General features: G+C 42.7%; 5 protein-coding genes and 1 long non-coding RNA gene across 8 annotated transcripts; 1 reads left to right on the top strand and 5 right to left on the bottom strand.

Moving 5' to 3' along the window:
• Window positions 1-15,638: 15,638 nt before the first annotated feature.
• Window positions 15,639-21,682, bottom strand: LOC133396534 (uncharacterized). The gene is made up of 3 exons (XR_009767377.1): window positions 21,556-21,682; window positions 19,100-19,238; window positions 15,639-16,677 (listed from the first exon to the last, which is right to left on the bottom strand). It is a non-coding gene; the product is annotated as an uncharacterized LOC133396534 (long non-coding RNA).
• Window positions 21,683-22,971: 1,289 nt separating this feature from the next.
• On the bottom strand, window positions 22,972-27,799 carry myca (MYC proto-oncogene, bHLH transcription factor a). Of its 2 annotated transcripts, none has more exons than XM_061666280.1 (4): window positions 27,670-27,799; window positions 26,057-26,827; window positions 24,224-24,496; window positions 22,972-23,647 (listed from the first exon to the last, which is right to left on the bottom strand). In XM_061666280.1, exons 2-4 carry the CDS (start codon window positions 26,787-26,789, stop codon window positions 23,289-23,291), a joined length of 1,365 nt encoding a protein of 454 aa, XP_061522264.1. In that variant the 5' UTR covers window positions 26,790-26,827; window positions 27,670-27,799; the 3' UTR covers window positions 22,972-23,288. The 2 variants fall into 2 exon arrangements, with proteins under 2 accessions (XP_061522264.1, XP_061522263.1); XM_061666279.1 differs by lacking the exon at window positions 27,670-27,799 and adding an exon at window positions 26,932-27,542.
• A 5,934-nt stretch (window positions 27,800-33,733) lies between these two features.
• Window positions 33,734-44,368, top strand: ankha (ANKH inorganic pyrophosphate transport regulator a). 2 transcript variants are annotated; one of them, XM_061666601.1, is made up of 13 exons: window positions 33,734-34,172; window positions 35,179-35,395; window positions 35,519-35,637; window positions 36,551-36,634; window positions 37,517-37,687; window positions 37,756-37,890; window positions 39,277-39,369; window positions 39,439-39,531; window positions 41,677-41,806; window positions 42,535-42,658; window positions 42,733-42,832; window positions 43,705-43,838; window positions 43,909-44,368. In XM_061666601.1, the coding sequence occupies exons 1-13, from the start codon at window positions 34,077-34,079 to the stop codon at window positions 44,234-44,236; spliced, it is 1,824 nt and encodes a 607-aa protein (XP_061522585.1). In that variant the 5' UTR covers window positions 33,734-34,076; the 3' UTR covers window positions 44,237-44,368. The 2 variants fall into 2 exon arrangements, with proteins under 2 accessions (XP_061522585.1, XP_061522584.1); XM_061666600.1 differs by having other exon boundaries at window positions 43,705-44,368.
• A 996-nt stretch (window positions 44,369-45,364) lies between these two features.
• LOC133396723 (uncharacterized) lies at window positions 45,365-53,550 on the bottom strand. The gene is made up of 11 exons (XM_061666852.1): window positions 53,414-53,550; window positions 51,748-52,008; window positions 51,022-51,540; window positions 50,276-50,452; window positions 49,857-50,102; window positions 49,224-49,303; window positions 48,602-48,699; window positions 47,617-47,766; window positions 47,278-47,391; window positions 46,244-46,513; window positions 45,365-46,015 (listed from the first exon to the last, which is right to left on the bottom strand). The coding sequence occupies exons 1-11, from the start codon at window positions 53,530-53,532 to the stop codon at window positions 45,785-45,787; spliced, it is 2,265 nt and encodes a 754-aa protein (XP_061522836.1). The 5' UTR covers window positions 53,533-53,550; the 3' UTR covers window positions 45,365-45,784.
• Window positions 53,551-54,166: 616 nt separating this feature from the next.
• otulina (OTU deubiquitinase with linear linkage specificity a) lies at window positions 54,167-57,334 on the bottom strand. Its single transcript, XM_061666536.1, has 3 exons — window positions 57,172-57,334; window positions 56,074-56,195; window positions 54,167-55,583 (listed from the first exon to the last, which is right to left on the bottom strand). The coding sequence occupies exons 1-3, from the start codon at window positions 57,283-57,285 to the stop codon at window positions 55,145-55,147; spliced, it is 675 nt and encodes a 224-aa protein (XP_061522520.1). The 5' UTR covers window positions 57,286-57,334; the 3' UTR covers window positions 54,167-55,144.
• An 8,961-nt stretch (window positions 57,335-66,295) lies between these two features.
• pou6f2 (POU class 6 homeobox 2) lies at window positions 66,296-141,620 on the bottom strand. Its single transcript, XM_061666552.1, has 11 exons — window positions 141,582-141,620; window positions 139,901-140,101; window positions 121,410-121,510; window positions 115,902-116,121; window positions 99,402-99,702; window positions 90,364-90,370; window positions 83,688-83,831; window positions 77,663-77,872; window positions 75,058-75,211; window positions 70,924-71,092; window positions 66,296-67,955 (listed from the first exon to the last, which is right to left on the bottom strand). The coding sequence occupies exons 2-11, from the start codon at window positions 140,082-140,084 to the stop codon at window positions 67,427-67,429; spliced, it is 2,019 nt and encodes a 672-aa protein (XP_061522536.1). The 5' UTR covers window positions 140,085-140,101; window positions 141,582-141,620; the 3' UTR covers window positions 66,296-67,426.
• Between the last annotated feature and the right edge of the window lie 1,570 nt (window positions 141,621-143,190).

The following is a 143,190-nucleotide window of genomic DNA, read 5'->3' as shown; positions in this document are numbered from 1 at the left end:
TAGCTCAAATTCTTTCCCCCTCACCAAATGAACAAAAAATGACTTTTTTTTCCCAAGGGAAAAAATGATTTATTTTATCTCAAAAAAATAAAATAAAATAAAAATAACCCTAACTCTTTTTTAATATAAAACAAAACCTTTTTTTCTCAAAAATATCCAACTACCAAGCAGAAGCGGGCCAAGCGGTGCTCTTCAGTCTTCCCAAAAGGCTGCTGAGGAATTCGCGGAATGCTGCTTCTCTGCACGGATCAAACGGCTTGAACATTAACCGCGCTGAACTCGGCAGCCCCGCATAGCAGCAGCGCTGCTCCCGCGGACCCGCCACCGGGGCTCCGCCCTCGCAAGTTCAAGGGTCGCGCACGAGCTTTGCCCCGCCGTCCCCAAACACTCGCGACGCTGCCTGTCGATTACGTCGTGGACGTCACATGAAGCGCCTACACGCCAGCCGTTTTTTTTTTTTTGTTCATATACAAAAGCAAGAGAAAAAAAAAAACATCACAAAATATGTAATCACATCATTACATTTGTTTTTCAAATAAAATGTAAAAAAAAAAAAATCAGGAAAACTGCTCCACAATTCAGTGCGCCATAGTTCTTTCTGTCTGCACGTTTTCTAACATGTCAAATGTAGTTACAAACAAATCTGTAAATTCTCTTTCCATATTTTCGTTGTGTGTGAAAAGGCTGAGAAATGTCAACAAATGAGTAAACTTTTAAGATCAATGAAATGCAATAAAACGTGGCAGCAAGAAAACCACTGCAGTAAAAAATGGCGGGAAAATACATCGGACTGTCGTCACGTGCTGCCAAGCAACAGATGAGGCGGGATTGCGGCCAAACGCTTCGCGACGACAAGTATTGTCTCCGCAACATCATCTGGCTGCAGGTCTTGGCCGAGTTCCCGGCAGGCAGCAGAAACCACGGAGACGCTCGACACCACTTTGGGACGCCGCCATGTTCCAAATGTAGGAACGGCGCGGTCGGGGTGAGGTCAGAGGTGACCGGCTGCGGGTCGCAGGGCGACCGCCACGTCTTGGACCCCGATTCCTGAGCGACCGATTTATAACGAAGAAAAAGTGAACGTAGGCGCTGCGAAGTGCACGGCACCAGCATACCAGCATACAACATCGCTTCGCACCACCACGAGAGGTCGAACGATTCAAGATCTTTTGTCGTCCGCTATAACGCAATGAAGTCGCGTGAATATTTGACAGGCCATCAAAGCGCGAATGCAAATGAGGCATAATCAATCTTTTTTTTGCCGGCGAGGCCGCTTCCAGGGGGGTCCGACTGTGTAGTTACAAAATCATGAAATATTTCACTCTGACTTTGTCGGAGTGTCTCTCTATAATATGAGTTTCACGTTTTGAATTGAACTACCGAACAAAATGAACCTTTCGACAGTATTCTAATTCACTTGAGATGTACCTGTAAACAAAGATGAAGGATGAAGAAAAGGGGGACGCAGAACACTATGACAAAAAGGACGAAGAAAAAAAACAACAACAAAAAACCCAAAATGACGCCAAAGAAGAAACAACCATTAAGAGAACAAAAAAGAAGACGACAGGGAAAAAAAAAAAAAAGAAAAAAACACGACTCTCCATATTTCGCAGCCCTTTCCCGAACTTTTCCTCACTGAATTTGCTTCCATTTGCGTTGCCAATTTCCACTGCCATCACACGCAGAAAACATTTTGACGGTTTCGGCAAGGGACAAAAGGGCGCATATTGCGTAGCAGCTCAGCCACAGGAGAGAGAGAAAGTGTGAGTTTTTTTTTTTTTGGGGGGGCAGACACTCTCTGTGAACTTTGTCCGGCTCCTCTCGCGTGGGCCGACCTGTCATTAGCGGGATGCGCCCGGTCCCGCAAGTATACTGGGCCACGACGACACCCTCCATCTTTACTGGATGCAAGATGCCTCACAGTCAGCGTGCTGAAAATTACAAAGCTTTGATCCCGCCGTGGTTAGTGGAACTCTGCGCGCGTGGGTCGTCTCCACTGAGTCTGCACAAAGGTCGCTCGTTGCATTTCAGTGAATAAACCAGACGGATGCACGCATCATAATCAAATAAAGACGCTCGGCGACGTCATCGTTCAAAGGGAAACGCTTGTGTAGTGGAAGAGGAACAAGAAGCAGGATGTCAATGAAAAAGCCACAAGCGGAACCCACTTCCTGTCACATGACACACGGGAGGCGGCAAATAAACGTTTTGTCTGGAATGCGTAGACGCGCGTTGACCGTAGTGGCAAATTAGCAGCTATTAGCAACAAATACGGTGTCTTAGATGGGAAACAAAAGCAGCCAATCCGCTTCGTTAGCACGAGCAATGTTTCCCGAAATGCTGACACCTTTAAGATTTTGCCATTAAAGAAAAATAAAAAGCTTCTGTCCTAAAGGCAATCTTGCATCTCCACAAGTGTGCAGAGAGGAAACTGCCGTTGTAATTTTGCCGCACAAGATGCACGCGACGAAGACGTGACAAGCATTATTCCGAGAAAAGTGGCTTTAAGGTCTCCCACATTAAAATGATAACAACCCCACATGCACGTGTGTGCGCTTCTTATACAATAACCAAGTAGTAATGACAGTCGTCAGGCAGATTAAGGAGGTTTTGTTTTTGACTATGTTCCTTTCCTTGTGTTCAGCTCCTGTGATGTTTTTAGTTTGCCGAAGCGACTACAGTTGAGCATGTTAAAATGCTGACATTTGTACGCGCTTCTTAAATATTATCCATGTGGAAAAAGATGCTTATCAGGCAGTTTAGGTCAAAATGTGAGTGTTTTTGCCCGATGGGATGCATTTTTTTTTTTTTTTTTTTTTTTTTTAGTTTGCTCATGGGGCTTACTACAGTTGAGCACATTAAAACGCTAACATTTCAGACAAATGTAAGCTTCTTTCATGTTAAATCAGCGTTAATGGTTGTCAGGCAGTATTGGGAAATTATTTTGCTTCTTAATTGTAAACAAGTAGAAAAGATGGTCTTTTTTTGCATATTCTTTCCCCCAATTTTCATCTCCAGTTTGCTTAAGTGACTATCGTATACTAAAATGCTAACATTTCCCCATACACGTACACTTCTTTAAGTGGTAAAGATCGCCAACAGACCATTTTCATCTTAATCTCTCTCTCACCATTTTCATCTTGCGATGTTTTTAGTTTGCACTTGCTAATGCTAACATTTCCCATACAAGCATGCTTCTTAAATGCCAATTCAGTGGTAAAGATGGTCATCAGGGATTTTATTTTATTTTTTTTAGCATATTCTTCGCTAACTTTTCATTTCCTGTACTTTTTTTCTGTTTGCTTAAATGACTAGCTAAAGTTTAGCCTGTTCAAATGCTAACATTTCCCTTACATTTATGCTTCTTACATGTTCAGCGCTAACAATGTTGGTCAGGCAGTTTAGGGAAGTTTGCGATTGTATTATTCTCACAGTTTTGTTGGCCTCCTAGTTTTGCAAATTAAAATGCTAACATTTCCTCAGCTAGCAAGTGTTAAAGACGGTTGCCAGGCAGATTATGGAATCTATTGAGCCAGTTTGCCGCACTCCATCAGCTGCGATTGCGAAGCCAGTGTCCAAAGTCCGGCTTCACCTGTGATGTTTTTAGTTTGCTGAAGCGACACTTGCACACTTTTACTGAGCGACTGAACCTCTCCCGCAGTGGGGAAGCAATAACAGACGACCAGCAGGTAAGCTCCAGCGATGGGAAACAATGCAAATACGGCAATAAATGTAAATTCGTCGTGTAGTGGAAAGCCCTTCAAATTTTTGGCGCCTTTACCTCTTATGATCGCATTATTCCGCTCGACACAAACACACACACACACACAAACTGCGCAGTTCTCATTGAGGTCAGCGTGAAAGAGAAGTGAGTGAAACAGCACTTTGCTGAGCAGAAGTGAGAACAGTAAGAAGGCGGCAGGGGGGCTGATAACAAAAAGGACACCTTAGAAAGGTGGTAGCTCGTTTGCATGAGTTCCCATAAGCATGCATCACGAAACAACACATGAAGGTTTTCAGTAGCGAAATGGCTGCACTTTCTCCCCCCCCCCCCACCCACCCAGACATCTGCTCTGATCTGAAAAGATACTTTTTGTGTGAACTTCCCCGAAGCGCTTAATGCTCCCAAGCGAGGCAGAACTGGCCAAATTTGCCACAAAATTGCAACTTCAAACCAAAATGGCCGACTACCTACGCATTTCAAAGCACTGGTTCTAATTTGATTTCCATGTGTCCTGTTATGACGAACACGCGCGCCGGATTCCGTGTAAATCGAACGCACTGGTGCTGGATACAAATATTTGATACCTTCTTTATTGATTTTCAAAATGTACACTTGATGATAGTTAAGAATGTTAAAATATGACTGAAAATATTGCAGTTTTTGACTATTAGTCAGTTCTGCTTCACTCCACTCCTCTAGGGGGAGCCCTGCAGCCTATATATATATATATATATATATATATATATATATATAGTTATTTTTAGGCACGGCTGAGTGTTTCATTGCTTTTGGTGTAATAAAAGAAGTCTTTGTAAGATTAAGTAGGCCGGAAGACAGAACGGCACATTCCGACGTCGGGAATGTCATTCAGATGTGTGACATGCTGGAGGAGGACGGTGGAAAACCGATGCTAAGCTATAGCGGCTACGGAACGACCATTCCGTTGTACACAATTGTACGTACATCGTTCGACTAAACTCCCTGGTCTTATGAAAAACATTAGTCATCTTTGATTTTCATTTTTTTCCCCCCCGCACATATTGTCGAACACGTCCATGTAAGGTCATACTTCCTGTTTCCTCCAGGCTAACGCGTAATTAACTGCTTTGGCTTCAAAGAGTCTTTTGTTCAATGCGCAGTCCGGGTGACGACTCGCCGCATTCTTAAATCACCGCCATTATACTTTTGGTGCCGACGTTTGTCCTCGTCGATGACAATTTTCGCACCAATTGGACACACAAGTCTGCTTGCGGGCCGTGTCGGGGGGGGGGGGGGGGGGGGGGGGGGGGGGGCACCGATGGATTTACACGCTTCACATGTGGCCTGTGGAAAGTCCTTGTGAACCGGCTCGCATAGCTGAGGGATGATGAGCGAGCCTCTTGTCATACTTCCTGCATGAAACGCTGTTCAAGTGCAGCCAAGTCTGCCTTTCACCATAGATGGACTTCACAATAAAAATTCTCTCTCGCTTTTACACTGTTTAAAGGTCATAAGCACTGTGGGGGAGGAACTAATTATATGTAACGAGATTACATCATTAATTACAAAATTTAGGGGTCGAGCTATTTTTGAAGTCGACTGAGCAGAGTTGTTTTGTTTTTTTATCCCCTCAGCCCTATATAGTTTGTACTTTTTCACATAGTTTGCCCGCCACATCAACATACTGGACATAGTATTTTTTATCCATGTAATTTGCTACAACACTGACAACTATCCTTACTGCATGTATAGTATTTATTGTACTATCCAGTACCGTGTGCGGCCCCTTACGTTATTCGAAGCAAAGGTTAAGCGTGCGATGCGTTGGGCTGTGAGGAAAGTCAATTCCTGGAAAGCTTTTCCCACGTGTGTGTGTGTGTGTGTGTGTGTGTGTGTGTGTGCGTGCGTGCGTGCGTGCGTGTGTGTGTGTGTGTGGCTCCGGAGAACAGGGAGTGTTAGCAAAGACCTCCCCGAATCGTTTTTTTAAAAAACATTTTTAAATTATTACAAAAAAAAAAAAACCTTGGGAAGACAAGACCAGCTGCTCACCTGCGTGTGTGGACAGTTTTTTTTTTTTTTTTTTATAAACGCTGTTATGTGAAGAGTGTGTAGTCAGAGCAGCTGTTTTGTGTTACTGGACGAAAGAAGCAGCAGCGCGTGCGGGCGTGTGCATGCACACTGTATGTACTGTATATAAATGTACAGTAAATGCCAGGCCCCCCCATGATAAAAGAGATTAAATGACTGGCAATGTGAGCAGTTAGTTTAATTGAAGATTTGCTGATGAGGGCACATTCCTACTTATGATGTGCTGGCTGCTATTTTTATAAACCTCCCCCCTCCCGAGCCCCACTTCCACCCCCGGACGCCCTCGATAACCTCCTCGGCCGCTGTCACTGCACTGCGTGCCGCTGTAAGAGGCCGGCGCGGCCGATAAATTCATCGGGAAGCGCCGCGCCACGCTGGGACTCAATTGCACGTTGACGACGTAATGCGGCAAAGGAGGAACAAACTGGTAGTGAGTTTGTAAATGAAGATGGCACCTTGGGGGAGGTCAGGGGGTAGGTAGAGTGAGCAGGAAGCGGAGGAAGGGGTTACAAAGATGGTTTCCTCGATGCACTCCTTGCCGTCAAGCCTTGTACTAGGGCGGATATTGGTTATTACACTTTTTTTTTTTTTTTTTACAACGAAATGCAAAAAGCGCTTGAAGGGTAGTACATGAGGAAAGTCATTTTTACTCTCTTTTTAAAAACACCTCACTCAAGGAAAAACAGCCGATCAGAGACAGAAGGCGTGACTGACGAGGTGTCAATCATTTGCCGTGCACTCACAGCTAGCTAGATAGCGAGATAGAAAGATTACCGTAGATAGAAAAGAAACATTTACAGATATCCATCACTGAGTTTTTAATTGAAACCGATATTTTTTAGGACATTTTGAAAATTAGATTTGGGGTGTGAGGAAAACCTGAATTTCACAATGTCCCTAAAGGCAACACCAGACTACGATCACAGATAGATTAGTTGGGGGTTAGTCTTATTATTTTTTTAATTGTATAAAAAAAATTATATATGAATTTAAACAATATTTAAGATACAAAAAAACATTAAATATCATGCACCTACATAAAATGAGTCAAAATCAATTTAGTGGTAAAGATCCCAAAGTGTGCCACCAACAAACCCCCCCAAAAATCCCCACACACCCTTTAAGAAGTGCAGAGTGACAGTTGTAACACTTATACGTCCAAACCGCAAACTCGGTGCACCGCGGGGCCAATTCGGGGTGCGAGTGAGTCAAAGGGGGAAGTAGAGACTATTAAAAGAAAGTAAGAAAAGATGAAAAAAAAAATAAAAAAATGCAGGCAGCCTACGCAAGCGAGTGAACGCCCGTACCATGAGAACAGTGAAAACCCCTCCCACATACGCCGCCGCCGCCGCCGCCGCTTCGCATCCGGTCGCCCCGAACCTGAAAACAAAGACAAAAAACATGAATACAAGTTTCATTTCACGTCAGTTTCACAAAGTCACATGCGATACAAAATGGCCGCCACGTCAAATGGTGAGTCGAGGGGTTCGCGCGGTGTTAGCATGTTAGCTGTGGACTCTCCCCTTTTGCACTCGTCAAACGTCATGTGAGCCAAGTGATGATGTCCCCTCTCACCTTTTGAGTGGCGTTTGTCACACGTGTGCTGCTGCTGGCTTATTTTCGCAAATGGCGTCTCATGAAACGCACACCCACACAAACACACACGCAGAGAGATGACGATGAGCCCCATGCTGTTTTACGAGCGGTAACATGACGCGAGGGACGTCCTTTTAAAACGGGCTCCTTCGCGACAATGTTTTCGCACTCCTAGGACACTTGATTAGGTACACTAGACTTTTTTTTTTTATCATTTTACAAAACAACCCCAGATTTCACGAGAAAATTTAGTTTCATTTTGTCAACTACATGTGTGCATAACTGAACACAGTGATTGTATTTTAAGGCACAAATTTGTAACTCAAAAATATAGTACTGCACTTATTAAATGAAATCAACTTATGAAGACCGAGGAATTGTTACCGTTCCATTTTCTGAAAATTATCCTTAGTCCCCACCCCCACAATGTCTTACGCATTTTTTCACTTTAATATTCCCCGTGCGGGCCGGATTGTGCTCCCCTACCGGGCCGGTTCGTGGCCCGCGGGCCTTACGTTTGACACCCCTGATTTAGATTGTAAATTCATCGAGTCTTGAAGCAAAAATTGAGTGCACGACGTTTTCAGCACTGACATTTTTACATCGAAAGGGCCAGTACAGACTCTTATTTATTCAATGTGGAACAGTAAGTGTGCACTCGCCCTTTATAAATAAAACAAGTCATGTACAGGAAGGTTTAAATGGCACTTTAAATTAAACATATCATGTGACTTACATGACTTGTTTTATTTAAAGGGCGAGTGCAGTCTTAGGAGGGGAAAAAAAAAAAAAAAAAAAGTCATCCCCATGTGAGAGGAGCGGTGGGGTGTTAAATGACATGACTGTGGGCGAGGTGGTAACACAACGCCACCCAGCCGGCAGAGTGCCCACAATGCATCACTCACGTGACCTTGCCCCCCCTCCCCTATTTGCGGCAGAGGAGGAGCTCAACCGCCCGACGCTCGGCGATAGTATGACTCGGACACTTTTTGACACTCTTTTGATACTCATACCATCGCCCGGCCCTCGGAATAGCGGGAGTACGGACGGAGGTGGGCGGCGGTCAAGCATGAGACATTTCCTACTATGACTTTGAGTCACTGTGGGGAATCCCGCTGAATGTCACGTCCATGAGTCACTTCACAGCGCTGAAGGGGGGACTGAAAAAGCAGCACAGTGCAGCTTCGCATCATCTTACAACAAACATCAGATTAGCTCTGCCAAAGAAGTTCAATTTGATCTAAATTCGTCTTTTTTTTCCTGTTATCCAGATTTACGCAAAATGTTCACAAAGTTTTGGATGAACCCAAGATATTGCAGCAGATTCGGATGAAACCAGGGAGGTTTCTTTTGAAAATTGTTAGCTAGCAGGATTCTGATTCTCACCAAATTTTGGGTCAAGGAATAATCCATAAATTAGTGTTACAGATTTGGACAAAATCACATTTTTGTTTTATGTTTTTCAGAATTATCTTAATTTGTTAGCTAGCGGAATGATGTAAAAGTGAACTGATTTTTGCAAAATTTTTGCGCAAATAAATGTTTTCATTTTACATTAAAAAAAAATAATAAATCACAATTTTGATTTGCTTGATAGCTAGCAGGATTATGAAAAAAAACAAAAACAAAAAAACAATGATTGTCACAAAGTTTTGAACAGGAGTATGCTGCGGGTCAAGGAGGAATCCAGGCACTTTTGGTGCCGAGTTCGAGAAAAGTCAAGATCCTGAAATGTTCGTTTTACGCAAAAGAAAACCATCACAACTCCTTGAATTTGTTTGTTGGTCAGCTAGCACAGTTACGCAAAAACGTTCCACGAAACTTCATAAAGATGTTGGCCATATACTACCATTTTAGTGCGGACTTAGATAAAAGATTCAGAAACCTCTGTTTTATATAAAATTTAAAAAAGATGGATCAAACAGTTTTGACCTCGACCCAAAAATGTAGGATTCCATCGTTTTCTGTGTTAGTTGTACTTTTTTTTAAAAACCAATTTACACAACGTCTTTGTAGCAGGCTAATCATTTGGATAAAGATGCAGCTCAACAATTGGTTTGTCAGATTACATCAGAACAAATGCGTCGCGTTTTCCACAACTTCCGACAAGGCACAAGCAGGACCCGATTGCCCGGTGGGCTGAATCGGGACCCGAGATCCGCCACGAGCCGCCTGTAAATAGCGGACTGAAAAGCGACGTCGGCTCCCGCGGCTCACGGTACCTAATCTGGTCACGACTCCAGCTGCTCGCCATGACCGCCGTAACACGAACCGCCGGGAATGCGCCGTCGCTGTCGACGGGCCCGCCGCCCATCATTCATCGGCAACTCGCTCGTTACCGCCAAACAGCCAAATCGCAGGAACCGCGGGGGAAGTTGCCGAGACTCGACAACACTTCACGGCGACGACAGACAACACTGCGACCCCGCTGTCAAAATGTCATTTTACGTGCTTGAATTCCCGACACAAATTCTAATCGGAACAATCCCCCCGATTCATCTGAAGTCGAATCAAGTTGAATGCACAATTTTTTTTTTTTTTTTTTTTTTTACAGTAGTTTTCTTTTAACCTTGCAGATTTTGAAGTGATCTATGGTAGTCTTTTTTTATATATATAAATACAGTATGTGCAACTTTTGGGGGATTTACAGTAGCCTTGTTTTAACCTGTAAGAGGTAGTAGTTAATAGGCAGTTTTGTTTTAGCTTGCACATTTTTTAAGAGATTCATGGTAGTTTTATTCTATCCTGCACAACTGTTGGTGGTTTTACAGTCATTTTATTTTAACCCAAGCACCTTTTAGGAGATGTAGTCGTGTGTTTTTTATGGTTTATTTATTTACCTGTACAACTTTTTCTTTTATTTTCCTTTTTTTTGGGGGGGGGGTCAGTAGTTTTATTTGCAGTCATTTTTTTGTTTTGTTTGTTTTTTTTTAACCTGAAGAACGTTTGGGGGTTACATGGTCTTATTTTTAGTATATGCAATTTTTGGTGCTTTGTACTTAGTAGTAGTAGTTTTATTTAAACCTGCACAACTTTTGGGAAGTTTGTGGTCTTTCGCGGGATTTAGCGTAGTTTTATTTTAACCTCAGTAATTACTAGTTTTTTTTACGGTATGCTTATTCTAACCTGTGCAACTTTTTACTGTAGCTTTACTTTTTTCCCCGCGCAACTCTTAGGCAGCTTTTCCTGTTCATTACGTAAAAGTTGAAGACCCCAAGTATATTCTTGGCTCGTCAAGAGTAGAAAATGTATATTCAGTCACGTATTGTCTTGCACTCGGTATTTTTGGGGATTGGGATCGTAGGTTCAAAGTCGACAGGTTTCCATCCGCAAGGCTGGAGAACAAAAATCAGCTGTCGTGTCGGACACGTTCGACCTTCGGCCCCTCCGTGCCCCGACACGAGCGTCGCTAAACGTTATCGCGGGAACGAACAAGTCGTATCGCGCGGCCTCTCATCAGCGAGGACGCAACAGGGGAAGCTCGTCACTTAGCGCCGTGCGGCGTCCAGGTCGCGACCTCCTCCAGAGCTCATTAGCGACCTGGATTTCCGACAGCTGTTGCCAGACTAAAACTAAAGCGGGCGGGGGAAGGACCCGAGAATCGCCCATTGGCAACACCGACTGGCATCCGATGAATGCTCGTTGTTAGTCTTCTCGTCGCACAGCTGGTGGGAAGTAACAAAGTACAAATACTTGGTTTCTGTACTTGAGTAGATTTTTCCCTACTTTGTCAAATATTGGCTTGTTACTCTTCAACCTTCACGGCTGAGGATATCATTTCAAAAAAAAAAAAAAACATAAGCTGTATTTTTCAGTCATTATCATCAGATACTTTTGCTTTTTCTGAAGCTTTGGGAACGCATTGTTTTGCTAGCATAAAAGTCGAGCCAATGCGAGCTAGGTCTTAAACGACGACGTGACGTAACGCGAGTTTAGTTAATAAAAGTCAATTAGTTTACAATTAAAGCAGTTTTTTTCCCCCATTGTACCAAGTTATCAAAATGCGTGACAGTAACATTTTTTAGTTTTGTACAATATAGAGGCTACCAGTATTTTTTTTTTTAACAGTATGCATTCTGTACTTCTACTTAAGTAAAGCGCGAGTAGTTTTTGCCACCTCTGCTGGCATCGACCGAAAGCTCGTTGCTAATGTTTTCTCCCCGCACAGCTGCTAGCCTGATGAAAATGCCATTTTGTTTGGTTGGGGGCGGGAGCACGGGCGACATTCCAGCGGCGTGAATGAGAAGCCGAACGAGCGAGGCCAGAGCGCGACCGCGAGGCGACGTGAACGTACTTTTATTTCCTTTGAAAAAGGCGGCCTCAATGAGATGGAAACTGACAGCTGAAGGCGGCGGCGTGTCAAATGGGGCTGCTATCAGGTTCAAGGCGAGGAGAGAAAGCCACGGCGGCGAGGCGAGGCTTTTTCACACAAGGAGCCAGTGAAGTCGTCCCAGCTGCCATTAAACCCCCCCACCGACGGAGGCCGAGTGAAAGGTCGTCCCTCCAGCTGAGGGTTGTAAATCCAAGACGTAAAACTGCAGCAAAGGCGTACGCGGCGTCGGACAGGTGCAGATCCGGAATTGACCCTTTTCATGCCGACGCTCCCATGCGCTTTCAACGAAACAACGGTGGTCCTTTCACGACCGCCGCTGAAGGAGAAAAAGCTCAAGTGTGATATCAATCGGAGCAAACGTGTCCCCGCAAACCAGGAATCAAATATGTCGATTATTTGCTTGGAAGGGATTTTCACAGATCAATCTACTTACAGGGGTCAGATTTAGTTCACGTGCCGCTCCATAGACGGGAAAATCAGAAGCTTCCCTCGGTCGGCAGGACAACACCTTGAGCTAATAACTCCGTATCGAGCGCCGATGAACCCAAACGCTTGGGGGGTGGGGGAGCTAAAAGCGGCGTAAACATGTTGATGCTACACTCCACCCACAAAGCAGCAAGTAAGCAAAAATGCTTTGCAATATATCGTTGCACATCTGTCAAGGAAACCTGATTCCGTTTGGGCCTCATTTGGACAAATTTGCGTACGTCAAAGTAAGAGCACCAGAATCTGCAAGAAAATTGGCTGCTTCAAGCCAAAATGGCCGACTTCCTGTTCAATTCCGGTCATGGGTCCTTGAGACGTCTTCATGCAATGGTAGATGGTAATATGATAGACATAATGCGGATTTGATGGCAATAAAATAAAAATGTTGGTTTTGCTCTGAAGAAGTTTAAACGACAAGACTAAATGTTCCTTGCTGTTCACTTTTACGATGTCAAAGGTTTAAAAATAAAGAAACAAACAAATGTGGCACGGGTCTCCCTCGACTGTTGTGGACGACAACTTTTGGCCGCAAAGACGACAAGAAACCGTTTAACGGCCTTCATTAAACGCATCGTGTGTCCACTGGAGTTAGCGTGGCTTCCTTTCCTTTGAGGAGTGTCAAATTGCTCCGGGATAATCCGGAATTAGGCGTACTTAGCCCAAAATGTCATTTAAGTCTTTCATTTCCCAGCCGCTGCTTTGTTCCCCACCGAGATTAAGACACATGACCTCCAACTGCCAATCAAACGGATCCTTTTCATTTGGGAGAAACTCTTCAAGTGAGACTAATAAATACTTCAACGCCGGCCGCAGCGTATTTTTTATTATTTTTTTTTAACTTCGGTTGCGGTCGACCCGACCGGGATGAAAATATATATATATGCAGTTGATCTAAATGTCACTGAGCGTGTCCGTGAATAAAGAAAATTAAAAAAAAAAAACATCAGTGTGTGATTATTACACAGCATGAAAAGACAAATTGAAGGTGTACTTATGACAAAAACTCAACACACAATACAATAAATGCAATTCACTATTCACGTCGGGGATTGGTTAAAAAGTTTATTTCTTTACATTTTCTCGTCATGTTTTACTGTGTTTCTAGTGTATTTTTTTTTAATGTAAAAACAAAAATTTTCTTCATTTGAATGGGGAATATTGTTTTGATATACGAATAAATGGAGTAGTTTCTGGGTCCCCCTTTAACCAAATCATTAGCATAACTGCAAAAGCAATTTTTAAACTTACTGTCACAATATCAATACAAAAAAAATAACGTGCTTGCAAAAAAATGTAGTTTTCTCTTCAAGTCTGTGTAGACTGAGTGATCCACATCATTGGTGGAAAGGTCAAAGGTCATCAAAGGCGGAATCGTGAGGCTTCTTGTTTGCGAAATTTTTTTGCGTTTTTCTTGTTTTCTGAAAACAATTCTGCCATTAAGCTAACAAAATATTTGCAGGCTTTGTTGAACGTTCCGTGCACCCGAAGAGCCGGCGAACGCTCCCAAGTTGAACCTCGTTCACGGTCACGCCGGCGAGCCACAGGGGGGAGGGGCCCGCCAACGCAAGCGGCCGGCCGGCAGGCAGGCAGGACCGCAACAGTGCTGACGCTGCTGTCTGCGCGAAAAGCGGCGATGCGAGCTTTTAGAGTTGGCCGGGGGCCAAAGAGATTAAACGGAGGAGGGCCCGACCGAGCGCGCGACACACAAAAAAAGATAACGACGCGGGGTCTTGACAGCTGTGAGAAGGACACACGGCGTCACCGTCGCACAATGAGACAACACCGATGAGCGCAACGATTCTTCCGTTGGCATTGCCTCCTCCGAACACAACCTGGACGGACCGGCTTAAGTTTAGCGGCCACAACGAGCTAATTTAAAGAATTCGGGTTGTCGGGATTGTGCGTAGCAATACGAACGTTTTTTTTCTTTTTCTTTTAAATCTGAAACACGAAGAAATTTTTTTGGGAGTTATGTTGAATAAGAAAGAAAAAAATTCAACTGCGATGATTTAATTTCCCCGTGTGTTTGTATTGTGTTGGGAGGGAACTACTGTCATGTTTATAAAAAAATTAAAAAAATACATTAAAAAATTGCAGAAATTTGTTGGGGTCGATTTTTAAACGACTGCTTATCTCGGTGTCTTGCGTCGAAGTTAGTTTTCTGATAAGCAGTGAAAGAAAGAAAACGGAGGCTCGAGAAAGCATCAGGTGGCGGCGTACAGCAAAGGCGATAATTGAACAATTCCCCCTCCTGAAGAAACGTTACTCCTCACTTTTTGTGTGCCAAGAAGCTTCTTGTCGGGGAATAAAAAAAAAAAAGCAAGGCGCCGTGATTCTAATCGCCGCTCCAGCCAAAAACGAGACGAGAAAAGATTGCGCTAACTTCACCTCGGACGCTTTGGCGACTCCTGGTTAATTGCCACGTGTGGACTTGGAACGTTCCGGCGGATTTGACGGATTCTCGTGTTTCTTGGGCTGGTTTTTGTTCTCTTTTTGCCCGTCGCTGCTGATTCACCACAGATTAGATGGCCGTGCTCGAGTGCTGCTTCATCTCTACGGTGACACGACACATCCTAACATTATGGGATGTTGGCGGCGAAAGAACATCACGGCAATGGGATTTTTTTTTTGTGTTGCTTTTCAACGTGCGATTAGCACAAAGGCAAGCATTGTTGTCGTTACGTCTCGACGCAACCATTTTCACCCATTCAATGCCTTTTGGCAGCAAATTCAGGTGATTGGATAACCCCTCCTTAGTTACTGTTGCTATGCTCGACAACCTATTGTCTTTTTACCATTATATTTTTTGCGCGCCTTTTAAGGCAGAAATGTTGGAGCTTTTTCCAAATCAGGCAAACCTTATGGGTGTTTGTATTTGTCAAATCTACAATTGTTTTGGGAAAACCATTTTTTTTCTGCCGACAGTGTGCAACCTTAGGGATGTTTGGATCTGCAACATCTACAATTGCCTTTGGAGAAAAAAAAAAATTCTGCCTTTTGTGCAATCTTCGGGCAGTTTGATTCCAACAAATCTCCAATTGTTTCTGAAGAAGCACTTTTTCTGTGACCTTTGGGATGTTTGGCTGTGACAAATCTACAATTGTTGTTGGAGAAACATTTTTCCCATTTGTTGTTGGACCTTATGGGTGTTTGTTTTCTTACAAATATACAATTGTTATAAGGAAACCATATTTTATGCTTATTGTGCAACCTTTATAGTGTTTGCTTCCAACAAATATACAATTGTTTTGGAAGAATTCTTTTTTTTTTACGCTTATTGTGCAATCATCAGAGTGTTTGGTTCCATCAAATCTACAATTGTTTTGAATATATACACACAGAGCGATTGAAAAGTAACTCCCTATTTTTAAGAACTTGTAATTTATTTCTGAAGTCTAATTCTTACAAGAAATGAACATGAGAAGAAAGTGTATTGCATGGAGTTTTATTTCAAATTGGATATGGGCGCCAGCGTTAGCCACCAGTTTCTCAAGCCGGCTGGGAACGGCATTAACTGATTTCACAAGGAACTCTGGTGGGATGGAAGACATAACTTCTCGTATTCGCCCTTCAAGTTCTTCCAAAGTCGTTGGTTTGGTAGAACCTTTTAACCAACCCCACAGAAAAAAAGTTGCAGGGCGTTAAGTCAGGACTTCTGGCCGGCCACTCATACGGACCACGGCGACCAATCCATCTCCTAGGGAAGTGGGCATTCAGCCATTCACGAACAACGATGGCAAAATGTGGGGGAGCGCCATCTTGCACGAAAATTAAATCTTCAATATTCTCCCAAGGACTGATAACTGGCCAGATTTCATCTCTCAGCGTGGTGAGGTACCTTACGGCGTTCACGGTATCCCGAAGGATGAAGGGACCCACAATCCTGTCCCAAGTCATTCCACACCATACCGTTACCTTGGGACGATGGCGCATTTTTTTTCAGAGGTAATACGTTGCGACGGCTCACAAACCCACCGCTTCATCGCTCCAGAGGATATTTTCAAAAGAGATCCGACCAATCTTCATACTAAGCCATCATCGCCTCCCCAAACTCCATACGAATGTCGCGATCTTCAGCAGAGAGCGCTTGACAGCAGTGCGGCTTCCGAGCACGCCATTTAGGCTCCTTTTTGAGCGCGGTTCCTACACGGTGAAAGGAGGGTCCACTTTCCCTTGCTGCTTGTCCAATTGACTTTTTCGGGCTATGAGTAAACATCCCTTGAACAACTTCCACGACCTCTGGGTCACTGCAATTGGAAGGGCGACCTGTTCTTCGAGTATCAGCCACAGATCCTGTAGCGATGAGTTTTGCATGACAATTCTTGATCGTCTGAGCGTCAACTTGAGCATGTCTCCCTTTAACGGTCCTCCGCCATCTCCAAACTTCGTAAGGTGCCGCTAGCGGGGCACGTTCCCCTAGGCTAGGACGTCCAGCCATTTTTGTAGGGCTTTCAACAAAATAATCGATCTGAAAAGAAGACAAGAACATAGATTTCATTCCCATACATCATGGAACATACACACACAAAAAATGAGAAAAACATTACAACATAAGAATAAATAAGTATTTTAGAATAGGGAGTTACTTTTCAATCACCCTGTGTGTGTGTGTATATATATATATATATATATATATATATATATATATATATATATATATATATTTTTTGTGTGTGTGCCTATTATTTGACCTTAGGGGTGTTTGGGCTGTTTTGGGCATATAAAGACTCCGTTTATTAATCAGAACCGGGATGAGTGTTCTTCCTCATGCTGCATCTCCAATGGAGGTGTAAGCTAGTCATTCTTTTTTTTTTTTACAAATGTCTTCCTAGAACAACAACAAGAAAATGGTGACACCCCCTGAAGTTCATTCATCATCCTGACAACAAACGTTTGTTGTAGAAGGAGACGACAAATGACTCACATTTGCCGTTCTATGCCAAGACAATTTAATGCTTTAAAATACAAATAATAGCAAGATTTAATAAGGTAGAATTGCATTCTGTGCAAACTTATGGTTGTTTCATTAAGACAAATCAAAAATTGCATTCGGGGAAACATTTTTTTCTGACTATTGGGCGACCTTCGGATTGCTCGGTTGTGACATATCTACACTTGTTTTCGGAGGGGGAAAAAAAATAATCTCCTAATTGAGAAATCTAGAATTGTGTTCGGCAGAAAAAAAATTCTGCCCAATGATAAATCTATCAATTTGATTTGGAGAAAAAAAATGGAAGAGAATAAATGTGAATAAACCCAGAATTTACAAAGTCGAAGGTTGTCTCTTAATAGGAAATTTACGGTAATTATAGTTGGGAAACGTCACAGTCAAACGTCCCGTGACACATAAACGCATCATCTGACGTCGGCAGAAGGTTCCCACTTCAACTGCGTCCAGGTCGAGAAAGTGCATTCACCTTTTTTCCCCTGTATAACTTTTTTTTTTTTTTTTTAATCAATGAGATTAATTCATCCAGGCAGAGCGAAGCCTGACCTTCAACCCCTGACGGCAAGACATCATTAATATTTCATTCGCGCTGCTTTAATGTTTATTAGAGCTTGCTACTCGGTCAACTCATCCAGCAACGTCATCCATGAAGATGAATTAGCACAAAAAGACCCACCAAATAACTGTAATTTTGCCGGAACGTTCCATTTGATTCAATACAAATGGGTATCATTGTGTGTTGGTTTTTTTCATGTATTACAGGGCCGAAGACCACCAAAGACCAGCGCAAGAGGAAGAAAATCCCTTCAAACTGAAAGTGACTCGAACGTAGCGATATTTAAGGTACAATTTATTGATAAAATGCTTTTATGTCAAAGGCCCTTCATGGAAACTAATTCAAAAACTACAAAAAAAAGCATAGTTAAGAAAATTTAAAATAAAATTGAAGTAAGAAAAAAGCACTAAAAAAGGAGAAAGAAATAAAAACATCAAAATGACTACATTTTAATCTTTTGTTTGACAAGTATAGAAAATAATTAAAAAGGGGAAAAAACTAAATGATTTCATAATATTTCTTTGCTCAAATGAGATAAAAATTTACATAGTAGATTAAAAATAAACATTGCAAAATGTATAAAAATATACAAATAAAAATACAAATACAAAATGTAAAAAATATACAAATAAAAATGACAAAATGATTAAATGCATTTCATATTTCTAACCCGTAAATTAACACAAATATAAATAAAAAATATAACACAATGACTACCTTTTCTCAGCATCTATGATCAAATGATGAAACTTAACACAATAATAAAAAAATACACACATATTTATATATATGTGACTACATTTGCTCAACTACGAGGAAAATGAAACTAAATTAAATGGAATTTTCATTTTATCACTATTTTGCTATAAGGTTAGATTTCCCCCCCCCCCCACACATTTAAATAAGAATATTTTTACACTCATTCTAATGATTCAACATTAAAGGCTATGTAACAAAAAAAACATTGATCTCTTTGATCAACTGATCAAAAGAACATAATTGTGCAATATTCTATTATTACTGCTATAATTTAAGATTTACTCCTCACATTTATTGCATTTTTTTTCAAAACATTCTTTTAAGCAATTTAACTTTAAACGCTATGAAGCAACTAGCATAACCACATGGTCTTAAACCAAACTAGTTGAGCAACAGCGCCTCTGCTGGTCATAGCGATGTAGTGCACTCTAGTTGGCCTCCAGGCGGCATTATTTACCAATCATTTCCACACAGTCACGATCAATTATTCTGATCATCGATCGTCATGCCTTGCCCTAACTCGTATTACATCACGGGATTGACAAGCTCATTTGATTTATGACTGAAACTAACGATTCCGCCGAGTCACGTCAATGTTGGAATTTAGGAAAAAGCGCGTTTCCTTACAAGTGCACTTTGTGTAGGTCAGCGGCTCCACGCTTGAGTTGCGCTGACGAAAGAATCGCGCGCCATTGTTTGTCCAGTGCGACTCGTGTCGTCCACACATCCTGGAAACTCGGAATCCGTGACACTGGAACTTCTCATCCTGCACACGCACACACACGCAACAAATCTGACTCAAATCTGGAAAGATTTTGATGGGGGGAGCACCTCAATGTGAGAAAATATTAAGACGGGATTGTCATGGTTGAATCGAAAATGCTGCAAATGTGCAAGCCGGACCAAATCTGGTGTGACAATGGAAATTGGGACCCTGCATACACAAGTTTCGTTGAGATCTGATAAGATTTAGAAGAGGAAGAAAAACATCGCACTGTTGGAAAATAGTAGGTGGGATTAAATCTAAAATGATGCCAAATGGGCCATCAGGATCAGATCCAGATTCAACTCGGTTTGACAACTTCTGATTCTTCATAGATGCAACACATTGTTGCTCAAATTTCAGAGAAAACATCTCATCTTGAATAGATATTAGCTAAGGTTCAATCTAAAACACTTCCACATCTGGTTCGGATCCAGATTCAACTTGGTTTGACAACTTGTGACCTCGCAGTATGTGTAATTATGTTACATGTTTTTAGAATGTTTTCAAAAATAAAAAGCAAAGTCTGAAGTGTAAACTGCCACTTAAGATTTTTTTTTTTAGTCTCGCAATGACGAATGAGATTCAGATTAAATTTGGTGTGACGGATAATATAAACGTGTCCTGGTTTTACTTGAGGCTAAAAAAAGGACACAGTCAGTTGATGACATCATTCAGCGGCGGGCCTGATGCCATTATATAACAAGCGCGGCGTGAGGCTTTACTTATGATTAACGGTGACCCAATGCCTGACACAAAGTGATTCACACACGTGTCACAGTCAATGGCCGGAATTTCTTAGCAGAACCACAACCACGGCCATAGATAATAATAAAAAAAATGACAATAATAATGAATAATCATAAAATAACACACACCAGTGTAGACAATGATGTCATTCTAAAATGAGAAAAAGATGACAAGAGGGAGCTGCGTCATCCATTCCGGCACGTTGCATAAGAGCAGCACGGCCAAGAAAAAAAAAATCACACACATCTGGAAGGAATACAGTCCACTTTGAAATATTCCCAGGAAAGGGAGATTAAAAAGGCAAAAAAAAAAGGGAGCAAAAAATTGGCCTGTTCTGACTTTTTTTGGGCTGGGAAAAGATGTCGTAACACGGTATATCAGAACATATTGATACGAATTGGCATTTCTGAACGATGTTAACCCCAAATCAGTTCAGATCACCGTTTAAACCAAAGACACAGGAAGTCCGCCATTGTGGTTTAAAGTGGCCATTTATGGGCCGTTTCGGCCATTTCCGCTGGCCCGTCGAGGAAAATTCAACCAGCGAAGCCAGTTTCACTCATCAACATGAAATTTGGTAGACAAATGCAAAAAAAAAAAAAAAAAAAAGAAGTCTCAAGAAGCCATGTCCGAAAAAAGACATGGGAAGTCTGCCATTTTGGTTTGGAGCGGGGTCAATCGCAAAGTGATCCTCGCGGTTTCGTTCGATTGCTACCAATTTTAAACCACTTCTAGACAACTGGACGAGGTTATTTTAGCATTGAATGTGTGTGATGGGTGGAGGCGGAGTTTGCAATTTTTGGTTCCATTTTCGGCATTTTTAGGGGCACTACAAAGAAAATCCAATCACAAAATTTAAAAAAAAAAAAAATCCAATTCACCGAGCAACGTGAAATTTGGTAGACAGGTCTACCTCAGTCTCTCATTTGGGTTTAAAAGTGGTCATTTTAGAGTTCCCCAGAACGGCAGGTCCCCTCAGATGTTTTGAAAAATCCAGCGTAGACATGTCAGTCATGAGTGGATCCACCCAAAAACAACAACAACAACAAAAAACTCAAGAACCAATCAATACCTGTAAAGACACGAAAGCTGTCATTTTGCTTTGAAGTGGCCATTTTAGGCTCATATGGGCTTTAATGTGATTCCCACCCTTCGTACAAAGTGGGCTTTTTGTGCTTAAATGACATATTGCGGTCAATTAAGACCCAACCCATTAAGTATTTAGTCACTCACAACAACACATTACAAACACAACATAAACCATCTTTTGTCCTTATGAGCCATTTGTGCTTAAATAAGACAACAAAAGCGCTTTCAAGTGGCACATTTACGTGTATTAAGTGACACCAAACCGCCCCATTAAAAGACAAATACAAGGCTCCGTGGACTCACACGGTCGCAAACGAACACAACAGAAGGACATTTTAGACGAATTGAAGTCCAAATATCAACCACAGAACCAGGAAATCAACTTTATATGCGACACGTGACAAAAACACAAAACAATGCGTCCTTTAAACGTCAAATTACTGCGCCCAAGATGAAATGAAAGCTTTAAAGCAACTCTTACCGTCGCCTTGTGTGAACAAAGACACCCCCCCAAAAATGAAAACTAGTCCTTTTTTGTTTGTTTAGTCGTCAAAAACTCTCGACGTGACTTCCACGTGCTCTCGTGCGTCCACGCAGCAGCTCACACTCCGAGGGGGCGGGGCACGACGCGTGACGTCACTGTCACGTACGCGCACGCGCACGAGCATCCCCGCTACTTTGCAAGCCACTGGACAATTTCAGGACAGAGACTGTCATAAAATCATTCTGCTTTTGCACAGATAATAATGTGGTAAGTATAAAATGTGTGCATTATTGTGTGGTTGGTGCCCATATGTGTTTTATATACAGATCAGTGGTTTAAACGGCCAATTAATGTAAAACTTGAAATTAAAATAAAAACTTGGTGACATAATCATGTTTGTTTATCATGTGTAATCATGTGTCCAAATTCCGGTTCCTGCTACTTTCCCATTCGAACAAGTCAAGTGGGCGTGTCTAACATTATCATAACACGTGTCTTAGCACGTAGAATAGCGTAAAAAAGTTAAAAATAAAACGTGCATTGCCATTTGTATCCCCAAATAAAACACGACAATGAATCACAGGGATACATTTCAGATAAGCTTTTTTTCTATTGGACAAAAGGGCAGTTACGGTGGAGCCCCGTGTGAACGCTACCTAGCGACAAGTGACTAAAGAAGGATGTGACAAGGTAATATAAGATGAGCTATTTTGTTTATCGACGTTAGTAGTTTAAATAAAAATGAAAACAACTTTGAGATATGTTGGGTTAACGTTCATTGAATGATGGGGCAGTTATTATTGAGCCCTGTGTGAACTCTGCCTGGCAACAAGTGAAAAAGCAAGACAAGCAATTTTGCTTTTCTACAAAAACAATTTGAGATACTTTTTTGGGATCTGCCATTACTTGGCCATACTGTGTCAAAACACATCAAAGTCAGATGCACTTTGACAATAAATGACCTTTAACAGGGGAAAGAAAGTGAATGCATTTGATGTTTCAACACTTTGACTTTACCCTCAGTAACTCCCATACTTGATCTTTTACTGAATCTTGTAATTGGCAGTGTCCACACCCCTCGTAGCCTCAAATGGACTCAGGAATCACTGACTAAAAACACAAATACAGAAATCACCACAGAGACGTGGTTGTTGCATTCTACTCGGCGAAATTAAACGTGCGTGTTTATTTTGAAAGTGTTGTATGGGCTACTTGAAGCCAAAACATGAGGCTATTTTATCCATGTTGCATACTGGATGACTTATGAATATATGTTCTCTCTATTCCCATGATTGTAAAGTAGATGCGTTATAAGAAAACAGGCAGAAATCAGAGAAGAAACATTGTTTTTATATTTCAAAAGGGGAATCTAGGAACATAATGAAAAAAAAAAAAAAAAAAAGAAAACACTGGGTCTGACCATCCAGACAATTGAGATCCAAAAATACATTTTCTTAGGAAATATTAATTATATACAAAAACATAAAAATTTATATTTTAACTTGGGCCCCTGCTGTGAAACTGTAGGGCCCGATTTTTTAATATTTTCTTAATAAAAATAAACTAAATATTTTAACCCACCCATAACTTCAATTGAGGCAGTTTTAACATTGAAATCAAACGAGATTCCAAACAGCATTTCCCCCCTCCGCATTTGCATGCAAATAACTGTACAACCTTTGTAAAAAAACAACACAAAAAATCAGCACAAACGGACAAAGATGCGAGCTTTAAAGGCGCTCGTCGTGCAGCATGGAGAGTTTGTGCTTGAGGAGCTGCCCTCGCCGCCTCAGCTGCTCCTTGAGCGACAGCAGGCGGCGCTCGTCGGCCTGCATGCCGCGGATGCACTCGGCCGCCTTCTTCAGGATCACCACCTTGGCCGCCTTCTCGTTGTTGGCCACCTCGGGGATCTCGTCGCGCAGCGCGAAGAAGCTCAGCTTGAGCTCGTTGCGACGCTGCCGCTCCAGCACGTTGTGAGTCCGACGCTTGTCGTGGTCCTCCGTGTCCGAGGGGTTGGAGCGCGGGCTGGAGCACTTGCGGTTGCTGCTGATCTGCTTCAGGACGCGGCTCTGGCTCGCACCTCCGCCGACTGCGGGGCCAAAACAGGAGGATAATATCCAGTCAGTTTCCGTGGAAGAAAACATGGAAAGAAAGGTAAGGTGAATGATGGGAAATGGATGGATGGGAAATGAGAAAAGATGAATGCATGGACGGATAAAGGAGACGTGATGAAAGGGAAATGGAAGGGTACAAGAAGGGGTGAGTGATCAAATGTGGAATTTGGGAAATATTCCAAATTGCTCATGGGAAACGAGTGTCATTTAATGGCATGGTGTCAACCTCACGGCGAAATATAAAAGGTACATTTTGCTTTGCCAGAAGCAGATTAACCATGCAAAGTGTATAGCTCTCCTTTCCCACATGCGAGGGCGTTACAGTACCTAAATGACTTCTTTTTTTTTTTTTCTTCTCACTTCACTCGAGCGGCGGTGTATGTGAAGCTCGCTCGTAACTAAGATTTTGCATCAAAACGGTTGTTTTAGTCGGATTATGTAAAAACATCAAGTATCATTAAGTTCCCCATTTAGTGCCAATGTTTAATTTCCCCACTTTAGCCCCGTTGACGCCGGTGAAAAGTTTCCAAATTCCACGCCATCCGCCCTACCTCCAGCGCCCTCCATCTTGAGCCTCTTGACCACCGGCTGCCGGTCGTGCCTGGCGGGCGGGTGCGCGGCGTAGTTGTGTTGGTGGGTGGAGACGTGGCAGCGTTTGAGCACCAGAGGGCCGGGATGCCGCCGGTCGGCCGAGCCGGGGGAGTTGCAGCGCTTCGCCCCCTGCCGCTTCTCCACCGTCACCACGTCGATCTCCTCCTCGTCCTCTGCCTCTTCTTCGTCGTCGTCATCATCATCATCATCCCTAACCTCCTCATCATCATCTTCTGCAGCAACATCAAAAAAATAAAACGAAACATCACGCTTAGCAGTCAAAGCGCCCTTGAGCAAGGCACTAAACATCCCTGACATCTCTCCTGAATAATATATATATTTTTGGGGAAAAAATTAAAATAAGTGAATGATATATATATATATATATATATATATATATATATATATATATGTGTGTGTTTTAAAAAAGTGTATAGATTGAATTAATAAAAAATATATTAAACTTTTGAAAACAAAATATGAACAAAAATACATAAAAATTAAACATAAAATCAGAATCATGATCAAAAATATATGTTTCTAAGTTGACGAATACATATACACCAAAATATATTAAAAGTATTTTAAAAATCATGAAACATAAAATTTTATATATGTATATGGATATATATTTTATATATGGATATATTTTTAAAAACTAAATATAAATTGATGAATATATATATATATATAACAAAACATAAAATAATTTTTAAATCAAATATATTGAGGGACATATATATATATTTATATATATATATATAGAGAGAGAGAGAGAGAGAGAGAGAACAAAACCTAAAATAATTTTAAAATCAAATACATACATGAATGTATGAATATATATACCAAAATGTTAAAAAAATACATTTAAAAAATATATAAATTAATTTCAGCTAAATATATTAAATATATACATTTAAATAATAAGCAAAAATGTAAAATATTTGTAATCAGGGTTTCCCAAACCTTTTTTGTGCATTTCCACCTCAGAACGAGAAACTTCTAGAGGACCACTTTTACTCCTTTCACACTGTCCTGGTGTCACAGTGTATGTTCAGAGCTAGGGCCAAAGTCCTTGTTTTTTTTTTAAAGTTCATCTTTGTCACACACACACACGCACACACACACACACATATAGACCCACCCACTCACATCACTTGGATCCCTTCCCCCACTAAGATGGTACTAGTAGTGGTTCAGATCTTCAGTCAGAGTTAGGGCCAGTTCTTCAAGTGTCTGCTTTTTCTGTTTGAAAAGTACAAAGAAGTGGTGGCTCTAACTCATGGTGAGAGGGGGCATGTGTGAAATATTGTCAATCTAGTTCCGGAGATACTTTAAAGAAGACCACTGCTGTGGGTGGCAGTACTATGGAGAGATCCAGGAATATTTGGGGCGGGGTCCGGATATCCGATGACATATCCCTTTTAGTTCCTGGTACAATCAGTACATACTAAGAACTACATGAAGTCCCTGGAACTTGAGGTGGAAATGTGCCACCCCCCCCAACTCAAGACCCAAATTTGCCTCTTACCCATGATCCAAATTTGGGTAACAGTATAAAGCACGCATGTTGGTAACAAACACTGTACATCATAAAGCAATGCTTTACACACAAAACCGAGAATTGGTGACAAAATTGCATCACAATTGATCATCAGTAAGACTAAATAAAGTCGGTGCAGAATGCTCAGACAACCCAAAGGAAATGGGCCCACGCCCCTCAGTTTGGGAACCTCTGTGTAAACATGTCATAATCATGATAATATTGATGAGGATGATTATTTCCTTCCTACCTGAGTCGCTGCTACTGCTGCTCCCACTGTTGGGTGGCGTGTCCAGCCCCAAGTCCTGACGGGGGGGCTCGCCTTGCTTGGGGGTCTCGGTCATCGGGTAGGGGAAGACCACCGATGGGTCGATGCACTCGGACGCCGACGTGTTGAGGTCCTGCAGGTAGCTGCTGTTCAGCCTCCAAGCGGCAGCGCCGGTGGGCTCCGCCGGGCCGGCGTCAGTGGGGGCAGAGGTCGGGGAAGCATCCGCCGAGGGGGCGGCGGTTGCGGGGCTGGTGGCAGCGGCGCTGGAGGAGGAGGAGGAGGAGCAGGAGGAGTCCCTCCGGGCGGCGTGCAGCGAGGCGAGCTGCTCGGACACCACCTTCTTGAGCTTGGCTGCGGCCGAGAAGCCGCTCCACATGCAGTCCTGGATGATGATGGACTTGAGGAAGGTCTGCGAGTAGTCGGCGTCGCAGATGATGCTCTGGTTGACGGCGTCGTCGCCCAGGAACTCGCTCACCATCTCCAGCTGGTCAGCGGTGGAGGGGTATGGCAAGCCTGAGAGCGACGGCCGCCGATTGGGCGACAGCGGCGGCGTGGGAAGAAGCTCGAACTTCTTCCAGATGTCCTCGCTGGGCGCCGGGGGCTGGGGCTGCTGCGGGTAGAAGTCCTCCTCCGAGTGGTCGTAGTAGAAGTACGGCTGTAGGGAGTCGTAGTCGTAGTCGTAATTCCGGCTCGCGAGAGCGGAGCTGAGCGGCATGGTGGCGGGGCGCCGAGCTCTCCTTCGTGGGGGGAAAGCTACGCGGCGGACAAGATGCAGTTTAGTTCAAATAGCTTAAAAATAAAGGATAAAAACACGTGAACACGAGCAGCAGGTGTCGAGTTCAAACTTCCAGTCTTACCTGTGTTGCTTTAATGTAGTCAGGAAAAATATAAGGTAAAAATTAATCCTCCGGCGTCCTCCGTGGACATTAAATCCTTGTGCCCGGATGACGACGCATGCGTGGCGGCGGCGTAGCAGCGAACGAGCCGGCCGTACCGAGCGCCGATAGGTCCGGATAGCATGCGAGACTTTGGGAATCACAGCTGAGCCCCCGGCACCAAGGCATATATACGGCCGCGTCACCGCCTCCTCCGCCTGGCCACCCACCCCACCTACTCCCCCCAACAAAGAACTTCCTCTGAAATTGACAAATCGATGTTAAAGTCACTCTAAAATCCACCTAAAGGTAACGTTCAACACAAATTACGTCGTAAAAAGCAAGTTTTGCAAGATTTTTAGGGGTACTATCATACGTGTTAGTGCGTCAAGTCCCAGCAGAAGAAATGGGCGTGGCCATAGTAAAGTGGCGGCTCCATTCACTGTAGGCATGTAATCTAAGTCATCCTCATGTAGTGTGAAAAGTGATCTAATTCGATTAATATTACAGGCACACTCGCTAATATTAACCACGGGTGTTTTATTAAATCACCGTACGTCGTTTCTGCACTAAAATAAGACACACTGCGGCTTTTAACCCGAGCATTCACTGCCGAGCAGGTGCATGCACGCGTACGTACATATACACAAACGACAAAATGTCGGTGCACAAAAAAAAAAAAAAAAAAAAAAAAAAAAAAGAAAAGAAAAGAAGCATTACCTGGTAAAACACGTCAATGTGGCTGCACTAAGGGCAGATTGTCGCTAATTAACCACAGAGGGTGAAGCATTTTCAAGCAAACCAGTCGTGCAAAGTGTCGCAGTTGTGGAAGGCGACGAGTTGTTTCTTCCAAACCGCAACGGGAAGGAGATTTGGCGGGCTTGGAACGCCCCCTAGAGGCGTCCGGGTAGTACTGCACGGACACGTGACAGTCACGACTGCGTATTAGTTAGTTAGTATACACAGTGGGACAAATCTCGATGTCATTTGATTATATTTATACTCATTTATTTTTATTATATTATATTACGTTTAATAAAGAAGGTTTAGCGTCATGAATTCGAACCAGGGGTTTAAAATACGGGTTCAAGACTGTGTGGAGACCCCAAAAATAGCAACCTACTATCAATCTACCCTTAATTTTATTCTCAGTTTCCTCCTTACAATCCTTGTTTCCTTCCTTCCTTCCTTCCATATCGTCCTTGTTACCTTTCCTCTTTCCTTCCATACATCATGGTTTCTTTAATTCCTACTTCCCTTCAGTTTTTTTTAAAAACATGTAGGTCGGTAAACAATAAACTTTTATGTGCAATAATCCAATCATTTAAGTACAGCCCCCCCCCCACACCCCAATATTTAAGCAGTGCTAATGTTCAAACTGTGCAGAATGTTGCAGTGGCTTACAATAATATTATTATTCTTATTATTTTTAGAACTAAAACGTTACCTTCCAAGACTCAAACCTTTGCTTATCACGAGCAAACGTGAACAAAAACAACAATTCGACGCACGCTGAGCTCCACGCACAATAATAACGAATCCGCAAATAACGAATAGGCCGCCACCGTGCCTGGACGTGACTCAGCGCGACCTGTCGGACAAAGCAGAAAGATAATCGATAGGTGTTCCGCCGAGTTGCAAAGAGCCACCAACCATCGATGAGCGCTCCCGGAGCTAATCGTGTTATTAATTATTGACGCCAGCTAATTGTGCTGCGTGGCGTTTACAGTTGAAGGATACAGTTACTTTTATCGACCGCATTCTTCACTGCACGGGTGTGGTTATCTCCCTACTTTGGAATGCTGGTAAACCTGACTGTGCTTTTGTTTTATCCCCCCACCCCAGAAAAAAAACACGTCAACTTCCAAAGTCCAGTTTTATTATTAGGGGTAAGGTGTTTATTTTTTTTCCAGGTTGAAGGAAGCCAAATTTGAGACTTTTCCAGACCTTTCTGACTAAATTTTAGCCCTGTCACCCATGAATATAAACCTGATTTAAGGTTAGATTACAATATTTCAAGTCACTAAGCAATCTACGATACAAATTACGTATTTTAAAGGTAGACTTAAGGTTTAAGCGTCTTTATTCAGCATATTTCAGGCTTTCATTTTGGAAAATCAAACTCCGCACCTATATGAATCTACTTTCTTGTAATGTTTTTTTAATTTTTAAAATTAAAACATACAATTTTCGACCGCTCATCCAATAATATGAGCTGAGTCTACTCTGATATCACAACATTTTAAGTCATGATGCGATAATACATACAAGTACGGCTTTAAGGCTTTCAGTTTGGAAAATCCAATTTAGCATTAACACAAATGTCTTTTTTTCTAATTTGTCAACAACGTTAAGTAAATCATGATGATTGGAATCTGCAAAACAAAACAAAAAACAAATGCACATTGTACTACGGCCACCAACATTCGCTTACGTGTAATTGAATGCAAATGTATTGAATTTCAAAGGTAAATGCAACTTAAGTGTACTTAAATGCTCTTGATATAACTTGCAGCTTGCCTTGCTCAGCTGCATTACAACAGGTGGCTTGAATCCAACTGTAGCGTACCAGGCATTTATTGGGGGTGAGGTGTTTATATTTCAGGTTTAAGGAAGCCAAATGGAAGATTGTTTTATTTGATTTAAAACTTTAAAAAAATAATTACATTTTAATTTAAGACTTCTTCTTATCCACTAAATAAGACGTCTATGAGTGGGATTCGTCCTGCATACGAATAAAAAAAAAAAAAATCAGAAGTCATATTTTTGAAATTCTACATAAAATATGTTTTCTTTTTTAGTTTAACAGTCGATTTAAGGATAGTAAAAGATAATTAAGGCATTCATTTTGGGAAATGTGCAAATGACTCACGGATACTCAGTTATTTCTTGCATAAATCCATTTTATTTTCACTTTAAATACTTATTTTTGGGCCGCATTTGTTGTCAAGTAACTCATGATAATTAAAATTATATATTGTCAAAACTAATTTTGTCAGTTCTCGGTATTAGATGCAGATTGTCCAGTTTAACGGGGTTACAATTGATCAGCTTTACAGATGCCATCTCCGGCGATGTGTGTTGTGGTTAAGACAGTCGCACTCCGTGTCATCATAGCAACTATGTTTTTTTTTCTTCTTCCTGGAGGGGAAAACAGGATATTGGAGGTAAGTCGGTTAATGTAAGCACCTGAGAGAGATAAAACGAGGGATTGTGCGTTGTTTTGCTGAGGAGTCATCATCATTTGGGATTTTTTTTTTTTTTTTTTTTTGGGTCAGAAGGTCAACACCAGAAACCTGCAAGTGACAACATGAAGGGTGAAGTAAGTGTGCCTCAAGTCGCCACGAGGTGTCAGCTTTTGTCACCTTAAACCACTCAACTATCACAAGTTGTTTAGCATTCAAAAAGATATAATTTTGGTAAAATGCGTTGTACACTCAACAGGCAACATTGTCGATCAAATACATTTTTTTGCTAGGGAAAAAGACTTACATTTTTTTTTTGTTCAAGAACAAGTCCAACTTTGAGGATTGTACTTTTCAAGAAAGTCGTAATATTACAAAAAAGTTCTTTTCTTTTCCCCCGAAGGGAAAAAGTAGTACTTTCCCCAAAACAAATGTTATTTTTCCTCAAGGAAAACAATCAAACTTTTAAAGAAAAAAATCATACTTTAAGTATTTGTTAAAAGGAAAACTTGACAAATATTGTTTTTTTTTTTTTTCAAGTGAAACTTTTTTTTTTTAGAGATAAATTTTCAAGGCAAAAAAAAGGGATAAAAAGTCCCAATATTACAACATTGAAGTGAAAATCTGAGGAGAAACATTTAAAATATATCATAAAACTGAGAAAAAAAAGATGCAAATATCATAGTGAAATCAGTGTTTGTAATATGTTGCCATGAAGCTGAATAAAGCCAGCAAAATATGACAAACAGCTTCCTATATGACACAGTCTATGTGACAATCGAAAGTGAGCATTATCATAATTCTAAACTCTTCATTAAGCGCGTGCAAATGTCCCTAATATTGCGCGCGGTATTTGCTCACTGTTTTGGCACAACCGTGATTTTGGAGAGTCGTGGAATCACCTTGAAACACAAAAAGAAGTTCTTTCCACAACTCGTGCGCGCGCGTGAGCTCTGAGCGCACATCTGACTCCACTCCACTTTTCTTAAGGGCTGCTAGAAAGGAACGCGAAGGCACGTCTGCTCGTAAAAGTCAAAATGACTGCGGCGGTGCCCTCAGGCTGCAGTCACAGGCAAAAACAACTTTTTTTTTTTTTTTCTCCCCCCCCCCCCCCCCCCCCCCAAAGGGTTTGAAGAACATTTTGTTTACACATACCTAGCTCACACGTGCACTTTTAACAAGCCACGTTGTCACATGTCATGTGTGTGTGTGTGTGTGTGTGAGACACATGGGAAGGGTTACTTAGCATATTTTCATCATCATATGCCATGTTAAATTCTAAGCATATAATATTGGTCGGGTGTTTTTTTTTCTGGGCGTCGTCCGCTCGCCGGGCAGAAGTCAAGGTTGTTGCTTACATAATGGGGACTATTTGGCAAAAAAAACAAAACAAACTTTTTGGGGGTTAAGTAAGCACTTATTTTGGTCAGACCTTTGTCCACTTTGCAATTTAGTGCACAGCCGGGATCAAAAGACGTATTGTTCTCGAAACGACCTGAACATAACTTTTTTTTTTTTTTTTTAAACATTGCTTTTTTTGTGTGTGTGCTTTTGCTTGCATTGTCGTGTAAAACAGGGACATATGGCAGAGTGGGTTACAATAATATCCCAATGCAGCAGATTATGAGATAATATACACTACCTGGGGTACACATTTTCAAAGCACGTTTGGAAGATTTCAATTTTTGCAAAGTTTGGACACCAAAACTCCAAAACACATTTTCACAAAAAAAAAAAAAAAAAAAAAAAAAAAAAGGAGGAATAATGTCAGACTTTAAGGGGAAAAAAAATACATTTCCCCCCAAAGAAACATAATCGTTTTTTGTTCCCCCCCCCCCAGAAAACATTGAAAGAAAACCTTAAACCAACTAAAACTTGTTATTTTAGAGAAATCGTGTTTTTCAAGGCATTTTTGAAAATTCAAAAATTTAAATTAAAAAAAAAAAAAATACTGTTTAATTTTCCAACGAACAGTTTTTCTTTTACCAAGGGACAAAAGTTGTATTTTCCAATAAAATAACTGCATCATTTTTCATGGAAAGAAGTCATTTATGCAGAATTTTTTTTTTACTTTCTCCAAGTGATAAAAATGTCAGGGAGAAGGTGCAAAGTCGATATTCAAACTCAGATCTTATCAAGTGAGGCAGACATGCAAACCACTAGTGCTTTGATGCTGATGAAATTTTGACCGGTGTTTAGTTTAAACTGGCAAATATTTAAGATATGAGCTTCGTCACGAAAACAACCAAACTCATAAGTCAAGGTCGCACTTATACTTACGTCAGAAAGCAAAATCCAGTATCAATATCCGAGACAGTATCGTGAATGATATCGATGTGCCATCGCGATACGGTACCGATATTTCTCCCCAGCCCTGTATTGGCTCAACGTGACGCTTCTAAATCTGTCCGCCAGGGGTCAGCATTTGCTGCTCTTTTGCAATGTTAAATTTGAATCCGGTGTAATTTATAGCAACACGAATGCTGCTAAAGTGGGTTTCCCGCGCAAAATAATACAACACTGCTTGCAAGTGCACATGCAAAGTCAACGTACTTGTGACGTCACCACCAGTCCAGCCTGCATATGTTTGAAATAAATGTACACTAGTGACGTGTAGTTGTCCTACGAGTGTGCCAAAGTTGTACTCCTAGTAAAGGACAAAGAGCGTAGACGTCGATCTTAAGGCCCATGTACTAGTAAGGCAATTCTGCGCACTAATAGAACGACTGTGTCCTACTAGTAATGTTTCATTTTTTTTCACGCTACTGTATGAATCGTCTGCAGAGTAGTAGGACAACTTTAGCATACTAGTTGGACAAATACATTTAACTAGTGAGGCAACACTGTTCGTGGGCATATTGGTGTGACTAGTAGGGTCTAGGAGGCTACTAGTGCATGACATGCATACTAGTTGGGCCTAGTAGTGCAGCACAGCAGTTTACTAGTAAGGTTTAATCTACTAGTGCACCCTAGTCATTGTGTTAGTGTGCTGAACTGCCTTGCTAGTGAGAACAAAGAGCGTACTAGTAGGCTTTAAAGCTGTTTGAGCTTTTTTTTTTTTCAATATCCGTGATATTGCCAAAGTTGTCCTACTAGTGTGCAGCAATGTCATAGTAAAACTAATCAGCACACTAGTAGAGCGACTGTCTTACTCGTAAGATTTTTGCACTACTAGTGCCACTTTTGACCTACTAATACGCAATTAAACCTTGCTAGTAAACTACTGCGCTGCACTAAAAACACTATTAGGCCCAACTAGTAGGCATATGTCAAGCACTGGTAGCCTCCTGGACCCCACTAATAGTAGCATAAAGGCCACTCACTAGTAGCTTTGCCTTACTAGTAACATGTAGTTGTGTTACCGGTCTGCAGAGATGCCAAGCGGTAGTGTAAAAAAGGTAACTAGTGAGCCAGTAACGCAATAGGAGTGCGCCCAATCGTCTTCCTAAATCCTAGTACATGGAATACATGCCGCAACGGCTCTCCCTAGGCGTGCGTGTTTGCGCAAGTCGGTTGGAGGTCCAGGTCCCTCCTCGCTCGAATTGGGTGCAGTTGGATGTCACCTCCTCCTCCTCCTCCTCCTCCCTCTTCCTCCTCCTCCTCCTCCTCCTCCCCCTCCCTCCCTCCCCGGGTGAGGATTCGCGAGGAGGAGGAAGATGCGCGCACTCAGAGCCTTCCGCCGACCTTCACCTCTTTCTCTCGGTCTCACCGACGCGTTGTTGTGACGCCGCCGCCGCCGCCGCCGCCGGAGCGCCTCGTCGGCTGCCCGCCGCGGGTCTCCCAGGTGCTTCGCCCGCCTTCCAGCGGCTTCCACTCCCGCCCCCCCGCCGCCGGCGCTCGCTGCTTTCAGCCACCGCTAGCCGCACCACCGGCAGAGCTCCTGCACCCCCGAGCGAGAGCGAGGCAGATGCCCGTCGCACTGCTGTCACCCCGGCTTCTACTATGGTGGAGTTCCCATCCCTGAGCCCTTACTGGCCGCTTCTTCGCTTCCTGGTGCCTCTGGCGATCACCAATGTTGCCATCGACCTCGGCGAGCAGGTAACGACCTCCCCCCCTCCCCGCGTACCGCCGACTTCCTTCCTCCTCCTCCCCGCGGTGAGCTCCGGGAGGCAGGAAGCGGCTCGTTAGCATCGGCGGCTAATGCTAACCATGGCTAGTTCACGCCAGAAAATGGCAGACGACGTGCATAGGGCTATCCTAGCCGCTCGGGACATACGTATGGGCGCAGGCACCGTGTGGACTGTGGAGATGCTTCTTCAAGCAGGTGGGGCATTTTCTCATCTGCCCCTCCTTCCCGAGAAAGACACAAGAGATCAGGGAGTGAAGAAGAAGTACAGTGATGTAGAGATTAAGCTTATGTAATGCCTCTGCTTTTTCCTGGTATAAATAGCACAGCCGGTCGGGGCTTGTGCAAAAAAAAAAAAAAAAAAAAAAAAGGGAAAGGGCAGCTGGGAGTGAAGGTAGTCCAGAGCAGTCCAGTCCTTATCTTTCTTGCAGGGTTCTCAAAGCTTTTGAGTCCTGGGGAGAAATTCGAAAAACAAATAAGCTATCTCCTCAAAAACAAACAAACAAACAAATCTCCTCTTGTTCTAACCCCTTATTCTATTTGCTGAAAAACTCCACCAAAGCCCTGGATGATAGGAACATTTGAATTGGTGTCAAGGAAGTATGTTGAAGTAATACATTTTAAGATCTTTGTATGGCAGGGAGGAGCTAAACATAGCCTGGGTTGTTATCAGAAAGTTGGGGGGGGGGGGGGGTCTGGCACATTGTTGTTGTTTTTTTGTTTGGTCTGCTGAGTAGCAATTAAAAAATGAAATCAAATATCTTAAAGCCAATTATTTTTAAGGGTAATATTGCGAGACAAATTGGAAAGTACTGTATACATAGATGAACATAAATGTATTGTTCTGTAGTAAAACTATTCTTTTTATTACCAGCAGGTGAAATTACATAATTGACCACACAAATGATTGTAATTTTTTTTAACAGTGATGAATTGCAACGCTAGCTAACTTAACATCTGTTAATGCTCAACCTTCAGGCGCTCAACAGGGGCATCGCCACCGTCAAGGAGGACGCGGTGGAGATGCTGGCCAGCTACGGCTTGGCCTACTCGCTCATGAAATTCTTCACGGGCCCCATGAGCGACTTCAAGAACGTGGGCCTGGTGTTTGTCAACAGCAAGCGCGACCGCCGGAAGGCCGTGATGTGCATGGCGGCGGCGGGCGTCGTCGCCTTCACGCTGCACATCTTGATAGGTGACATACTCAAAAACATTAACCCCCCCGTCCCACCCCCCCCTTTTTCCTCCTGGCCCACTTCCTGTCACTGTGGCTGAGGCCTGACTCACACGCTCTTTTGTTTTTGTAAACACTGTGCAGCCTACACGGACCTGGGCTACTACATCATTAACAAGCTCCACCATGTGGACCAGTCTGTGGGCCACAAAACCCGCAAGGCCTTCCTCTACTTGGCCGCCTTCCCTCTATTGGACGCTATGGTGAGTCCCTGGTAGTGCTCAAAAGCAGTGCTTCTCAAACTGTTTACAACAAGTACCACCTAAAAAATAAAACCCAAACAAACAAACTAGGTTTTATTCCTAAAAAGTCCAATTGTTGAAAGCCACTGTAACATTATGCACAGTTTGAACATGAAGAAAAATGATTAAAAAAAAAAAAAAAAAGGCACTTCAATGATTCAATTAAAATGTACTGCACATAAAAAGTTAAATACATTTTAAAATAAATGTCTGAAAACACCTCGTTCTAAAAGAGTAAACGCAAATCTATTGCGTTGAACTGTACTTGACAAATGTAGTGTATGGGGTAAGAAAAATTTCACTGTAACAAGGGCCGCAACTAACGGTTATTTTAATAATCCATTCATCTGGTGCTTATTTTTCTCGCTTAATCGGATAATTTTCTTAAAAATGTACATCCCGTTATTGAAAACGGGACATTATTTCAAATTGACATTGCAGAAAACGCACAAACATAAATTATGATTCAGTTACTGGCTTGGTCAGTAACGTCAGAAAAGAGGTAAAAATGTGGATCATTGTTTTCTAAAGTAAAAAGCCGATGTTAGCACATGTCTTATTTTGACCAACCAATCAGCGTTCACAGAGGACAACAGAAATCTTAGAATATTTACTGTTGAGAGGCTGCAATTCAGATAAATTGGACAATTTTATGGTAAATAAGAGCTCTAAATAATTAATCGAGAATCAAAATAGTTTTTCAACTAATCGATGAATTTGATAATCAATTACTTGTTGATTAATCGATTATTTGTCGCACCTCTAACTGTAACATTATGCACAATTTGAACATTTATTCAGTGATTCTTTCGTGTACCACTAGAGGGAGCCAGAGTAGCACGTGTTCTAATATCTCCCATTCTTGTGTCTCTAGGCGTGGATTCACGCCGGGATCCTCCTCAAGCACAAGTGCAGCGTCATCGTGGGCTCAGCCTCCATCTCGGATGTCGTGGCCCAGGTACGAAACCTCCCTTCAGACCACCTAAAATGCTTTCCGTATGAAACAACGAGTTTTTATACAAAAAAAATAAATAAATTCAATGACCGTGTCGCATCTTGGTACCAAGGAACTATGTGAAGTGAAGGAGCTTCATTTAGTCAGACCATTGCCCTGTCTAATATAACAGTATTACTTTAGTGCCAGCCATCTTGTGGCATCTTGGTGCCAAGGACCTATGTTGAAGTGAGCGGTAGGAACTTCATCGTCGTGCCTTCGTGCTGTCCAATAGAAAATAAGTGCTTTGCTGCCATCTTGTGGCATCTATGGGCAATTCTCTGGAATGACTTTAGAGATTACTGATTGCGGGTCAGCCGGCACAGTGCGGGACTGGTTAGCACATCTGCCTCACAGTTCTGGGGACCGTGGTTCAATCCCCGGCCCCGCCTGTGCGGCACTCCGGTTTCCTTCCACACCCCAAAAACATGCGTGGTAGGTTGATTGAAGACTCTAAATTGCCCGTTGGTGTGAATGTGAGAGCGAATGGTTGTTTGTTTCTATGTGCCCTGCGATAGGCCGGGGACCGGTTCAGGGTGTACCCCGCCTCCCGCCCGAAGATAGCTGGGATGGGCTCCGGCAGCCCGTGACCCTAGTGAGGATAAGCGGTAAAGAAAATGGATGGATGGATGGATGGATGGATGGACGATTGTGGGTCCGTTACGACTATGAGGCGGCAATTTTGGAAGGATCTCTGTGAAAAGGGCTCCCCCTACAATTGTCACATGGTATTGACTGTGCCTCCTTTCCACCAAGCAGAACACTTTGGTCCAGTTTTGCTTTTTAGGTTAGATACGACACGCGCGTATTTTACCTGTCCCCAAGCTGACGTGTGATCTGGTTCAGATCGTGTTCGTGGCCATCCTGCTGCACAGCAACCTGGAGTGCGTGGAGCCCCTCCTCATCCCCATCCTCTCCCTGTACATGGGCGCCCTGGTCCGCTTCAGCATCGTGGGCCTGGGCTACTACTGCAACATCCACGACACCATCCCGGACTCCAGCGGACTGGATGTCGGGGTAAGGCTCTAGGAGTTCCAGAAGAAGAAGAAGGAGGAGTGGGTCAGTGAGAGGTTTTTGTGTGGCAGGGTGACGCCACCATCAAGAAGATGCTGAGCTTCTGGTGGCCGCTGGCGCTCATCTTGGCCACCCAGCGCATCAGCCGGCCCATTGTAAACCTCTTTGTGTCGAGGGACCTTAAGGGGACCACTAAGGCTACGGAGGTGCGTTCGCTAATTTTCTTCTTTGGGTCAAAATCTTTTCTTTGAGCAGTGTCTTCTAACCTAGTAAGGCTTAGGCGTCCAACAAAACAAACAAACAAACAAACGAAAAATAAATAGTAATTTTTTTTATTTTAAAGTAAATACATTTTTTAAAGTATACTTTGCTTAAGTTATCTGGAAAAAGTAAAATAAAACAGAAAACAAAGGAAATAAAATAATTTTAAAAAAGTATTCATTGTGTTTCAGGTTCTGTAATTGTTCATCATTGACAGTGACTGCGCTATTTTGGTCCCTTTTGGAAGTTGAAAAAGCCTCTCTGGATTTCGATTCAGCTTTTTTTTGGTGGTATTTCGGGTACATCTGAGTTCAAAGGCGTGTGCGGCGGTGGGTGACTCAAGTTTCCGCGTGTGAACGCCAACACACCCCCTCCGGCGCTTTCTGGCGCGCGTGGGGCCAAAAGTGGGGCACAAAGCTGTTTTCCGGGAATGACCTGGAAATGGGCGACAACGCATTCCTACGTGGCCCAACCTTGTCTCTCTGTAGGCGTGTTTCACAATAACAGTGACAATAACTCACATCCTCTACACACCTGGTGTTACTGTTGTATCTGTCACACATCAGTTGTGGTTCAATGAACCACGCATGCGCGCTAATGACAGTACTGTGAACCTGCGTTTACCCTGGAGGACACGTTCCACCTACCTCCAACACGTGCAAATTCACGATACAAACACCATATGCAGCGGTGCCTTGAGTTACGAGCGACCCGAGTTTTTGGAGATACGAGCCGTTATCCTGTCAATTTCTTGGCTTAGACCTGCTTTATCCCCTAGGAAAAAAATGAAATGTATGACGGCATCTTATGGAGTCACTTGCAGTAGTATTAGTAGTAGTCTTCTTTGTGTGTGTCGGCATGACTGTATTATGCTAGCCAAGGTGGGCACAACAGAAGGAGCAGCACAATGAATTGAATTGCAGCATTAAATGTAATTGTTATTACTCTGTTTTTATAAAGTACAATATTACAGAGTGCTATTTTTCCTTATGAGAAAAAACATTCAAATAGTTTTTGGGCTGGAATGGATTAATGGCACGTCCATCCATTTCACGGGGAAAGATGATTTGAGAAACAAGTGAGTTGAGTTACAAGCTGGGCCACTGAACAAATTAAACTCATATCTCAGGGCACCACTGTAATTGTTTGGAAAGTTTTACCCCTCCCACACGCTTTAGACACATTCCTACTTATTGAAACACTTTTGCCATGACTTGCGAGCAATGACTCGAGTTATGAAGTCAAACTTCAAACAACTGCTACTTTAAGACACACGGAGCAGCAACACATACAAGCGCCGCATACGACATTACATGTCGCTGTCGTTCCAGGCGGTGGCCGTGCTCACGGCTACGTACCCGGTGGGTCATATGCCCTACGGCTGGCTAACCGAGCTGAGGGCCGTGTATCCCGCCTTTGACAAGGTACACCACACGGTACACACGATGCCTGGAGAAATGTTGTGCTAATGTCTGCTCGTCACCCCTTGACAGAATAACCCCAGCAACAAACTGAACGCCGGCACTCCCGTCACCAAGTCTCATATTAAAAGGTTTACATTCTGCTGTCTGGCCCTCTCGCTCACGGTAAGATTCATTCATCTAACTGATCCTCATGTTTGGATATTTTCGGGGTTTTAGCTTCAATTTCACAGTCACTTTATGTCAGTAGCTAATTAATCCAGTGAGGGAAATGAAAGATGTTCATTTTGTGTCTGTAGTATGTTTTGTACTGCGGTCGTACCCCTCGTGTTAAATAGGGAAGAAAAAGAGAAGTAGGTCATTAAGACTTCCTCAAAATTCAGATTTTACACCCACTACACCACAAACCGACATCCTTAAATACTAAAACATGGAAGTCATAGACGCAGACCTCCTCTGAAGCCCAACGATCCTAATTTGGATACAGCAACCAATTGAGCAACTCTTTCCGCAGAGAGACAATTGCCTTCAACACGACAGGGCGTGTGTGTCTGGTGTTGAACTTTACAGCCTGGTCCCGTCTTATCTCTATTCCCTGACACACGAGCGGCACTCCATCTCTGGTAGAACAGGTGGTGTTAAAAAAACAAACCAAAAAACCTTCAATTGCGTATTGCTACATTTCACACTAGCGGTCTGTGGGTCAGGCGGGTTGGAGACCCCTGGTTTAGAGGGAAACCCAATATTTCCCAAAACAATGGATTCGAAATGCTTTTTTTTCCAAGGGTAGTCTGAAAAGTTGCTAAATCTCCCAACAAAAGTGCTGAATGGGCATCAACATTAACAGCTCAGATGCCGCAAGATCACGTTTGTTAACCGTAAACAAAACGGGACAACCCAACTCGATGTCTTCGGCTCGAACTGGACTGCATTCCTTCTACGGTGACGAGTCACATGATCAGCTGGTGTCAGTGTTGTACTTTACCAGCACGTGAGCCCAAAAAAGTGCTGTGGCCAAAAGACGCTCTGGCCAAACACGAGGCATCAAGGTCAACGTGTCATCTGTCACGTCAAGCTTGTCCAGTAAAGCGGGCGCCGAATCGGTCACACGGCCTGCCCGGATGTACTTGTCCTCCGGCTGGAGGTGTCGGGTTGCACCCGGTATAAAAAACAAAACAAAACAAAACAAAACAAAAGCAAGCCAGGTGCAAAATAGTGGAATTTATCAAGGAGGTTATGCCCGTCTCAGCGCATAAAATATATCACTAAACACATTCCAAAAGCTGCTGGCAGGTGAAGAAAACAAGCGCACCCTTCAGAGCCATGACAACATCTCTTGTTGTTGTTGTTGTTTTTTTTAAAAGCTCATCATGCTTAAGCCAGCTTTACAAGCTAACCGCACCAGGGAGAAAAACAGCCCCCTCCCCCAATATGCGGTATGAATGTGTGCTTCCTCATACCGTAACGTTCAGCAAAAATTCGAGGCATCCTTTTATAAGCGCGGATGCCGCCGAGCACCCTCGGGTGTCTCCGCTCTGTCGCATGGCCAAAAAATCGGGACTGGGAGGGCAAGTTTGCGCACTGACATCACACTTTGCCCAGCTCACACCTCATGTTTTTCTCTCTTCATTTCTGCTGTTTGTTTGTTTCACGGGAATATATTATGGTAGCAAAAGTATTGGGACATTTGCCACCGACTTGGGGTGCAAAAGAATATACAGTGTTGCAGCTAGAACAGGTTGCACTCTTCAAAGTCTACATTTATGGTCATTTATTTTTGGGTTAATGAAATAAAGAAAAACAAAAGCTCAACTACACTAACACTACTGGCTGCGAAGAGTAACTATGTGGGGAGATTTATTATTTAACAACCCTCCATTTTGGTAATGAATTTGTTTTCTGTAATTATTTTAGGCTTTTAAAATAAATACATCTGAATGAAGATCCAGGGGTAACAACTACCAATGCATATTTATTATAAATTATTTGATCCATTTTGTTTTTATTTTTTCTTCATTGCATTTCATTCAGATTTAGGGGCAACCAATCGTTGTTGGGTAAAACAAATGTAACAGTTCTAGTTTAAGCTCCCTATTATTAATGTTTATTTGTATATAAGCAGTACAGAAAATGGATTATTCATTCCGAAGGTTGTGTCCCAATACTTTGTTCCTCAGTGTTTACCACCTCAAAGGCCGGCTGTTGAGTTCAAAGCCTGCTGAGACAATGAAGTCATTCATCTGAATGCATCACAAGCGCTCCCACCCTTTTGTTGTTTTTGTTTTTGTTTTTGTGTTTGTGTGTGTCCAGCTTTGCTTCGTGGTGTTCTGGAGCCCTCATGTCTCCGAGAAGATCTTGGTGGACGTCATCGGCGTGGACTACCCCTTTGCCATGCTCTGTGTGGTGCCCCTCCGCATTTTCTCCTTCTTCCCGCTTCCAGGTAAACCATTTACAGTGAACAGAAAAAGTCAACACGCCCGTTCAAATGCCTGGTTTAGTCATATTAACAAATGAGGCCAAGATAAATCAATTGAAACATTTTCCACCATGAATGTGACCTATCACCTGCACAACTCAATTGAGAAAAAAAGAGAAATATTTTAGAGAGGGGAAGATGAGGCCTCCATCTTGCCACCTTAACCCTTAGCCCAAATGTATCAAGAAGATTGGGGATTGTTGTCACATCTGATTAACAGCCATTATTTCCCAGAAATCCCTGCAGCAGCCTCCCGAACTAGTTTTCTTCTCTTTTCATTCATTTTGGAGCAACATCCTGTTCTTGGTAATGTTACTGTTGGGCCATATGACTTCCTTCCACATGTCCCATGGTATACATTTCATGCCGTGGAAATTCTTTGGTACCCTTCTCCTGACCGATACCTTTGAACAATGGGAAGCCTCTGTGGGACCATAGCTTGTGCTGAAAGATGTGACAGCCAAAATATGAGAAAAAGCCTACTAGAACAGCTGCACTTTAAATGGTGGCAGGAGTGTGCAGACTCCCAATTTTGTTCTTTGAGTTGTACAAGCTAAAGGTCAAATTAAAAGGGGATTTTTCTCATTGACCTTTGCACAAAAAGCTGGCATTTGAACAGGGGTGTGTATAGACTTTTTATATCCACTGTATATAATCCACCATATAAAAATCCTGTGTGTGTTTGTGTGTAGTGACAGTCCGTGCGCATCTGACCGGCTGGCTGATGACACTGAAGAAGACGTTCGTTTTGGCCCCCAGCTCGGTGCTGCGCATCATCGTCCTCATCACCAGCCTGGTGGTGCTGCCTTACATGGGGTAGGCACACGCAACAACGGGCGCCGCCGCCGGGTGCGTACTCTCTCTCCATGCTCATTGTCGGCGTGTCGCAGGGTTCACGGGGCCACGTTGGGGGTGGGCTCCCTCCTGGCTGGCTTCATTGGGGAGTCCACAATGGTCGCCATAGCGGCCTGCTATGTTTACCGACAACAGGTGAGCGCAGCTGCTCCGTCACATTAGCATCAGCGCCACTCAAAACACTGCCAGCGTTCATTTACACGCAACACAAATGACACCATTGTTAGGTTTATTTTCATCTGTAATATCATTTGAATGGCAGTGGTATTATGCCCAGTGGATATAAAAAGTCTACACACCCCTGCCATTTCTTGTCATATATATAAAAAAATTAAAAGGTAATTTCAAAACCGTTTCCATCATTAATGTGACCTCTAGCCTGTACAATTAAAATGAAGAAAACTACATCTTTTCGAGAGGGGAAGTAAAAATAAAGAACTGAGATAATGTGGTTGCACAAGTGTGCACACCCTTTTATAACTGATGTGGTTGTGCTCAGATTCTAACGATCAGATTCACACTCATTAAATGAGAGGGAACAGGGATGTGTAAACTTTTTACATCCACTGTAATTCATCCCTTTCATTTTGATCTAAAATTAAATATACATATTGTTTCAGGTCAAAACAAAACATTTTATACTCTTATCAAAAATAAAATTTTAAAAATCAGCAATATATATATATTTATTTCTTGCTGATTGGATGGGCGAAAACCCTACCGCCTCATTATAATCTGCATTTGAACACTTAATACAGCCAAAATATAGAATAAATTTTTTTTTAAATACATTTCACTACGGTGAACATTTTTGAATCTTAAAATGCATCTGTTGAAATTTGTACACTTTTCAAAGTATTTCTTCAGATTTTAGTCTCAAAAGTCAAAATATTTTTAAATAGTATACTTTCGTCTTGAAATCAAAATTCCACTTTCGATAAGTGACGCTAAATTGGGTAAAGGAGGCTTCCCCCCCCCCCTAACATTCTTCCTCATGGTGTGTGCAGCGTCACACTGAGCTGTCCAACGAGCTGGTGGTGGAGGGCGAAGACTCGGCGCCCATGAGCGAGGTGTGCTCGCGCTCGCAGATGGACGCCATCGAGGAGCTCCGTGAAGACGACGACGACGAGGAAGGGCGGGAGTGAGCGAACAGGGACCCCCCCCCCCACCCCCCCCCCCTTCTTCCCGCAAGCCGTTACACCGCGGGAAAGACGAAGGATGAACGCGGAATTCTCCCGACGGTGCCCTCCCCATCACCATGACGACGCACAGTGTAAACAAAGCCATCCGAGGGTTGAGCCGATGAGTGTACATAGCGTCATCGCTTCCTTCGTGTTTACTGGTAAACAAGGGAAAAGAAAAAGGAGAACACGAGGGAGAAGGGAACATGCTTTAACATTGAGTGGAAATCTAGACATGTCGTGGGACTTTTTGCTGGGTTGTGCAATTGTGTTTTACATAAAAAAGTGGTGTACAGACGATTGTTTTCTAAAGTGTATATTTGATGGAGATGAGGGGTCAGGAATCCCTCATTATTAATATCATCATCATTACCATTACATGACGTTTTCACTTCCACGCAGTCTGACCTGCTTGTGTTTGGCCAATCTTCATGTGCTGTATATACTGTATAGACATTGTTATTTGGCAAATAAATTGCTTTATTATTAAGCTGCCGTCACCACAGTCTTTTTTTTGTTGCTTTTAACTTGAGGTTCATGGTTTCGAATCCGTTTTTAGCATTTTCCGATAAACCGTGAACACATTTCACACAGTTAGTACTACCATTTCAGATGTTAATTACCTTAATAGTCTATTTGGCACCTAAGAGTTGGCTTTTGCCATCCGGCGCACACGGCAAACAAACTGAGGAAGAGGACGGCACTAACTGTAGAAGAAAGATGAAGAAGTCAGCGAAGGAGAAGATGACATATGGCAGAAGGCAGCCAAGGTGACAGCGATATTGTTTTATTGTAGTTAGTCTAATATTTATGTAGTTCTGATATTTTTTCATGTTTTGTCTATTTTACTGTTTTAATTTTTTCTAATGTTTTTCATTAAAAATTTTCCTGAACGTATCCTCTATTTGTATGTAATATTTTGTTTTTCTAATATTTTGGAATTGTTCTACTGATGCATATATTTTTTAATGTTTCTTATGTTGTAATGTTTTTTCAGACCATTTATGTAATATTTTTGCATTTTTCATTCACCATTTTTTGTCTATTTTCAAATATTGCCTTTTTTATCAGTTGCATCTGATAATTATTTTTCAATATTTATCAAAATCCTTTACATTTTTCATATTTTCTTTATTTTGTTCTTGTGTTTGTGTATATTTCCAATGTTTCCTCTATTACAGGAAATAGTTTTCTTTTATGTTCTTTTATTTAGTTTTTCTAATATTTCTGCATTTTCCATCTACTTTTTTACAATGCTTAATACTTAAGTTGGTTTTTTTCAATTTTTATATAATTTGATTTATTCATCTAATAAGTTGGATAAGTGTGTGTTAATTTTTGCACACTCCCTTACGCATTTACTGTGACAATGACTATGACGGAAATATAACCTTTTCATACCGTTACACCTGGCCTGCCGACCAATCCTCGGTCCGCAGCAGAGTTCGTCCCCGGGGTAAGCGCTTGAAAATGAATTAATGGATGGAAGCGGAGGACAACTGACTCTTGTGCTTTCGTTTTATTCATGAGCGAGAGGCCACGGTTGACGGGGGGGACACGCCACATTCATTCACTCTTGTGCATTTTGTTTTTCTGTCGTAAGGCAACACGGAGGGCCAAGCGGGCCTTTGGCGGCTGGTGGCACACGCTCCTCCTCTCTGGCTTGGCAAAAGGCAACGCGTTATGCACAATGCTTGCAAAAAAAAAAAAAAAAAAAAAAAAGACCCCCACAGTCATGTGATGCAAGCACCTGATTTCTTCTTTCGGCAGCAGTCCAGATTAAAAGAATAAATTAATGAAGTCGATCTAAAAAGAGCGACGATTCCAGTGTCGGTAAAAAAAAAAAAAAAACACAAGACGGACCTGAGGTTTTTGGGGTTTGCATGGGAGGTGGGAGGAGCACTTCTCAGCTGGCCGCCGCCACTTCCTCCTCTTCCATTTCCTCATTCTCCTTTTCGGCCACCTTGGCGACGGGCACGTTGTAGTGGCGGTCGTCCTCAGTGACGAGGCTGACGCGGGGCCAGTCGTCCTTGTGCTCGTCGGGATAGTAGGCCACGAACTCCTCGGTGTCGGCCATGTAGAGGCGGTACACCTGCAGGGTGCAGCGTAAGGCGTCGCCCAGCAGGCACATCTCCACCTGTCACAAAAACAAAACAAACCACAACAATTTAGAGCCACTTAAGTGCAACTAAAAATAGATTGTCGCAAGCTGGATTCTATTACACATTGCGACATTCAATTACCATACTACAGTGATCATCAAAGTGTGGTATGTGAAAGCAGTAAATCAGATGCGATAAGACGCTACCCTGGTCTAGAAAACGGATGAATGGACGACAATCATATTCGGTGGAGCGGTGCTCACCTGTTCCAGTCCGGCGCTGACGCCCACACGGCTGAGGTGGTTGGCGAGGAAGGTGCTCGGACAGTCAGAGGAGTCGCGCGCAAACAGCAGCCAGCAGAAGAGCGGCACGTCGCGGCCGGCGCGCATGCCGGCGTTCAGCTGGGCGGCGCGGCGCAGCATAAGCAGCTTGAGCGCCTCCAGCATGGCCAGCTCCTCCTCGCCGCCCTGGAAGGCGTCGTCGCACAGTTGTTGGCGGTCTGCGGGCGAAGGGCAGCACACGGCCGCACGCCACTGTGAAGGACCGCGGATAGGCCACAGACAGGACTTTATTAGAAACCCAAGCTACAGTATGAGGAGTAGTACACATTGACTGAGTTATTAGATTTAAAAAGATAAAAGAAATAGAAAAACAATCGCAAAAAGTGGACGACCAACCATTGATGTCCACTCACGCATCGGCAGTCGCTGAAAAGCCAGCTAGAACCGTGCAGGGACTTAATCAGAAACTAAAGCCACTGCAAGAGGAATAATACATGTCGACTGAGTTGTTGTATTTTTTTAAAATACCATTTTCCCTAACAATGCGTTGATAATACCTGAAACATACAGACATAAATGGAAACCCAGGTCACAGCGAGAGGAGCAACGCATGCTGACTGAGTTCGTTGATTGGTCACAAAAAGAGGACAACCAATCAGTGGTGCTGCCATCATGACTGAGGTCCATTTCGTCCAATAATGTGTCGACAGTACCAGAAAGGCCTGCCAATGACGTCATAAGAAATCCAAGTCATCGCTAGAGGACTAATACATGCCGACTGAGAAACCTCATAAGTGCTTTTCATCATTCAACATTTCCTAAATGTTCTTGTTTACCCAGATCTGGACTGAATTCCCATTTAATCGTCAGCCTTCGCCCAGGCCCCACCCCTCCATAGAGTGATCATTAGAATTGGTGATGTTGTTTTTGCATCCCGCTACTAACTGACAAACAAAACGCCATGATTATATAATGTCCCTGGTGGAGGTAACAGTGAATATCGGGTGCTTATGAACCTTGTTCCGGAGGATCTCCAGGTAGCTTTGAAGCCGCCGGGTGACGTGTGGTTGCGCTTGATCCTCGCCCGGAAACGTCCACTGAGCCATGAGCTCTGACAGCTCCTGCGAAAGCTTAAAGAGAACACAACTATTTACTGTGCTTTTGACCTTCTACTGTGGTGTAACCAGGCTAGACGTCTAGAAGAAGAAGGAAACAAAAAAGGTGAGTCAATGTGTCAAAGAATGACAAAGGATTAACGGATCAAGTGTGAAAGTTTGACGTTAGGTCGTTAATGCGGAGCGAGGCCGCAGTAATGTTTCGCCACGTCTAACCGGACGAGGGAGATTGAGGTTTACTTCGTCCACGTCGTCGTGGTCTTCCTGAAGCCACGCGGGCACCTGAGAAGCCTGAGAGAGCACCTGGAACAAGGTGGCCCTCAGGGCGCAGTAGTTGTCCCCCCGCACTTGACGCACGCCGGCGAAGCACTGCGACAGCTCCTTGTAACCCTGCAGGCGGTACGTAGGACAGACTCTCTCACCTTCATGTATTTTCACAATTTATGAATTCACTACAATATTATAGATATATATATATTGTTCAAAATGTGAGAAAAGATGTTCATAAATCTGTTTTAAATGTATTGAAGATAAATGTATCAGCATTTCATTTTATTGTATTATTAAAGCCACTTTATTATTTGATGTATATATTACAAAATATATAATCTTATTCATTTTTAATAGTTTATGATATCAAAATTAAAGCTATAGATTATACTGTATATATTATAAGTAAATTATATATAGTATAATTACAAGTAAATATAAGTCAAAAAATTACATTCTATTTAGTTTGCTTACTTAAATATACGTGATTACATATTCAACTCTTTATTTGACCTGTTTTTCTAAACATTTTGACAAATGTATTAGTTTACACAAAGCAAGTCAACAACAAAACTACAGAAGCTGCAGATAGCCACCATATCTTTAGTTTCTTAATAAATAAATCAATTTTAAAAATCACTTGCATTACTTACAACCAAGTATAAAATATTAATGTATATCAGGTAAAATACTTAAACTTAACATCACATATAATACATTAGACATAATTAGTGCTATTAAATCTATTTAATTCAAACGCCCTTTTTATTACTCTTGCACCATGAGTAAATGTATCTTATTTTTACTTTTTATTACCATTTTGAATATTTGTAAATATACTTACAAATGTTTACTATTTTCAAATCATTTATTTATTTCCCCTTCAACCTCTATTAGCTTGCACACAAGAAGTCAATACGAAGAAAAAGAGTCTGCAGACATAGAGCACACGCACCTTTCTAATGAGAGCACTTTTGGCCGTGTTGCCTCTCCATTCTCTCTCGCTGTAGAACAAAATGTCCACGGCCGGGCCCAAACTGCATCGGGCCTCCACTGTGGAGCATGTGAGGAACATCATGTGTGACATTATGGCATATAATCATATATAAACATGTCTTGACACATGACGGTGTACGTGGTTCAATGATATATTTTCCTGTAGCACTTCTTGGTGTACAACCGTCTGCAATCAGCCCGCAATTTTCTTCAAACTATTGAGGGACCACCTCTCTAGGGTAGAAAAAGAACTATACTGATTTTGAAGAGAATCAAATCCAAGTTGTTTGAGAGCTCACGATTTAGTTTGTTCTTGTTGGCAGACTCACTACCTGTTGCAAGTCGACTCAAACTCCTCGGGATTATTTCTCACTTGAACCCAAATGATTTTTGCGCTGGATCCGTTTCACGTTCCTTCAGGACTCTTGCGTACAAAAACAAATCACAATAAAACTGTGGGGGTTATTTATCCGTATCAGAGCAAAACCTCTACTGATTTTGAATGTTGGCACCCTATCACTTATCACTCTGTCGGAGGAAGAACACTATTGCTTTGGAACGACATCCATGGATGAACTCACGTGTTGTGGTTTCTAACGGCGCTGCTCGTGTGTCGTTGTGAGACGATGGCAGCTCCTCTGCTCGGTAGAGATCTTCTTCACTGTGAATGACAAAGAAAAAAAAAAAACCTCACACCACCCATAAGATGTCTTTAGGATACTATAAAATAAGTGTTAAAGAGGACTTATAATGGGAAAATCGACTTATTAAATTGCGCATATACAAATAGTTGCTTTACCTAAGGTAAGCAAAGCTGCATCAAGTGCCTTCAAAACACAGCGCAGCGTATACACTGCAGATTTCCCCATTGTGGGACTAAAGAGGCCATCTTAATTCTATGGACTGTTGCCTCCACAACTGAAAATACTTGTATAGATGGCGCTATAATTCTTGACTCTCGGGGCAACGGCCAGGGTCTTGCTTATGCTTCGTACCCGCTCATGTGCATTTTTGATTGGCTGTTATATCTGCTCTGTCGCTATGCTGTTCACCGGCGAGTCAAATTTGGAATTCTAGCAAAAGCAGTGGCCGCTCATGAAAAGTAGCTGCCGAATCCCCGCACATCGCGCGACAGTTCAGTCGGGTTTGGCCGTGTCACTCGGTGCGCGGCGGGAATAATACGTCTCTCTTAAAATAATATTCGATAACCACACCTGCTCCTCAAGCTGCTTTCAGCAGGTCTGACTTCTTCTACGAGCCCTTGTGGAGTTCCTCCAGTTTTCTCCTCAACCTCCATGGGCTCGTTCTCCACCTCCTCCATTATCTTCTCCTCGCCCTCCATCTTCTCCACCTCCTCCATCCTCTCCTCGCCCTCCATGGCCGCCGGGTGACCTCCGTCTTGATCCTCTACAGCATACTGGTAGATGTTTTCCTGCTGGTTTTCCTTCGCTGCATGCGGGCTGCAGAGAGTAAACATTTTATTGCCTTGCTACAGTCTATAATCAAGTGTCCATAACAAATCAATCACAGTAGAAGCCTGTGGTGCACATCTTCCTCCTTGTGGACAGAAGGAGAAGTAATACAACACAAGGAGCAAAGTTTGTTGTTTTAAAAAAAGCTCAAACCCGCTGACCTGCTGGCGTCTTCTGGCGTAGTGGTCAGCGTCTCCACGTCGTTAAAGTGTGCAGGGCGTCTCTCTTCCCCGCCGAGTTTCGCTTCAGTGGGCTCGACAGAAGCGTCGTGGCCTTTTTCGTCCTGGCCAGACCTCAACGCTGAAGAGTTGCTGTCTTCAGAGTCCTCGTTCAATAAACTACACGCGGAAAGAAAACAAATCACAGCTTCACGTGCATTTGTTTTTAACGTCACTCAAATATCACACTTTTTAGAGTAACAACTTGTCATTTCTGACTTTTTAACACCCAACAGCATGTTTTCTAACAGTCTTGCCAAACATTTCACTGCAATGTAGCCGGGAACACAAGACACTTCAGTTATGTAGTGTCACAGTTTGAACACAAGGGGGCACAACATTAACAGACAGACGAAGTAAAGTCTGGCGGATTCATCCATTTTGCAGAGCATATTTTGCAGTCGCCTGACAAAGTGTCATAATCCGTGTTTAAAGTATTGGTGTTGTAGTATCGGAGCCTTTTTCTGAGTCCGAGTAAGGACATAAAGTTTTGCGCATCCCTCGTCATAAACGCTACCAGTCAAAGGTTTGGACACTGTTTCTCATTCACTATTATGAGAAAGTGTGTCCACACGTTAGACTGGTCGTATACAATACCTACAACGTGCCAAACGTATGCCAATCTCCTTGGCTGAGGTAATAATCAGAGCCAGGGTTAGCATAACAGGTTGTGTGGTCACATGACTCACCAGTTTGGCTCAAATGTGTTCTCCTGACACGTTGCGGCCATGGGTGCCCCCTGAGTGTTGCGTGAAGATGACGCTTCTTTATTCTTCCTACGAAGCTCCATCAGCAGCGTGAAGGTGTTTGCCCCTTTGGAGCCGCCATCATCACGGCGGCAAACATCTGGCATGTTTGCGTCTTTGCGAGGAGACATTTGGGCTTCTTGCATGCCGCCATCTTGCATTTTATCCTGTGTGGATGATGCCCGATGCCGGTCGCCATCTTCCCGCTGATAGTTCACTTCCTGCAGGAGCTCAGACGATCTGTTTTTGTCCATAAATGTCCCCATATTTTCTTCTCCGATGGCGTGCTCTTCGAGTGTGGCGGCTTTGTTGGGAGAAAGTGCGGAAGAGGGCACGGCTTCCCTCTGCAAGGATCCGTTTTCCCGTGCAATAATCGGCTCGGACGCGCCGGATTCAGGAAGAACAGTCACCTGCACGCCATCAACGGCTTCTGCCTTTATTGTGACATCGTCGGTTGTCTTCCTGGGTGACAAAAAACAAGATGCAAAAGAACTAAATAGGAAAATAATTACTTGCTGTATTTACTTTATTACTTCTACAGTGTTAGAGCATTACTTATTTAAAAAAATATATATTATTCACAATCTTTTGGGGTTTTTTGGGGTTCGAATGGATTCATGGTCCTTCCATGCATTTCGTCTGTCGCGAACGCTCAAGTCCCGGGCTCACCTTATGTTGTCGTCTCCTTGCGGCCCCCACGTGCCGCCCGTCGCCGCCGCCGCCGCCATGTGGCCCGCGGCCCCGACGGCCTTGGCGTCATCTTTGAGCAAACCGCTTCGCTCCTCTGCGCTGCCACAGGGACTCTCTGGGCGACAGCAGCTGGTCCCCATCGGAGCGCTCCCACCCCGGAGCGTCCGGCTGGAGGTCAGGCGGGGGCCCAACGATGTCGCCTCAGGTCCTATGAAGGCAGCTTGACCAGGACGCTCATACCTGTAACGACAATGTAACAAGTTAACGTAAAAGAAATGTAACAAAATGGTTCTCTTTATCTCTTGATAAGATGAAATGGCAAAATGGCAGATCTGTCGCCTTCTGCGCTGCACGCCTTGGCCACCAGAGGGCAGTACAACACAGACACACAGACTAGGGCCTGATCATATAGATTTTTTTAGGCTGATGCCAATGAATATTTGGCAGAAAAAAATTCCAATGACTGATTAATTAAAAAATAAATACATATATATATATATAATTAATATCTATTTGGGGCCTTTAACGTTTACAACAACAAAGATATGAATTGAAATGCAGAGGATAAAGGATATATTATGCCTGTGACTGCTGCTATATTGTCTGTCTACCCATGTTCCAGCACAGTTTGTGTTCAAATATTTGTTGCTTAAAGGGTTAAAACATGACTGCTTGCAGCCATGCTGTTAGTGCAAGCAGTGCACGTCAGCGGGGCTCCGAGCTATCGATTCAACAGAAAAAGGCATTCAGATAAATCAATTCTAAAGTAATCAATAAACTCGATTACTTGTCCAGCCACAGTGTCAATCAATAATTTTGTTGGTAAAGGCAAAATTTTAGGGTCATTAGATCAGTGGGGAGGTGGATGTATGGATAAATTTGATTTTAATATAAAAACTGAAAAAATAATTTAAAAGCAAAAAAGTGGCACTAAATTACATCTTAAGGCACACGTTTACATGTTAAAAAGGAGTAGGAAGAGGTTTAAAGAAAAAACGTTAGCCTAATAGCATATTTGCCCAAGTAATTTTGAACGTTTTAAATAAACAAGAAAAACTAACCTCAACAAACAAGAAAATCAGATGTTTTAGGGGCTTTAATAACAAACAGTTATAACAAACACATAAAACGTCAGAGTTGACGTTTTATGTGTTTTAAGACTGGAATGGTGGGCCGAATATGGCCCATGGACCTGAGCTTGGCCACCCTCCTCTTGTGCAGGTGTACCTAATGTTTTGGTCGGTGACTGCTCACGTCATGTAGCTTTAAAAACTAATAATAATCATCCCTCGATGGTCATGTTTCCTACCTTAGCATCACTTGTAACACACATTCACCAATTTACATCGCAGATAAACGACAACAAGTTCAAGCTAGATTTCGCCACATTAGTGACATCATCCGTCCAACGACGCGTTCCCTTGTCAACTGTCACGTTAGACACACATCAAGACTTCAAAGTTAAGCTGCTAACTAACGACAAGCAAAAGCTTGGGAAACATGCCGGAAGCGTCGAAAGTTGACAGGCGTTCGGGTAGCCGAAATGAAGCTAACTAGCAGGCTAGCGCATTGGTAAACTTCAACGAGCCCAACAACGCCGCTGGTTGGGAACAACACCGCCGCAGTGGTGCTCCTTCATACTCACGAGAGTCTCCGGTGGTACGGTGGAACATTTTTGTTATGTTTTTCTTTTTTAAAGGAGGGTTGTTTTTCGGCGGGGCTGCTGGACGCGGAACATCTGTCGGTGGGAGACCCGAGTAGCATGAATATGGAGAGGGAGGGGGGAGGGGGCACCGAGGGTCACGGCTCCGGGTTGACGCCGGTGACGTCATCGCGGATGTGCGCCGAGTGTTGCCTTCAAAGGCCCCTCGGAAATTGCACGACTGCGGTCAAGGGTCTTCAAGAGTCGCGGAAATGTAACGGAAACATAGTAGTGGAGATAAAGTACCATCAAATCCATGCAAAAATTGTCGCCGATATTTAAAAACAAAATGTTTTTACGTTGAAATATTTCCCATAACTTCATTAATTTTTTAAAAATATTTTTATTTCATTTATGAATAATTTCAATACTTTCCTATTCTTAGTAAAAATATTAACAAATATAAAAAAAACATTTGTATTTAAGAACTATTTTGAGCAATTATTATATATTATAAACTATATACTAGTTTAGATAATATTGCACGGTAAAATTGTAATACTGTACATCAAACATTTTACAGTAGACTCACTTTTTTGGGGGATAACATTTAGAAGGGGTTTTTTCTTTTTCTTCTTACTCTCACTTCTACTTTTTAGTAGCGGCTCAAAAACAAAATTAAGTTCAGTCCAACTGCTGTGTACAATAATACAAGGCCAACAGAGTAATTTTATACAGTTTAATACCAATGCATTTTCAAAAATAAATAAAAACCAGGAAATTTCGGTATTGCCACATAATGATGATGAATAACGTTTATATTGTTTGATGAATAATATTTTTATGTTAGAGGAATAAAAAAATAAAGTGCCAGCTGAAGGATATACATAAAAGTGGTTGACTACTGTACTGTGTGCCACCTAAAAAAGATAATTTATTTCATGCATAAATAAGGTTTTAAAATATATTTTCCCCAGTAAAACAGTAATTTTAGACAGAGAAAAACTAATTATGACTGAATTAGTGGTTAAAAGTTACATTTTTTGTCAACATTGGTGCCTTAAATTAATTTCATTGTGATCACGCTCGTAACCCAAAACAGTCGTAGCTCAATCAACAGTCTCAATCTTTTTTCCTCATTGAAATGAATGGAAATACCGTTAATCTGATCCAGCCCTCCAAAAACATCAACAAAAATGTAACACGATTTTTTTAAATAAAAAAAATATCACTGCAGAATATTTTACTTTCTAAAAACATACAGTAATAACATAAAAACCATATAAAGGATTAGTTTGTGTCACAATTTCATCAATTCATTGTGGTACTCCTTCTGTTCATACCTTGGCCACTAGGGGGCAGTATAGAAAATGCTGTGTACATAAGACATAAATTTGATGAATATATGCCAGAGTGTGTAGTTGTACGCTGTCTTTATGTGTTGCTACCGCTTGTGTTTCAGTAAAGTGTTTACGATTATCGTAATATCAATGCTAGTTTTGTTAGCCTGTCTGGGTTATTTTCCATTGTGCGCTAGCGATAAGCTAGCAGACTTTCTTCTCAGGCCAAGCCAACGTGTAATTCTCTTTTATGCTTAGTTTTACAGTCACAACCTGCCCAACTGCTGCTTGTTGTGACGTTTGCTGCCTTTTAGCCAGCGCTCGTGACTCAAAACAAGAAAATCATATCTCGAAAAACCCGTAAGTCAATTGTCAGTGTATATAATCACATCAGTTAAACGTTCTCCAGTTCATTTATGTGCTCCAAAAGGCCCACAGGCAGCCCGAGCTCCGACACTATGTCCTTGCAGCTCTGCACGAGCTCGCTGAAGATTGTTCCACGGGCTGAAGCGGAAGAAGAGGAGGAACCGTCGCCGCACGCGGAATGTAACGTTTGGGAATGTTGCGGAGAATCCGTGTCCATTTGCTCCGCCCCTCGACAACAGTCGCTCCTTTGGCAACCCTCCGGCGGGCAACCCTGCGGTGCCGCCACCCGAAGCCCTTCCATGCTCTCCAACACGTCGTCCACGCTGGGAGGAGGGAGCTTCTCCATGGCCTTCATAATTTCCGTCACGATGGAATCCTCGTGCTGCGAAACACGCCGCAGGAGCTCCGTGACGGAGGCGGGGAAGGGCTGGCCCCGATGCTCCACCTGGTACCAGCTGCCTATTGCGCTGAAAAACAAACAAACGAAAAAAACAACATAACACACAGCAGATGAGAAACATCCAACCATCCATCCATCCATCCATTTTCTGAGCCGATTATCCTCACTAGGGTCACGGGAGTGCTGGAGCCCATCCCAGCTATCTTCGGGCAGGAGGCGGGGTACACCCGGAACTGGTTGCCAGCCAATCGCAGGGCACACATAAACAAACAACCATTCGCACTCACATTCACACCTACGGGTAATTTAGAGACTTCAATGAACCCAGCGTGCATGTTTTTGGGATGTGGGAGGAAACCGGAGTACCCGGAGAAAACCCACGAAGGCACGAGAACATGCAAACTCCACACAGGGGGGGCCGGGGATTGAACCCCGGTCCTCAGAACTGTGAGGCAGACTCTCTAACCAGTCGACCACCGTGCCGCAGACAAGAAACAAAATAGTATATATTTTAAGGAAAGGGTGAGCTAGACAGATAAATTCGTATGTAACACTACCATACGATCCCTCGAAGTCGCCCAACAGCCACAGTCTTGGCGGCTCCCTCCTGGAAGCCCTCCTTGAAGCCCACCTCCAGTGCGGCATCCTCGCCGGCGTCGGCGCCGTCCACATAACCATCCTGGACAAAACAGCCACAAATTTAACGTCAAAAAATTCTCAATATATGACTTCACATTTAGTAGAAGGACCATTCAAGAAGTGGAGGACATTTTATATCCCCCACCCCCGCGAGATTTCAAATAATGTCAGTCACATATTACAGAAACATGCACTTGTGTAAGTTATTGTCGTCCTGAGACAGAATGTCGTATAAGTGATTTCTACAGTGGACATAAAAAGTCTACACACCCCTATTCAAATTTTTATCATATAAAAGAATGAGACAAAAATAAATCCTTTCAAAATTGTTTCCACCAATAATGTGACTTAAAACGTACAACTCAATTGGAAAAAAATTGTTTAGATATATTTAAAAGGGGAAGTAAGTAACAATTGATATAAAGTAGTTGCACAATTGTGCACACCCCTTTTAGGGATGTGGCTGTCTTGAGAATGAAATTAATCATATTCAAACACATTAACTTTATGAACTACAAAAGTCTCTTAACTGCGCTGCATTTATTCCACTATATATTTTAACAACACGAGTGCTTGGTTCATTCTCTGCCCTTATTTTTATTCCATGCATGGTTCGAGTGGAAAATCTTCAGATTTAACGTTATGATTATTATACACTGTGTTTATGTTTAGCAAGCTTTCCATAAGTTTTTATTTTATTTGTTTTATTTAACAAAAAAGGTCACACCTAAAAAAATAATAATAATTTTGAGCCCTATTATCTTAGTAATAAGTAAGTAATAAGAAATTGGTGCATTTTCAACAGTTTTACAGTTTCCTAACTTTTTTTATATTTATCACAGAAATATGATAAACATATCACTGGAATCGTCTTTAAAAGATTTGTCTGATAATGCTGGTCACACATAAATCAATTTAAAATGTGAAGTTTTATACAAACAACTTGCAATTGACAGCTGGATGCTACTGTTAGCCACAACAGTAATCAAAAGCAAAACAAATACAAAATCTCTTACCCTGATTCTCCTCTTCATGTTGACCGCCCATTCTTTGCTTAAAATGTCAAGTTCGTCCGTGTTGTCTTCAAAAACGTCGTCGACGCCGTTTGACGCAGCTTTGAACCAGGACATTGTCGGCAGTTGAGCATTCGAAACGTGTTGTTGTTGCAAGTGGGAGATGGTTTGCCTGCCTGCCGCTTCCTGCTTCTTCTTCTTCTGCGGTGGTTGAACATCAAGTTGTCGGGCCTCCGAGCAAGTGTCTCGCAACAGCGCCATCTGCAGGAAGGACGGCCCCAACGCAGTCAGTTCGTCACAAAAGCTTCGAGGTTTAATACAGAGAAAAATCCTGCAGGGGGCGCTGGAGTATCGCAGGAAACGTGAGTGCAAATAAATGACGACAGACGTTTTATGGTAACCTTTCACGTGACGTCTTCGTTTTGACACAGTAAATCGTAAGTAGTTTGATATAATTTTTTATCAAATAACAAACGAACAGTGAGTGCAAATAAATGACGACAGACGTTTTATGGTAACCTTTCACGTGACGTCTTCGTTTTGACACAGTAAATCGTAAGTAGTTTGATATAATTTTTTATCAAATAACAAACGAACAGTTAGATTGAATTTTGTAGGTTAAGATTGAATTTTGTAGGTTAAATGTGATGCAATAATTTATTTTCAGCAATTTAACAAAAATGTTATTAAGTGCATTGACATTTTATTACTCATTCAATACAAATGTGAATTATTTTATAAAAAATAAACTTCAGTAACTTAATAAAATGTAGTTTTATTTAGTAAAATCGATACATTTGAATAATGTAATTTTTTTTATTACGTGTTAAAATTAATAAAATATGAATCATTCAACTGATTATTTCATTACATCATTAAAATGAATAGAATGGAAGGACTTCTAGTAACATTTTAAACATTTTAGTAAATAAAAAATAACAAAAAATAAAATTATTATGCGATTGCATTACTACAATGTATAAAATGTAAACCATTTGAATAAATCAAAAAGCAATACAACGTAAATTCAAATTGTGTAATTTGATTTAAATGCGTTGCCTTTAAATCAAATTAAAACAATTAATACAATGCCATTAAAATAAATATAATATACAAATGAAAAGAATGACATTTTATTGCATTAAAATCACTACCTTCTGATTTCTGATTTAAATAACATTTGTTTAACACTGTTGTAACCCTGAACTCAACTGCCACAAGCTTCGGTGCAAGAATGCGCTTAATATTTTATATGATCTTTGATCTAAAATGCACTATATTGCGGGAGCATATTTATATTATCTGGGTGTGCGCGAGGGGGTGATATTAGAAACAGCTCTTTGAAAGATTCAGCAAAATGCTAATTATACTAAAAAGGCATCCTTTATAAAGGCAGAATGTGATGCAAAACATGTTATTGTGTTGTCATAAATCATATATTGCTTTGTTTTGATGTTGTTAGGGCCATCAAACAAGCGGCAATGTTTAATTTAACGTCGTCCGGTGCACCTTTAGAGCTTCCTGTTTGACTTTCCAACACGTCACGAGCACCAAACGCATTTTTTGGGTCCATCAATAATGCACTTCGACCTTGTGCGGAAAAACCTCGGTGGGACGCATTAGAGCAGCGTTTCTATAACCCTCTACACCTCAAAAAAATATGTCACTCTCGAGCGCAGTGCGTTAAGTGTTGATTTAAAGAAAGGCCTAAAAAGTATGTATAATATTATTGTAAGCTACTGTAACATTGTGCACAGATACATTTCAATTTCAATGTATTGCACACGAGTTAAATACAAGTTGTACCTAAATAAATGTTTGAATACAAACAGTTTTTAAAGATGAAATGCAAATGCGTTGTACTTTAAAGTTAAACACAACTGAACTTAACAAATGCACTGCAATGGGTTTAAAAGAAAAAGACAGAAAACAAAAGTTCAAGCCACTGGAATGTGTAGATTGAACATTGAATTCAGCGATGCTTTCACGTACCACTAGAGGGAGCCCATGTACCACTAGTGGTACACGTGCCACACTTTTGAGAATCACTGGATTGGACAACATCGCCGCTTCTAAAAATGGCCTCATTCCCCAAACAACCCCCCCCCCCCGCCGCCGTCTCATTTCTTCTTCTCCTGCTGCATTTCCCTCCAATTTCCCAGCACGAGCATTTTTGGTGCCTAATGACGTCATTTCGCCCCAGAATTAATCCTCGAAATCAAAACACATTTTCCGGGGGGCGCAATCTTCCATCAAGTATTGATTATTATTATTTTTTTCTCCTCACACTGGCCGAGCCTGTTCTCCCCAATTTAAGATGACAGGCCGGGAGCACAATGGAGCCAGCAGAGCACCTTGGGAGTTCATCTTCCTGCTCCTCCTCCTCCTCTTGAAGGATAGATTGGGAGCTTGCACAACATAGAGCGCATCTACACGTACACATCTATGCGCTGTAACTCTAACCTTTTTAAAATCTCGACTCACGCCCAGCCGTTGGACATTTTTGAAGACGGGTGTCATCATCGCCGTGGCTGAATGAGAAAGAAAAAAAAAAAAGGGGGGAAGAGGAGGAGAAGATCACAGACGATGGATCACGTTGCCAACTAGATGTCACTTTTCATATTGCACCGTTGACTCTTTATTATTTTTGAACACACGAGCATAACCTTGTAGCCATTTAGAGGATGAGAAAAAAAAGTGAGCTGCATGACTTGACATCCTCAAGGTAATTGCTCTGACTAGTACTATTTTAAAAGTCAACTTTTGCATGAGTTCATACAATTCCAGTACAGTTTTTTCCCCCGTTTGTATTTTGTGATAAAAAAACGAGTTTTATCTTTTCGAGAAGAGTCTTCATTTTACGCAAATAAAGCTATCATTTTGAAATTTTGAAAAAAGCATTTAAGCCTCTAAATTGTCCATAGGTGTGAATGTAAGTGTAAATATTTGTTTGTCTATAGTATGTGGCTTATTACCCAGAAGTCAACTGAGATAAGCTCCAGTTCACCTTTTTGAAACTCATTCACTGCCATTGACGGCTGTTGAATTCAAATACCCATGTTAACATACAGGACTGCCAAAAGTGCACATTGCAAATGTGCTCTTCAAGACAGTTAAAAAAAAAAAACTGAGAGATCCTATGCACGGCCGACCCGGATGGTAATTGCCAACCTCCGGCCAGAGGCATCAAGGTGTGCACGGACGGACGCCTGAACGCATCGCAGACGCTTCAATCTTGAGGACGAAGCGGATGCTTGATCTCACGTGAACGCAGCGGGTCAATCCAAGTTGCTAGTTGTGATTCATATCAAAAATGTCAAACTTTAAATCATAATATTGGAAAAAACTTAACAGTAACTTAAAAAACCCCTAAAACAACTAAAGTCATAATACCACAATAAAATTCAAGTGACGAGAGTAGTCAGAATTTTCTGGAAAAAAAACATCCTGTTACAAGTCTAGTCATAATACTAAAAAATTAATTCAGAGATTTAAATCAGAATATTCTGATTAAAAAAAGTCATATTTTATGAGACTGAAGTTGTAATATTACCAAGAAAAAGACAAGAATGAAGTAAATACACCGTAACACAGGAAATGATCACCCTGTGCACATAATATCGCAACTTAATTTTTTTTTTATAACGGTCAAATTGTGCAACGGAAAGCAGTCGGAATGCTGATGCCGATTATCGCCGCGGATCACGATTACTTTTTTGGTTCTCAAATCGGCACATTTGACAGAAACGCAATCAAGTCGTCTATTTTGATGTCTATTTTGCTTTGCTACAAGTCCAAAGTTTGGCGACTTTGGTGCGAAAGAGGGCCGCAAAGGTCCGACCGAGCGAGGCCGTTGGGATGATTATTTTGAGTAGGAGGACACGAGTGGACATCGAGCCAAAACATTTTAACGAGCCGCTGCAAGATGACCCGATAAGTGGACGCGTGTCATGTTTACATTAAGTGCAACCTGTACACGGATGTTCAACTTACTCTGGAATGGAATGCTGGAACTTGTAAAATCAAAATACTCGTACATAAACAATCCTCTCCCCTTGATGTGCTAGTCAAAGGTTTTTCCTGGACGAAAAAGGTTTTTATTTATTTACTTTTTTTGTTTTTTTTTTGAAAGCAACTTGAAAAATGTGTCGAATCTCTTGTAAGGGTAAAAAAATCAACCCTTAAAAAATTCAATTTTACCACTTGTAAATGTGCGTTCAGCATCAAGTTGAAAAAAAAGAATTTGTAAGAAAATTGGTATTTTTCAAAAGTACCCTGTTGAAAAAAAAAAAATGTAAATACATTGTTTTGTGTCAATTTGACGAGTTCACAAAATCACACATTTTTCAAGTTGCTGGGGGAAAACAAAACAAAAAAAAACCAAAACACTTCTAGGTCCAGAAATCCCTGGAAAGGTTACACATTCCCAAAATGGACCCAGCAATCGCAAAAACAAAAAAAGAACACTTTTACGTGTTGTGATACTGGTGAAGACTGACAAACAAGTCTCGCATTGTTTTGAATATTTCAGCGTGTACGTACGTCGATGTGGGTCAGGATCTTCATCGGTGCAATTAAAAAAAGCAAACAAAAGAACATCACAACACGTCAGCCATCAGCCGCGCCGACTTGAAATCCTCCTGAAAGACCAAAAAAAGCATCAGTCTTAATATTAATAATGTATCTGCTCGGTGTGCCTTTTTTTTTTTTAAAAATGCTTTATTCGTATTAGGATTATTTTATTATTTACTAGTTTTCTCCTCTCGTCTTCAAAGGCGTCACGACGGACAGGAGAGCCAACGACGTGTCAAACCTTGTGGCGTTTGCTTTCAAAAGGCTCTTCGCTCTTATTTCTTACATTTATTTCCTCTTCTGCTTTTTGTTTGCTTGTTTGTCGAAGAGAGGCCAAGCGTCTGCGCTGACCCCCCGCCAACAAAAATACATGTAAATACATTTTGGCATTAAATAGCGTTTCCTATATAGGGTGACGTGCTCTTATTCGCCAGGGGTGATTTCAAAGAGGATGCCAGGTCACTTTAAGTTTGCTTTCGCTAAATGCTTCTTTTGTGCAGCTCATAATAGACTTTTTATTTATTTATTTTCTTAAGGAATATTTGCACTTTGTTATTGACAACACGCTTTCCGTTGACCTGTATGAAGTAGCAGGGGCACAGAAACGTCTTTCACACATTTTTATGGAAGTATCCTCAAACTGCCTTTATAAATAACCATATAAAAATAAAATACAAATAATATAAAAAATTAACAATAATAATACATCACATAAAAATGTACAAACATTTATCAAAAGTATAACAATATAAAAAAAAATAATAATCAAAATAAAAGATTTGTAATTAAATACATATAATAACATTATATTTACTGTAAAGAGTCAGTAATACTAATACTATAAAAAGGTAAAAATGAGTATGAAAATATTAAAATATACATGAATATTACTATATAATATTAACATTTCAATTCAATCAAACTATAAATATTAAACATGAAAATATAAAAACAATAAAATCATATAACAAATAAAAAGCGGCAAAACTACAAATAAAAAAATAAATACAAATAATATAAAAATAAACCATAATAGAATTGTGTTTTTACTTTTGTATGATACAATAACATAAGACATGTAAAAAAATAATTATAATACATAAATCCAAATAATTTAAAAACAAATTATTACTGTTAAATAACAGAATTTTTTAAAACTTTGAAACGGGTCAATAACGTAAAGATCTAAAAATATATAAGTACAAACTAATATAATAATAAAAATAAATCCAAGCACATATTTTAAAAATGTTCATAACAACCCCCTAATTTTAATAAGGCTGAGCTGTAACACTGTGCATGCACAAACGACCAAGAGCCATTTGTCACAGTTTTATGGGAGTTTTAATTTTAAGTAGAATCATTTAATTTGAATGCCTTCAATAAATAGATTTTTTTTATTTTTTTTATTTTTTAAAACATCCAACACTGCTGTTATCATAGTGGAATAATTACACTTTCATCTCATCTTTACTTATTATAAGCTAAAGCATGTGCTGAGTGCAACATGTCAAAATTGGAATTAAAGCCTTGATTTTGATCAGCGTCAGCACTTAACTTAAAAATGACAACAATAGAGTCGGGGCATTCTACTTGGCTCGATGACATTTGAATCTTTTTAAAAATACATATATATAAAAAAAAGGTATAATATTAATAATGTATGACGCATCGTTTTCTTAGGATTTACAGGTTGAGAAAAAAATGGAATACTGTATTGTACTGTAATATCACGTGGCCGCTCAAAATTAACTCTTTTTCTTAGGGACTAAATTAAAGCAGTTCTGATGTTAACAAAGTAGAATCATTTAATTTCAATACTTTAACAAGTAAAAACAAAAAGAAAAAGGCAAATACTGTATAAAAAAGATGAATAAATTAAGATTTGAGCAGCTTGATGTCAAACAATTGTTTATTCCTAACATTATTGTACAAATCAGTGGAGACAGACTTGAAGCTTTTCTATGTTTTTCTTCTTTCTCGGAAATAAACCAACAAAAAAAAGTGCCGCGTAGTCAATGACCAAAACAGATATTGCTCCATCATAGATTAAATACAGTTTATTATCATTACTCTTATTTAGAAGAAAAAAAAAATCCTCTGCAGAATGTTTGAGCTTTGGTTTCGAGTTGGTCGACTGCTACTTAAAAAAAAAAAAAAAAAAAAAAAAAGAAGAAAAAAAAGCATTTGACAATAATTGTTAGCAAACAAGACTGTTGTGTGTGTGTGTGATGGAGGGTATGAAAAGACCAAAAATAAATAACGCAATCAAAGTGAGGTAAAGTTGATCGTGATCCATGATCGTTGTCTGTACATTTTTTCCCTTCTGGAGATTTCATTTTTTTGGGGGGGGGGGAATCAAGATTGTCAACATGGTGAAAAAGGTCTCTGTACAATGTGCATATCAAGTCGAGAGCTTTGGTCCGGGGCCACTGACGCAGTAAGAGCAAAATACAACAAAAACATTCCTTCCTGTGTGTGTGTTTCAGCCTCTATTTTAGTTTTTTTTTTTTTTTTGGTTACTGTCACAATTGCCTGAATGAAAATGAGACAAAACGCATTTAAATAGCGATGATTGAAATGCAAAAAAAACAAAAAACAAAAAAACAAAGAAAAAATCCTCTTTGAGTACGCTAAATGGACAGAATTATTGGGACACGCACGGCAATGATTAAGATTCTCATCAATTCTGATTCATTCACTGATGTATTTGGAGGCGTGTCCTAATACTTTCGATACATTAAGTGAATTATTGAGGATTTTGTTGTTTAGAGCCAAAATATTGCAACACGAGCAGTTTAAACCTCCTGTGATGTTGGTTTCTTAGGTACAAAGGTCATGGGTCGCTTTGCTTAATTGACCAAAAATATTAAACCCAATGGAGATTCAATTTTTTAAATTATCAAAAAAATAAATAAAGAAAAAGTTTTAAAACACACAAGCAGTTGAAATGTAATAAATTAAAAAAAAAATTTTTTTTCACAGGAATAGCAATAATGTCCCCTTGGTCCCGGGCATGTTGAACTACCTAAGTGTCCAAAGCAACAAAACTGTTTAACTAAAGTATTAATCATTTATAGTTGATTACAATTTTTTTTTTTTAAATGGGTCAATTTGACCCGTACAAGTGTCATAAATAATAAGTGAGAAAAAAATAAAAATCACAGCACATGCATAATAAATGCAAATCTCATTTTGTTTAAGAAAACAAAAGGGGGGGTGGGGGGGAGTAAGACCAGCAAATTCAACCCTATAAATCTATTATTTGTTTCTCGGCAACAACTATAATTTTCCGAGGTCAGTTTCACCCAAACACTTTCAACAACCCGGAAGTGTCAAAAAAGCACATAAATCCCTATCAATGAAATTGAAAAAAACAACAAAAACAAAAAAAAAAGAAAATAGACAAAAAGGCCATTCAAAGAAACTGATCCGATTTTTTTTTTTTTTTCAAAGGAACATCTAGATTTGGTTTCTTGGCTACAGCAATAATGTTCCAGGGTTAATTTGACCCGGGCCATGTTTAGTTACCAAAAAGTATTGAAAGAAAAATCATAATTGTTTACGTCATTATTAACTCCATGACTCATAATTCCCAACTCTATTTGTCATTTTTATCGAAATTATCTTTCTTTAAAATGGGTCATTTTGACCCAGGGGATGTTTTATTACCCAAAAGTCTCATAAACAAAACAATTGTTTAATACATCTCATGATTAACTGAATCACCATTACAATCCCGATTTTATAGTTGACTTTTTTTTTTTTTTTTTTACTTTAAAATGGGTCAAATTGACCCACAACATAACAGGAGGGTTAAAGCACACATGGGGAGGTTGGACACGAGTAGAAATAAAACATTTAAATGCTACATGAGTGTAAGCTGTAAAAAAATAAATACAATAATAATAATAATTCAGCATTATCATCGCATTAAAGGGTTTTGTTCATCAAGTTCATTTTTGGGGTTTTGGGGGTGCTGCTGCTGCCGCATGCAGAGAGAAGCGTGGCATGCAAATATTGCCAAGATTTACAAGGCTTGACTTTTTTTTTTAATGCTTTATTAGTCATTTTTGGTTCTTTTTTTTTGTGTGTGTTTTTTTTTGTGTGTGTGTATTTAGTGTGTTAAAAGTGAGCCGATCCGGTTGTAGGTTTGAAAAAGTCCTTGAGCTGAAGTCTGTTGTGTTCTTTGGCTATCAGGCTTTGGCAACACACCGCCACCATCGTCAACGTCATCATCATCGTCATCATCTTGTGGTTTATCAATAGCTGTAAAAGTTGTACAAAGTCAAGATGAAACACAATTATTATTATTATTATCATTATTTCTAGTGATCATGTTTCATGTGATTTGGAGTGTGAATATGTACACAGAAAGAGGAAGGGAGGAGAAAAAGTGTCGCTTAAAGCTTCCGTCTGCGGGTACAAATGTAAAAATGTAAAGCACATTTACATTAGAAAAGTATTCTTCGATGCCACATACTTTGGTAAATCGTGTTTTCATTTGGTATGTCCGCCCCCCCCCCCGCCCACAATTGGTTTGACCTGTGAACATTTTTGTACAGTGGTACCTTGACTTACAGGTTTAATTCGTTCCGTAACTCTATTTGTATATCAAATCAATTCTGTGCATTGAAATGCATTATAATGCCACTAATCAGTTTCAGCCCCCCAAAACAAAGAAAAATCGCACTATATTGTATAAAAATATAACACATAAAAGAGAATGCAAAGAAAAAAAATAAGTTTCACAAGGTGTAGTTACTGTTCATACTGTAGTATCCCTGTGTAGGATGTGTCCCTTTAAGGGGCGTGGCCTAGTGAGTGACATCAGGATTGTTCGGTTAGTCTGCGTGTGAGCGACAGGGCGTGAGCGGGGGCCTACAGCAGCTCCTTGAGAGTGTTCTCGTTTTGCGTCTGCTTGTCTGACTGTGTTCAACAAACGGCTGAAAGGGCGTGGGCGACTGTGGCTCTCCTTGCCCACTTGCGAGGGCATCACTGGATCCAGTGGACCCCCGCATCACCGCGGGTCAGCATTGTTTTAGAACCTATCCTCCGTGATTTGCTGTTTTTATGCGGTACCATTGGTGCCAAGAAAAACAATTTGAAGTGAGTTGAGGAGCTTCATTTCGACAAACGTAATCATTTGCCGCAGTCTTATTGATGCCCTCCCTTAAAAGGTTTGTCATTGCCTATAGATGGCACAAGATGGTGCCAATGCACTTCTTTTCCATTAGACAGGGTTCTGGCCTGTCCAAATGAAGCTATTCCCCTCACTTCAACATAGTTCCTTGGCACCAAGATGCCACATGATGGCACGAAAGTAATACTTTTATATCAGAGGGGGCTAGTGACAGATTTTCAGCGAATAATGGACGACAGGTTCCCAAAACAATCTGCGAACTGGTAAAACCGTGAGTAGCCAATCACAAATGTCCGGCGGAACACTGTACATAAATTGCTAATTGGTTTGTTTTACTCGTGACACAAAGCAAAAAAAGGGAGCAAGTCACGACTTGTACCTTGTAAGCCACGGCACCACTATACATACATCTTCCTCACATTTTAATCTCTCTCTTTTTTTTTTTTTTTTTGTTTTTTTTTTTTTTGGTTAAGTGAAAATCACAACGACAACACAAAGTTTTTTCAAGAGTCCAGGAGTCGGGATTTTCGGGGGGGGAAAGGTTCATTCGGGGACGTCGTGGAGCGGGTCCCCGAGGTCCATGGAGGCCGGCGGCAGCACGGCCCCTCCGCCTCCGCCCACCACGTCGGGCTGCTTGAGGCGTTTGATGGTGTTCTTGAGCGCCTGCCGCTTGTTGCAGAACCAAACGCGCACCACCTCGCGGTCGTAGTTGAGCTTCTCGGCGATCTCGGTCATTTCCTGTCCCGACGGGTGCGTGTTCTTCTCAAAGTGCCCGTTGAGGATCTCCAGGGCCTGCGGCGTGAACGAGGTGCGCCGCTTGCGCTTTTTGGAGGGCTCGCTGCCGATAAACTCGGTCAGGTTCTGCATGCCGGACCGGTGGCGGGCCTCAGCCTCCGCCATCCAGCGCTCCAGAACCGGCTTAATCTTCTGGGCGCTTTTAGGGGTGATGTCCAACTTCTCAAACCTGGCAGGATATAAAAGGCCAGGGTTCAGTTTGCCTGTCAGACTGCTAGCTATCGTGTTCTCTTGGGCTTCCTGCGGTAGGAAAAAGTGGCTTCTCAGGATGGTGTGTCTGGGGAGAGTCGAGAAAAAAACAAGCTTACTCAAAGGTGCCCGCCGCCGTGCCAAAAAAAAAAAGAAAAAAAAGAAAAACTCCAGTGGCCCAGGAAGTGTCACGGCACGTCAATTTCAAACAAAACTTCCCCAAACGTTGCCGCTAGGGACAAACAAATGAGCAATCTTCCGTTAATTTTGTTCAAGGTGATCAAAAGGGCGTGCAGTACAAATATGCCCCGTCGTCATTTCCTTAAAACACCTTGAATCATTCATCAAATTGCACATTCAATTTGAGCTCCAAGATTTTATATTTAATAATCTTCAATAAATAAACATTCAAATGACAACAGGCTCGTGCGTTGTTACAGACCGATTGATAATCGGGCCATTTTTGAGCCCAATTCCCTCCTTGTGAATGAAACACAACAAAGGCCCGATTATCCGAAGTTGATTATCCTGTGGTGTGGGGCGTTTTAAGTTAAAATGTTAAATTGTTCCAATATTTAATGGGAGCGCAGGGAAGAACTAGTCGCCCTGAACGCAGCATCCATCCATCCATTTTCTGAGCCGCTTCTCCTCACTAGGGTCGCGGGCGAGCTGGAGCCTATCCCAGCTGTCATCGGGCTAGGAGGCGGGGTACGCCCTGAACCGGTTGCCAGCCAATCGCAGGGCACATAGGAACAATCAACCATTCGCACTCACATTCACACCTATGGGCAATTTAGAGTCTCCAATTCATGCATGTTTTTGGGATGTGCGAGAAAACCGGAGTGCCCGGAGAAAACCCACGCAGGCACGGGGAGAACATGCAAAACTCCACACAGGCGGGACCGGGGATTGAACCCTGCTCCTCAGAACTGTGAGGCTGACGCTCTAACCAGTCGGCCACCGTGCCGCCCTGAACGCAGCGCTCCTCTTAAAAGGGCCTGCTCAGACATGCACCATTTATGTTTCGTAGTCACACGCACACACAAAAGAGGTGGCTTGTAAGCGTTTTCAACGTGTGCTAGAACTCGGTACGAGGATGTCCTAGCAGTTCTCTCTGCTGATCCCAAAACATCGGACTTTTTTCTATTGGTTTTAATGTGTTCGACACAAATCTGTCGATTGATTCTGAAAGATCAGACTTTGTTTCGTCTGTGTTTGGAACGCACTTGTTTCCAAAACATCTGACATTGTTTTCATTTACGTTGTGAACGGGTGTGTCAGTAGTTCTCTTTGTTAATGACGAAAGATCGGCTTTCGATTACGTATGAAAAAATTGCAAAATATTAGCACATCTCTCTATTAAATCCGAAAGATTAGACTTTGCGTTTTTTCGTGGTGTGCTCGTGGTTCTCTTTATTTACGAAAGATAAAAAAAAGTTCAGACTTTTTCTTGGGCATCTTGTACAGGTGCGATAGGACTTCTTTATAATGATTCTGAAAAATCGTTATTTTTTTTTCGCGTACTAAAACTTCTAAAAAGATCTGACTTTCTATTTGTGTTCCGAACAGTTGTAATAGCACGTCTCTCTATTAGTTACGAAAGATCTGACGTTGTTTCCGATTCTGTTGCTCCCTCGTTCTGTTGGTTCCCAAAGATTGGAATGTTTTTGTTTGCGCTGAGAATGGTTACAAATGCTAGCATTTCCGAAAGATCGGACTTTTCCCCGCCAGAGCGTTGCCTCGAACGATTAGAGTAACCGTCCAATCCAAATAGCGCTGATGTCATTCCATCGCTAGTCACTAAGGATTGTGGTAATATGCTACGATGTATTATGACTTTTAAACAGAATTATGATTCATAGGCAATACGTCTGTATCCATGCGACTGCATCTGTCAGTTCAGCCTCCTCCCCTGTTAACCAAAGGAGAGCTAACATAACTACTTAAAACATCAGCATGTCACACACACATACGCGCGTGTGTTTATTTTTCGAGCTAATGGCTTTTAATGTATATTATAAATATTTCAATTATGCCTGCTTGTTAATATTTCATGCCGGGACTGTTTGACATTCGGCGGGAGGAGGAGTGAGCGTGTGCGTGGAGCGTTTCACATTTTATCGGATGTTTGATGTTGATGCGATGAAAATTTTAAAGGTTCCCCCCCGTGGCGCCGCGTAAATAAAGCACAGGTGATCGGACAAACGCCCGTATGCCCGGCGGTGTCACGAAGGCTTTTGAACGAAAAAAGCCCTGTGTTGTAACCTTTGACCTATAAAAGATTGGGTGTTGAAACACCCATTATCCCAAAGAAAGGGTTCAAGGCCCACATTTAAAAAAAAAAAGAAAACAACAAACAAAAACATGAAAACGAACACCCACCCACATTTTCCCCGGTGTGAATGGATTCAACACCCACACTTTTCCCACTGAAATGGTTTAACATCCACACTTTTGAATTGCACCCACATGGAATATGGGTGTCCTGACACTTTTCCCCGTGAAAGGTTAAAACACCCACATGATCTTCTTTTTTTGAAACACCCACATTTCAAACGGGTGTGTCAAAAAGTTGAGGGTATGTTTTAACAGCCACACTTTTTGCCACACCTGGTGACGACGTGGGTGTTGCAATACCCCCACATTTCCCGGTGCGAAAGGTTTTTGCGGGAAAAGGATTCAACGAGCACATTTCTTTCTTACATTTCTGCGCACCCACGTGTAGGTGGCTGTCTGACCACCCAGACTTTTCCCAGTGAAAGATGTCCACACGGACGTGGCGGAAGACGGTTCGCCGATCGTCTCATGAATAAGCGAGGCGAGCATTAAACGCTCCCTCCCGCCTGCAGCGTTCAGGCTGACACCACTTCATCTTATTACGGGATGATGGGCCTTCCTCCCCTTAGTAATTATTAAATGCTCCTAAGTGCTCGGCGTAATAGCGCCGCACGCATTCTGCGCGTCACGTCGGAGGATTACGAGGAGACGGCGGCCACGCGACTCCGTCACGGAGGGCTGACGCGTCGCGGCGAGACGGCGCGCCTGGGCCTCCTCACCTGCAGATGGCGGATTGGCTGTACGCGGGGCCCTCGGCGGCGCTGAGGGCCTGGCCCACCTGGGTCTGCGTCAGGCCCAGGGACAGGCGGCGGATCTTGAAGGCTTTGGCGAACTCGCGGATCTCCTCCAGGTTGACGCCGTCCACCTCGCTGGGGGCCGTCTGAGGGTCTGCATAGGACAAATGGAGTTATTTACAAGCACATTCATCATTTATAAACACTGTACGTATACATACGTACATATACAGTGGGTACGGAAAGTATTCAGACCCCCTTAAGTTTTTCACTCTTTTATATTGCATATTTTTTTCTCATTAATGTACACACAGCACCCCATATTGACAGAAAAAAACTGAATTGTTCATATTTTTGCAGATTTGTTAAAAAAAGAACAACTGAAATATCACACGTCCATAAGTATTCAGACCCTTTGCTCAGTATTTAGTAGAAGAACCCTTTTGAGCTAATACAGCCATGAGTCTTTTTGGGAATGATGCAACAGGTTTTTCACACCAGGATTTGGGGATCCTCTGCCATTCCTCCTTGCAGATCCTCTCCAGTTGTCAGGTTGGATGGTGAACGTTGGTGGGCAGCCATTTTCAGGTCTTTCCAGAGATGCTCAATTGGGTTTAAGTCAGGGCTCTGTTTGGGCCATTCAAAAACAGTCACGGAGTTGTTCTGAAGCCACTCCTTCGGTATTTCAGCTGTATGCTTATGGTCATTGTCTTTTTTGAAGGTGAACCTTTGGCCCAGTCTGAGGTTCTGAGCACTCTGGAGAAGGTTTTCGTCCAGGATATCCCTGTACTTGGCCGCGTTCATCTTTCCTTCGAATGCAACCAGTCGTCCTGTCCCTGCAGATGAAAAACACTCCCACGGCATGATGCTGCCACCACCATGCTTCACTGTTGGCACTGTATTGGACAGGTGATGAGCAGTGCCTGCTTTTCTCCACACATGCCACTTAGAATTAAGGCCAACAATTTCTATCTTGGTCTCATCAGACCAGACAATCTTATTTCTCACCATCTTGGAGTCCTTCAGGTTTTTTTTTTTTTTTTTTTTAGCAAACTCCACGCGGGCTTTCATGTGTCTTACGCTGAGGAGAGGCTTCCGTCGGGGCACTCTGCCATAAAGCCCCGACTGGTGCGGGGCCGCAGTGACGGTTGACTTTCGAGAACTTTCTCCCATCTCCCGACTGCATCTCTGGCGCTCAGCCACAGTGATCTTTGGGTTCTTCTTTAGCTCTCTCACCAAGGCTCTTCTCCCCCGATTGCTCAGTTTGGGCTGGACGGCCAGCTCTAGGAAGGGTTCCGATCGTCCCAAACGTCTTCCATTTCAGGATTATGGAGGCCAACTGTGCTCTTAGGAACCTTAAGTGCAGCAGAATTCTTTTTCGGTACCCTTGGCCTGATCTGTGCCTTGCCACAATTCTCTCTCTGAGCTCTTCGGGCAGTTCCTTTGATCACATGATTCTCATTTGCTCTGACATGCACTGCGAGCTGTAAGGTCTGATATTGACAGGGGTGTGGCTTTCCTAATGAAGTCCAATCAGTATAATCAAACACAGCTGGACTCCAAGGAAGGTGTAGAACCATCTCAAGGATGATCAGACGAAATGGACAGCACCCGAGTTAAATATACGAGCGTCACAGCAAAGGGCCTGAATACTTACGGCTGTGTGATATTTCAGTTGTTTTTTTTTTTTAAATAAATCAGCAAAATATTTCAACAATTATGTTTTTTTGGGGTGCTGTGTGTACATTAATGAGGAAAAAAAATGAACTTAAATGATTTTAACAAATGGCCGCAATATAACAAAAACTTTCCGTGCCCACTGCATACATATAAATGAAAAATCTGAATTTTTAATATTATGAATAACACTAGATTAAATGATGTATATTAATAGATCTATAAATATATAGAATTTTATAATACGAAATAAAAATACACTTTCAATGGCCTGTTATCTTACACTTTCAATGTTGTAATTTTTTACATTGTATTTACTTTTATTATTTATATATTCATTATTTTTTTTACAATGATGCTATTGTGCTTTCTTTTGAAGTATTTCTCTAAAAGATTGAATCTGTACTTTGAAAAGCGCTGTTGAAATATTTTTTTTCCTATTCTTACTCAAATAGTAATTAAAAAAATTATGTAACTAATAAACAAGTGGCTGAGTGGATGTACCTCATTGCCTGTCAAGTTGAACTTTTTTTTCCATTTTCTCCTCCAATTGTAATCTTTTCTGAATTAAAACGACATGTAATACCACATTCTTCAATCAAGTCCTCCTAAATATATGGGAAAATATGACACAATAAAGTGTGTAATATTCTATATTATGAGCATTTGTGGTTGTCCGCCCTTGCTTGGAAGAAGAACGCAACGAAACACCATTGAGTCCGCACCAAATTGTCAGAAAGAATTGCTGAATGGGAGCCCATCTCACATCTCTGACATCAAACAGCATCGACAAGAAAACCCCCAAAAGTTGTGGCGCTAATAATACAAATGCGTCTGCGGATGATGGGTGCCCTGTGGCATCCTGCTTAGCAAAGCAAAGTTCGCGCCTGTGAATTATTCATCTTGGTCATTATCAATCAATTATTAAAGGAATCCTCCAAGCGTGTTTAAGCCAAAAATCTATGGGGCTGCCATCTTGTCTTGTGTGTGCGTGTGTGCGTGGTGAGTGACGTCCTCCCAAAGTGTGAAGAAAAAGAAAAGCGTGGCGGGATGAGCTCTCGCGTCTTCATGTTGACGAGCGCGGCGTTCCCTGTGGAAGCTTGTTTACCTGCAAGAGCTCATGGAGAACATTCCGCACTGCTCGGACAAACGGAAAACATTGGGAAGGGAGCGACGCAATCAACAAAAGCCTCAAATATCAACATTTCATTCATATGACTTATTTAGTCTTCCGTGTATTTGCGTTTGTATATTTAAAACGTTGATGAGTTTGTTTGATTTCTTATCATTTATTTGTATGTTCATAAGCATGTTGACACTGTTTTATCCAAGACAAGATTTGCTTTCACATATGAAGTGCACTATATTTCCCATTTAAACATTATTATCAAATATTAGGCACACGAGTATGTATATTGTTATTATGACCTGATTATGGAGGTGCAAGGACACAACAGAAGTGGATTCATTTAATCTGACTAAATTGCCCTTAGGAGACTAATAATAATAATAATGATGATGATGATTATATTATTAGTTGTAGCAGTAATTGGGCCCCCTTATGATGGTGCAAGGACCCTATTGAAATCATTTAGTTTCCTCTTACTAAATTGCCTTTAGGAGGCTTTAATTATTATCATCATTGTAAGTACTATTATTATTACTAGTACTGCAGTAGAAATTAAAATTCCTAAGTAAATTTCATAGTGTACAACAGCAGGGTGGCCATTTTGTTTCTCCCGACAACAAGTTGATCAATGCCGACGTGCTTTTGGCCGTTATTAAATCCCGTGGCGTCGGCGGTTGACAAATGCAATTTACCTGAATAATACGGCAGAGTTTTTCAAAGCCGGCAGCCGCGTGCCGACAGGCTGCGGGTGAATTTATAACGCTGTGACAAAATGGCCTTGGAGGATGCAACGCAGGCTCATTTGCCACATGCCAAATCACGTTGACGAATAAGTGATGGAAATGATATATGATAACAGGACTCAAGTGCAAAAATCAACATTGCATTAAGCATCGAAACAGCATAGCCCTCCTGCTTTGTTTTTTTTTTTGTACTCCTAAAGTAGATATATATATATATATATATTTACATTTGAAAGTATTTGTTTTCTTGAGTTATAAATTGCGGGTCAGTTATTCTGACCCGCAGCATAACAGGAGGGTTAAAAGAAGGGACTTTTATAGACTTATTTTTGTCACAACAGTTGTTAAAACCAGATAAAAAAATGTCCTCGAGACTTTTTATTTAAAATTTCCCTTGTAACCCCCCTCGAAGTTTTGTTTGGCATCATTAAAAAAATACTACGTGACCCATGAAAAATGTACTGATACAGTTTCAGATAAACAACTCATCCACACCTATGGTATTTGGAGGTTTCTATTCTTTCCCCACCACTGCTAATTTTGCGGTATTTGTGTTGCGTGCATACTTACTGCTGACCAGCTGGCCCACGCTGAGCGCCGAGGAAGAGGAGGAGGTGGACGAGGAGGAGGAGGGCTGGTGCAGGGGGCTCTGTCGGTGGGCCAGGTGGAGCAGGCCGGGCTGGGCGGACGAGGAGGAGGCCGGCCCGTTCGCACCCTGCTGGGCCTGAGGCAACAAAAATCAAAACGAAAGCAAATCAACGCTCAACATGGATCGTTAGGTGAACAGTTAACTAGTTTTAAACGCATCACGTGAACGTCAACACACACAAAAACAAAAACAAAAAACGGCGCAACTGACTGAAATGCTAAAAAAGTCCTTTCTGTATCAGTCTCACTTTGATCCGAACCTACCAACAACTCAAGATAAACTTTATTCGCGCCAGAAAGTCATCCGACTGGTTGGGAGCGAGCAATGGCTTCTCATTTGCGCCCTGTACACTGCACGGCGAACAAACGGTGAGATTTGAAATCGTCAGAATTGGGTGTAATTCATAAAGTTGAGCTAGCGTTAAATCCCGACGAAGCAATTAACCAACGACGACCTTCCTGCAAAAAGCTATTGCTAACAAAAAGAGGCTAACGAGTCAAAGGAAGCAGTCCCCTTATCATTCGTGCCTAATCTGTGCAACAAAGACATCAATTCAAATTCCGACATGGGAGAAATTCATCCGATCATTGAGATTTGAAATCGGTTGCCTTAAACAAGAGCTTGCGTTAAATACTGACATTTTACTATCGTATGTATGTACGTTTCAAACTTTGGCTGACTGTCAAAACAAACCAAGACGCCGTCTTTAGCGAATGCTAAACAAATCCTTGCAAACAACATAGCAAAGTTCTTCCCTTATCAGTTGCGCCGTGATCTGTTTGACAGAGAAATCGACACGAGGCAGGGGAAAACCTCAGAGATTGGAAAATATAATCCTAGTTCAAATTTCCGACATGACAGAACTTCATCTGATCGTCGTATGACGCGTCTGGCTGGACCAATCGTTCCTTGTTTCCTCGGCCTGTACACTGCACGGCTAATGACGTGATTCAAAATCAAGCTTGAAACGATCTGAATTCTAATTGTAATCCTGGATTGGAAGTCATTAATTCATTGTTTCCACCAATTGCGGACGTGTTACGCTAATGCTAAAAACAAGGCTAACATCAAAGTTAAGCGCTTCTCTTCTGTGACTCGCTGTACGCTTCCGGCAGAATGTCAAACTTGTTAGCGCATTTGAAACGGCAAATGACCGTGAATAGTGACGCAACGCAAAATGAACACTAGCGTGATAGCGAAATGTTGGTGCTAAAATCAATGCCAATAGTGAACAGCGCTCAAAGGAAGCGTTTTAGTTTCATACAAAGGCACATTCTAGACCATTCCTGCCTTTTCGACGTCTTGCTTTCGACTGGTTTAATTTACTTTCTATGGAAGGAGGGGGAAAAAAAACAAGAAAGAGAAAATCCATTGACATTTAGAATGTGATAAGCGTACATCCAGCAGTCCTCGATTCAAACATAATTCATGATCTGTACGCAGTGACGGCACAATAACAATGTAGTTTTATGTTTGATGCACCTTTCCAATATGCTTTTACAACATCAAGACAGGTGCGTCGTCACTTTTTAAGAGGCGGGCCGGCCTCTCCGCCTTTGCTGTTAATTATTTTCTCCGTGGCATGTGTTTGTTTGGGATGCCTGTGTAGTGATGGCGGGGGGGGCGTCAAGAGTCTAGCGCACACTGTCAGGACTGCTGACAGGCCGGGAGAATTATCTAGCTTCACTGGAAATATTCCAGACTGCAGAGTCCTGACAAGCGTAAATGATTCCCGTGTGTACACCGAGGCTTTGAAGTGGAGAGCCGGCGGTAAATATTATTTACAAAGGCAATAATTCATGGCCGAGCGGCGGGCGGCCACAATTACACGTTCGTCTGCGCACTTTAGGGAACTTTTACTGTGTAATTCTGCGCAGGCAATCCAGTCAATAACGTTTACATTGTCAAAAGCGTGTGACTCGTATGGATCCTCAAACAGGAGGAGGAAACTTTCGGGGCTTTTCCTCTCCACAGCTAAGGACTGGCAGGTGCCAGTAGGGTTTCAAGTAAGGGTTAGAGTTTCAAAAGTGTGGGTTCGAAGTCAGGGTTCGGGTTTCAAGTAAGTGGTGGGGTTATATTTAGGCTTTCAAAGTAGGGGTTTCGAGTCAGAATTGGGGTTTAAAATCAGAGTCAAGGTTTCAAAGTAGGGGTTTCAAGTCGGGGTTAGGGTTTCAAAGTAAGCCTACAAAGTCAGGTTTAGGTTTTCAAAGTAGTTCAAGCCAGGGTTTCAAATTCTGTTTTCAAGTCAGCATTAGGGTTTTGAAGTACGGTTCAAAGTCGATATTTGCTTTTGTTCTTTTGTGCTGCGCTGATATTCACGTTTCCGTTGTGTTCCTGGCGAGGGTTTCAAGTCAGGCTCGAAACTTGGACTTACTGCCAAAAGCGGCCAGATGCTATGCTGCACTGTGTTTGTTCGTGGCGTAGCCAGTCAGTACCTCCATTTTACCCAATACGACACCAGCAGCCTCCCCCCGTGTAAAACGAGCCAACGGACGTTAGCGTTTGCGTGTTCGTGTTGGCGCTTACCTGCTGTCCGGGCTTGATTGGCGACAGCGTGATTCCCTGGGTGTTGATGACGGGCAGGATCTGATTGCCGATCACCGTGGCGATGATCTGGCCTTGAGCGTTGGTCAGGAGCTGCGGCGTAATCGGCGGCACCTGCAGCGCCGGGTTGCCGGCCCCCGATTGGCCGGAGGGCCCTGCTGAGTTTGGCATCAGCGGGATCGTTCCGATTATCTATAAACACAAATAAATAAATAAAATAAACGATAGCGAGGAGAAAGGCGTATATATTTCCAATGCGTGCGTGCGCGCGCCTGTGTACATGTAAAAGGACACGTGCACAAAAAGAAAGAAAAACATACGCATTCATGTCTTCGAAGGCTTAAGAACATTGCTGAGGCAGTCGTACAGACAAAAGCAAGCGAGGCCAGAGTGGACTGCTGGGCGCACACTGCAAAGGTCAACACTGAATACCTGTGTGGATGTTCGAGTGCGTGTGTGCGCGTGCACCCGTGTGTGTGTGTGTGTGTGAGACGGTGCACACCAGTGACCGTGTTAGCATGAACGTGTGCATGCGTGACAGTGAGTGTCTGAGTGTGTTTAAGTGTCTTTGTGTGTCTCTACTGAGAGGAAAAGAAACAATAAGAGGGGGTCTCGGGGAGGGGGGGGCGAGACCAGACCCGGTGCTTCTAATCCACCTCAGCGGGTCATCCAATCGCCCCCCCCCACACACCCTTCCTTCCTCCTGTGCACTTGTAATCAGGAAGGGCAAATCTGAGAGTGTCAGTGCGACGTTTGCGCTCCCCCGTCATTACGCGGAAGAGCAGATCGCACATTGGCAAAGCGCCTTCGGAAACCGGTGGCACTCCACGACTACGACTCGAGGATGTTCGCTATTTGGATGGACTGTAAAAGTAAGTCACGTGGGAGAAAGGGCTCCTGAGTGCTGGGATTTTGTAGTTTATTTTTTGACTTTCGGTGTAAGGCCTGCTTTTAGGGAGTCAGGGGGATGTAAAACGGCGCTACAGTATATTTGGAACACCTCGCTATGATGCAGTAGAGTCACGTGATGTCTCCAGCCTACCGTAAAAACCCTAACAAAAATATTTTTGGCTCCCAGCAAAGTTATAGTTATTGGATTTTTTCCCCCAGCCCTATTTGATCGTTTGAAATACAATGTGCAATTCTTTGTGTTTTAGGTTTAATTTGACGGCAATAGAGCTTTCGGCCTCTCCAACTGGTTCAGTGCATGCCTTAAAATTCCCTTCTTAAAAGTCTTTATAATGAAGCAAAATTGAAATAAGACGTACTTTAATACACTCCAATAATTGTGTCCGTGAGCACAAAATGACTTGTAGCTTCACATGGCTTCTCTCTATGCTGCCCCCGCCCCCTCCCCCCCGCCCGCCCCCCACTTTGACACAATCGGGGGACTCGTCGGGAGCAAGGCGGGCCGGCGATGTGTAATCCATCCCCGCCACGGCTCATTTGCTTACGTTGCTTCGCATTAGGGCGAAGATAATTTATCTCTCTCTGGCTCGTGTTCTCTCCCTGCCACTTAGCATATTTTATTGCCGCCCCCCTTCCCCCCGGGCGAGCCCCCCTCGCTTTGCATGCCGGCGCGGCGGGGGTGACTTGTTCCGCTCAATTATTCATGGTCGTCGCGGCGCTAAGTGCTTGTTCCGTAAGCGTAATAAAAAGAGCGGGCGGGTGACAGCTTCGTTTTGAATATTGTTATGATGACACTCCGGGGGCCTCGTTTATAAAGCTTATATTTAAGTAACGTCACTTAATACATTAATAATGGAGCCGTGTATCGCAATGTGCTGCATGTATTTTACTGATGCTACCTCCGCCAAGGATGTACAGTAACTGTATGCTTTCATCACGGTATGTCTTATTAGTAAAGAGAAGAAAAAAAAAAAAAAAGTCACCAGGATTATGCTGAATAACATTCACGTGAAAAGTTGAACTTACTCCACGTTGTACTTTTAAAAATAATACAATAAAATAAAGTAAAATATATATTTTTTGCAGTGTACAAAATGTTGGTGGAATGAAAATCATGTTCAAATTGTGTGAATTTCCTTATTATCCCCAAAACAAAAAAGTGTTTCTTCATTTACATACAGTAACTATGGCTAATAACATAAATATATCAACTTAAAAATACAAATATACAGTTTATATTTATAGTTCTATACAACCCCAATTCCAATGAAGTTGGGACGTTGTGTTCAACATAAATCAAAAGAGAATACAATGATTTGCAAATCATGTTCAACCTATATTTAATTGAATACACTACAAAGACAAGATATTTAATGTTCAAACTGATACACTTTATTTTTTTTTTTTAGGAAATAATCATTAACTTAGAATTTCATGGCTGCAACACGTTCAATAAAAGCTGGGACAGGTGGCAACAAAGACTGAGAAAGTTGAGGAATGCTCATCCAACACCTGTGTGGAACATCCCACAGGTGAACAGGCTAATTGGGAACAGGTGGGGGCCATGATTGGGTAGAAAAGGAGCTTCCCTGAATTGCTCAGTCATACACAAGCAAAGATGGGGCGAGGTTCACCTCTTTGTGAACAAGTGCTTGAGAAAATAGTCGAACAGTTTAAGGACAATGTTCCTCAATGTACAATTGCAAGGAATTTAGGGATTTCATCATCTACGGTCCATAATATCATCAAAAGGTTCAGAGAATCTGGAGAAATCATTGCATGTAAGCGGCAAGGCCGAAAACCAACATGAAATGCCCGTGACCTTCGATCCCTCAGGTGGCACTGCATCAAAAACCGACATCAATGTGGAAAGGATATCGACACACGCGCTCAGGAACACTTCAGAAAAGCAATGTCAGTAAATACAGTTCGGCGCTACATCAGTAAGTGCAACTTGAAACTCTACTATGCAAAGCAAAAGCCATCCAAAGTGGAAAAGTGTTCTGTGGTTCGACGAGTCCACGTTTCAAATTGTTTTGGGAAATTGTGGATGTCGTGTCCTCCGGGCTAAAGAGGAAAAGTACCATCCGGACTGTTATGGACCCAGTTCTGAAGCCAGCATCTGTGATGGTATGGGGCTGTGTTAGTGCCATTGGCATGGGTAACTTACACCTCTGTGAAGGCACCATTAATGCTGAAAGGTACATACACGTTTTGGAGAAACATATGCTGCCATCCAAGCAACGTCTTTTTCACGGGCGCCCTTGCTTATTTCAGCAAGACAATACCAAACCACATTCTGCACGTGTTACAACAGCGTGGCTTCGTAGTAAAAGAGTGCGGGTACAAGACTGGCCTGCCTGCAGTCCAGACCTGTCTCCCATTGAAAACGGGTGGCGCATTATGAAGCGTAAAATACGATAACGGAGACCCGGGACTGTTGAACGGCTGAAACTGTACATCAAGCAAGAATGGGAAAGAATTCCACCTACAAAGCTTCAGCAATTAGTGTCCTCGGTTCCCAAACGTTAATCGAATGTTGTTAAAAGAAAAGGTGATGTAACACTGTGGTAAACATGAGCCTGTCCCAGCTTTTTGGGAACGTGTTGCAGCCATAAAATTCTAAGTTCATGATTATTTGCTAAAAACAATAATGTTTATCAGTTTGAACATTAAATGTCTAGTCAATTAAATATAGCTTGAACATGATTTGCAAATCATTGTATTATTTTTATTTATGTTTAACACAACGTCCCAACCTCATAGGATTTGGGGTTTTCCAAGCAAAACCAAAATAAAATACAAATAAATAACATGGGGAAGAAAATTGCCAAACATTTTAATTTTTGATCCTCCCAAATAATTTAATAGCAATAATAATAATAATAATAAATATATTAATATATTCAAATAAATACATGTATATTCATACTGTACATACACACTCAACTATTTAATTAAAAAGCATTATTAAATTTGTTTACATTTAAAATGTTCCATGAAAAACGTGTGTCCAAATTTTTACATTTCTGTTTATATACTGTATAGATTTTTTAAAGTCTTTTTTTCATAGTCCAGACTAAATATTACTTTTAAAATATTTAAATTATATAAAATATAATTTTAATATTACTATTAAAATTAAGATAAATGCTTTTGGCCATGGAGGAACCTGTTTGATTTGAGTGTGGAGCTGGATAAAGGTGCAAATTCTAGATGAATGTATTTAAGTATTAACTCTTTGATTTCATAGTATTTTTTATATTTAAAACATTCCATGACAAATATGAATGTCCAAATGTTTCCATTTTTGTTTATATACAGTACAGATAAAAACATAATAATAATAACTAAAATGCCCCCCCCCCCCTCATATTTCAAAATAATAAACAAAGAGATGGAAAAAATGTTTTTGGCTTTGGTGCAGATCAGAAATTTTCCACCTCACTAAGCATGTGTAAAATTATGATTTGAAAAAAAATATATATCATGCAAAATTCCTGTTAAAGCTGAGATTTTCCCAGATTTTCTTCCTCAACACAACAACAGGACAGGAGCAGTGAGCCAGAAATGGTTAAAAGATGTTTATGTTTGGTGCTGATCCAAATGAGGACGGTTTGGCCTGGGTCGGCTTTATTTTCTATGTTTCAACTCCTTGTTTGTTCGACTTCCAACCTGCGTTCAAGTACACACGGCGAGATCTTTTTTGTGGCGGGACATGTTTCAGCGGTCCCCTCCGACTGAATAATGCTGGGGAATAATGAGTCGGGGAGCAAAGGCTGTAGCCCGGGGCTTTGACCGTCTCTGTGACCTGATTATGTCAGCCGCTGTCAGCCCGGCCAAGACGCTACGAAAGCACACAGCGCGTCAAGTCCGCATCCGCGCGGATCCAGAGCTGCGGGCACCTTTGGGAAGCCACCAAAGTCCATACTGTCTCATTAGCCGCGTTTAGCATCAAGAGCACGGACAAGCCCGTACTGGCGCGCCCGCTTCATGATGATAGGACGGAGAGTTAAACGCGACTTCGCCGCGTAATTGCTCCCACCAAACACGTTTGGGAGCGGGAAGAATAACCTCAGAATGTAACAAGAAAAAAAAAAAAAAAGTACGAGGATATTATGATAAAAAGTCATTTTATAAGAAAAAGTCAGCATGTTCGAGAATAAATATGTAACATTACAAGAAATAATGTATAATTTTATGAGACTTAAACAGTGTTTTTATGAGAACAAAGATTTAATATCATGAGAAACAATTTTGAATTTTACTAGCATATTTAAAAAACTTTTTGTCAGCTTCCAAAAAAGGTGGCAATTTTGTGTTATATAAAGTTAAAAGATTACATGGAAAAACGGAATGCTACGAAAAAAGTCTATTCTGACAGAAAGTAGTAAAATAGATAGAGAGCAAGTATGCTATTACACTAACAATATAGTCCTTATATTTTGCAAAAAGTGACTAATATTACTGCAGCAAATCTGCATGTAGCATGTCTGTATGTATTAAACTGCCCCCTGGTGGCCACGGAGCACACATCAGGAAGCCCATTGAATTAAAGCATGAAATCATGATGCACACCCAGTCAAGTGCTATTATTCTTAGTTCGAAACAAGTTACAAAAATGTTTGTTGGTGTTTTTTGGGGGGTTGAAACGGATTAATGGCATTTCTATTCATTTTAACGGAGAAAGATGATTTGAGATACAAATGTTTTGAATTAAAAAAAAAAAAAAAAGTTGGGGAAAGACTGATTTAGGTGATGCTCGCACTTTATTGGCGTGTCATTCCAGTGTTGAAATGCTCTTTTAACAGCATTCAGCATCAAGTCAACATATTGCGGACAGTCAGTCTTGTCCGTGCGCTGTCAAGTGTGTCAAGTGTGCACGCCGACATTTCCCTTTAATATGTGCTGCGCGTTACCTGCAATGAGATGATTCATTAGACGGAGCCCGGCAGTGACAAGCGTCATCATTCAAGCCTCCGGCTACTGATGGAGCAATTCTGTAGCAAGCCTTTGAATATGACCAGCTCAGCGTTTTTTGTGCAGATAAGGAGCAGAAGGAAGAAGGGCTTTTGGTTATGGAGGGCTGGCGACTCACCTGCCCTTGCGCGTTGGTCACCAGCTGCCCGCCGCCTGCCTGCAGGTTGGACAGGGCGTTACCGAAGACCTGCGAGCCGGCGGCCAGGGAGCCCCAGGCGGTCGCCGCTGCCACCGCCGCCTGGCTGGCCAGAGGATTCAACGGCTGGGAGAACAAGACCGACATTGTTTTACCGTCACAGGAAAAACAGCTTTACATTTGCAGAAACTGTTTTGAGCCAACACAAAAAAAAGAACAAAAAAAAAAAAATTCTAATTTTTCGAGAAAGGACTTCATTTTAGGACTTTCATTTTCTCTGATTGTAAATTGATTGGAAAATAGTATATAATGAATGATTTAATATTACAAGAAATCATTTGTATTTTTCTTATAATACAATCGTAATTTTCATACAATAAAACAAATGTTATTAGTATCAAGTTTTACTAGAAGATAATAAATACAAATTTAATTTGATTGGAAAATAATAGCTAATAAAGAACCAAATATTAGAAGAAATGATTTGTAATTATTATATATATATATATATATATATATATATAATATTACATTATTAGTATTTTAGTCGACTAACATTGGAATTGTATTAGAATAAAATTGGAATTATTTTAGAATAGAATTGTAGTTTTACTAGAAAATAAAGGACTTAATATTACGAGAAATGATTTGTCATGCTTTTCGAATAGAAGTTAAATTTGATTGGAAAACAATAGGTAATAAAGGACGTAATAGTACAAGAAGTAATTTGTAATTTTGTTCAAATAAAATGGGAATTGAATTAGAATAAAACTGCAATCTTATTGGAAAATAATAAAGGACTTGCTATTCTAAGAGATAATTTGTCATTTTCTTAGAATAAAAGGATCATTTTCTGAGAATAAAATTGGAATTTCCTTACAATAAAATTGGAATTTTCTTACAACAAAACACATTTTTAAAACTGGAAAATAATAAACACTAAAAAGCTTCATAGTTACAATATGTATGTTTTCTTCGACTGAATATTCTTGCTGCCTTTCATTCACATTCACTTATAATATCTATTGTATCTTTTCATGTAGTTTGCATTTGCATTCCATTTACATCTGCATAGCTACAATTTAGCATCATTTTCTGGCGCTGTAAATATGTACACAGATATTCCTGGATTCCTTGACATTACTATTGTGGTGGTACGAGCTCCCAAATTCAGCGGGCGCTCCAAGGGTAGCGCTACGCAGTGAATAAGTGACTATTTTACCGCTCTTAAGTTCTTCCCCTCCCCGGGGGGGGGGGGGCAGCGAGGCTTCGGGCGGGACGGGAGACGAACTAACGGCGTATTCGAAGCCAAACGGCAAACCTGAACCACGTGAGCTCCTTGGGTTCGCTCAGGCCTACCGCCGTATATTATTACGCTTTCTCAAATCAAATGATGGAGAGAGAAAGAAAAAAAAAAATCAATACTTTTTCATTGACAGTAAAGGTTAAGCACATTAAGAATGACACCGCATTTGTCTTATGAAATCATATTTCATGTCGGCGGCCGCCCTCAAATTGGCTATGATGGATATATCCTGGAAAGTCATCCACTTTTTTCCCTTCCTTTATTGTCTTTTTATGTCTTCTTTGGACAGGACGACATTTTCAGAAAGGTGATCGTCGGCTTGCGTCAACTGAAAAACTTCCCAAAATATTTGGCACATTTCAAATGACTTGTGATGACAATGTTATGGTGGGAAATCCATTTTCCCGTAGAAACGCATCGGAAAAGCCATTTCAGACCCCCCCCAAAACATCAAGATTTCTTTGTTACACGCTTTTGATAAATAATGTACTGTGGCAATGCATTGTATAAAAACAAAATAAAATAGAATGTAAAGAAAAAAATGTACTATGTACTATTGTATTCGTGTTGGCTGTGTGCCTTTAAGGGGCGTGGCCTACTAAGCGTCACAGGTCGCTCCTTGAGAGTGTTGTCGTTTTTGTATTCCTGTGTTTGACGGTTCAAATATTACATGTATGATACAGATTCACTACACACAGAGGGAAATTTGTCCTTTTTAAATTTGTGTTACTTTCATTGATGTACCTGGTGAGCGGTACAAAAAAAAAAAAAAACAAATCTTCTCCAAGTTAAGAAATCAGGAAGAGCGAAGGTTAAATGTGATTTCTTTTTCTCTTTTTGTTAACAGCCAATTAAAGAGCGACTTTACTGGAAACATCTTCAATAACAGTCCTTTCCATTGTGTTAAATCGAGATGAAAAGACACGGCTGGCTTTATTCGCCGAGAATACGCGTGTGTGTGTGTGTGTGTGTGCGCGCGCGTGCGTTTCCAGACCTAAACAGGTGATTTTCCGCCACGGTGCCTCCTCGGCGGGAGGGAGCAAATGACAGGCCCGGCCGAGCGTTTGCGCTGATTGCATGTGTTGGAGGAGATAAACAACGCTTCTTCCAGCGTGCGGACAGGGCCGGCGTTGTGCTTGCTTCTTTACGCTACCTTGACACGTTTCTATCCCAACCTCAAGCCTCCATTTTCTCGACACCTCTCCGTCGCAAAGATACAGACGAATATGGGAGGCTCCGAGACGCTAAATGCGTGTGTTTGGTCTGCAAACGGTCGAAAGTGCGGCGTGGTTGCACTTTGTTTTTAGTCGGAGGCTCGCCTGGTGCGTGTAATCTCCGAAACAGAGGGAAAAGTAGCACCGCTGCTAACCGTGGCCAGACGTGGAGACCCCCCACTGGAAACCTAAAATGGTTTTGACACAAAGAAACCGCAGTATATTGTTGTTATTTTTTTCCTCTTTCAGCGTTGAGCTCAGAAGAGATAAATGGTTAGAGATGCTGATGCCGCCACGAGTTGTGCTTTTTCAGTGGCAAAATGATGATCGATGATCAAATTAACAACAACAACATCATCGACAACTATTTTGATCATCGATTGATCCGTCAGAGACCTTGTCTTTAGAATTTCTTAGATTTCTGGAGTCCTCCATGAAAGCAGACTGATTGTCTTTGTGCTGAATCAAAATAAGACATTTGGAAACATCCGCTTTTGCTTTGGAAAACAACGATCAACATTTTTGTTACGGACCAAAACAGTTGCATTATAATCAATTTATGTTTTTGCATTTTCGGCATTGCCAATTTGAAATAATGTCCTTTTTTTTTGAATAAAGGGGTGAAAATAACATTTTATTTTATTACAATTTTTTTTTTTTTTTAATAATCGGACTCATCGATGAATCCCAAAATATAATCGACAGATTAATCAATAATTAAAGTCATCATTGCCTGCAGGCCTAATTGTGTTTAATAATGCCGAATCAATTTTCCCCAGACCACTTGATTCATCGTTGGGATGATCGGCAGAATACTTGATTCCGAGAATATTCGCCAGCTGCGGCCGTACTTCAGATATGCCGCCGCTTGAGCGAAGTGGGAAGAAAAAGAAAGGAGCTTAAAGTATTGCAATGTCCTCGCATGTCGTCAAGGACAGCCACGGTCGCCGATGCATTTTGAACCGATGATTGAACGTGGAAAAAAAACCCCACCTTGTTATTCGAAAAAAAACAAAAAAAAACAGAAGTTGCGACACTCTTAAGTCAAGATGCACCACTGCACATGAGTTTCACTTTTTGATTTAAACGACTGAAATGAATGAACTTTCACTTGCAAGTGCGACCACAGCGTCCCTCGTTAGTGGGAAGAGCTTGTATAGTGCATGGCGTCGGCCCCCAGTGTATATACGACAGTAATAACAACAATATTGCGACGATAGGCCAAAGTCGGCCCTCCCGACATCGAAGTTTGCCCTTCCTCCTTCTCTTCCTGTTCCCCCCCCTCCGCACCCCACACTTGATGTAATCAAGTGTGACACGAGAGCGCACGCTCCGTATCTGTCACCGGGGCCGCCGACAGGCCTCCGCTGACTCTCCCCTCGCGCCCTTCCGTGCTTAAACATCAAAATGCCATTAGGCCCTCGCAAACACCTCCGCCGTGGGGCCATCTGTTGCCCACTGCTGGGCCTCTGCTGCGCACCTTGTGAAAAAGAAAGCCCGCCACAATCCTCCGGACGGAAGGCGAATATTGAACCGGGGCTAAAAAAGACAATCACGGGTCTGGCGGCAGCGCGGTGCGGGGAGAGGTTCGCATGTATGCCTCGCTGTTGAGAAGTTCTGGGTTTGAATCTCAGCTCTTCTGGGGAATTTGCATGTTCTAGTGCTTGCTTCCACATTAAAAAAAATCAAAAAATCAAATAAATATATAAAAAAGCCAATACAGCGGGCCCCCGCTGTTCACGGGCCACAGGGACCGCAAATAGCGAAAGTCTGCGCGTTGGTGCCCATTATAATTCTTGAATAAACCCCCAATAAGTGTTTTCGTTGTTGGTTTCCCCCCAAAAAAGAAAAAAACAAGAAAATGCTCATTATCTCTATGTGGCCTGCAATTGACTTGGCAACCGGTCCAGGTCGTACCGCGCTTCGCTCGCCCAAAAATCAGCCGAGCGAAACCCCGGCCAGTCCCCCCCGCTGAGGACAAGGTATCGAAAACGGATGCCTGGTTCTTCTGCAGATGGCGTGATGTCATCAGAGCCGTTTGAGTGACAGCTAGTTAATGCCCGATCAAATAAAAAGCATTAAGGCGCGGGGAAACGGCGGCGTCTAATGAGGCGCAATGCAAATGAAGGCGGAGGGAGAGTCGTGAAAACGTTGGCGGCGACGATAAAGCGCTGATGGAGTGCCGGGCGCCGGCCGTCAATCTCGCCGCTCGTTACCTTCCGGCCGAATTAAGCCCGGCTTTAATCGTGCCATAAAATCCTGGCTGGCCCATTTGTTGATAATTGTGAGTCTTTTTGGCCGTATATTCCCTCCTTTTACGCTACGGGTGTCTTTGATGGCCAGGGGGATGATCGATGATATTTAGTCAGCTCGCCGCATCTTAAACGGTCGAGAGTCGTCGGTGATTAAGCATCCGGCGGGGATGTGCTGACCATGTGACATATTTGGCGCCGTTATATCTGGAGAGCCCCTCGCGGTGGGGCGCCGGCCATAAATCTACAGTCGCACGGTTGTAGAATTTAAAGAGAACACATTATGGAAAATGTACTTTTTAATGGCTTGTATACAAATAGTTTTGTCTCCGCTGAGTCGAAACGTGTGAAATGAAACAAGCGAGTCAAACTTTTGTTATCTGCCTGGTTTGGAAAATGCAAATTCTGCAGTGAAAAAAACGAATGAATCAAAAACAATCGGCTCCGACCGAGTTTCTCCGCCCATGATCGGCAACGAGGCTGGGCGAAGATCCACAGCCACTTTTAAGCGGACCACTACGACAGTATTTATGGCTCATATTGTCTCATTTTTGTTTTGACGAAAGCATGTCACCCACATGCTATGGGAACGGTTTTAAATTGTGAAAAGTAGCAATATCATCTCTGTAAAGTATTCAGCTCCTCATTCGTCACAGACACTTTATGAAGACAGCTGGAAGTGTTTGAAATTGTGAATAAAAGCATACATAATATGGGCAACTCTTCGGACGATTAAGAGTCTTCCGTGCTATGATTGCAGCATATGCTCGTAGACTTGCCCAGCGTGTCGAAACGACGACTTCCGATATTCAAAATGTAATCAAACATTTCCTTTATTTCCTTTGAAGAATCCCCCCCGCCCCTTGATGCGCGCTGACCGGGAAATGTCTTTTCAGTCTTGTGTGAGCTCTGACATATAAAAACAGCATTGGAATGACTTTAATATCTCGCTAATCAATGTCCAGTGATCTTTGGCTGTTCTCAATTCAATACATCGAGGGTCAGCCGCGGCGCGCCTTGATAAACACAATAAAGGTAAGTGATGACTCTCCGCCGCGCGTGCTCCAAAAACACGGGCGGTAATGAAGAGAAACGGAGGAGTTGTCATGTGTCACCGGCCGACTCTCCCGGCCAAAAGACGAATCGCGGCGGCGAGCTCGATCGATAATTTCACCCAAAATACGTACGGTAAAGTCGTCAGAGGGCCCTCGGATGAATTGATGACATTCACATCTGTATTTGGATCGATCGCTCCGGTTTCAAACCTTTTTTGAGGAGCCCACGTTGACCTTGAAGGGCGAGGAAACATTATTTGGCGTATCAAAATTGACGCTACGCCTCAAAATGACATTACGAGCAACGATGGGCAAAATGATTCATACCCTGGCCCAAGTTGGAGTTGAAATGAATTTCTATTTGGCATACTACAGTGACCTTTTGGATACCCCCCAAAAAAAAACCTGTCTTTTGCGTATTCTGCGAATACCAAACATTGCCGACCCTGAAAAATGTGTTCCCCCCCCCCCTATAGTCGCAAATTTAATGCAGGCTCTTTCCTTTTGATGCTCTCTTGAGGTTTAACTGCTAATGTGTCTGCTATTTTGGTATTTTCTTCTGATATTTGCATACTTTCTGTCTGTTATTTTGTATTTTCAAATCGATTCCTACATGTCTATCTTTTTCTGTCTAATGTTACTTTTTTTCTCGCTCTTCACGTTGTGTTTGCAAAATTCGCCACCGCGCTCCACCCGCACGCGACGGCAACCACAAAAAGGGTTTCGCAATTCGGCACCGCCGTTCTGTCCGTCGCACAAGAGCTACAGGAAAAGTTGCTCTTGGAAGGAAATGGCCAACACGAGCGTAGTTTGGCCACATCAAACCCGAACAACAGGCCTCCTGTGTCGTTTCAGCCGTGGGTTCTTGAGACTTTTTGCACGTCCACACATGATAGACACGCCGTCCGGATTTCACAAAGTTAACGGACGCTGGCTGCGGGGGCTGAAGTTTCCAAAAAGGCTAACCCTGAAACCCAAATGAACTTTGGCCCGAAAACGGCCACTTCAAACCAAAATAGCGGCTTTTTGGTGTCTCTTTGGGCACAGACTTTTCTTTGCGGTTCTACTCACGACAGCCAGGCCTACCAAATTTCACGTTACCTACAATGTTCGCTTCAAATCAAAGTGGCAGACTTTCTTTGTCATTTTGAGTCTTCTTTTGTGGGTCTCTTCATTCTGGACACACCTACCGAATGTCAAATGTCAAATGGCGACGTGAAACTGATTTTCGAGGGACGGATTTTCAAAGAACCCCGGATGTCGCTGTGAGCCAAATTGTTCCCAACATTTTTGAGTGTGCAAAAGCCATCCCAATGCAATTTCAAGAGGCACCACAAAGTGCTTTAATGAAGACTCTTTCAAGTTTGGTTTGACCCTTTAGCACAGGAATGAATTCACCGACTCGTTTGTGGTTAAAAGCTGATTCGACTTATTGTTCGCCCAACGTACTAATGGTAATGCAGTGCGCGCCTGACATCGATCAGTCCCATCAGAACACCCACCCGCCCGCGTCTGGTTGAAAGTCGCCCGTGATCGCTGTCAGAGCGCGGTGGCACCGCCGGGCCTGTCCGCTCTCCACGGGCTCATTCAACAGGGGTAATTACAGCCCGGGGGTCCGCCTCCTACCGCCGTTCTCCCCAATTTACCGGCAAAGCGTCGGCCGACATCTCTGTTTCCCTCCGACCGCACCCCGACATCACGGCCCCGCGACTGCCGCAATTACCCGAGCCTCTCCTCTCTGTCCTTTTCACTCTCTGCGGCCGCTCGCCGGTAATCGGCCTTCGTTAGAAGCCTCCGGTGAGGAGCGCCGTCGCGGCCGAGGTCGGCGGCTGCCGAGCGCGACGGCCTTTCGGAGCGTCGCCGTCTGACGCTCTTCATCTTGCCTCGCCTCTTTGCCGTCCTCGACCCCCCCCACCCCCCAGCTCCTTTCTCGTCCATCTTGGCTCCCTTTGTCTCCAGCTGAGCTGCCGCCAGACACTCATGCTATTATAAAGGACGGTGACCAATAGTCCTTTCGCTTTTTGAGAGAGAAAAATATGTGTCTACATGAGCAAAATCTGCATCTTTTCACTCGATGAAAGGTACAAGTACATATTCACCAGGGGTTCATTCAGTCATTGAACGGTCTCAGGTGCCAATCGTGTCATCTTCAACTGTATCATTATATATATATATATATATATATATATATATACATATAAAAGCTGGAGTTTGTATTTAAAACGCATGTTGTGCTCCAGTTGTTACCGAAAGTCTTTATTAATTGTTTGAATGATAGCGAACAAAAGACTATGTAGGTAGCGAGCGTCGTGATTTCATTTGGTAAATATTTCTTTTTATGCTTTTTTTGCGCAAAAGCAATCAAACTATTTGCCAGAACGTTCCCCCACTTATTTGCATTATTTTGATGATTATTATTATTTTTTTTTTTACAAGGCAATATGGTAGCATCATCTATTCATACATTTTCACAGGTCCACGGTACTAGAAAGCAAGAATGAAAACGTTTCTATTTTATGCGATTTTTGTATTTTTTACGTGCAAAAAACCCCCAAAATGCATAAAAATTTAAACCCAGATTTGTTTTTCAGTACATTACAAGAGTTTTACGATGTGTTAAATTAATAATTGAATAGCTTCATATGCAACTCGTCATACCAGATTTGTAGTAAAAGTTGGTGAATCTTTTTAGTTGAAAATGATGAATAAAGTGTAACAAGACTGTAAAATGATGTGATATCAATGAAAAAAATGTGACATTTTTCTTTTTATTTATTTGCTTTTATTTGATATATATATATTTTTTACGTTTTTATCAGGGACCAAATTTTGAGTGTAAGTTGGTCAAATGGTATTTTCTTTCGTTGTAAAATCAGACTTCATTGTTGATCATGACAGTTTGGGACATCGCAAAAGCAGGTATCTCCAAACATTGGGAAAACGACATCATCATTATTAGGGGAGATACTTGGTTTCCATTGGATGATGAAAAAGACTACAATGTACTGTGTAACTTAACCGAGCGACTTGACTTGTCCATCCATCCATTTTCTGAGCCGCTTCTCCTCACTAGGGTCGCGAGCGCCCTGGAGCCTATGCCAGCTGTCATCGGGCAGGAGGCGGGGTACGCCCTGAACCGGTTGCCAGCCAATCGCAGGGCACGACTTGACTTGTGTTTCTAGTTAAACATGCAGTTGAACAGTTGACAGTGAACAGGCACATATGGTTGCGGTCCAATGAAAACCGAGTATCTCCCGGTTTGTGTGTTTTATACATAATACGGCAAAAAAAAAAAAAAAAAAAAAAAAAAAGGCATGAACAGCTAAATTACTGAGTTCAATTTGGGTGGCATCGAGACCATCAGGTGGCACTTTTACTTATATTATTCACCCTTATAGTCGCCACTCGCCTATTATGCTAACGCGTGTATTAAGCGAGCCTCACCAATCGAATTCATTGATTTTCCGGATCAGCTCTGCGTCTTTGCAGCATATTAAATCAAAATGAAGATGGCACGCTCCCATCTTAGACTCAATTCCTCACGCCGTAGTACCTGTCAATAAAACCGGACATATATAATATTCTCCAAATTCAACATGAAATGTGACTTTGAACAAACAAACAGCACCCCCCCGTAAAAGTCAAATGAGGTGCACCTGTCGCCGGGTGAGGCGGTCGCCTTCGAGCATGAGCGGGCCATCAGCTCAGCAGGCCGCCTGCTGTTAATGCAGGGGAGGTCTTAAGAAGGCAGAAAATTGCCTTACATAACAAGCCGGCGCGTGCAATTTAGCCACACAAATGTGCGCTGTTGACTGAAGCAGAAAATAAGACTGTGTGGCCCATCAAAGCCAGCACATTTCATATGAATAATTATAAAGATGAGGGAGGAAAAAGCAAGCTGACCATGACAGCTCCACTACTTTTATTTACTTGCAATGAGGGATTAGGCAGGGAGGGACCAGGAGGTGAGTCTGGAATGTATATACTTAAATTCATCTTATTACCACCCACCGCCGTAATGTTTCTGTTTGTTGGTGTGCAACTTCCTGCCAAAGTTCAATTTTTTTTGAACAGATGAGTCGGTATCCCCATTCAATTTGGGTGCTAATCTTTGTCTCTAGCATGTCATAATGTCGCCAGATTCTGAAAAACTTCTTCTCGCCCTCGAAAAAGTCTGCTTGATTTAATCACCCTTTCAATTGACAATTCATGCTTTAATCCGCTCTTAAAGGGTCTTAGAAATAGGAACTGAACCAAGAAAAACAAGTTCAATGAAAATATTAGCAAAAAGGTTCTATGAATATTGCGAGATAAGATTTTTTTCTAATATCCGGTATTTGTGTTTTTTCATCTCTTTTTGTTTTTTCCGACTATTTTTCCTATTTTTTTTTTCCAAAATTTGTTATTTTTGTTGAATGACTTTGGATTTTTCCACATTACAAATTGCGTTAATGCAGACTTTTTTCACATCAGCGAGCTTTCGACGTTTTACACACGCAGTCACAAATGTTTTGTCTATTTTTCATTTAATACTTTCAAATTGAACAGGATTCAATTGCAGGGAGGGATCTTTGAGACTTTGTCATTCGTAGACATATCCACCCAATTTTGTGTTGATGGGTGAGACTGTTATTGGAGGCTGATTTTATATATATATATATATATATATATATATATATACACATTTTGACTTTCCAGGACCCTTTTTCAAGGAAATTGCCCAAAACGGCTGCTTCAAACCAAAATGGCTGACTTCCTGTTCAATTCCGAACGTCGCTTTTGGAGACTTTCTCCTGCGTCCGGTTATGATAGACATGCCCACCCAATCTCATGTTGATCAGTTCAATTGGTGTTTTTTTTTTTTTTCTTCCAAACTTTCCAGTCCCATTCTTCATGGAATTCGCCCGAAATAGCCATTTCCAAGCAAAAATGGCCGACTTCCTGTTCAATTTCAGACATGGGTCCTTGAGACTTTTTCATGCATTCTGTTATGACCGAATGTCGATAGGTGAAACTGGTGCCGGGGGCAATTTTTTTGTAACTTTGCGCGGGCAAAGACATTCCGAATGGCTGGACCTCTGTGGGCTTTGCTCTCTGAGTGCTTTGATGTTCGACTTCCTTCTTTTAAATTACACTTTTGCGCTTACTTTTTGGCTTTTGCTGCGTGGATGTTTCACTCAGGTTGTAGGGTCCTCCACTTTCTGGCGCAGAGGCAGTGGTCAGACGCCCTCAGACGAGGGCTCAGCTAACAGCGGCTAAGGAATAGGGTTTCTTTAATTATCAGTCGGGGTTATGACATCGAGGCCCCCCTTCCAGCCCCTCCTCTCGCAGACACTGTCTAAGTGCTCCGCTCTGCCGAAGAGGCCAGTCCCCCCGCGGGGTACCATTCCGCCGCTGGTAATTTCTGGTGCCCATTAGTGACCGCAGACAGAGCACCGACCGGGCTCACACGAGCAACGCGAGCGTGCGGAGCAGGCCAGCCTCGCCGTAAAAAAAAAAAAGACAAATAAAAACAAGCTTTTAATGCAACCTTATTGCATTATGCCCTCCTCGCAGGCCAAGTCAAAAGGCCCATTTGTGCTCCCTGCAGAACATGAGCTGCATCGGTCTGCTTCTTCTACAATCGGCCATTTTTTTATGAACCGCACTTCATTCTGAACTAGGGACGAAAAGGTTTATCACGCTACTGTGATAACATTTCAGACAGGTTATTATTACCATATTTAGCGTCACTTAAAGTAAAAGTTGTGTTGTTTTTTTGGGGGTCTAATATTTACCATTATTTTCTCATTGTCTTTTTTCTAATATTTGTTTTTAGAATTTTTTGTATTTTTCTTTTTCTTATATTTGTGTATTTTTCGTCCGATGTATTTACATTTTGTGGTCTAATATTTGGAATTATATTCCTAATTTATTTTTATTTTGTGTTGTAACGTTTGTCATGGTACTTTTGTATTTATTTCCCCCCAATATTTGTATTTCTTCACATTTGTTTTGTTATTTTAGGTCTAATATTATTGTAATTATTGTAATTTATTCATTCACAATACTTGTGTATTTTCCATTGAACATGTTTCCATAGTTTTTCTAATATTTAGTTTTTTTCTAATATTTGTGTATTTTTCCATGTCATATTTTTGAATGATGAGCCCTCTTTGTAATATTGGGATACCTTTTGTAATAGTCCTACTTGACATTTATTTTCAAATGATTTATTGTTTTAAAATAATTCATACCCTGGCCACATTTTGAGTTAAAGTTGGTCAGTGGGTATCTTTTTGGGAAGAAAACGATCGGTGACCAATTGTGAAGGACATAAAAGAATTTGCTCGAGGGCATTACGGTTATTACAAGAGGTCGAAAAGAGACTCGATGAGAAAAAGGCAGAGGTTTGGCATCGCTGCAGAAGATGACATCAAGTGTAAGGAAGGAAGGAGTGCGAGGCTCGAGAGAGGAAGTGTGGCCGGAGTAGGCGGGTCAACAGACTCCCGGAATAGTACAAGCGTAATGGGAGCGTCGATAGGGCCGACCTAAGCTTCCCGCTTCCCCGGATCAGCATGTCGCGCCTCTCCCTCTGCCGGCCCCGGCCCGATGTAAGCCACTGGAGTGGCAAATTACACCAGCCTTTACAGCTGTAGCCCGACATTATGATTAATTTGATCGGTAATTTCTCCTGTTTTTCATTTTAATCGCCGTGCCCGTTCTGCTGTGGCGGGTCTTTCAGATCTAATTAAGATCAATTCCGCCGCGTAGCCGCACTTTTGCCCGCCGCCAAATCCCCGAGCTCTCCGGGCGTGGAGAAAACCCGCAGCTCCAATCAATCAACCTCCGGGCTAAAAAAGATCCCAGCGCCGCCTCTCGCAATCAGCGCATTAACACACTTAGGCAAATTTCCGAATCTCGCGTAGTCTATTTGTCACCGCTGTGGCTGGTTCAAGATGAACCGAATTAGCTGCTGAATTGTAAGAATTGTAGGAAGTCAAAGACAGACAGGATCCTTGTGGTGGGAGTTGTACTCAAACGGGGGGTAATTCTTGTGTTTTGTCTCACTAATTCATAACAAACACTCGGGGCATGTCATGAATACTCAGGATTAAGGTGGGATTTACAATGAATTGGATCACAATGAACAAATGGATCATTGCACTGCACTGTACTGATGAATTTATTATGGCTTCAGGGTTGGGCAACAAGAACATTTGGAGAGTCCAGACCTCCACCACAGCTCGAACACATTGTGAGATCAACGAGCGACGGCTACGATGCGCCGAAAGGTCTTCTTCTTGTGATCCGAGGTCATCTAGGAGCAACTCACCATACGGCTTTATGGCAAGATTTGAACGATTCTAACACGGCGATACACAGGTTTATCACAATAAATGACAATATCATACAAAAGTCACTTTAGTTCGGGAGCTCAATTGAAAAAGTAAACAGTAAACAGAAATTATTTTCAGAAGACTAATTCCTACTTCATTTTTTTATATTCAAAATCATTTTGATAGTTTCTTATGAAACTCGAACTTCTTGAGATATGTTCCCTTTTAGATGCTGTTGAAAAGCTATTAAAGAATGCTAAAAACACGGTGTAATTAAACATGTTTTCGATGGTCGTTTAGATGGATGTTTTGACAGTCTTTTAAAACAGAAAATTGGGATGGTATGCAAAAGGTATTTCAGTATCATTTGTGACCGAAATGCCAGAGCATTTGTAGTTGTCGGTGTGACCGTCACCTACAACTGGTCTTGGCACGCTAGCAGAAGGGAGTCAAACTAGGGAAGCACGGTATACAGTATATGGTTTATGCAGTGGACGACATAAATTTGGCCTATGGTATGGATTTGGATACTTCCGACCAATCGCAATAACGCTCGATGATGACGTCATCGTATCTGCCTCAGCGTGAAAATGGCTTTATGCACGTCTGACCAACGGAGTTGGAGGAGCCGCCAGTTGTACGTTCGTCTACATCTCCTCCCTGCTTTTCCAGCTGCTCAGGAACTGCTGGGGGAATGCTAAGCTAACTTGTTCCGCACCAGCTAGCAGCTGAACTAGCTAGCTAACGTGGCTAAACACGGTCTATAGCAGCAAATAAGCTACACTTCTGACAAGTATCGTTATCACTAAATGAGGAGAGCTTATCATTCGACACGCTGAGCAAGAACAGAGACGATATTGTGACAATTCATGCGTGTGTGTACTAGAAGTCTTATGTGATGGAACCAATGAGCTTAATGCCATTCAGTCAGCCACCCTGGTCTGCGGGTCTGCCGAAGCGTGCCTTCAAATCCTATTGCGTGGTCGCCGTAGGCCGCGGCCTGTCCTTGCCAAGGCCAGCGCCGACCCGGAAAAGAAGTAAACCCTTTACGGGCGCTGTCGCTTTCACCGCACGCACACACACACACACACACACACGCTAATCCTATTTGATCGAAGCAATATCTTAATGACAGATGATGTGGCCTCCTCTCAAGGGAGGTCTGTCCTCAGTCAACGTAATCACGCTCACTACTTCCTTTCAAGACATTTTCTATCGAAAGCAGAGAAGCAGGCAGGCAATTCGACTCATACCTTCTATTGTCTTGGCTGTGAAATGGCCGCTTCAAACCAAAATGGAAGACCTGTGTTATTTCAGGCATGGGTTCTTTTTTTGTGGGTCCACTCCAGACAGACATGCCTACCAAATAATCATGTTGCTAAGTGTCACCGGCTTTAGAGGCAGAATTTTCTTAGAATGACCCTTGGAAATGGCCAAAAAGACCCTAAAATTGCACTTCAAACCAAAATAGCAAACTTCCTGTGTCTTGATGGTCATGGGTTTTTGAGACTTTTCTTGTACATTTACTCATGATTGACATGCCTGCCAAATTTCATCTTGCTGCGTGACACTGGCTTCGGGGACTGAATTTTCTTCGAAGGGCCCGTGGAAATGGCTAAAGGGGCAGACTTGTCTTTTCTGCCTTGGGTTCTTAAGACTTTTTTGTGGGTTTACTCTTGATAAGAACGTTTATTTTTATTTTTAGCGCTAGCGTTGCATTGACTGTCATGTGTTGTCTCTGGTCTCTGGCAAGTGATACTGCACGGAGACTGGACAATGTGTTGGGTTCCGACGTAACGCCTTTGGAGGCCCATTAAATCCAGAGACTGTTTTTTTCCAGCTGAGTCTCAGCAGTCCGTGACGGCGGTAAAAAAAAAGCAGCTGTGTTGGCGGGGCTGAAGACGAGTGAACAAATAGCCGAACGCATCTTCGCCCATAAAGAAGCTCGCGCCACAACCCAATAAGGCGGCTGACGCTGATGAATGTGACCGGGGACGGCCAGGCGACCCTGGCCGGCGCACGCTCGAAATGAAACCGCGGGGATATAAAATAGGCCATTATCATCGAGATGGTGACGGCCAGACAGACGGCGTGGCCGAGATGGATGGACGGACAAAGTGACTGCAAAAGGAGCTTGAGTGGGAAGCCGAGATTAAGAGGCTGATAAAACAGGAGGAGAGATGACCTCAGAATCCCTCCTGAGCGCAGTGAACATGTCATAGAAAACCTTAGACCAGCCGTTCTCCAACTGGGATCCGGGGATACCCGGGCGTCGGTGGGCTGTAACTCGGGGGTCCGCAAAAAAAAATTTACAATCAATTGTTGTGTCATTAAAAAAATGCCCCAAAAACAAGCATAACAATCCATTTACTCCACCTTACCTTAGCTTTGGGCCAATTAAAAGATCTGATTATGGTACATAAATCTGACTCATAAGTCTGGTCACTCTTATCTCAATACACCACTGTAATACCATTGTTTCTTTTTACAGTGATTCTATATCTCTTTCTGTCGAATCGTAAAGAGTCTTGTTGACTCACCGGCAGAGACATCGGCGGGGTGGCGGGCGAGGGTAGGCTCCGGGCGGGCGACTGGTTCGGCCGGTGCGACGGCGGCGATTGCGGCGGCGCCGAGGAGCAGGCGGAACCCGGCGACGGCACAGAGGACTGCTGCTGACCGGGCGGGGTCATGTGATGATGGTGGGACGACACTTGGTTGTGCGCGTGTTGGTGGTGATGGTGTTGTTGGTGTTGTTGCTGCTGCTGTTGCTGCTGCTGCTGCTGCTGGTGGTGGTGGTGCATCTGTTGGAGCTGCTGCAGGTGTTGGAGTTGGGAGTTGAGGGTTGAGGTAGCTGTTGATAAAACAACAAGTCGAATCAACACACGACAACTTGAGGCGTTGGCTTTATTTGCACAAGCCCACACCTGTGATTGACATGCATGAACGCATGGAAATGTGGGATGTAAGCGACCAGAGGCACATGTAAATTGTGCGGGGCCACAACAAGGTCCTCCGGGGTTTTGAGTGGCTCAATTGAGTTTGGAAGGACAAAGATGAAATAAATGCTCTCTGCCAAGTCAAAAGTCGTCATTGTCACTCGGAGGATGGGCACGATATTCCCGTTTAATGGCTCAAATCACACCAGGGGGAAAAAAAAAAAGAGAGAGGCATCAATCTCCTCGCAAAGACTTCAGGAACATTAACTAATTGGATCCAATAATAGCGCCCTGTTTGAACCCCATTTAAATGCTGTTTAAAAAAAAAAAAAAAAAAAAAAAAAAAAAGAAACAGGAAGGGATGAAGCCACATCAAGGAATGGAGTTATTAGAGCTAAAAAATTTCTGCCAGTAATGGCGCTATGATTCCTTCAAGGCGGGACCCGTCATCATGCAGAAAAAAGTTTGGTCAAGTTTTGACCTTGTGGAGTTATTAGTTTCGCCTTTTACTGCGAGTTGTCAAGTTCGCCAGCATTCTCCACTCATACACAATGATGAGAAGTGAAATTACTCATAATTTATCTTCACCCATCTGTCTGGTCTACATGATTCAAATCTGGTCGCAATCAAACAAAAGATCTAGAAAAAGTCCATATTTGAAGGACCTCAGTAAGTTACCAGAACGAAGTCGACTGCAAACCAAAATGGCAGACTTCCTGTGTCTGTTCTGGCATGGGTTGAGTCTTTTTTTGTGAGTTCACTCATGACAGACACATGCCTACCAAATTGCATGTTGCTGAGTGACACTGGGTTCGGGGACTGAATTGTATTGAGAAAGATCCCTGCAAACGACCAAAATGCAGCTTCAAACCAAAAGACAGTCATGGGGTTTGGAGAGTTTTTTGTGACTCCATTCATGCTAGACAAGTCGACCAAATTGTATGTCCCTAAATGAAACAGTCTTCGGGGCCTGAATTTTCGTAAATGCCCAGGGGAGCTAACTCAGTCCTGCGATTCCTCCCAAATGGAAACTTGCTTGCTTGAACGTATGAGTCCCTTCAAACCAAAATGGTAGACTTCCTGTGTCTTTTCGGGCATGGCGTCGTCAGACTTTTTCGTGGGTCTACTGTTGATACACATGCCTACCGAATTTCATGTGGCTAAGTGAAACTGGCTTCAAGAGCTGAATTTTCCCCAAAAAAAAAAAAAAAAAAAAAAGTCCAGACGCTAGTGAGGCCATTCTCCCAACCAAATGTACATTTTCACCAGGATGAACACGGCTGCAACATTACGAGCAAACCCTAAAAATGGCGGGTCTTAAAAAGTGCCCTAAAAATACCACAAGAAAGCCACGACGATGACTTGAAAACTTCAAACCAACCCCCCACAGTCGCACACACGCAGGACAGCCACTTTCCTGCCGCAGTGACAAAATGTTGAGCTCTACTTATAAGACGGAATACGAAAGCAGAACACAAAAGTGCGGTTCGACGCCGCGTCTGTCAGAAAATTATCGAAAGCGCAGGCGAGATCAAAGGCGACTAGAGAATGTCCTCCGGCGTGGACCATTACGGCGAGAAACAAGCGGCATAACAACAGAGGATGAGGCAAAAGCAAACAAATACATAGGGAATATGGAAGAAGCCCCATGTGGCCTTATTACCAGAGCCGCGCTGCAGGTAACTATATTCTTTAACACCAGTGCTTTATAAACGCTGTCATCTTGTTAAGACTGTCAGGACCACTGACCCGCTGCCGTTCCTCTCTAAGTGGGCGACGGGCACGTCGGTGTTCTCCTTTTTGATTGCGTGGCTGCGGCACGTAATCCACAGACGGGCTCGTCTGGGCTAATTGTTTGCGCCGCGGCTTTGCTCGAATGATGGAGTGAGGGCCAAAGAGACGCCTCGCCGGCGAGCTCATTATATCGCACGAGTGTCTCTCTTCCGTACTCACGGGTTCTTCTTCTGACTGAGGGTCCCCGTTTCGCTGTCGACACAATTCAGCGACTCTATGTTAATGTTTATAACGAGGCCCGCGTAACGTGTGGAGTCATCTCGGAGCTTCGCAGAAAAGACCTCAAGTAAACTAACTCTTGGAAGTCAATGATCTCTGGACATATGATCGCACTAGAACCACCAACACATTCGGTCGTTGAATTACAAGAAAATTCAGTGAACCCTCACTATTTGCTGGATTACAGACCAAGCCTCGACTCGTTCAGAAAAAAATAGCAAGAATTAAGACACCCTATATTCAGATTCCAAAACATTTATTCATCCCAGCGGGGAAACGCTCTAGTAAACGTTTTAAACCTCCTCTCCAGGTGCCTACCGTGCTGTTACACTCCTCGAGACTGCTACTTTGGAACTTGTACTGTTATCTTAGTTAATACATCGAGGACAGCGAATCCAGAATCTCACAAAGTGCCAGACTCATAACTTGACATCACGGACATGTCAGCCCTACTCATTTAGAGGAAAAGGTTACCTCAGTTTTTAGCCGACAAGAGTGCCGAAGGGTCGCATTAAGCACTACTTTCACACATAACGTACCACTGGATTCAATTCATTTGTTTCATCGTGTTCAAAGAAACCACACATTGATGTACTTTCTCACAATCCAAGGCCGACTTGCGTGACAAAAATTGATAATTAGAAGCTTTTCATGAGACCATTATTAGATATCACCTCAAGGAAAATGACATCAGTTCTGTAAACCTTGGAAATAGAAGTGATGTGACTGAATGGGAGCGTTCTTGTATTGTGTGTGATCAATAAACCTAACGGACTTCACTTAAAGACACACAGAGAAAGAGTTTTTAGTGGCTTCTATTGGTCTGCTGTCTATGGCTACAGTACGTCAATAGCTGCGTTGAATTAAGTTTTCTGCAAATAAAGAGTCCGTCCCTCGAGCTAAAGCTACCACTGCCACCTTGCCGCTAATGACTCCGGCGGAGATAAGGCAATTTAGACCGTGCCGGTTCGGGATCGTTACGGCGGTGGTCAAAAGGAAGGTCATTTTTTTACTCAGAGGATTAGCGAGGAGCAGGTCGCTCAAGTGGATAACGTCGCAGTTCGTGTGCACTGATGTCTTTTAGCGTTCTCTGTTAGCCCTTGCCACAGCGCTAGTCACCGCTCTACTTGCGCAACACAATCCTGCTACATGTGATCAGAGCACAGTGAAGCAGCATGTGGCTCATTAGCCATTGGTAATTTGAACGCCCTGCTCCAAGAAAGCGAAAACAATTGCATGTTTGCCATCACGAGGCAGCTAAATTTTCTTTTTCTAGCTGTAGAACAGCTTGTGTTCTGCATTCCGTGGTCGCTCTGTACAAATGTCTTCCCCTTCCGGCAAGGAATAAACGAGAAAGACAACTTTTGGTATTTCCTATTGATTATGACAGTAATAACGTTACATTTAAAGGTGACATTAAATTATACTTCTCAATTTGCAATATTTGTGGATGTGTCTTTTCCAACAAAGACTTTGCTCAGGTCTTTATGTAAAATGTAAATGTTAATGTCAAATGAAATGTTTTAAAATAAAAAAATCTGATTCCCGATTTTAATCCATCCCCCCCATCTCATAGACAAATAAACTCGGTTTAATTGATGAAACCCCTGAATCGTATGAAGTGAAACACAAAAGTGATTTTGTGTTTTCGTGAGTCACTGCACTAATATTGACCTTTTCTGAGTTGCACGTCACATCTGGGTTGCATGGAGCTGACCGACTTGTCTCACAAGTCTAGCACAGGACCGACTGGACCACTTTCCGCAATTCCAATACCAATTCCAACACAATTCCGCGAAGTATTAAGTATGAGTCCTTCCGAGGCAGAAGTGCAATTGTAATATTATTTAAGGATCACTCAGGATGTTTCGAGAGTAACTCTTGTGGCTTGTATTCATAATCATTTTATTGTTGGGGAGGTAAAGCATGTCAAATGATCTCATCTCTCGCCAAGGATATGTTACGCAAACAAGACTCGATAATGCCACGCTTTTTTTGTTTAATAATGCTGCCTGGCTCAAGGACCTCTTTGGGCGGTGTGGTTCGAGGAACAGTGTTGGTGGGGGGAGGTTCCCAATGAAAATAAGATCTACTTTCATTCCAGTCTGATTTGCTTCTTTGGCGAAAGATATGAAAGGTGGGAGGAGGAGGTTAAAAGCTAAAAATCTTATTAACCAGCAATGACATGAAATTTCATACGAGAGGAGCTTTGAGGCCCTTGACAAACACAGAAAGCGGTCGTAGACATTTCAAGGTTTTTTTTTTTTGTTCCCCCCCCCAACAGATGTCTTCATCACGGAGATGGATTTTTAAAATATATCATGTAGGTTGCTTTTTGCCGTTCCGCCCATTCATAGTTTTTCTTCAATTCTGTGTTTATGATTGTGTGAAGCCAAAATCAGAATCACGATTAAATTTCAAGGAAATCACTCAGGTGTAGATTTGACAGATCTTTGTGGATTTAGACCACTATTGCATTAAACCTCTCTCTAGTCCCTGTTTAGTTGTTTCCTGGTCATTTATACAGTATGATACTGACCAGCATCCAACCTATGCAACTGAAAATGATGACAGAACCTCCGTTGTGGATAACTGCCATTATATGTCATCGAAATCAGAACATTTGGCAAAATGTCAGAATGTGAGATAAACCACAATTTCTGTAAAAGCAAGTATCCAGAAAAAGCCACACGACCACTGCCCAGCAAAATGACAACATGGATTGAGCCCACTCTTGTTCTCAGTACCTTATGGTTCTATAATATTGTTTATTTTATGACGTTTCTTTTCTCTCTCTCAACAAATGAATTCACCAATTATCTAATCGCAAAATGAATAAAAGAACTATGTAAAACGTGAATAAATGCACTTAAATTGACCCATTTTAGGGGAAGAAAACGGCTAAATGAATGCACCAAATATGACAAGACTATACAAGACAAGAAGAAAAATGCATTTCTGTCTAATAATAGCTGATGGCCTTCTCGTTCTCTTCTTGGCATCTGGAAGCAGGGATGTCGCAGAGTTATTTCAAGGAATATGTTGACAAAATGTAATACAATGCTGCCCAGTGAGGGGTCCCATGCGTTTGCCCTCGGACCCCCCTCCTCCACCCGAGCCCCAACACACCTTGCAGCGTCTTAAGGCAGAGCCCGTCCGCCTGGCGGGACAGGGCAGGGCCGGGTTATTAAGCGTGCGTTCGCGCGCCCATCGAGCGTCGTCAGACCAAAAGCACGCAGGCCCCGAGTAAAAGCCTCATGCAAAATTTATGTTCATGCGGCTGTTTCAGTGGGTGGAAAAATCAATATTGGGGGGTGTGATGCACAGAGATGACTGAGTGCTCTCTGGACTGACAGTAAAAGCCTGGAGAGATTGAGGGTCTGCGTTTAGCGCTCTGGAAAAGGAGTTGCCCTGACAATGTAGTTCACCTCAAATTGGAATTCTATTGTGGATTACGTTGAGAAGGGATGCCCAAACTTTCTCCACTGAGGGCCACGTACAGAAAAATGGAAGGAAGAAGGGGGGCACTTCACATTGCTTAAAAAGCAATTTGATAAATTCACTATCGGTCAACAGAAGATAAGCAGCGTATTCGTACAGACGTGCATAACGAGACGAATCAAAAGGCAATGCGGCAGATGAGGAGGACATCGTACGGCTTTTGTTCTGCTGCGAGCTTACATATGCTTTTGATAGCATCCACGGCAGCGCATGCCCACACAGTACATTTGGGGAAGAAGCAGAGAAAAGGATGAAATGAGCTCAAACAACGGGATTTGCTTTCCATTCTTCTGCCTCCAATCTCGCCCCCTTAATTATTCCCTTTGCTCGGCGTCTGAGGGCGCGTGTAAGCACTTTCACAGCAGCGCCACGTGCCCGCCAGCGCTGTACACTGACGTGAAGCCTCGCGAGTGACACACACAAGCGGCCTCTTGTGATTATTAATGCTCTTTAATACAACACAGAGCCGTTCGCACGACGGAGGGAACGGCTTTCCAAATGCAACGGAGTTAAAGCGGGGAGCGGCGACGGACGGCCCCGCGCGCTCGCTTTTCAATGGCCAATCCTGAAAATTAGCTCAACCAAATTGGAGATTTCCTGTTCAATTTGGGGCAGGGGTCCTTGAGACTTTTTCGTGCGTCCTGTTCGGATACATGTCCACCCAATTTCATGTTGATTGGTGAAACTGGTGTCGGGGGCAAATGTTTTCAAACTTTCCAAGGAGTCCATCAAAAGTACCAGCCTTGGAATTCGCACAAAGTGGACGACTTCCTGTTCAATTTCAGGCATAGGTACTTGTGAGTTTTTCATGCATCTGGTTATGATAGACATGTCCACCTAATTTCATGTTGAGTGGTGAAAGTGGTGTCAGGGGCTAATTTTTTTCTTACTTGCCAAGGAGTCCATCAGAGTAGGAGCTCTGGGATTCCCCCAAAATGGCCGACTTCCCGTTTAATATTGACCATGGGCACTTGAGACTTTGTCTAGTGTCATGCCACTAAATTTCATTCAGAAGACCTCCAGAGAGGCAAGTGAGAGAAAGAATAAACAGCGGTTCCACGAGGCTGATGAGTCTGCATAAACAGCTCTTATGCCAAGACACGACCGGGTAATGTTTCGTCGACGCCAGCGCGCCAAAATGCACTTTAATGGATTCTCTGCGGATCCCGATAGGGATCCTTTAGTCGCCCCCCTTGCTGCATGCCATATGAGCCCCACAGAGTATGATGAATGAAGCGGCGTGCTACTTATGCGCTTTATCGTGCTCGCTGACTAGCAACAGGTTCAGCAAAGGGCAGCGGCGGTAAATGAAATCCCGCGCCCGGGACAATACATCACCGGAACTTACGAGGTACGGGTTGTATGCATCAGACCCATTTTATTTCCACCCCGGATGATCTGCGTCTTTTATCCAGACGTGCGAGGGCTAATTTCACAGCGAGAGCCAACCGAACACGACCAATGCTAAAACGTCGTGTACGTACACACACACGCACACACACACACACACGCGCGCGCGCGTACGTACACGCCGACAATCGGGCCAAAGTGGATCTTTTTTCCCCTCCCTCGCCATCAAAGTCCACAAAGGCCTAATTGTTAGATGTTCCTAAAAGATTATTCTGAGGGATTATCCTGTGGTTTGGGTGTGTTAAAATGAATTTTTTTTTTTTTTTGCCCCCTCCACAATCTGCTTGGACAGACGATCTGAATTTCAGCATTTTATCCTCTTATGATCAATGTCAGCAAAGGCCCGACTATCGGATGTCTCTAAAAACAATCCTCCTGTGGTCCAAACTGTTGTTATGCGAATACACGGTTTTAAAAATTGAACAGGTTTAACAGAGAAATCTCTCTTAACACTTCCCGCAACACAGGATAATCATTTAGGATAATCTTTCAAAGACATCCAACAATGTGGCTTTTGCTGATTTCGATGCTATAATTCGCCCCGATTATCAGTATGTTGGTACCCCGCGATACATATCGAATGGGTTTTTACATTTAACATTTAACATGGGGTGGAAAGATCCCTGCTAACACACCCAACGCCGCAGGATAATCTTTCAGAGATATCCGATAATCCCATTTTTTCTGACTTTGATCGCAACGGAGAGAAAATGCTCCAATCCGGTGCGTGTGTAGCCCGCTAAAGTTGACTTTGTCAACGTGAATTAATTTGGGAAGAATCAAAGCCAAGAAAGAAAGACCAAGAAAAACCCAGGAGATGACTTAGTAGTCTTGTCGTGACGCCATCTCGGATGCAGAAATAGCGCCTGTGGGACCGTCGCACATCTCGCGGGACCTTTTAAGCCGCGCTGATACCGATAAAAGCCCCCATCCCACCCCCTCCCTCCAACCAGTCCCACCCCATTAATTAAGGTAATGACGCCCCGGTCGGCAATTAGTAACCGCAGACGGCTTTTAGCGATGGGGTTGGGTTCCGATGCCGTCTGCTGGCAGACGTGGCCACGGACTCCTCATGAAACCGGAGAAGGAGGATCCAAAATGACCTCTTCAGAGCCACTCATTCGAGTTTTCTCCCCCGGAAATCCATACGCGGCCACCATATAGGAAGTGTTCAATGCCAGAGCCTATTGATCAAAATTACAAACATTTGTGTTGAGTGTAAGTAGTATTGACCGGCACATAATATGACATCGATTGGCTTGTTTTATTAAGATGGAGCCTAAAGATTGCGTTAGGCTCCAGTGCATTCGTATCATTTGCATTGAATGTTAAGCTAATTGTAGCTTTGTGAACGCCAACAACAAAATCGTGAAGTCTGTGTGTCCAAATGAGAAGGTAGTAGGTAAAAAAAACAAAACAAAAAAACATTATTATACATTATTTGTTGGACATGTCATGAATGCTATATTCTGCACACACACAAAAGAGCTAAAATGATGTTTTTACTATATTGTACTATTGAAAAAATACGCATTCAGAGGGGTCAGTGTTTAATATTTGTATAAGATGAATTGTAGTGAAGAAAATCTGATTATTATCTTCTTTTTTATTTATTTACTTTTTTCTCGACAGAAAAAGGTATACGATTGTATACTATTTGAAACCACCGGCGATAAGAATATTACCATTAACATTACAAGTCATGCAGAACTCGAATGAATGCGAAATGTCAGCCAGGCAGGAATTCTGGTTTCGCGGGATTAGCATCTCCCGCTACCCGCTCCCCACCGCTGCACCTTGTCTAATATTTCATTTACAACATTTCATAGGTTCATTTTCCCCTCGCTGACCATGTAAATCACAAATCAATTCTCATTTGCGATGCTTGACTACGTACGCCGGCCACGGCCGAAAGCTCGCACGTCGCGGACCTTTAGCGGGGCCGACCGAGAGACTTTGGCGGGAACGAGTGAGATGTAATTTCAACAAAACATCTCCAGGGGCACTTGGCAAAGGCGGGGAAATAGCAGGCCAACTTGATGGCAGCGACGCATTCTCTACAAAACAAGCGGACAAAATCCATGTCCATGGACAAGGGCAATAAGTGGATTGCCGTATAATCGTCAAGGCTCAGGAGAATTTAGTCGAGAATCGTACGAAACGTTGAAGCAAGCGAACCTCGGTACTGCACGAGTCGCTCAACTATTCTCCAGGCTTTACACGATGACGTAAAACAATAGTTTCTGCCCCCCAAAATTTTCAAACGAATATTTTATTTATTTTTATTTTTTTTTAAGAATGGAAAAAGTCGATATCAACATCGATATCAGCGTTTTTCCTCCCCTCTGCGCTACTATTCAGCGCTCGGGCAGCTGTGTCCTGCAGCATGGCGCAACCACAGTGACGATCACGCTTGTTACTATATTTTAAGAAACGATGCATTGCTGTATAGAACATTCATGTTCCTGTCAACATCTCCAAAAAGACCTTCACCCACTTATGTCGTTACTATTCGGCACTCGGGTAGCAGTTTCTTGTAGAATCGCCGAGCCACAGTGACAGACATTATATTATAATGACGCCATATTTGATAACAATATTGTCTGTATCAACATCTACGAAATACTTCAACCTCTCTAGTTTCTATTCGGCGCTCGGGCAAGTGTTATTTTGCCAACTTTCAAAAAGTTCAGCACTAAATATTTTCATAAATGTATATATTTGTATTTATTTATTCCGTTTTGACTTCATGTGTGACTTCAACCTAATTACGGAGCTGTTCGGGCCGTCGTGCCACCATCCACAGCAAGCAAACCCAAGGGAAGACGTCCTACGCACAAACGCCTGGGGATACGTGCCGTTAAACATAATGCGGCACAATCAAGCGCGCAATTACGCCACATATGTACGACAAATCATTAGCACGTCTGCAACAAGTGACGCGGCGTCGGCGGCGAGCGCTTCAAACAGATGTGCCGGAGTAATTCTTCAGTTTCGGGGGCCGGGGGGGGGGGGGGGGGGGGGGGGGGGGGGGGGGGGGGGGGGATGTGTGTTTGCATTATGCCGTGCATGAGCCACAGTGTAAATGTGCTTGTTTGATTGCAACCCCCTCACGTCTCCTCTGCTCACTTTGATTGGGAACCGGCACAAAGGCAGCTTGTCGTCGAAGGCAAACAATAAACTAGTGGCGGATATCGGGCGGCGAGAAGGGAGGGCGCGCGGCGCGTACGCCGCTCGCAGCACCTCTCACTCTCAATTATTTGGCTGCTGTCACAACAAATCAATCAAATTACCGCTCGGAGGACTGTGTGCAGCTGCTCCTATCGCGCCGCTAGTCGCATTAGCTTTGAAATGTATGAGCTCTACATTTTATCACTATTATTTATTTAATGCCGAGTGCTCCCCCTTTCTCTCGCTCTCTCCCGCTGTAGCGAGTCGTGGTTCGAGCGCCGCAGAGTTAAATCATTAAAAGGGGCGATGTGGTGGAGAACCCTGCAAATTAAGGTCGTGTGTGGAGAACGGATGGCTCGGGCCTCCATTGTGCTACGATGTTGAGGAAATATGGACTTTCATTTTCCTTCGTTACGGCGATAACAAACCGAAAAGAATGACTGCAACAACACCAATTCCAACCATTTTTTTGCTAAATCAATGAGTGAATGGCAACGGGGGCTGAGGAAGCTTTTTGCTACCATTTCAGTGGTTATGAAGTTCTCAAATAGCAACTGAAGGAACTTCACCCAGGAATTAGGGCGTTTTGGAGGATCACTGTGTGCTAAATTTGGTTCCAGGGTCGAGGCCACGGGTTCCAGAAACCGCAAGCGCCAAGAACTAAATCTTCCCAGTAAAGGCCATACTAAAAGAATGAAAGATATGACTGAACACATTTTCACTTAACTATACCAATAACAAAGCAAGGCACAAAGCCGTATGAAATCTCCTTGGAGGAGGTAGAGTGGAACCTCGAAACAGTCACCGTTTTATTTTCGGCCATTTATTGAACGCGGCAAACAGTCAAACACACGTACACAAAATGACAATCCTCGTGAGGATCTGCTGTAGGCCACAACTCACACCGAGACACTCGCGTGCAGACCAACCAGCCAATCAGAGTGCAGCTCCTGATGTTACTCACTAGGCCACGCCCCTTCAAGGCATAGATCCAACCCACAAATACGTCAATATGTACAGTAATTACTAACGATGTCGCGATCGCATTTTTTCCCCCACCCAAGTCCACGCCGAGTCACTTGATTCTGAGTATCGACCGATTCAGAGTGTGATCTGATACAATGAAAATAATTCACACTCGTTACATTTCTATTTGAAAGTAAGCCATTTAAATGTGTCGCAATGGCTAACCTGTCGCTCTTCAAACTCTGACGATGCCACGCGACGAGCTTCTTGACCCCCACCCCCCACCCCCCTCCCCCGGTGTGGTCAGTGCGGTATTGCAGACTTAGTTTAGTTTCTAGCACCGTTCAGCTTGCCCTGACTGTCGGCCGTGTAAGCAAAATGTTTCCACATCTCACTCTGTGGCTCTTTTTCCTTGATGAGATGCGGACGAGCGCGAAAGCTTGCGACCATTTCGAACGCAAGTTTGGGGACAAAGGCGCCGCCCAATACAGAGCATTGTGGCTGCAGGTACCACTGTAGTAAGCAATCAGGTAAGCGGGACGAGATGCTTCAAGCAATAGGCACCCGAGTTGGCGGCGTTGCACGCCGACACGTGTAACTATTGCAAAAACATCCGAGTCTTCCCTCCTGGGGGCTCGCCCTCAGGTGGCGTAATGAGCGGAGTGATTTCCCTCATTTGTAGCGCGCCGACAAGCCGCAACCTCTGAGCGACACCGCCGAGCGTTGGCATCAAAACGCCAGACGGGGCGGCGGGGCTTTGATTGGCAGGTGAGTGGGATGCCGACCTTTAAAACCGGGAAGCTCCCGAGTACAGAGGAGCAGCGGCGGCGCGCTCTCACCTCCGCCATGAGAACTTGCGCGGCTCTCTGATGTGATGCGCTGCAAATAAGGTGCCGTGTGCTTATTAAGAGCTTCCAAGCAAAGCGGGCGCCTTCGCATTAGCTGCGAGTGCGGAGAAGAGAAGTCGGCGGATGTAGACTTTTGTTGAGGCTTGCTTTGATGCAGCTAGTTTTACAAGCGCGTTAATCACCATTTGCTTGTTATAAAATCATGAGGAAAGTTGCCGTCGTAAAAAAACCAACAACAAAAAAAACAACCTCCTGTTTAAAAGTCGAGCACTCATGTATGTTTTAAAGTGGTAATGCTCCGGTGTGACGCAACCTACTTTTTCAGCTGCTGTGAAGTCAGACGGATTAGTGCGAGCTCTTGTCACAAAGGATAACTTTCTCCGTTGTTTAGTTTCACTGGGAGTCGTCCCCCCCTCTTCCACTCATATAAATCATTCTGACAAACAACCAATTTCTCTGCAAGTGTTTCCTCGTATTCGCATACAAACCAAGTTAAAGCTGCGAGCAGCGATGAACGGGTCCTGGCACCTCCCGATCGTCAAAGTTTCCCATCCGTCTTAACATACCTGCTTCTGATCAAGGCTCATTTGGGTGAATTCCACAGTACGAGCCCAAAAATGGCTGCCTCAAGGAAAAATGGCCAACTTCCTGTTCCATTTAAGACATGGGTCCTTTTTGTGTGTTGTGTTAGGATACCACATTTTGTGTCAATGGGTTAAAATGGTGTCAGGGGCTGATTTTCCCCAACTTTAAAGGCTCCACTTTCTTGGAATTCTCCTGAAATGGGATCTTCCATTCGAACGATAATGGACAACTTCCTGTGTAATTTGCGTGTCCTTGAGACTTTTTCGTGCAACCTGTCACTATAGACATGTCGACCAAATTTTGTATCCATGGGTGAAACTAGTGACGGCAGGCCAATTGTTTTGAGACTGGGACCTGAAATTTGCCAGAAATGGCTGCTTCAAACCAAAATGACGACTTCCTGTTTAATTTCAGGCATCGGTCCGTAAAGACTTTTTCATGCCACCTAACGGCCGATTTTTATCTTTGAACGTTTTAGGCCTACTTGCATGGAATTCACCTGAAATGGCCGCTTGGAACCAAAATGGACAACTTCCTGTTTAATTTCAGGTGTGGGCCCTTCAGACAGTTTTTGCGCATCCCGTTATAATAGATATGCCCACCCAATTTCATGTCACTGGGTGAAAGTGGTGTTGGGGAACAAATTTGAAAGATGAGCTCGTCATCCTTGTATCATCGTTATTGACAGCGGTCGCGATTTCTACCCCCGATTCATTCCCAGAATTGTAACGAGGGTAGAAGTCAGATGATTTTGAACCTTCCGGTATCTATCCAAGACAAGCAGCCTTATTAGCGGCCCATTAGCCGCCTCATTAGGCCATTGGCTCGGCCCCTCCCGCCGTCTCATTACACAGCCTCGCACTCGTCTGATCTGACGCTAATTAGGACTCAGCGTGAGCGTGCGTAAAGCACAGTGGGCCGCCGGCGCGTGCGATTAATCAAGCCCGGAGAGGGAGGGCGGGAGGGCAGAGTCGCAGTCGCCTGACAGAGGTGCTGTGCCAGCAGGCCTCATTCAAGCCCGGCCGTGATCGGGTCGGACAGCGACGAGCGGAGGAGCGCCGCGTGGCCGCAGGGGCCCGGACATAGTCAAGACATTTAGCTTCACTCGTGACTTGTGTCACTTTCTCTCGGCGGAGGTCCCTTCAACGCATCGCCTTCAGACAGGAGGACGTGCGAACCGAAGCTTAAAAAAACATCTTCCCTGTCCTTTTTATGGGGATGCCCTGTCTTTGGGCTGGGTGACATGGCCTTAAAATTAAACATTTGATTGATTTTCTCAAAGATTCGATGTGAATCGATGTTTTTTCCGGCTTCGCTTATAGAAAAGCAAATGACAATGACAACCCTTACACAGACGCATGGCACAACATAGGCAAGCAGTTCCTCAGGTCCAGAGTCAGCAGTTCATTTGCATCGCAAAAAAAAAAAGACCTGTCCAAATTCTGGACGGGGAAGACAGCTGGTTTGATAGAGATGTGAAAGAATCCATCTATGATGAACTTGAAAAGCTGCGGCCAAGCAGAGGAGCTTTGCGCCATCGCCTCTAGCCTGCTTACGACAATGTCCTGCCATCTTTTCCTCCAAGATGATCGCATTCCACGGGAAAGGGGGGCCACCAACGAGCTGTTTTGCCAATAGGTAGGTGAACGACCAGCTGGACGTTAACCGGCCACACCTGACGACAACAACAACAACAACAACAACAACAACCCGATTGTGACTACACCCACCGGAGACATAGAGTTAATAGGAAGACTCGACACTTACAATCTAGAATTTATGAAGCCTTTCGGATTAAAGGTCAAACGTGGTCAACTCGTCACTGCTGGGGTCGGAAAAGTCCCCGAGTTCTCAACACTGACTCTACTTTTGTGAAGTGGCTCTTCTTTGTTCGCAGCCATGTTGTTCGTGTAAGCAGTGCACATCAGCAAAGACATGCTTTGAACTACGGAGGCCACTAAGAAGAAAAAAAAAAAATAATCGTCTGAATTGAATTGTTAAAATTGTGTGATGATAAACATGAGAGGCATTAGTCACGGCGGTCTGACGCCCCTGACAATGTGTTTGTCAATCACTTCCAGGCCCCTGGAGGGCGGTCCCGGCGAGCTGAAATGTGAGTCAGAGCCATTATCATCCACGTGGAGGGATTTATTAAAAGCTCTGCCCGCGAGCCACGCTTGTTGTTATTTATGCATGTTTGTGTCCATTAGGCCGCCGCGTTTCCACACTCGAGGCACGCGTCCGGCCACTTTCTCCTCCCCTGCACTTTGTGCTGCACTGGCATTATTGTAATAGCCCCTCCCCAAAATAAAATAAACACACACACACACACACACACACACACACACACACACTGCTTTACATGCGGCCTGGACGTCTTTTGACATTAGTGCGCTGCGCTCATCCAAGATTCATGACAGACGTCCGTCCCCCCTCCGCCGTCCCATCCGTCCCTCAATCTAATGGTATAAAAGAGACAATGTTTTAAACATTAAAATGAAAACCATTTACAAGTATGATCAAAAGGGAACATTTGGACATTAAAGTTTAAAAGGCACACATAAGTACAGCCGCTGGATGGAAGGATGAGGAGATAAAAAAAAGGAACATTCAGAGAAAAGAGCCATAGAGTGCTTGTGCGCCGCGCTGCAAAACGGTGACCTGTAATTAATACGGTTTGTTCCTTAAGGCGAGTTGAGGATAGCCTGGCAAAGCCCTGAAGGGTTGTAACTAACTCGTAACTATTTGTAACTATTTTGATGAACGTAAAAAGGGACGAGAAAATGTTGCGTCTCCATCACAAGATCTAGAGAATTACAATCGCTCCTTACAGGGGATCACGTCCCATAAATAATTCCGCAAAAGAACAAAAAGTAAAAACACAGAGGAATGGCGCGGAGTAGGGGAAAGGCCTCTGCCAAGGCAGCAAATTGTACGAGTTTATCAAGAGCCACGTCCGTAAAATGAGTCATTTTCAAAGCTTGTTTGGTAACAGGTGAAATAAAGCAAATCCCATGAGGGGGAAAAAAACTCAAAAACTCAACTTGTTTTGAATAGTGTCATAGTCCTTTGCTTTTCTACGAGCGAAGGCGAAAAAAGATCTGTTGAAATTGGAAATCGGACTTTCGTGGAAACAAAAAAAAAAAGAAAAAAAGAGAGATTCTGTTTGAAGGCCATATCGCCCCACCCTCGGTCAGCTTCGGCATTTGAACAGGGAATTTTGCAATATTCTAAAGAAGGGGAAAGAGCAGTCCGACAATCTTATTCTTGCAAGAAATTGTTTACAGTTACTTGGAGCAGGACATACAAGAATAACCATGCGTTTTGATCCACATGCTGCTTCACCAAGACATGATTACCTGATCACGCGATGCAGCCAGTTCTGGTAAATTTCTATGACAGTATACTGACTAATTTAATTTGAAAAAATGAGAAACAGTAATATTAGCTATTCTTGCACGAAAGAGGAAACCTTGCATTGAGCAAAGATTCAGTTCTTCTTCTGTCAAGCATAGCAGCCTCGTGATCAGAAACATGCAACCGTTGACAGTATCTTTGAAGAGGACAGTTAGATACTGTGCCACATGCTGCTTCACCACGACACACCTTCACGGCCTTACCTTGCAGGTTCTGGAGGGGCAGCGTCATGATGCCCCCGGCAGCTGCCGCGGCCACCAGGCTCTGGAGGTTGGTGGCGGGCAGTGAGAGGACCAGGCCCTGCTGCCCGCCCAGGTGCCCGCCGGCGTTGAAGGGGATGAGGATGGGCTGGTTCACGCCCGCCCCGGCCCCGGACATCACGCCGCCCACCGCGTTGGCCAGCTGCTGGGCCACCAGCAGGGACTGGCGGGCCGCACAAAAGACAAGAATTCAAAAGTATTGTATCACTATGAAGACCAGGCCAGAAGTTCTGAATGGTACCACAAAACAATCAGGACCACTTTCTTGCACCCACCGTTTGGGGTACCAACCACAGTGGCACCGTTTGACACAATGCAGTTTGTTTGTGCGATAATGGAACCTTAAGGCTAAGGTATGTGCTTTCACCTACATGTGACCAGAACCTACGGTCCCATTCGTGTGACCATAAACTACGATACAAAATAAAATAAAACTGTGTTGTATGGTACGGGACATTTGACCTTTGCCACACATAATCGACTAGTATACGCACTATTAAATAGCATCGAGTGAAACTGGCAAAGTTATGAAACGCGTAGCGAAGGCACTAATCATCGTGTTTTGTTGCCATCGCGAATCGCTCGCTTCGCTGTGTCACGCGCCGACCGTCAAGCTGTTGCTCCTCGCCGAGATCAAATCTCAGAATTTCTCTCCGTGGCTTGTGATTTACGCTCCGTCCCGTTGAACAAATCCCCTCGTAGCGGAGTGAAAAGCGCCTGAAACACGGGGTGCTTAGCGGAGAAACGGAAAGGGAAAAAAAAAAAACTTGCTCGACTTGACTCTTGTGACGGCTCATACGGAAACATCATTCGCGTCTCGATCCCGTCGCCGTTCATTCATATTAGTTAAAGTGGAACAGTCAGAGCCATCGAGGAAAAGATATGTTATCACAAGGCAAAAGCTGTGAGAGGGGAAGATGTCTTCAAATGTATTTTCTGAGGAAGTGGTTCGGAAATACACCGAATCCTTTTACAACGGCAGCTTTGAGGGAGAAGGTTTGTGCGACGGCTGAGGGAATACGCGCGGGATGTTGGATTTATTTCATTCCGATAACGCAAGCGTGCAATTAAATGTCGGCGACGGAAGATTGCCACAAAGCGCAGATGAAGTGGTGCAAGTAGGTTGGCGGCAAACGTTTGAGGCCACCTCCAGCTTTGTTGCTTTCAAGAAACCCTTCAATTCGAGTTCGGATCTGGATAAAGATGCATATCGTCGCTGTCAGGCGGAAACCTCGCATCTGCAAATATCGTCAGTTTCATCTTTTGCCCCACAAATCAATACTATTGCTCTGTCCCCACGTCGTCTGCCCTTTTCACACTCTATTAACCGATTTCAAGCGTTGAAAAGAGCTTGAAAACAAATCTATCAACTCTCTCGAACTCAGAACTGTCGTCAAACGGCCTCTCCCCTCACTCCGCTGAGCCGTACGGCATAATCGGCGTCTCAAGATTTTAGACGATAGGTTAAATACATTTCGGTCAGCCTATTTTGTTAAAAATGAATCGCTTTCATGCTTCAGTGCAGAAGGAACTGGTCAGCCACAAAGTTAAGTTTGTGTGCAAATTCGTTTCTGCCTGTCACACTGTTCAGTTTAGTTATTTTGAGACATTTGGGAAGGTGATGTAACCACAGGCGCTTGCTTTTTATGTATCATGTAGTATGTTGACATTTTGGATATCCCGCCACCGTCTGTTGTTCAGCCTTGGCGGAGGTCGCCACCCCACTCAGTGACATCCCAGTTGTATGCACGGCACCTTCCGATTTTTCTGTACGTTGAAAAAGCTTGGAAGCCTTTACATGTACACACGCTCACCGTTACAATGCTGTTAGGGAAGCTCCGGCTGCTCTGCGTTAACATCAGCCCACCAGCTTTTCACTCCCATTGTCAGCTATCTGCCGATGTTTTCTGCGACCGGCGTACAATGCAGAGCGGGCCGACCGGTGCGAAGAGCCCGGCCGGCCTCGCCGCTCGCGGCTGACACCGGTGTCGCTGCGATAAAGCCGGCGAACGCGCCACTCGCGGCGCCAGGTCACGCGGCTTTAAAAGCAACAATAGCGACACTGAAGGACAAATGAATGCCTGTGAAAAGCTGCGAAGGGTTAACACACGTGCACATCACGGTGTTTGTTCTTTGCTTCGATAACTGACAAGACGCTTCTGAGAGCATTTCAAATGACGCGTGCCATTAGCTTTAAAAAAAACAAAACAAAACAACATTTATGATTATTCCAACAAAAAAGACAACCTGTTTGTTAGTCGCCGCGTGACAACGCTCGAATCTAGTGATTTTCAAGTCAATGTAATCCGGCGACGGGAGAGCGGCACGTGCGTGTAAATCAAAGACGCTCTTTGAACCTTTTTCCTCCGCGAGTCAAACAAAATGAGATTGCCGGGGCTCCGACGGCCAAAAGACGGGGAATAACATTAAAAGCAATGCCGCAATTATCACACGCGGGCCTGATTTATTTATCATCATCGGCGCTTTTTGGAGGAGCAGGCGTCAAAAGCGTGCGAGCCAACTCGGGTTATTATCTTCACAAGGAGCTTCTTAAGCGCTACATCTGCTCTTTATCCGATTACTCAATTTATCGATGGGATAATCGGTAGCATACTTGATTCGAAAGATAGTCAGCCCCTGACTATGTATCGTTTAATATGTTGATTAGTGTTTACTTGCATAATGTGTGCCCAATCAAACCACTTGCATAGTGATTCCGTAAACATAAACACAGTGATATCGGATAGGAACCACTGGAAATACACTGCAGAACCAGCGTTGTACAAAAAATTATATCGGAATTGGAGATTGGACTTCACAACTTCCGTACAACTTTAAAATAATGTTGAGATAATATGTGGTCGCTACTTTGTGGATTTCACGTACTGAAGGGGATGGTCCGGACCCTAACCCCCGTGATAAACGAGGGATTACTGGAGTTCAAATTAACTCCTTGGTCCTCACCTCTGTCTAGCCGCGCTGAACTGTAATGTATATTTCCTGGGCCCTTGCCTCGAATGTCCCTAAAATGCCATTTTGTTGGTTTTTTTTTGCGTCGCATTTGAAGAAGACCTACTTTGCAGAGGTAGAAATGTAACTGGCTGACATGTTTTGCAATAGATTTTCGCAGCCTCGCCCTCCACAAAGCAGCCGTACAGTCGCACTTGGCAGGGCTGACAGCTGAGTGATGACAAGTGGTCTCCTAGGGGGGGGGGGGGCAAGGACACACACGCGCCCACAAGCACACATATACAGACTCCACGTGGGACAGGGCGGTCGTCCTCTCTCGCCCGTCAGGGGTTGAGGAGGCTCCTCTGTCGGCCTGGCAGCTCTGGCACAGAGAAATTGCCCATAATGGTGCAGATAGCAGACGTTTGTCACCCTAACTGCGAGCGAGTGGCGGTGGTGAAGGGTGGGGCGGGGAAGAAGGCAAGGTGGCTTCGTGTTGGGTTAACTAGCAGTGGATAATGGTTGTTCCAACAATATCCTGCTCCGGAGCGGGGAATCTATCAACGGTATTGATCTGGCGAGAAGAGAATTGGGTACGGCGTGCAGGGGCGCCTTTGTTTCTCAAAAGTGTTTGCTTCACATAGGCCGGACTGACAGCATTAATATATTAGGGGCCGACTGTTGAGAGGTGCCCGCTGAGGCCCGCGCTCCCGACCGCTCGCATTTCTCCACTTGAATTCTTATCTTACTGCCAACGCCGAGGCAGCAGGTGGATGTGTGTAGACAGACGAGTGCTTTTAATTGACGTTGTTTGTCACAGTCGACACTCAGAATAGATGAACACAGCGGTTCCAAGAACCCAATTGCCATTTAGTGCCCATTTTTGGGACGAGTTCCATGCGACACATATCCAATATGACTGTGTTTACGTTGCTGGGACATGATGTGCAACAACCAACATCCATAGAAACCCAAATTGCACGTAAATAATGTCGAATATACAGTTAGTGTTGTCGTATGCTCTGTTTGCATGGGTTGCTACCGTTTGTGTTCAAATATACGTTGTGTAGAGGTTTAAGAACTGCTGCGATAGGAATGCGAATTTTGTTCAAATTAAAATGAACAATTGAATTTTTCAAAACAAAATCCAAATGTAATACTTCGTAACCATTTTTCGAAAAGGTGAAACTTTGCACGGCTCCTTGATTAGCTCACCGCGCCCCCGATCGTCCCATTGATTCCGATCCCATTTTTATCCCCATTTGGAAAAGGCCGGATTACCAATCCGAAGGTATCCGATTCCACACGTTTATTCCTATTTTTTGCTGCCATGACGCGTATCCAAACTGTGCCACGTGAGAGCAAAAAAAAAAAATATTGGTATTGTGTCACGTTCTGTCACTCTGGGAGAGAGAATGGCCTTATGTGTTTGTGTGGACACTAATGAGACAGACGTAATTAAACACCGTTGAGCCAGCGGGCAAATAAATCCGATCAGATAGGACAGTGGTTGATTTAGCGTTCGACGCAGGCCGCGGGCATCTCCGCTTCCCTGCATTGTCTCCTCGTTAGCGACACGGCTCCATTACACCTTAACGAATGACAGAAAGCTTAATTCCTTCACGTCGTAGCCATCGATTATTCACGACGCCGCATTGACAGGGGGCGTCCAGTGGAAGTAATTCGTTAAATACAGTATAAGCTGCTGTCCGGAGAACATGGTGCCAATGGGAATTTTGTACTAAAAGTACTGTTTTAACGGAAAGCATATGTATTTTGGCTGTTCAATGAAAAGTATGGCAACAACAGAAAAATGTGGATTCAAAGGAAAAAAGAGCAAAATATGGAGATACTTGGCTATTAGTGGTCTGCAACAAAATTTTGGGAGTTCTTTGGGGGGGGGGGAGCACATAAATCCAAATTTTTGTATATTTCATCTACTTTTCTTTTACATTTAGGAACAAAAAATATACCTTGTGGAATAAAAAAAAAAATGTTCAAGATCATTTGAAAAACAATCCAAACGTTTTTAAAAGAAATCTGAATCAATCAAACCAAATGAGAGAAAATGTTTTTGGGATCAAAAGAAAACATTTGGAGACACATGCTTTTTATTGATTAAACAAAAATATTTTGGGACAATTTGAAAACAGGTACAACATATAAATGTTTAGCAACAGAATAACAAAAGAAATGTGCCTTCTTTTTGGATGAAAAGAAAAAGATACATTTGGAAATGCATGCTTTTACTGGACAGCAACAATAAGTCCACTTAAATGTTTGTGAGACTTGAAAAAACTACATTTTGAAATGCATCCTTTTTAGCTGGACGAAATTTTAAAGTTGGAACCCGTCAATCAAAGGCACCCTATAACAGAACACATTTCCTTCACCCTAACACGCCAATTGACTCTTCTGATGCAACAATAAGACATTGTAGCCCATCAACAGATCAATTTAGGCGATGATAAAAAGGCATTCTTAAACAAAATGATGACTCACCTGTGGTCCCATGGCGGGGTACCCCGGGTGAGACTGGCCCACTTGACTCTGCTCGGAGGGACTGCTGCTGAGGTCAGACTGGACTGAACTGTCGCGGGCCCCTGCCACGTCCCATGTAGAGTTAAAAAAAAGAAAAAGTGAGAAGACATGAGCGCGTGTGTGTGGTAGGGGGCAGACAGACAGGCTAAGCCAGGGAAAAGGTGACGAGGGGCGGGAGGGTGGAATTTGTATTTAAGCGTTTCATCAATAACCGCCGCGGTGCTGAATAAATTACAGAGCGTCGGCGAGGGCTCATTGACGGCGGACCGCGCGTGCCGGCGGGTCCCCGATGGCCTAGTTTAGTGCCGAGAGATAGAGCCGCGGCGCAAGTGGCGGGGCCATATTATTCAGCCATTTACATCAGTGAGTATCACTCATCTGATCCCGCTCCCCCTCCCCTGCGCTCGCCGCACTCGTGGCCTGCAGCGAGGCGGACGCAATTAGACCTGTTTGCAACGAGGGCGGAGACGGGGGGACGCCGGATGAGCATGGCTGCGGGCGAAGGGGGAGTATCATAGCGAAGCCTCGCCTCAGCAAGGCGCGCAATGTGGCACGCGTTCAAGGCCCCTCTGACTTTCGCTTTCACCAATTGCGGCTACGGTTAACTTGCTGACTCTTCCTGTAAAACCTTTTACGAAATTGTTAAAGCAAACTGGCGAACGGAACATCACTCAAAGGCCTACTTGGGAACTATGGGCAAATCCATGTCGCGCTTCGCATTTCCAGAAAACACCTTTGAGGAAAAACTCCCAGAAAACTCTGGGCTCATCGATGCACCAGCATTGCGGAAATCTGACATCACTAAGGATGTCTACTTGAAATAATTCCTTACATGTCCATTGCATGCTGTTGAGTATTTGTTTTAATCCATTTATGACTGGGATCACACAAGGGATTTAGTACATTTTTCGATGAAGTCCTTTACAATAAATAGTACAAACAGTACATTATTTGGCGTTGGCTGTCTACGTAAAAAAATTATAGTGATATAATGTAAGACTTTTTTTTTTTTTTTTTTTTTTTACATTTTGTACAGTTTCCCACTAAATAGCGCTGCAAAACAACATTGGCTTGTTAAGCCATAAAACTGTTTTGAGAAAAACACTCCAGGAAATGGGAAAGTCCGCAACCTACGAACTTTGGGCACATCGATTTACAGTAATTGGAGCTCATTAGAACTGCCATGAAAAAAAATGCGATTAGAGTGGGATTGGGTAAAAAAAAAAAAAAAAAAAAGTATGTCGGCATTTCCGTGAAAAAGAAACAATAATATGTGACTCGGTCAAATTTGCGAATGCCCAACCACAAATATGCTGGGGTCCACTGTACAGGCATTGCCGAGATGATGAAATCTGATGTCATTAAGGATGTTTACTTGAACTAGTACCTTACATCTTACATATCCATCAAATACTGTTGATTATTTATGTATGACTGATGTTTAGTGAATTTAGCGCGATTTTCCACGAAAAGTACGGAACAATTACTCGAAAAAGTAGGATTCATTGAAAATTCTTTTCATGACTGATGTTGCAAACATGATTAACTTTTTATGCAATGGCCTACTAAAGTTGCCATTGCTTGTTGATCAACTTGCTAACTTACCTTTCCAGGTTCAAGAAAAATGTTCCTTAAAACTGGGAAGTTGCAAGTACAACACACAAACGCTTGACAAATCGACGTATCGGCATCACTGCGATTGAGTAATCTGGCCGACAAAGACATACTCAAGTTTTTTTTGTTGTTGTCTGGACTGTAAACACTAGCCTATAACAGTAGCCTTCCATGTATTTCGTTTACATTTGACGCTGGGAACATTTCGAGATCAGAGCTCGAATGTACGCAAGCGACAAGTACATACCATACGGTAGCTAACATTGGCTGATGGTGAATTCCGCAGGGAATCGTACGAAAAGGTTCTGACTCAAATTCATAACAGTAATATTTTCCGCTTGGGTGCGTTCCGTTTGCAATCCATAGCGGCGTTGCGCTCCCAAAAATGTCTGGAACACATGCCACAAACACACTTGTTGAAAATGTTACCATAAAAACTCCAAACTTACAAAATAGCGGGATAGCGGGTTTACGTGTTTCCGCAGCAAAACAAAAGTTCTTGTTCCATTTATTATTATTTTCTTTGTGAGAAAATCCGGCCAAATTCTCTGGGGAGCACAGTTTTACGCCTGCATTTGTTTTTTTGTTAAGAAAATATTGAAAATTAGGGTACAACAACCTACCACTGCCACTCCTGTTACATTTTCTTAAATGATTATTCATAACAGAGAAAGGCAGTTTTAATGTTGATCAAGAGTGTAATTTAAGGTCTGTTTGGAGAACTTGTTTTGTTGTGTTTATCGCATTGTTTTCTGTTTTGTTTTTGGGCTTCAGAAGTAATTGTCATCATAAAACGACTTTTTCATCCTGATAATGACGGCAGTCACGAAAGGACATATTATTACTGTTCGTTTCTACTTTGACATGCAAAGCAAAGCAAAGGAAAGCAATGGCTTCTTTTGTTTTATGAAAATTGAGCTTGACGCTTTGCTGGCCTGAATAATCAATGGACTATTGCACGGTGATTGAGTCGTCTTATGTGCGCAATAAAATAGACTTGTTTATACCGACGATGCGCTGATGATCTTTTCCTCCCAAAGACTGGAAGAATAGCTTTAAACGTCCATTTGCAAAATGCCTGACAAGAGCTCTCTGTCTTATCATTTCACACAACAGCCCCCCCCCCCCCCCGGGGGAATAAAGTGAATTCTGTGGGGGGAAGTCAAGTCAACCATGTGCAAATGTGACTGAAAGCCACGCACCCTTGTTAAAGAGCGCCACGCCGGCAATGAATTTAAACGACAACAAAAAATACAATCACCTTTCAGCGTTAAGATTGATTTTCCGAAATGGACTATCATGGCTTTTAAAAGGAGAGGGACTGCGGCTTTTTATTCACAGATGAATTGTTTTGTGTTTTATTTTTAACATACAGGGCAACGCCGCGCCTGATAAAATGTACGACTGACTAGCTTCGCCGGCGAGATCTCATTGCCTGTCAAGTGTATTTATGCAAGGCATTTTAAACTCAACCTACGCCAAGTAAAATCACTTCATCTTCCCCCATAAAATCCAAATAATTGGTGAATGGCGTGACCCAACAAATGAACCTCAAGCGTTTGATGTGAAAGCCCACGGGGAGAGGCCCGCTTCTCCTTGCTGGTTTTCTACCTCTGGCTCTCGGTGAAGGTCCGCGCCGAGGACGTTTTTTGACAAGTGCATCTCTTTTCGCCAATTATTTCCGCCATTACGGCGGCCCCGCCCCGCCCCCCGCGCTCGGCGTCTGCGCTTAAGTTCAATCCGATGATACGGAAAATGACTCGGTGACTCTTATTTCAGTCTTGCATTACTGCTTGTTTCCATTGTCAATACGATCATCCAATCAAAAAATGAAAAAAGTGATTTTTATTTTGATAGTTGCTGTTTGATCGTGCAGGAATCAAATGAAATATTTGTGATTCTTCAGTATTCAATATGAGGAAAACGTTCACCAACAGGTTCAAATGCGTGATATAATATGGATGATGCATCATTTTGTTGGCTTCATAGCATAACTGCTGCCGTCATTTTTAAGCTAACTGTTTGTTACCAAATCAATCAATGATTCTATGTACTTGCTAAAAATTACATTTTTTCCTGTTTTCCGAAAGCGTTCAAATAATGACTTCGGCCAGGCTATTAGGCTAACGCTTTGATGGATCACAACAAGCTAACATATCTTTACTTCTCTCTTTTTTAGATATCTAACGCTAGTTACCAAACTTCTGTCATTTAAACCAAACCAATGAAATCAACTTGTATCCTGTTTTTTTTCCTCATTTTTTTGCTTCCTTTTTTTTTTTCTTTTTGATCCGAGCCTAAAATCTAGAAATGAAAAATTGGGCATTTTTTCCGTTACATTAAAACGCGACAAAATAGTCACTCACTTTTTCATTTTTTTGATTGCCAATTGAAAATGGAAAGTGATGGATGCATGATGGAATGATAAACAGATGAATTTGATGTTGATTGAAAATGAATTGAAGGAAGTATGCGGTGATTTCTTGAAGCGCTTTTTTTCCCTCTAAATTATTTCCAAAACACAGAATAAAGCTGCGATAAGATCAAAGCCCGCAGCGCTGCCGACGACATTTCATGCCATCCAATTATCGAATTACCATCAAAGCGCGGCCACAAAAGCCAATTATCTAAATCAAGATATTCAATTTATAATAATGAAGGCGTCAACGGGCTGACGATTGCAGCAGTGAAGAATGCATCGTATCTGATTAAAAAGATTCCGCAAAGCTTTTTAACAATATCAGTCAGGTTAACATGTTTATCGCCCGGAAGGAGATCAATAATAAATAAATACACGAGCCCCCAGAAGGATTGGCGTGATTCCTTTAGCAAGATAGCCAGGGAGTCCATCTTCAATTATCTTTTTTATGATCAAAACCTTGATACATGTTTAACTTCTTTGAAAAAAGATCAAATAAGAGATTCTCGATGGAGATAAATACAAGAATCAAAACGCAAAAGAAATCCCTCAACTGCGATGGGGGGAAAAAAATGGAATCAATGGAGATGTTACAGGCTTGAAGAGATGAAACATTTAATCTACGGAAGGCGTTTGCGCTTTCATGTCTGCGGCGACAGTACAAGCGACCCTAAATCACACTGTCACTCCCAATGTTCCGACTACATCAGCAGATAATTTTCTGGCCGTGACAGTAACACGCAGACACTTTGGGAGAAAATGTATTTAAATCCAACATGATATAATGCGACGTGTCACAAAGCGCGAGGGGTGACATTTACTCTGCCGACTTTTCCAACCGCCATAGAAATACTCGCTCATTGATCAGCAAAGTGGCCACCGGAGAGGTACTTTCAATGCCTGTGCATTTATAAGTGTGTGTGTGTGTGTGTGTGTGTGTGTGTGTACCCAAGGACTCCGGCACTAAACAATTAGCCTGGATTTCATAAAGCAATCAGCATGCCACCTTGTCTAATGCAGCCGCTTCGTACATTGACGCGCTGAAAAAAATGGCCGTTATTGAAAGCTTTGTGTGCAGGTTAGCTTTTGCCTCAGTGCATTTATGAATCAATTTCTGCCCATAAAAGAAGCCGTAACACTTAAGCTATTTTAGTGGAAATGCATTGTGTAAGTTGTCAAATGTACCAGAGAGAGAGAGAGAGGGAGAGCGAGGGAGAGAGAGAGAGCGAGCGAGAGAGAGGCCCGGTAACGATTCGCGGGCTATTCATGCCGAGCCACCGAGCCCCATTTTTATAATGGCCCCTTTCAAAGTGCCCGGCTGAGCGCATATGTTTGCCTTTAACAACTTGTCAATCATTTTTACCTTTGGCAGAAACACAAACTACGCCAAATAAATTCACGCCTAAATGCTCAAATAAACGGCATTACCGCAGTAGGAATGATTAGAAAATGAAAACGCGGGACAACCGGAGGCAAGCATGCATTTTTCCTGTGAGATCTGACGCAAATATTTCATTGAGCACCACCGCTCCTCGGTTTTGTGAAAATAAAACCAGAAAACCAGAAAAATTTGAACAGCACTCAAGGATGAACTGAAACGTTTTAGGAGTGTCATGTTTGCTTCGGATATTACTCTCAGCCGTCAATATTGGACTGTGCTATTTCGATTCCGGGGTGCACTGTTACATTTGGTAAAAATTCCTCAATTTCCATCAAAATGTAATAGGTTTGTCACCACGCATCCGCAAAGTGAGGTCACACAGTCTGCCAAAAATCGGTCGCCGTAATAATCGGTCACGTGGTTTTTACGAAATCTGTCCATCTCTCTGCCACCTGCAGGTACAAAAACTGGTTCTTTCACACCCACGCCTCCGCCAATGGTACAGTTTAGTATGGTTCGCATCAGTAAATCCTAATCTTTGCACCTGCGCCACCCATCCGCAAATTGCAGTCACAAAGTGCCTCAATAATCAAAAGTCGGTCAATAATCGGTCACAGTTTTGACAAAATCTTACAAATGGTCAGCTATACGCAACCTACTGCCTTGTGCGTTGTGCTTGGTGGAGGTAATTATAGTACTTTCCGCCAACAGTTCAGTTTTGCTCAGTTCGGATCAGTCACATCTTCAGAGTTTGGTCACGTAGTCCTTCAAAAATCGGTAGTCCGTTAATAATCGATCACACACTTGCTAAAAAATCTTACTAACGAACAATCATCTATACGCGAACTCCTGTCTCGGGTTTTGGGCTTGGTGGAGGTAATAAAATTGGCCAGGTTTCCGCCAACAGTTTAGTTCGGTTAGGTAAATCCTCATCATCAAAAACCGATTTTTCTAAAACGTTATTATCAAACGATCATCCTGTCTCATGCATTGTGCTTGGTGGAGGCAATAAAGTTATCGTATATCAGTTTAGCTCCGTAAATCTGAACCATCCGCAAAGTTTGGTCACATGGTCTGTCAACGATAGTAAGCGGTTCCCGGTTTCCACTAACGGTAGAATTTGGGTCGGCTCGGTGGGTCCTGATCTTTGCATTTGTGCCACACGTCCACTAAGTTTGCTCCGAAGTCCGTCAAAAAATCAGTACTCGTCAAAAATAAGTCACATGGTTTTCACGATATTGTACAAACAAGCAAGCCAACAAACAGTAATCTATGACCAATCTCTCCCCCCCTGGTCTACGTGCAGTGTCGGTGACAGGTGGATAAATAAACAGAAAAGCAATCTATTAACGTGATCAAATGCGTCCTTTGCTGTTGATTGCGGGCATTTTGTGTTGCTCGGCGTTGTGTGCTCTGTTGATGCATAAAGGATAAACATTCCATCAATACTGCAGCCAAATGCCCTAGATTGTTTGGTCATCGATTTGGGTCGACAGCACTTGAAAAAATGGATGCGGCGTCAAAGGACACGGGAAGGCACAGAATTCACGATAAAGCACAGTGGAATAAAGTCAATGTTTAACACAAATGACAGTAGTGCGGCGTGGTGCCTATAGATTTTTCAATGTCGCACGTACTTCCAGGTGGCAAAAAACCGATGCCACCACGAGTAAACAAAACCTTACATTTTATTTGACCAGGGCAGAGATCTTGAGAAAACAGGGTAAATGGCTTCAATGATGATTTTAGCCTTCTTGTCTACCGGCGTAGTCCAAATGTGCGATGCGCCAGTCGGAACGAAGACCTTACGTGAGGTAAATTGCTGCAAAGAGAGATGCATTTTTATTTTACAAACATTTTATACGTACCTGTGAGAAAATGTCTTCGAAAAACCCAAGGATGGACGTTCGGTTCTCAGTCCGTCCTTTTTAAAGAGGCTACTTCACCACTAGGCAGTTTTGCAATCATCTCTGAAGCAATTTACTACATTTGCTCAATTTAGTTCTGATAGATTCATTTCTATTTTTATTAAGCGAATGGAGGAAATCCTGAACCTTTTGCGGTATACTGTTTCTGGCGACGCAAACACCAACGCATTTCGATATTGTTTTCAGTTCAAGTCAGTGATAGTCAATACCCTGGCGCCTATTGTTTACAAACATGAAAAGGTATAAATCAAGGACTTTACACAGCGTGTGGGTAATAACTATTTACTTAACTCCATGTAGAATGCGACTGAGCTCCCACCAAAGCCCTCAACAATAACACACGCTGCCAATAACTGCAGGTGCTCTTAGCCAGACGGCTCCCGCCGGACCTCCGACGGGGATAATACTGTTTAGAGGCCCGGCTGGGAGAAGCCAATAGTGTTTCCGGGGACGGAGATTCACCGGGGGAGCGTCGTGTAACGCCATTAGCCGCATTACAGCTAGCCCTGGTGCTGGCGGAGGAGCTGTCATTACCTTAATTCAGAGCTGTGGCGGGGGCGAGAAGCGACAAGAGGCCACGGCCATCTCCACGGGGCTCCGGCGTTGGAGCGTTACTCGTCGCGCGACTGCGTCAGGAGAGAGGGCGAACCAACTGATTAATTACGCTGGCAAAAGGGTGACATTAATGGAGACATTTAGAAATGGAGACGTGGATGTGAGAGGATTTTACGCCTGGGTGACATGTTTTCTCTGAGATAATTTGTGAAGACGCAAGTGGAGAACGTACGATTTAGGGGCTACTTGAACTAAAAACGTTTCTTGACAACGGCGTTGTTGCCCCTGAAAATATAAATATTTGGAAATGCGGGTGAGGCTTTCAGGTTAAGTGTTCATGTTATGTTTGGGTTCTTTAGGGGTTCAGCGTTAGATGTCAGGGTTACAGCACAGGTGTCAAACTCAAGGCCCAGCTCTGGCCTGCCAAATCATTTTACGTGGCCTTCAAACACAAATCATGTGTGTCGACTTGATATTTCTTGCTAAAACACCAATTCTGCAAATTGTCTTCACTTCCAATCACAGTTTGATATCGCGAGAATCTTTCCGGTACATTCTCACTTTCAAAGTAAACTGAATAATAGTTGAATTTACTTTTTACGGGCCTCTGATTTCAAAACTAGTCATCCATCTTTTTGTGTGTATATGTAATATTATGAGGTGATCATCATATGGGTTCACAGTCATAACGGCCCTCTGGGGGAACCCATAACTACAATGTGGCGCGCAACAAAAATGAGTTTGACACCCCTGGGCTACAGGGTTAAAAGGTTTGCTCCTTCAAAAAAAAAAGACATCATAAACACCTGGCCTGGCATGCATATATCATGTTCTGACACAAATTAGGTGGTGTCGTGTAAATGTACCCTTACAGGACAAGGGCAGAGGTGGGACTGATACGATGGGGTAATCGCTGTCTTGTTCAAACGTAAACAACAGACAATAGTACCTTACGAGAGGAAAAGCCGCCTGTCGATGACGGACAGAGCCGGCATCTGCATGTAAACGGTGCTCGGAGCGGGGGGGGGGGGAACACTTAACGCTCTCGCTCGCCGGCTTTGGGCAAAAGGCTCTCGGGCGTGAGAGTGCTCCGGCCCGACGCTCTTACCTGTCCTCCCCCTTGACGCTGGAGTGGAGATGCAAGCAGGCACAGGAACAAGAGGCACCAGAGCCCATCTCAAAGGTCAAGAAGGAGAGATGGTGTGATGGCGAGTGGAGGAAGAGGAGGCGGAGGGGCGTGGGGCGGGGTATGTGTCGCATCAACACAGGGTTATTGTGGGGGGGGGGGGGGGGATCACTCGGGACACTTTGTACACGAGCGCATCTGTTACGGAGCGTCCTCCTCATTCCCCAAGCAATGTCAACCTGATTAGCTCAGGGTTGAATGAGGCAAATAACAATCCAAATGATGCTTCATCCTTTTATAGCCATCAGCGGCGAGATGGAGAGCGGCTTTAGAGCGCCGTAAGCCTTTTAGGAGATGCCTGCTCCGTCATCGCTCCTCCTCCCCGCATTACTTAAATGCTATTTGCTGTAAATAGGATTCTGCTGCCCAAAGCCTCGCACAGCCCTTAAGCTAAAAAGATGGCCGAGATAGCCCAGGACTGTATATTGTCTGTATAGAATTCTCAGCCTCCCCCCTACATTTTTTAGATTGTATTTTTTATTTTATTTAAATTTCTCTCAAATTATTTTTCACACTACTTGCATGTTACGCTACTAGAATAACAGCTAAAGAACAATGGTATTTTAAAAAGTTATAACAAAACTAAACATTTGGGGCTGTATATTGGGAATATTTTTCCATTTATTCTATTTTGAAGTGTTTTTTTAATTACTGTATTATATACATGTTCATATTTATCATATACGTTTATTAATTATTTTCTGGATTTGTGCCTAATTGCAATTGTAGCCCCTAAAAAAAATAACAATAATAATATTCTAACAATGCGACAAAAAAAGAATCCTACAAAATAGCTCATTCAAAGAGGAAAAACAGCAATTTATGTATTTTATGATAATAATAATATTTATTATTGACATTAAGTTTTTCACACTGGTTATCAAATACATAAAATATTCATTTGAAAAAAAACTCAAATAAAATCAGGGGTTCTCTATTTGGGATCATTATAATGGCTCTGTTTTCAGTTAAATATTTTGAAATTATTACACAATTGTATTATGTATTTTATTATAGGTTTAATTTTTGGGTATTTTATATTTATTTTTGGATTAGTGCCAATTTTTTATTCTAGCCCCTAAAAAATGCCCCACATTTTTTCACACCCCACATTTTTTCACACAATTTGAAGTGGAAAAATACTCAATAGAAGTAAAAAAATAATAATAATTTTTAATTTATACAAAATTTGCCTGTAATATTGAGAAAGGTATTAAACTAACTCATTGTTATTGTGATGTGAACTGTACTGCCTTTTAACTAGAGATGGTTGTATAGGCAGTATATGAGAGGGTCTTCACAGTAAAAAGACTTTTTCTAAAAAATCCCCCAAAAATACAGTGATGTAATCTTTTATAGCTTCAATTGCAAATAACAAAAGCAGACCAAGTAGTAAGCACCGTCCCGACTGAAGTGGCTCAGTGAGTGCCTTATATTCCATCACTGGGAATGAGCTCTATTTTGTGTCGTGGCCATAAAACAGCACATTTTGGGGGCTTCTTTGTCCTTCCAGCAGGACATTTAGAAGTAGCCAGCGGGGTGTGAGGGATAGTCCGCTGTCAAGTGAGTGTGTGTGTCTGGTGTGTGTGTGTGTGTGTGTGTGGTGGGCTAGACACCCACATGTCATGGCTGACACATCAGCCTGGGCCCCCTCCAGGCGATCCAGCCCTAATGCTGCCTATGTCCCACTTTCAAGCCCTTGTCCCTCAAAGCCCGCCCTCCTTCTCCAGTGAACGCTCCCCTCCCCTCCCTCCCTCCCTCCCTCCTCCTCCGTCCATCCTTCTGTCGCGGGGCTATAATGGCAATGGATCACTGCGGCGCGGTACGATAATGTCAGGTGATACAAACTGCTCCACAGCGTAATCTGGGACGGTGGAACCTCCAAAGTCAAATAGTTTTTCTATTACACATCATGTAAAGGTGGTCGTGGGCCTTGCATTTGGTACCTGGGCCCCCTCTTAATACAACCACTGTCATGTTGCAATTATAGACAGTACTAGACAAAAAATGCAATATAACAGCACACAACTGTGTCACTCACATAAATCATCTGGGCAAGTTTACCAATCAATTTTTACCTAATAACATGACAAAAACAACTTTTTTAAAAAAAGAAATAAAATGCATCGTTCTCACTAGAGATGCTGATTATCAAATGTATTCATGTGTGCAGATCGCTAGAGACACGTTTGGCTCGTCGAACAGTTTTGCTCTGAGCAACCAATCAGAGGACGGAAGAATGTTGACATCATCGAGGGGCAACACTCTGGCCCTGTGAGGACAAATTTGGAATGTGATTTCATGGAACAATATTAAAAGACTCCTCACCATTGATGTCAAGTCAAGACTGTCACCGTCATAACACGTTTAAACTGTACAGGCAATGTTTTAAATGAACACTTTGACATCCTTAACTGTAATATAAGTGCTAAGATAGCTATATAAGTCGGCGATTCTCAAAGTGTGGTACTAGTAACAAAAGTGGTACGCAGCCTCCCTCTAGCGGTGCGCAAAACAATCACTATACTCAATGTTCAAACTGTGCATAATGTTAGTGTTGTTTTTAATCCAGTACAGTACATTTGTTGTTGTTTTCAAACCTTTATTTTAAGCATAGTTTATTATCTTCCTATGTCTAAGCGCAGCGTGGTTTGAACTATTGACAAACGTGACTGCTTTCAGATTCTGGTAAAAAAAAAAAAAAGAAGAAGCATATTTTGCCAATCTTCCCAGCACATTATTCTGGTGGGGGAATCTAATATGTGTGTGTGTGTGTGTGTGTGTGTGTGTGTAGGAGTGTATTTGTGTGTGTGAGGAAATAGTATTGCTTTGAAGCCCATAACTCTATTCTGGAGAAAAGCAGCATCACAGTGTTATTCCACATCCTCAGCTATAAAAGAGGGAAAACATAATAACTTCCCTAGATCCCCTCCCCTCACACACACGCGCAGGCAAACCCACCCACCCACCCACCCACTATTTGCACCCCGCCTCATCCACCATCCGCCCACTTCTCCCGCCTCAATCTTTGGTTTCAAAGGAAGCGAATCAGCCGGCAGGGACAGAAGGTTACGCATTAGTACTGGTCATTGCTCAAAGAGCGAGCGTTATAAATAATAAAAGGCTGGTGAAGGACACGGGCCGCTGGGATGCGTCTCTGGTTCATGCCGCACGAGTCAAATACCAGACGTGTCATTTCTCCCCCCGCCTCTCAAAATAAAAAAAAAATAAAATGTGACCCTTGCCGCTTGGATTGCGTCTCGCTGCCACCGACAGCTCCTCTTTGTTAGCGGCACATTAAAGGCTCGCTGGTATTGGATTAGGGCGCGACTGCTTTCTGCTCGCGGAAAGAAAGTGTATTTTGAATTAACATTGAAATTCAATTTGTTTCCGACTTTCCTGACAAGGCACAAACGACAAGTTTGAGCGCAAAGTCGACATGAAGCGGGACGACCTTCGCTCAAGGAACAACATCCGGTGCTCGTCCTCCTTCCAGGGTGGCTACGTTAGCGAGCGTATTCCGCATTGGAGAGCGCATTACACCTGCTTTACATGCACAGACTCGCTGAAATCCCCGTAATGAGATCCATTTCCCGGGAAGAGACTGGCGCCCCTCCTTCCTTTACCCACTTTTATTTACCCATTCAGCACTGCTTTGTGCCACTTTATTACTTAACATTATGAGGCTCTTTGCCTACCGTGCATCCTGCCCACTAAGCTGATTACACAAAAATAATAACAACTCCTGCCTGCAGCTGTGTGCGTGTGTTGCTATGTTTGTATTCTGCAAGGAGACCACAAGGTTGGTTCCAAATTCGATTTGTTTTATAGGTTTTTGCACAAAACTGACTTTTTTTGTTTTGTTTTTAATTGCTTAAAAACTGTAGTTAGTGCCTGAACGCCAACTGCTGTAAAATATGTAGTGTTTGTCATGAACTCAGACAACGAAATGTCAATTTCTGTAGAATATGAAGAAATGTCGTCTTTTTTGTGACAAACAATGTACTTTATGTAATTAGAAAGAAACTGCCATTTTTGTTAAGTTACTTGAAAATCTAATTCATGTGCCTGAACTCCAACCCTTGAATACCAAATGCTTTCAAATACGAAGAAATGTAGCGATTTTCTGCGGCAAAAAGTGATTATTAGTACAAAACTGACATTTTTTCAGTTACCTGAAAGATGTCATTAATATGCCTGAACCCCAACTTTTTAAAAAAATATGATGAAATTTGCATGTCGTCCATGTTTGTGGCGTGTGCAATTAGTGGGAAATTGAAATTGAAATGCGTTTAGTCACGTGAACAGTGTCATTTATCTTGTTGATTTAAAGAATTTTAAACTCCAACCAATGAACTCAAACAAAATATAACCTTTCCATGGCAAAATGTGAACTTCTCAGTTTGGCACGTCGGCCAAATTTGTGGAATATGTTTATAGAAGGATACTGACTTTTTTTTTTTTTTTTTTTTTTTTTGTCTCTTGAAAAGTGTAGTTCCTAATTTTATGAAAAGAATATGCTGTAAGGCTAACTGCTTTAAAATTATAGCAAAGTATCCTGTATTTATTTGGAACAAATCTGGTGTTTTGGGAATCAGATTTCTTTTTTTTTTTAGTTACTTGAAAGGTTTTGGTGAGGCTTTCGATGAAAGAAAATGTGCTGCAACACAAACAGTAGCTTTGAAATGACAGCAAAAGTTTAGAATTCGTGTGAAAACAATATGGCATAACTTCAAAGCCCTGATCCCTAACTGCTTTAAAATGGCTTTTGTTTTGGCGCCGTGGTTATCGATATGGCGGCCATATTTGTGGCGTGAGTGGTTACTACAAAAACTGATCCTGTATATTTTCGAGCATCTTGGGGAGTGTAGCTAAACAAATTTGTATATGTACTCGAGCAAAATGACCATTGTGTATTATGTCGTTTTATACCAGGTCAGCTGCGTATGTTTCAACTAAATTGCGGTTTGGCCGTTTTGTAGATACCGTCTTAACACGTCAACTCTATTCTAGGCACGTTTGACAATGCACCGATGTTACCCATGTCAAAACACTGAACACTTAGAAAACAGTGAACAATTGGTCTGTAAATGAAGCCTAAAAAGCTCAGTTTGATATTACCAGTAACATGTGTTTTGATCTGTATGAGCCCCCATACCCAATAATTCAAATCAAAAGCAGTCGGTGGTCTTTCTGGGCGACCTTTTGCGAAAGCGCCTCACCATTTTGGAGGAATCCGAATAAGTGCGGCCTATTTGGCGCCGACAGTAAGTGTGCGAAATGAGCGGCGCTGTCGTTCCCGGGCCGGCTCCCGTTTGACAGCGTGATGATAGAAGCGTCACGTCCTCGGCAGACTAAATGCAAACTGACAAGAGATGAGCCTCCGCTTGCGGAATATAATGTGGAATTGTGCTCTGAGTGTCTTATTATCTTGTCGGCTGATGTCTGAAAGAGGGAGATTTGACTGGAGGGGTGGAGACAGAGTGGAGACTGCACCACACATCACACAAACACAAAAACACAACAAATGTCTGCCCTCTTACTAGCAACAGCTTTCCACACCTAATGTCCAGCACTTCTGCTCGGGAATAAAATACAAGGCGCCGTCATGTTTGCGCTGCTTCGTAGCGCCTGTTAGCTCAAGTGGAAGACTATTTGCACAGGGCAGCTTTTAGGAGGAGGTGGAGCGCACACTTTGGGCGACGTGATGGGGCGGGTTCATAAGATAGACAATTTGTTTTTGGGCAAACACTGACGTCTACTTGTTATACTGACGGGAACCTCAATCGCAGGCGCCTAAAACAAAGTCAGAGCGAGGCAAATTTAGGACGGAATCAACTATTTGGAACAATGTCGGCGACGATCAGGAAACTTTGGAATATTCCCGCACTTTTATTGCCGAACATTGGCTCATTTCAGAAAGAGTCCTACTTTTCAAATGGGGTAAAACTGACATACGCTAGGTTTAAGCTAGCACAAAAATGTCGTTAATATTTCTGAATTAACACACCAGGCCAGAACTCAAATTCATAAACCTAAAGAGTTCAAATGAGGGTGAAATGCAGTGTTTGTCGTGTTTTCAGTGCAACATGACGGCCATTTGTCTATAACTATTGAGAATTTGATTTGTTTATTTTTTTAAATACTTTTAGGCCATCATATCAACCCCTTAACTATGACCGCTTCTAAATGATTAGAAAATGTATGTTTTTGGGAGGGAAAACGTGTCATATTCACTGCGGCATGTTTGTCAAGTGAGTGCAGTAATTGGAGACGTTATCATCCGATACCTTTAACGCTGAATAATATCTTATTTTAACAAGATATCTCCTTACAATAATGGCAAACGCGTTTTTTGTTTGTTTGTTTGTTTTTTAAATTGAAAAATGTAGCAGTCATTTTGGGCCATAATACCAACTGCTGAACCCCAGCTGACTGTTTTTTGTCAATGTCTTTCTGTCTCCAAAGTGTTCTCTGTCAATTGAGTGTCTGTCGTCGTACTCGAGCGGCTCCAACTACCGGAGACAAATTCCTGGTGTGTTTTTTGGACATACTTGGCAAATTAAGATGATTCTGATTTTGTGGCATGTCTCATGAGTGGGAAAATGACATTGGCCATTGGCAATTATTTATTCAAAAGGGTAGTTAATAGAAGATGTGAAGTGAAGATAACAGGCCAGCACTCCAACTCATAAATCCTAAATTTTGGACAAATGCAGTGTTTTTTTGGGCAAAATACTGCCTTTTCCGTGCAACATGACGGCCATTTTCGTGGAGTGTGGATTTAGTGGCAATCTGGCATTTTTAGTTAGTTGAAAAATGTTGTTCATGAGCCTTAACTCAACTCCTGAAGCCCAAACTGCTTTGAAATAGGACATCATGTGGCGTTTAAGTGACAAAATATGTGGTTTTCAGCGTGGCAAGTCGGCCATGTTTGTGGAGTGTGTCATTATTGGAAAGCTGACATGCTGAAGGTTTTAGTAAGCTTCAAAAGTGTAGTTAATATTTTTAAATGAAGATAATTGGCCAGAGCTCCAACTCATAAACCCTACATACCTTGAAATGAGGGCAAAATGATTTTTGGTGGTTAAATACGGCCTTTTCAGCGCTCCATGACGGCCATTTTTGTAAGGTGTGGAATTAGAGGGAATCTAACATATTTTATACTTACTTGAAAAGTATAGTCATTATTTTTGGTCCATAATTCCAACCGTTTAACCTTGAAAGTATGGCAATTTTGGGTTTTTTGTGAAAAGTATGTCCTTTTCAGTGGAGCCTGTCAGCCATTTTTGGAGAATGGAGTTATTTGAGATGTGTGATCTGACGCGTTTATTGCTGCACAGTAGCTCCTACTTTCGAAACTGTAAGAAACTACAGTGGAACCTCCGAATCAAACGCTCCAAAACCAAACAGATGCTTAATGTAAGTGGGCTTATTTGAAAACAGCAATACCGATGGATTGCTCTGCAAACATTTGCCTATTCCCTCCCAAATGAGGTGTTTGTGAAATTGCGATGACGGTGGTCAACGTAGTTGGTCGGCAAACACCTTCCTATTGCCAATCCATTTATTAATGACAGCCATCCCGATAAATTGGGATGTGAAAACGTTGCCATTCCCTCTTCATTAGGTGTCTGTCAAAGGTTTTATTTAATAGTGGTTAACTTCTCAAACTTGTACGGGAGTTAGGAACGCTGACTGTGGAAAAATGTAGGTAACTTTACATTATTTCCTATGGAAAAAAATTGTGATTGGTTCCACTTGGAATGTCGTAGTGTAGTGCTGCCTTTTTCCTATCTGCAAAGAGACAGTACAAATAGTCTCATGTGTGATTATCAATTTTCTTGTAACTACATGAACATCTGCTGGTGTTGAGTGCAGTACATTTCTGTTAGATTGTCAGTCACAAATCGGATCCTCCACAAAGTATTGCAATCTACACTAATAATGTTTATTTATAGACACAATGTCCATGACAAAGAAAGAACAGCTCCAACAACATCACAGCCAATTTGCTATTAATGTATTTTTTTTTAAATGCCAAACATTAAGACCAAATCAACTGGGGAAAATTTCAACAAAGCAGTATGTCTGCCATTGATCTTGCCTGAAAAATATAAATATTACTGCTCCATATGTGCTCATCCATCCCTGTCTTTCCGGCTCACAGGTCAGAAGAGAAAGGAAAGACGGTCCACAGCCAAGAGCTGTGCCACTGGGCAAAAAAAAAAAAAAAAAAAAAGAAGCAAAACCACCATCACCACCGACAAACCCCAAAATTCACACTCGAACGACTCTGGCCAGCAGCAACATGTTGGCCAGCAGCAACATCTCCTGTGACGACAAAATGTGCCGTCATTTGTCACAATAAACAGAATTCCAGAGAAAAATCACTAATCGGGGATGAAGGAGTTATTCAATAATCAGGCAATTTGATGTAAATTCATCCACACTGCAACAGTCCTGAGACCAGCTCAAGCATCAAATTGCCACTTATTGTCGAAATAAAGAAGAAACAACAAAAGCTGACCAAGTTTACAACCAATATTTTGGTTCAACGCTCTGGCAAATTCTTCTGCTGACACAACCCGTGTCAAATTTCACATTTTGCAAATGATTTGACATGCGGTGCATTTTGAAAAGTAGAATACAAAATGGCATAAATGATTAGAGACTAAAGTTGCTCCCTATATATATATATATATATATATACACCCTATACCCTAAATCACACAAATCAAACAGAGTTCAATCATTATACTCATAAAAACAAGATTATACACCTTGTTACAATAATAATAATCATTCACAAAACAATGCCGTATGAATGATGTAATGCAGCAGGATAATAATAAAAAAAGCACTTATCAAAGAGCAAACCACAAGTTACAATAATTACTGTTCATATAATCATGTTGAATATGGTAAATCGTGTCAAGAAAAATACATTCAACTTATTTCATGTTCTCATTGAATTTGAATGTAGAGATTTTAATTATAGGAATCGTGAATTCATTTCTGCATTTTGCCGTTGTTGCAAAAGGTTGAAAAAATGCCTTTTTTCACACTTTATAGGCGACACTGTAAATACAAGTGGAGCTTTCAGGCCAGACAAAGTACAGTAAGTGTCATTTTAGTTTAGTATTGACGATTGACATACACTTTACTCGAGCCTCAGCATCTGCAAAGAGCCTTTCAAAAGCAAAGGCAATTGTATTGCTTGCTAAAAACAAAAAGTGCGAAAGCATTGAAAGAGCCAAATGTGAACGAGTTGCAAGCACTTGAAAGTTTGCAGCACAACACTTGCTACCTCCGCCGGGGCAGAGCGGGTGAGAGAGGAGGAAGACGCAGCCGCGAAGCCCCACTCACCGTACAACTTGCCGGGGGTGCCCCCTCGGTCGGGGCCCTCGGCCGGCAGGATCGGCGTCTCGTCGTCCAGCTCGCCGTCGGGGCTGCCGGCCGCCCTGTCGTCGGCCCGGCCGCCGAGTTCCACCGCGCTCATGTCGCCGCGCATGAAGGAGAGCAGCGGCTTGCTCAGCTGCCCCGTTAGCATCGGATCCCCGGGAGGAGCTGGAGGGAGTCCGGGTGGGATGCGGAAGAGGCGGAGAGAAGAGGAAGAGGAGGAGGAGGGGAAAAAAAAAAAAGGAAAAAATGCAGCCGTGGTTAGAATGTGCTCGGGCGCTCTCCTTGGCCACCTCTCACTCACTATCTCCCTACCCACATTGCCCCTTTCTGTTCTGTCCTCTCTCTCTCTCTCTCTCTCTCTCTCTCTCTCTCTCTCCATCCCTCCCTCCAAAGTGATGCTGCGAAGTCGCGTTACAACCTGACACATGCTTCATTTTAGCCAACAATGTGCTGATAACTACATTCAGCAAATCCACCTTTGAGGGCAGATACACACCAGCGATGGCATCCGTTTCCTTCGCCGAAAATGAAAACAAACCCGATTCCGTGCCAAAGACGTCAAGTCAAGCCAGTTAAAGCTTATACTACAAAAACAGAGTGGAATCCATCACGTAACAACTATAGGCGAGTAACTGACAACACAATATAGCCATACTTTGCCAACAATAACAGTATAGTTAATATACAACACAGCGATAAATTGGAAGAAAAACATCCCAAAAAGTGCAGAAACCATTGGTTTATTAAGACAAAGTAACAACCATCGGCACCATTCTTCATCGTGTTGCTGGGTGTTGGGAATGCAAACATAATGCACGATACAGTGTTATTATCATGTTATTATTTTGCCAACAATATCGATAAATAGTGGGAAAATCACCGAGAAACATGATGACATCAATGCAACTGAAAAAGGAAAAACTGGGTTCATTAAAACAAATTAAAAACTGATCTGCTTTGACATTATCTGCACGTTTTGCCAACGATAGTATCGCGATAACCGATATATGGGGTCGATCGCCAGCGATACGTGCTGATTTCAATATAACTGAAAACAGGAACACTTGCAGAAACACTTGGTTTATTCAAAAAAAGTAACAACAATTCACTCCTTTCTGTACGGTACTTTACTTTTTTGACGATACGATATCGGCAAATTTTGCCAATGGTAGCCTTGCAATACAGCGATGATCAATACAATACAATCATCTACGATACAAGGCAATATTAATATAACTGAAAATGGGAAAGCTTGATTTGTGAAAGCAAAGTCACGACGATTGACTTCAATTTTGACGGTAACTAACTAATGAGACGTTATTACCGCCATATATTAGATAGCCAACGCTAATTCATATATCGTGAGAAAGTCATCAATGATACATGGCAATCTGAATGTAACTGAAAAAAAGGAATGCTAGGTTTATTAGAACAAAGTAATGAATCTTCTCCAGTTTTACTGTCACTAGTGGATGGAGAAGATCAAAATCTGGTCAAAGCGCTCATGCAACGGCACATATTGGAACAGTATTGCTATATGATGATGGAATCCATCCTCTACCGTGAGCAGCATCGATGAGATATGTGACTTCTTTTCAAATCTAACAATAAAACACAGAGAACATCCAATAAAGTCATACCTTACCTAAATGAAGCTCCACAGAAATCAGTAATTATGAAAATGAAGCTTTTCCAGAGTTGACAAATCTGTCAAATATGAGGGGGGGGGGGAATCAAACACGCCCCCTCAGCAGCATAGCGACCCGCTACAACCTGCTCGCTACTGAACCCGGAAACGGCCTGGTGAAACGGGGAGCGTGTGAATGGCCAGCGCGGCTTTCACGTTGAGGTGGCTTCCCAAAGACGAGCGGCGGGGATGTTGCCTCCTCCTTCCTTCCCTCCCTCATCTTTCTCCCTCCCTCCCTCCCTCCCTCCCTCCATCGTACGCTGCCCAGCCTCACTCCATCTGTCTCTTCCGCCTTGTGTCTGACCACCGGAGAGCTCCTCAGACAGTGTTCACCCCACCTCGGGCTCCGAGACGCAGACGAGGAGAAGCGGGGCCACGCTCGGCTTCCTTATTTAGGAATCAACCTAAATATGTCTGAGCAAAGGGCAGGTGACCAGTGTGTGCAAGCGCACAAAGCAAGCGAGAAAGAAAGAAAGAAAGAAAGGAAGGAAGGAAAAAAAGGCCAAGTGGCCCCCGAAATAAACTCCTCATGCCTCGCCTAATAACCAAATATCGCCTTCGGAACTGCAGAGTAACTCGCTGGACAATATTACCACGATATCACAATACAATACTGTTGTATTTTAAATACAGGGGTGCCTTGAGAAACAAATCTTATTCGTTCCGTGACCACATGCATACCTCAGAACAGTCCTATCGCAAAACATCCTTGCCCATTGAAATTAATAGAAATGCCATTAATCTGTTCCAGCCTCCTTTCAAAAAAAAAAATATATATAAAAACGTTTTGTTTATTCATAACAAAATTGCCCTCTACTGTACTGTACTTCATAAAAACAGACACCAATAATATAATAAATTAGAATGTGAAGAATTAAACACATTTGACCACTTTTTGTTTGCCTCAATTGAATAGACATTGGCATCCAAAATCTCCTAAATGCGGTCACTTGTATCTCAAGGCATCACTGTATTTTTACAATCAAGTATTTGTAAAACAGCATCCCATTGGTGTGTCGCAATGCTTCATATCGTCATCTCTAAAGACGCAGTATCGCTACACCGGCATCCGATATCAATGTTGCAGTGCATTATATCATCATACCGCATTACCCTAATCCTAATCACCTGTTAATGATAATCACAATATGTTTCGAATGGAGCTTTTATAACCTTTCCAGAGTAGGAAATGTTCAAACTCACTTGACCCATCATCTATCCCCACAAGCTCTTTTAAAGGCTCAATTGTCACCCCAGTGTGCCCCCTGCCTTGCCTCGTGTCGCCCAGCCTGGGACGAGCCCTGGTAGGACCGCGAGCTATTAGCGTAGGGCATCTGATGGCGTTAAGCGCCAACTCACCCGCTGTTTGGCGAGGAGTGCTTTTTCTTGTTCCTTAGCCCTCACTTAGTCATGCACATCGATAGAGTGACAGGGTTAAAAATGAAGCTATTTGCTCATATTTACCATCCTTAAGCCAGTTTCTCGTGGTAATATCCCTTGTATGACCGATTTATACTTTGGGATTATCCCATCGTCCTTAATGACATTACTCCAAAGGGGCAAATTA

The sequence above is a fragment of the Phycodurus eques genome, chromosome 21 (genome assembly GCF_024500275.1).
Source record: "Phycodurus eques isolate BA_2022a chromosome 21, UOR_Pequ_1.1, whole genome shotgun sequence".
Taxonomy (NCBI): domain Eukaryota; kingdom Metazoa; phylum Chordata; class Actinopteri; order Syngnathiformes; family Syngnathidae; genus Phycodurus; species Phycodurus eques.
Note: the sequence above shows the minus strand (reverse complement) of the source record. Positions and strands in the feature narration are given on the sequence as shown.

Bases quoted from the DNA above. Each gene is read 5' to 3' on its own strand.
- otulina (XM_061666536.1), bottom strand. From the start codon at position 57,285: ATGTCCTGGTTCAAAGCTGCGTCAAACGGCGTCGACGACGTTTTTGAA. The intron at 56,196-57,171 runs GTAAGAGATTTT...TGTTTTGTCCAG, and splicing joins ACATGAAGAGGAGAATCAGG to GATGGTTATGTGGACGGCGC. The intron at 55,584-56,073 runs GTAGTGTTACAT...TTTGTTTTTCAG, and splicing joins CGACTTCGAGGGATCGTATG to CGCAATAGGCAGCTGGTACC.
- ankha (XM_061666601.1), top strand. From the start codon at position 34,077: ATGGTGGAGTTCCCATCCCTGAGCCCTTACTGGCCGCTTCTTCGCTTC. The intron at 34,173-35,178 runs GTAACGACCTCC...CTCAACCTTCAG, and splicing joins CCATCGACCTCGGCGAGCAG to GCGCTCAACAGGGGCATCGC. The intron at 37,688-37,755 runs GTAAGGCTCTAG...TTTGTGTGGCAG, and splicing joins CCAGCGGACTGGATGTCGGG to GGTGACGCCACCATCAAGAA.
- LOC133396723 (XM_061666852.1), bottom strand. From the start codon at position 53,532: ATGCTACTCGGGTCTCCCACCGACAGATGTTCCGCGTCCAGCAGCCCC. The intron at 51,541-51,747 runs GTGAGCCCGGGA...TTTGTCACCCAG, and splicing joins CAAGGAGACGACAACATAAG to GAAGACAACCGACGATGTCA. The intron at 49,304-49,856 runs GTGTGGTTATCG...TGTCATTCACAG, and splicing joins GAAAGCAGCTTGAGGAGCAG to TGAAGAAGATCTCTACCGAG.
- pou6f2 (XM_061666552.1), bottom strand. From the start codon at position 140,084: ATGCTAACGGGGCAGCTGAGCAAGCCGCTGCTCTCCTTCATGCGCGGC. The intron at 75,212-77,662 runs GTAAGCGCCAAC...TTGTTGCCTCAG, and splicing joins CAATCAAGCCCGGACAGCAG to GCCCAGCAGGGTGCGAACGG. The intron at 67,956-70,923 runs GTGAGGAGGCCC...GACTCTCCCCAG, and splicing joins AGCCAATCCGCCATCTGCAG to ACACACCATCCTGAGAAGCC.
- myca (XM_061666280.1), bottom strand. From the start codon at position 26,789: ATGCCGCTCAGCTCCGCTCTCGCGAGCCGGAATTACGACTACGACTAC. The intron at 24,497-26,056 runs GTAGGAAGGAAA...ATGTTGCTGCAG, and splicing joins CAGCAGTAGCAGCGACTCAG to AAGATGATGATGAGGAGGTT. The intron at 23,648-24,223 runs GTAGGGCGGATG...TTGGCCCCGCAG, and splicing joins CAAGATGGAGGGCGCTGGAG to TCGGCGGAGGTGCGAGCCAG.